Raw genomic sequence first — 112,250 nt, 5'->3', positions numbered from 1 at the left:
TTAGGCCTCTCATCATCATATTCATTATCATCACAATCACCATTTTATTACTGTATTTCTATGTGTCCGTTTATTCCAATGGACCCAAGGCGGGGGGGGGGGTGTTGGTAAGTCTTTGGGTACAAGCCTCAAGTCCCAGTTGGTGCAACAGCTTTAGCATGAGATTTTTAATAGGAAAAGAAATAAAATAGCAGGTTTAGTTCATATCTAGCAAACTGAATGGTAAAACTCACAATTTATAGTCTGTTATGTTGGATTAACCACTTCTGTGTTAATTCATCCTTGCCTTTTCAGGGTTGGAGTCAATTATTTATTTATTTATTTCATGAATTTGATTTTATGCTCCTAAACAGTCCAAGGATCCCTTCCCTTGCATATATTTAAAAATTGGTTCTACATTTCTAATTTTTTTAAACATCTGTACAGTATGAATAGCAAGATTTGTTAGCCCTACCAAATACCACCTAGCTTCTTTTTTCTTTTTATTGCTCCCCCCTTGTATATTCTCCCTCTCTAAGCAAAGAAACAAGCTTCTTTTAGAAAAGCAGTTTTCTTATTTGGGTGATATAAAAATTGTAAATATTCTGGCTGAAGAGGTAGAAAATCTCTTCCAAGCATTCTCCTACATATGCTTAACACAATTCACAATACTTTGTAAAAGAAAAAAAGAGTTGGCTACTACAAAATCCAAGAATATATATCAAACCATAAAAACATATACAGTATTGGTATAAATTGTCAGCGCAAGGACTAGCTTAGTTGTAAAAACAGCAAGGTTTCCACATTTTGAATGCTGTTTGTGGCATTCAGCCTGTCCAAAGTCGGTGGAAGATTTGAAAGACACAGTGTTTTTTTTTTAACAGCACAAGACATACCCATGCATTCAAACCAAAGTCAGATTTAATTTCCAACTTTCACCCCATTGCACACAAATAAATGTTTGTTGCTGGAACAAAACAACAATAGAGTGGATGGTCTACTTTGCAGGTCTCTAGCAAAATGTTTTATGGAGCCTTCATAATATTTTCCTAACACGCTTCATAGAAAAGTGAAGTTGGAAGGGGCCAACAAGGCCATCCAGTCCAGCCCCCTGCTCAAGGCAGGAATCCAAATCAAAGCATATCAGCCAGAGGATTATCTAGGTCTTTTTTTAATGCCTCCAGTGTTGGAGCCCTCACCAACCCCTGAGGTCACTGGTTCCATTGTCGTACTGCTCTAACAGTTAGGAAGTTTTTCCTGGTCTCCAACTGAAACCTGGCTTCCTTTAACTTGAGCCCATTGTTGCATGTCCTGCACTCTGGGATGATTGAGAACAGATCTTGCCCCTCCTCTGTATGACAGCCTTTCAATTATTTGAAAAGTGCTTTCCTACCAACATGAATTTGGCCCAAGTCCGGGAGGCAGTGGAAGACAGGAGGGCCTGGTGTGCTCTGGTCCATGGGGCCACGAAGAGTCGGACACGACTTAACAGCTAAATAACAACATCCTATCACTCCTCAGCCTTCTTTTCTCAAGGCTAAACATGCCCAGTTTTTTTCAGCCTTTCCTCATAAGGTTTGGTTTCCAGCACGATTGTGGAAACATCTCAGCTATTCAGCATGACTCCGTATCAACAGAATGCATGCTATTTACCTGATAACATACCTCATGTTGGAATACAAAGAGAACTTGCTATTAAAGCCCCGGGCCTCACCCTCCACTCCTACCTCTTTGTCTGCTCTTTGCCTCTCCTTTCCTCTCCTTTCTTCAGGTGAGTGTTTGTTCAAAGACTTGGCCAAAAATCGGCCAAATTGCAAGTTGAGTCCAAGTCAAGTCGCGGGTACAGCATAGGTGCTGTGAGTTTCAAGCTGCAAGTCCCCATCCCTGGCCCAAGGGGGCTTTACAATCTTAGAACAGACAATCTTAAAAAAACTAAACAACAACAGTGACAGACAGGCTATGACGGTATCAAAAAGCAATGAACTAATTCGTTAATTCATTCTTTTAGAATATTTATTTCCTGCCTTTCTCCTGAAAAGGACCCCAGGCAGCGTACAGTATTAAAAAAGAAACAATATGAAAAGGTAAAAAACAATAAATTATTACAATATTTTTAAAAGAATTAAACAAATATTATTTATTAGTACGTAAAAATAGATTTCAAAGCAATTCTAAAATAAATAAAAAGACACAATAGCCTTTTTTAAACAAAAGCTCACCCCCGAGACACTGCAGGACACAGTTGCTCACTGCAGGAGGGCATCTCTTGAGGCATCAGGCTTAGCTTCCAGTTACTTATATTTTGTGACATGTGGGATGAGATGAAATAGCCTGAACTCTTTGCCTTAAACCTGCAGGTTTCTTGAACATCATACCTGGTTTTGGAACATGATCTATCCCTTCCCCCTTTCAAAGGTGTGGTGAAGGAGAAGAAAAACGCTAGTTCCCCACTTCGTGCTCCTCTACGTCCATTTGCATTTCATCCCCAATTCTACATGTTGGACAAATGCATCAATTTATGGGATGGTTAGAGACATGGAGTTATAAGATCCATGATTTGTATATTACAGGGAAACTCTTCAGATTACTGCAACAAGGTGTAATAAGTGACCAAGCCACCAAATATTGTTGCATAAATCAGGTTGTAAATCAAGATTTTGTTTTTTAATTTAAACACTCACATAACATTCTAGCCACCAAGACCTGTCCATGTTGCATATGTAACATATGTTACATATGTTGCATATGTAACAAGCGAATGTTGCATATGTAACAAGCGACACTGGAGATTATGTAGACATGAAGGGTGATTCTTGTTTTTTTCTTCGGTCAATGACTTCAAAAACCTAGAGCTTCCACTCTAGCTATGTCTTTGGGGTGTGGTAGGGAGGGATTTCCATCTGCTGAGGGAAAGACCAGTGACCTGCTCATTAGTTTCTCAGATGCCAGCTGTCTAGCACATGTTGGAAGCAAGACAGTGAATTACCTGGATTTTTGCAGACTGTTCAAAAACTGCATATTCTGACACTCTAAGCTTTTAAATCAGGCTTGTCCAACCTGCGGCCCGTGGGCCACACACGGCCCAGGTTGGCTCATAATGCGGCCCAGTGCAATTTTTTATTTTAAAAGAAATTCCAAAGTTTCAAGTTACACTGCCGACGCTTGCGGCCGGAATGCGTCTGGGGCATGTCACGATAGGGTGGGGAGAGAGGGGAGGAAGGAAGGAGCGGGAGGGGAGAGGGGGGCTGTGTGACTGCATTGCGCCGTCCCCATCAATAGGTGGACCCCCTCCCGGCCCCATAAAGCCACTGGAGTCGAAGCTGGCAGCCTCTGCTGTCTGAGATTGCTGCGGAGGACGGTTAGGGCTGCCCCCCCCCCCATGCGGCCCAAACCAAATTTATGTGTGGCTGAAACCAAATTTTCATCTAATGTGGCCCAGGGAAGGTGAAAGGTTGGACAGCCCTGTTTTAAATGATTTACTTTTTGGTAATTTTTTTCTTAATTTTTAAAATGCAATAGGTCAAGAACGCTTCTCCAAAATTTAGAGCACTGATGAGGTTTTTCTCCACAAATCTGAGCAGTGATCAAAAACCTGTCCACACCATAAAAGGGATAGGGTTAGTCTCATGTATGGATTCACTGGTTATCTGAGAAAAAGGGAAGAAATTTCCAACACTTAGACCTTTGGTTGGACTTCTCTCTCGTTTGATCTTATAAGAAAACCTTTCCTCACACTCCCAAATATTTCTACGCTACCTGCATCACATGAGCTATATTCTTGGGGAATACAGCTTTGGGTGACTTAGGAAAAATTGCCTCCCGATGTTGTGGGTGCCCAATTGCAGGAGGTTTTCAAGAAAAGATTGGACGGCCATCTTTCTGGGATGGTATGAGGTCTCCTGCCTTGGGCAGGGGGTTGGACTAGAAGACCCCCAAGATCCCTTCCAACCCTATGACGATTCTATGAAATGTTATCAAACCTCAACACTTTGATAAATTTCTCTCCTATGGATCAAATCTTTGGGTCTCAAAACAAAACATCTGCCACTCTTGGCATGTATATAATTTGTCTCACGTGGCTGACACAGTCTGGATTTGAAGCAGTATTATTCATAACCCTGATGCCTCACATTTCTATGGTTTCTCTCTGCTGCAGAGTTACTGTTGGGAGTTGTAAGATGAGAATCATCAGTAAAATAGTTCCCATAATTTTAATATAATTAAATTACAGTGGTGCCTCACACAACGATGTTAATTGGTTCCAAAAAAATCAACGTTGCGTGAAACATCGTTCTGTGAAACACCATTTCCCATAGGAATGCATTGAAAACCAGTTAATCCGTTCCAATTGGAATGAATTGCCGTTCTTGAGCGAAAATCCCCATAGGAAACATCGTTGAGTGAAACAATGTTTCCTCCATTCAAATGTATTGAAGCCGACTCAATGCATTTGAATGGCATTCCGATGTCTCCTTTCCCTCATTTGAAAGTGCCTTAAACTGTTTGAAACCTGTTTTAAATGCTTGGCATCGATAGTCCAGCTTGTGAAACGTATGCAAACTTAATTTGGTGTTGTTCTGAGTCTTCGTTAATTTTTGATGATTTTTTGTTTTCTCCATTGAAAGCCATTAGACAGACCATTCAATGGCTTTCAATGGAGAAAACAAAAAATCACCAAAAATTAACGAAGACTCAGAACAACACCAAATTAAGTTTGCATAGGTTTCAGGAGGTGGGCTAATGATTGCAAGCATTTAAAACAGGCTTCAAACAGTTTAAGATACTTTTACAGGAGCGAAAAGGCACATCGGAAAGGGATCTTTGATCTCCGTTTCCCTGCTTTTGAAGCTCTTTCCGATGTGCATTTTCGCTCCTGTAAAAGTGTCTTAAACTGTTTGAAGCCTGTTTTAAATGCTTGCAATCATTAGCCCATCTCCTGAACCCTATGCAAACTTAATTTGGTGTTGTTCTGAGTCTTCATTAATTTTTGGTGATTTTTTGTTTTCTCTCTCATTGAAATGTATTGGACGGACAGTTCAATAGAGTTCAATGAGGGAAAAACAAAAAATCACCAAAAATTAACAACGACTCAGAACAACACCAAATTAAGTTTGCATAAGTTTCAGGAGGCGGGCTAACGATTGCAAGCATTTAAAACAGGTTTCAAACAGTTTAAGGCACTTTTAAATGAGGGAAAAGAGACATCGTTGTGTGAAAATCCCCCATAGGAAACATCGTTGTGTGAGGCGGCAAATTTATCAGAAAAAGCCATCGTTGTGTGAATTCATTGTTGTGTGAGGCACCCGTTGTGCGAGGCACCACTGTATATTAAAATTATTTTAATCATGTGCGGTGACAGGTTTGTCTTTGATACAGAACATTACCAGCATTTCTGCTCTTACTCTCTCACGTATGGATTCTCTGATGCCTCAAAAGGGTTGAATTGCGAGTATAACATTTCCCACACTCCTCACATTTGTATGGTTTATTTCCTGTGTGGACTCTCTGGTGGATCAGAAGATTGGAATTCTGAGAAAAACGTTTCCCACATTCCTGACACTGATATGGTTTCTCTCCAGTGTGGACTCTCTGGTGGTTCATAAGGTATGAACTGCCAGCAAAACACTTCCCACACTCCGGGCATTTGTACGGTTTCTCTCCCGTGTGGATTCTCTGATGGATGAGAAGGTTTGAATTGTGAGAAAAACATTTCCCGCACTCCTGGCATTGGAATGGTCTCTCCCCTGTATGGACTTTCTGATGATCCACAAGCTTTGAATTGTAAGCAAAGCATTTCCCACAGTCCTGGCATTTGTATGGCTTTTCTCCTGAGTGAACTCTCTGGTGGATCAGGAGATTGGAATTCTGAGTAAAGCGTTTGTAACAGACTCTGCACTTGTATGGCTTCTCTCCTGTGTGGACTCTCTGATGAGTCACAAGGACCGACTTTTGAGCAAAACATTTCCCACACTCCTGACATTTGTAGGGTTTCTCACCAGTGTGGACTCTCTGATGAATCACAAAGACCGATTTTTTAGCAAAGCATTTGCCACACTCCTGGCACCTATATGGGTTCTCCCCTGTGTGGTCTCTTCGATGTTTCACAAACTGGGAACGGTAAGCAAAACGTTTTCCACATTCCAGGCATTTATACGGTTTCTCTCCTGTGTGGACCTTCTGGTGAGTCAGAAGGTTTGAATTCTGAGAAAAACATTTTCCACACACCTGGCACTGGAACGGCTTCTCACCCGTGTGGATTCTCTGATGATTAATAAGGGATGAACTGAGAGCGAAACATTTCTCACACTCCCGGCATTTGTATGGTTTCTCTCCAGTGTGGACTCTCTGATGAATCACTAGGATTGATTTTTGAGCAAAACATTTCCCACACTCTTGGCACTGGTATGGATTCTCTCCTGTGTGGACTCTACGATGCTTCACAAACTGCGAATGGTAAGCAAAATGTTCCCCACATTCCTGACATTTGTATGGTTTCTCACCTGTGTGGACTCTCTGATGACTTATAAGGCATGATCTGTGAGAAAAACACTTCCCACACTCCTGACATTTAAATGGTTTATCTCCTGTGTGGACCTTTTGGTGAGTCAATAGGTTTGAATTCTGAGAAAAACATTTCCCACATGCCTGGCACTGGAACGGCTTCTCACCCGTGTGGACTCTCCGATGATTAATAAGGGATGAACTGAGAGCAAAACATTTCTCACACTCCTCGCATTTGTATGGTTTCTCTCCGGTATGAACTCTCTGGTGGGTCAGGAAGCTTGAACTGTGAGCAAAACACTTACCACATGCCTGGCAATTGTACGGTTTCTCTCCTGTGTGGACTCTCCGGTGGATTAGGAGGTGTGAATTGCAAGCAGAACATTTCCCACACTCCTGGCACTTGTATGGTTTCCCTCCTGTATGGACTCTTTGCTGGCTCACAAAATGTGACTCATGATCAAAACGTTTCCCAGACCTTTCAGTGATCAAGTGCTTCTTTCCAGTGTGAACTCTCTTGTGAAGCAGAAGTGCCATCTTTATGGCAAAATGTTTCCCACACACAGTGCATTTATAAGAATTATCTTCAGTGCCACTTTCCTCTGTGTGGATTCTCTGGTGTCTGGCAAGCTGTAGTTTGTGCGTAAAATTCTTTCCATATTTGAGACATACTTTTTTCTCCCTCCAGTTACCTGCTGGGAAGAAGAAGAAGAAGAAATGCAGAATAGATTTAATTAAGAGAAAAACAGTTTTACAAGAAAAGGTGGAGCACACCAAAAGGTCAGGGCAGGGAAAGCAAGTATGGCTGTCAACCTTCCAGCTTCAAAATTAAATAACAAACCACAAATCGGAAAATTAATAGATGTGACATTCATGACAACTGGCCTGCTCTGTTATTTGTTCCTATAAATGACTTCCCCATTCTGATACTTTTCATACTTGCACAAACCCCATTTTCTGGTTCCTGGCTAGGAATTGTGTAATTTTTTTAAAAAAGTCCAGTGTATCTAGAAACTGCCAGGTAAGGGAAGGCAAGTCTAAAGCACAGAATCTGTGCAATTTCGTATTTAAACTGATCTCTTATGTATACTCTCTACTCTATCCTTTAGACTTCTGAATTTCTTTGCCATTAAAGTAACACCTTCAACCTTTTTTCCCCTGAATGTTCACAATTCTGGATCTCAGAGTCTTAGTGGATTAAAAGCTAACTGTGAGTCAACATTGTGGTGTAGCAGCAAAAAAGGTTAACGGCTTATTACAAAAGTACCCCTGAAATAACTTCATACAGAGAACTGTTTCATTTTAACATTAATTCCAATTTGCCATAAATATGACACTACGGAAGCTAGAGAGAGACTTTCCAAAGTCAGCCAACATAACAGGATTTGAGCTATACAGTGGTGTCCCGCTTTATGCTTACCCCGCATTACGATGAATCCGCTTAACATTGAAGGTTTTGCAATCACAAAACGATGTTTTAAATGGGGGAATTTCGCTGCGCGATGATTGGTTCCCTGTTTCGGGAACCGATTTTCGCTTCCCCGCGATCAAAACATCTGATCGTCGGGGTTTCAAAATGGCCACCGGGTTAACAAACTAGCTCCCTGCTGTGTTTAGGAGCCGTTTTTTGCTGCACAGGCACCTATGGAGGCTCTTCACTGGACAGTGAGTTTTTAGCCAATAAGAATGCATTAACCGGGTTTTAATGCGTTTCAATGGCTTGTTTTCCGCTTTACAGTGTTTTCATTCTACAGCGATTTCGCTGGAACGAATTAACGTTGTTAAGCGAGGCACCACTGTATTGTGTTAACTGGCCTATGGGATGAGCCCCCTGATCAGCAGAAACTTTAGCCCCTTCCCAATTTTCCCCATTTCCAATTCTCCAATGGAGAAATGTGCTAAAGTTTAGAAACGATGGTAATGGCAGATGGACTTCAGCATATCTGGAGGGCCACAGATTTCCTAGTCTGGCATTATGGACCCCACAGTAGCTAGCATGACCTGGGGATACCATTCCGACACAGAAGCATTATTGTTGCCCTTGTAATGAGTGTCCTTATTGCACTGGTAACAAGAGAGATTAGCATCAGCCAGAAAAAGAGGTAATCTTACCGAGAGAGGAGACAGTTCGCCAGTTCTCCTCCATGACTTCCTGGTGGAGGGCCCTCTGGTCAGGATCCAGCAGTGCCCACTCCTCTTGGGTGAAGTGCACAGCCACCTCCTCAAATGTCACTGGACCCTAAAAATGGAAAAGGAAGGAGAACATCCTCATGGGTTTCATAAAGATAACCTTCTGTATTCAAAAGAATAATTAAAGAAAAATGGCAGGGTCTTATTGTAGATTTTAACTTTCATTAATGGCCTACACAACCTTTGTATTAGAGAACATGTTTACCAAGGGCTATTATTCACCTTGGTGACCTGCTCCCTCCAGAAAGAGAGGCCTCTAAATTCCAGTTGCTGGGGAACAACACGGGACACAAAGGGCCGCTGGTGGCTTTTCAGCCTTGGGAGGTTGTTCCTGGAAGTATCTAGGAATCCTTTGTGAGGACCAAGATGTTAAGAGTCAATCAGCCTTTGGCCTGATCCAGCATGGCTCCTCTTACACTCTTAGCCCTCCCACAAAAAATGGAGGCAGAGAGATCTATTCAGACTGAGGGAACATGGAGACGGAAACAATCCCTGCCGCCCCCACATATATTTTTTGAAAAACCTCCACTCAAAGATTTTCAAAGACCATTTTTCACCCTTCAGTCTTATATCTCCTCAGTTTTGAAAAATGGTCTTTCCACTCAACGACCATTTTTCAAAAGTGAAGAGAAACAAAATTCTTCCTCATTTATAACATCCAGATATAACAAGTACAGCTATTTCTCACATGGAGAGGGCCATGCTCCACTAGCTTGCTCTATAAGCACTGAAAACATGAAGCATTTCACACTTTTAACTATCTTATCCATACCTGATCTGGTTCTTTTCTATCAAAAGGAAGAGATGAAGGAATCCTTGTTGCTGCCATCCTTCCAGCCCCTGCAGGAGAGACAAAGGAGGTGGGAAGTCAGTCACATAGTCTTCTCTCTGAATAATATTCCTAGAAATGCTTGCGAAAAACAATCCCAGTAAAAGGCACTGGTTCTCAAAGTGAAAACTACAAACCTCTGAAGAGCATGTATAAATGAAATTCCAAGAGGACTACAGGATTTTGACTTACTTCATAAAGAAATATTTGTATTGAGTAAAGAAATTTATCCAGGTTAGCCATACTTTGAGGACGTCAGAATTCCAGCAGGTCAGAAAGTATTTTTCATTAAAGCCACGGGACTACCTCTGGAGAAACACGTAGCACATGCACCAATTTTCCCCACACCTTTTTGGGAAATGCAAATAAACAAAACAAGTTTTCCACTTTCTTCATTCCACTCCACTTTCCCCAATATGGGTGGAAAATCTTCCCTATTTCTCTTTCTGTCTCAAGTCTGTTTTTTTTCCATTTTCCATTGGTGCCAAAAGGTGGAAGAACTTCTAAGAACACAAAACTCTCCTCCTGCTCTGACGTCATTGCCTTTATTGGGGGGGGGGTTGATGCTTCCTCTGGTCACCCCTAACCTTGTCTTGTCAAAGATTCTTCTGTTCCTGAGAATTATTGAGCTATATGGCCCTATATGGCCCAGATCGTGCGGTATAAAAATGTAATCAATCAATCAATTTTTGAAATGGTGGAAGGTCTTTCTCATTTGTGCTATTTCTTATAGGAAATTCCATTTCTATTAACTTGTTTTGATTAAAAAAAAACTCTTTTGCAATATTTTATCTTATGTTACAAATAGAGTTGGGGGTATTTGTATACAAATATCCCTGCCCAGGTGATGTTAACGAGGGTCCAGCCCCATGGAGCCGGACGGTCCACTCATCCATCCGCCACGGACACAGATGGCACGATTCTACCAATGGCTCCACGGCGCACAATCCACCCACCACTCTTTGACCTTGCAGTGAAGCTTCCGCCTCCTGCCAGGAGTGGTGAGTGGATCGCACGCTGCGGATCCATTGGTAGAATTACGTGGTCTGCGTCCGAAGCGGATTGATGAGTGGACCGTCCGTCCGCATGGGGCTGGACCCTCGTTAACGCCATCTGAGCAGGGATATTCGTATTTGTATATAAATACGAATACCCCCATCTCTAATTACAAACTGAATGTTTTGCTTAAAACGTGTTGAATGGCTGCAATGGGAACAAGGGGGAGCAGGAATGATTCTCAGGAATGTAAAAGAGGCTGTGATGCCAAAACATTTTGGACCCATTGGGTGGGAGGCGGTGACTCTGGTGATCCCATTCTGGTCCCTGCTGAGTCATGTGAAACCTACTGGGTGACGTTGAGACATCCACTCACTCTCAGCCTGACCTCCTTCACAGGACACTTGAGGCGAGCATAAGGCAATCAGGGAAGACAGTTGTGAGCCTATCCGAAGATATGTGGGACAAATAAATAAACACTAATTATGGAAGCATACAAGGTTAAAATACGGATGTGTGTCAGGATTTCTGCTATCCTTAATTTGTACTTCAAAGGCTTCATATCTCTCTCTCTCTCTCTCTCTCTCTCTCTCACACACACACACACACACACACACACAGAGTTTTTCCTTTCACACAGGAAAAAACACACCCTCTAAGTATTAATGTTTACCTATCAAGGTGGCACCTCCTTCATGGCCCTGATGGAATGTTCCTTGATGTTTGGTGTCATATGGAGATTTCTCTGCCATGAAGAAATCAGACTGAACTTCTACAGAGAGATTTATCATCTGAGGACCTGCGACATGGAATAGAAAGGCAGAAAAAGAAAAGACAGAAGCAAAGATCTCAGTGGGCAAGGCTGGGACTTCCCAGATCCGGGTCAGGATTCCAGAATTTTCTCAAGAAAACACAGGCAATTAGCAGAACATTGTAGAATTTTCTTGACCCCTTGAAGTAGCCACGGACTGCAAATCCTCCTAACGAAAGGTACTGAACCCTGCTTTAGTGATAGACTGGGTGATAAACCAAAGGCAGAAGTAATCCTGTAATGTCTTTTAAAAACTAAGCACAGAGGGAGGTGTACATTTTATTTGAAAGTAGACCAGTGTTTCTGGGACTAAAATTCTGCTTTTAAAAAAAAAAAAAAAAGGTCCACACACCTTGCTTCCAAGGGTAACATGGCTGCCACCAATTTTATTGTAACAGCCTCCTTATACCTCACAAAGGGGCCGTTACGTCACACCCAATCACTCTTCGTTTCCATTGCCACCAACCATCCCCTCAAATGAAGCTTCAGGCCAAAGTATGATTTCAAAATAAAAACTTATGTTTATTGTGTACAAACAAAAGGAATGGTAAATCACTAGAATATAAATAATACTTTAATCACTATAATAACTATCACACACACACACACTCTCACAGACTCTCACTATGTAACACAGTTCTTATCTCACAGTATCTCCAAGCCCTAACCGTCCCTAACTCCCTATCTCAACCCTATCTCAAAGCTCTATCTGAATCACTCACACCATTCACTCCCCTTATATACAACAGCTCCACCCCTTATGTCCCACCCTCTGTCACGCCATTGGTAGATGACACACAGCTTCAGCAGTGACGGGCAGTGATGTCATAGCTGTATGTAACAGAGGGCATCAAGGTTCAGCAGAATAGCAGCACACACAATGACTACAAGAGCCATGGGGTGCCCGCTTTGGCTTTCAAGCCCTTAGACTGAGTTGCTTTTACCTTTTGCTCTTCCTACGTTTTTTTGTCTGCCTAACTCAGATTTAGGAAGTCGTTTTCCATGGCCACTGCCTATTACTGGTCTCGGCTCCACATTCTGTCACCCAGTTCAACATCTCCGAGGCCGAGGGAGGATGGTCAGGAACTGCTCCTAAATGGCCAAGTCCAGGATCTGAATCTTTGTGTGTTGCTCTGGCTTCAGCCACTGACAGAAAAGGTGGTGGAATTGAATGCAAATCTATCAAGGATTGTCAGCCAACTTGCAAGAATATTTCTGGTGTTGGGACTGTGTGCCTGAGCTGGGCGTCTCCTCGCCCCTGACCTTCTCCACCATTCTTTCCCAGCATGTCTCAAGACTTCCTGCCTTGATAACATCGATGCCTCTTCCTGATCTGGAGCCAGATGTGTGTTGATTGTAATTTTATTCGCTATCCAACAATGCCCCCAACAGTGTCCTGGAACCATTCTTCTCCTGTTGGGCAAAAACTACCTTAAAGAGTCAATGCTATGGAAGTTCTGCAAAGCCAAGGCATTCCCAAGTTTGCATGGACCATTTGGAAAAAACGTAACCCAACAGGATCCGACCACGTCTCATCTCCAGAAGAATCCCAAGGCTGAGATGGAAGACAGGCATGTGGGGTTCTCTCTTCAACTGACAGATACAGACCTAGTGTCAGTTAAAAATTCCCCTTTCCCAAAATACACAAATAAAAATAAAGATGCTGAATGAGTTGTCCTTCCCTCCCTTTCATGGGGCCACTGCTAAGCCACAGAGAGAAGGCTCGACTGCTTGGTATTCTCTCCGCAGCAGCTCCTAAAGGGAACCCTTTCGCCCTCCAAGGGAGCCAACGGGGACCCCTCTCCCCCCTGCAAGTGCCTTGGAAGGTGCAGGATCAGCCCTTTTGTGGGCAGGAGAGGTGGAAGGAGGGGAGGGTGGATGTGGCCCTTCAGGCAGCAGAAAGGCTTGGGCCCCAAACAGCCCTTGCTTGGGGGCTCCCCTCCGGCTGCCTCTCCTGCCCGGTCTTGGGGGGGCTTCCCTTCCCTCGGATGGCCTCGGAGTTGGGGGGCCCTTCCCTCCTCCCCTCCCCCTCTCGCCCCCCCCACTCCCTCCGGCCTCCCCCAGTTCCCCCCCCCCGCTCATCCTCCCCTGCTGGGACAGACTCACCATCCCTCCCATTTGCAATGGGGCGGAAGGAAGGAAGAGGCGCCCCAGATCCCAGAAAGGGAGAAGCATACCCCAAGCAGCCTTTCCAGCTCCCCAAGCCCCGCTTCCCCTCCGGAGGAAGAAAAAGAAACGACCGGAAAGGACTTCTTTGGAGAAGGAGCATTTCCTATGAGAAAGGACTCCTGCTCCCAAGATCCTCTTCCCTTCTAGGAAGCCAAACTCAATGCATTTAACTCTTAGTTGCCAAGTGGGTTCCATAGGTATCTCAGCGTGTATGTTTGCGTTATCAAGTCGGAACAGATTTACAGCGAACCTAACAGGACTTTTAAGGCAACTGAGATATTTAAAGAGTGGCTATGCCAATTCCACTCCCTCAATGAGTTTCCATGGCCAAGAAGGGATTTGAACCCTAGAATCCCAGTCCGTCACTCTTTCCACTACACCATAGTGTGAATCCATATATCAAAACAGAGACAGGAAAATATCCAGTTTTCTCAGTCTCCGGGATCTGTGACTGTCCTGAGTTCGAGGGAGGGCTGCCTTGCCCAAAAATTGCTCACCTCTCTTCCGGCTTCTTCCCAGCCCGGGCTTGCACCAGCAGCTCTCAGCTGGCTCTCTTGGGCTTACCTACTTCTGCATGTCCAGGATTTGAATATAAAACAAGAGCTTTAAAAGAATTGTGGTGAGATTTGATTAATTAAAGAAGATTGGGGTAAAATGTGGACTAAAAGAATAATGAAAAATATGTCTGTAAGGGTTAAAGAAAATTGTTATAATGTAGTATGGAGATGGAACTTAACACTTAAAATGAATTTATTAGTGTACATAAGTCATGGGCCAGGGCGTGGACTCACCTCCCTCCATTACCATCTCCACACAAGAATTGGAGGATGCTCATGACTTTGTGTACCTTGGCTCAACAATCTCTGACACTCTCTCCCTAGATGTCGAGGTGGATAAATGCATTGGCAAAGCAGCAACCATGTTCTCTAGACTCACAAAGAGAGTATGGCTTAATAAGAAGTTGACGGCATACATCAAAATACAGGTCTATAGAGCCTGTGTCCTGAGCACTCTCCTGTACTGCAGTGAGTCCTGGACCCTTCATGCACGGCAGGAGAGGAAGCTGAACACCTTCCATATGCGTTGCCTCTGACACATTTTTGGTATGCATCAGACACTGCGATCTGTGGCTTCCTCGTTTACCTTCTTCCCCATTTCCAGGATTCAAGTTTTTCTTTTTTTTCCAAAGCAAGAGGAGTCCGGCTGGAGCTTTTAAGGGAACTGGATAAAAGGTGGATCTATATGTTATCGAATCATAGCCTATAACAGGTCCCATCAATGCGCAGGAATCATGTGTTGTTCAGCGCATGGCTTTGCAGTGGCACAAAATCATGGTTTTGAGACATGGATCTTTACCGATCCACATTTTTTAACTCCCTGTGAAATCATGGGTCCCAGCTGTGCTCGCTCACAAACTATAGCACCAAAATAATGGGTCCTTTGGCGCATTGCTATGCAGCAGCATAAAAATATACACCAGAAACAGGGATATTCATGGATCCACATTATTTTTACATGGCATCTTCCAGAGAACACCATCAACCCACAGCTCCCATTTCTACCCAGTAACTACAATGCCAAAATAATGGGTTCTTTGACTCATATCTTTGCAGTAATATAAAAATATGGATGAGAGGTAAAAATCCTCACAAATCCATTATTTTTACATGAGATACTCCCCAAAGCATCCACAAATCATAGGTCCCATCTGTGCCCACAGACTAAACCACAGAAATGCTGGAAGGTTCGGTGCATGGCTTTCCAGTAGCAGAAAATGGGACAGGACAGGATGAATGGTTTTATGCTAATTTGCAGACGATCCCAGGTACAATTTATAAAGACCTGTTTTTCTATTTTATGGATGATGCTTTAATTCCCACCCACCCACCCCCAGCCTCCTTGATCCCTCTTTCACCATTTCCAGGATCTGTTCTTTCTTTGGACATAAGAAGCACCAGCCAGGGAATACACCGAGAGAACCACCACACCTCTGGTCATGAACTGTGGGAAACAGGCTTGGATCCATTTTCCTTTAGTATATTTCCAAAGAGAGAAATGTGAGTGATTCAAAACCTGGCAGTCTTATTTATGAGCTTTGATTATTACTAAGAGAGGTTGACCTCATTATTATGTGCTATTATTTGTTCTAAATAGCACACAAGTTTTACCTGTGTGCGAGGGATACACATGAAACGACGTTCATATGCATACCTTGAAATGAAATCAGACTGTAAACTCAAACCGTGCTTGGTAGGACTGGTAACTCTTCAGTGATCAACTTCCTTTTTGAAATCCAGGGAAATGCAATGATTTAGAAATGCTGCAGTTCCTTTGCCGAGGGGTGAAAGGAAGGTCACCGCTCAGCCCAGAGTGGCTTCTTCAGAGAGGCAGCTGGAGGGAGACCCAAGACCTTCTGCTACCTGAGGCAAAGGACAATATCCTGCCTCCATACATGTGTGCATCACACGGACAAATAAACTGAATAATTTTTCCAATTTTAACATTGGAGGTGGGACAATATTCAATATTGGCTCCAAAGGAGAGTTGCAGTACAGCTCTGCAGGCTGGACAGGAGAAAGACCGGGGGGTGGGGGTGGTCAAAAAGGATATTGGGGCCCAACAGGGCTGACACTCCAGTCTCTGCTGAGGCAGTCATTTTACTGTTCCTAATGTTCATGGTTTTCCATTCCCACATTAAAGGGAAAATACAGCCAGTTAACAGGAATCTAGCACAGGCATAGCCCTGTTGATGTAATACCGCTCATGTAATATCGTGCTTTGCTCAGAAAATCCATCTGCAAAAATTTCCAGCATTTCAGATGACTCAGAGGAGAATGAGATTGGTAGACAGACATAGTTTCTCTTTCTTTTCTGTCTCTCTCTCTCTACTCATGTTTCCTGTACCAAAAATGGCCATGTCCTGAAAGGTGCGCCATACAGTATATTTTCCATGCAGATGGTCCCAGCTTTATAGGGCCGTTCGACCGACAATCCCTCGCCTAGACAAGGAAAAGCTGGTGTGGGATCCTCCCAGAGGAACAAAGCTTCCCCTTGGGCAATACTTTCTTGGAGCACTAAAAAATTACAAACCACAAGTTTTTGAATACTGAGGTATGGTTTTTGTCCAGTACATAACCCGGCAGGACTCCAGAGTCCAGTCAGGAAATAATGGCTAGGAGGTTTCTCTGGCAGCTTTTGTTCTGAAGAACATAGGAGTAGGGATAAATACTATGACATTTTGAGTTAAGAGGTGTAACTACTAACTTTGGTGCCCTGAGGACCACACGGCTTTTGTGGAAGATTTAGGTAAGAGGCCTAATTCTATGCATACAGGTAACTTATGTGTTCTGCTACTTTCTTCTTCATTATGATAAACAAAAACATCCACATGCAAATTATTTGTAAGATTCTCCTTTTATGATTACTCTCTGGTTGTTCACAACATGTGGAATTTGAACCATACACAAAACATTTTCCACGTACTGGGATGTGAAAGATTTCTTTCTTGCATTGATGCTCTGATGGTGCACAAGGTGTCAAATCTTGGCAAAACATTTCCCACTCTCTTCGCATTTCTATAGTTTCTCTCCTGTGTGGGCTCTCTTATGATTTAGAAAGTCTGAACTCCAAGCAAAATACTTCCCACACTTTTGGCATCTGTATGGTTTCTCTCCTGTGTGGACTCTTGTATGAACCACAAGGTTTGAACTGTGCGCAAAACATTTCCCACACTCTTGGCACTGGTAAGGTTTCTCTCCGGTGTGAACTCTTGTATGAATCATGAGGCTTGAAATCGAAGCTAAGCATTTCCCACATTCTTGGCATTTGTACGCTTTTTCTCCTGTGTGGACCCTCTTATGATTCTCAAGGTGTGACCTCAGGGAAAAGCATTTTTCACACTCCTGGCATTTGTATGGTTTCTCTCTTGTGTGGACTCTGTTGTGGACCAGGAGTTGTGAATTCCAAATGAAAGATTTTCCACACACCTGGCATTTGTAAGGTTTCTCTCCTGTGTGGACTCTTGCATGAATCGCAATGTATGAATTCTGAGCAAAACACTTTCCACACTCCTGGCATTTGTATGGTTTTTCTCCTGTATGGACTCTCTCATGCTTCACAAGGTCTGAATTCTGAGCAAAACATTTGCCGCACTCATGGCAAGTATATGGTTTCTCTCCTGTGTGGACCCTCTCATGACTCACAAGATCTGAATTCCGAGGAAAACATTTCCCACACTCCTCGCATTTGTATGGTTTCTCTCCTGTGTGGAAGGTCTTATGCCTCTCAAGTTCTGATTTCCGGATAAAGGATTTTGCACATTCCTGGCATTTGTAAGGCTTTTCTCCTATGTGGATTTTTCTATGACTCACAAGGCTTGAATTCTGAGCAAAACATTTCCCACACTCCTGGCATCTGTATGGTTTCTCTCCTGTGTGGACTCTTGCATGAATCACAATATATGAATTCTGAGTAAAACATTTCCCACAGTCCTGGCATTTGTATGGTTTCTCTCCTGTGTGGACTCTCTCATGCCTCAAAAGGTCTGAATTCTGAGCAAAATATTTTCCACATTCCTGGCATTTATATGGTTTTTCTCCTGTGTGGATGGCCATATGCCTTTCAAGCGGTGACCTCTGGGTAAAGCATTTCCCACACTCCTGGCATTTGTAAGGTTTCTCTCCTGTGTGGACTCTCTCGTGCCTCAAAAGATCTGAATTCTGAGCAAAACATTTTCCACACTCCTGGCATTTCTGTGGTTTCCCTCCTGTGTGGAAGCTCTGATGGCTGACAAGGTGTAAATTGTCATTTAAATGTTTCTCAGAAACTTCACTTTCATAGTGCTTCTTTCCAGCATGGTCCCTTTCATGAGGCATCAGTGCTATCTTTGTGGCAAAACATTTTCTCCACATCACAGAGTCACAGAGGTTTTCTTGCATATAACTTTCCACTTCTGTGTGGGTTCCCTGGTGTCCAGGAAGCTCTAATTTCTGTATAAAAGTGTTCCCACGCTTGGGGAATTCATTTTTCTCCCTCCAGTTATTTTCTGGGAAGACAGACAAACGCAGAAAAGAGTAAATAAACGGACAAATGGATCTAAAGAAAAAAAAAAGGAAAAGGTTTTCTGAAGAAGTGCATTTTGATTCATAAAAGTGCATATGGAAAGAAATCTGTTAGTCTTTGCCATTCCCCACCCCCCCCAATTTTTAATTCTGACATCTCATCTACAAAGTATCTAATGAAAACAAATGACCTTATCTAACTTGGCTTCCATTCCCTCCCTGGCACTTTTCACACTTGCACAAACACCGATTTCTGTTTGCTGCCTAGGAACGGTGTGATTTCCAGTTCAGCATATTTAGAATCCAGAATCACAGTGTGGATTTTGAGCTCATAGATCTATCACTGACATGGTATTTTCCCTCACACAGTTACAGGAGAAATGCAGGGAACAACGACAGCCACTCTTTGTGGCCTTCATAGATCTTACAAAGGCCTTTGATTTGGTTAGCAGGGATGGCCTTTTTAAAATACTTCTCAAGAAAAACAGAAGGGAGAGCCCAAGTGCAAACTCAACATTACCCAACCAGGAAGGAGAGCAGGAAGATGGACAGTGAAAGGGCCAGGCCTTGAACTGTGTAGAGTTGTGTAGACTTGTGTAGAGTTGTGTCAGATGGACAACAGACTATAGGATCCCTGGAAAGCACAGCCTAAGAATTCTTGCCTGAAGTATAGCTTTACACAGCTCTAGTCACTAACCTTGCCACTAATCATGAGCGGGACATGGTGGCGCTGTGGGCTAAACCGCAGAAGCCTGTGCTGCAGGTCAGAAGACCAGCAGTCGTAAGATCGAATCCACGCGACGGAGTGAGCACCCGTCGCTTGTCCCAGCTCCCGCCAACCTAGCGGTTCGAAAGCATGGAAATGCAAGTAGATCAATAGGGACCACCTCGGTGGGAAGGTAACAGCGTTCCGTGTCTAAGTCGCACTGGCCATGTGACCACGGAAGATTGTCTTCGGACAAAACGCTGGCTCTATGGCTTGGAAACGGGGATGAGCACCGCCCCCTAGAGTCGAACACGACTGGACAAAAAATTGTCAAGGGGAACCTTTACCTTTACCTAATCATGAGCTAGGGCAGGGGGAAGAGGGAGTAATATGAGGCCATCCTATAGATCAATAAACAGAAGTAGCACACTGTACCTTTAACAGGCATCTCCCTATTAATTGTGAGAGTCCAGCCAGCCTAAGGGCAGCCTGGCTAGTTAGGATTGTGCCCTAAGTCAGGACGAGAAAAAGAAAGATTTATTTTAGTGCTAACATATTCTCAATTTAGACCAGGGTTCTGTGACATAAATAGTGGTTTGAATGGCAATTAGTTCTCCAACATCTTCTAATATTGCATTCTTGACTCTTGACCTAAAAAGAAGTAGGTACGTGGGGCTGCCTTTCAGGCTGCTGCGGAAACTACAGGTGGTGCAGAATGCGGCAGCCAGACTACTTAGTGGAGTGAAAAAATACCAACATATCTCACCCACTCTGGCCGCTCTGCATTGGCTGCCCATCCGGTTCCGCATCGACTTCAAAGTGCTGATGCTTATGTACAAAGCCCTAAACGGTTTAGGGCCTCGGTACAAAGCCCTAAACGGCGGTGGTTCCTCGCCTTTGGAACAACCTACCTCCTGAAATTCGTGTGGCACCCTCGCTGGGTATCTTTAAAAATAAACTAAAAACGGAGAAGGGTGGAGCCACCGGCAGCGAGAACAGGAGAATCTCAGGGCTCTGAGAATTCCTGGGTTTTATTCCGAGTCAGCAGACCCCCCAAGAAAACGGGGGGGCTAGTCTTCATAGGAGAGTGAAGCTGGCAGCAGAGGAGCTGAAGACGCCGGAGAAATCAGACAGCAATCTGTTTTTTCGGAGGAGTCTCTTCCTCAATTGCAACTGACTCGTGAAATTCGCCATGTTGGTATGTAGCTGTCCGGAGAGGGGGGAGGAAGATTTATGATCTGGCTGCATGGACTGAAGTCGAACGGCTATTTTTATGGCAAGTAGCAGGACCAGATGTTTTTGTTTCTCTTTGGAAAGTTTGATTGTTGAGACGACCTCCTAAGCGGCAAGAAAGCTTGGCAAACTTTGGAAGGTTTACTTTCTGCCCCATAACTGGTTAGAATTGAGAACTGAGAAAGTGAAACTTGTTTCTTCCACCCTAACCCCCCTTCCTAAGGTTCGGCTTTTTATACATTAGCAGTTTGAGAATCCTGAATGACTATGACCAGCTTATCTCTATGGAACCCTACTCTGAGCCATAAAGGAGGGTTATAAATTAAAGGCTGTAGTCATTTTTACGACCAGACTGCTCTCCGTAAGACTCTGAAGTCCTGGACGAGGAACGAGGGGGAAAGCTGTCATCTGTTTGACTCTCCTGTAAGGGTGACATCTCACGGAGTTTATGAAATGGCGGCCGCTATGATAATCTCCCTCCATGAATTTGAGTCTAATCTCATCAAACAGCTCAAAGCTCAAGTTTTAGAACTGGAGATAGATATCAAAGCAATATTTCTTGGCTTGGACACTAAGATAGAGAAAGCCAACAAACATACTGTTTTCACGGAACCACATGAACAATCATCATCGTCAGAGAAGGAGAAGAAGATGAAAGATGAAACAACTGACTACTTTGAACTAACTGAACAACGACCGCCAGAGAGCCAGAGGGAGACTTCGCAAAAAAAAAAAAGCAGAATGGAACACTTAAAAAGGAGGAAAGGAGGGGTGGAGAGAAGGTGGGAAAACACATGGTTTTTATCCTGATGGGAAATGACGTTAAAGGGAAGACAGGGGTGAACTTAGAGGCAGAAATTTATGGTCAGAGGTCGAAAAGATCTGTTCTGCTCAGAAATCAAGATACAGATTATATTGAGAGGATATTAATAGATCGCATAGAAAATTCTTTAAGGAAATTTTATAGATGGCATTTTAAAACTGGCGAAAGAGGAGTAATAAATCAATTTTGGAAGTACGACACTGGAGTTAAGAAGTAAAAATGAAGAGGGGGAAGTAACCTGCGGACTAAATGATAAATTTTTGGGGGTTTTGAGATATATATAATCACACAGAAAGTAATATAAGTAATTTACACTATGAGCAAGTTTGGCCAGAGGGGAAGCTAAAGGGTAGATAAACATATGTAGCTATAAACTTTATCAATAATAATAGTATATTGATTTTATAGGCAAGATTAGATATACAATGTTTTTCTTACCTGTAAAAGTGGGGATCCCTCAGAAATGTATTAAGCGGGCCAAGAGCTTCTGTGTGGTGAGGTGTGTGTGGTTAAGCTACTTTCATGATGAAATTAAAACTGTTGATGATAAATATCGAATAGAAGGATATACAGATGAAAGAATCTATTGAGATTTTACATCCCTGGCTTACACGTGGAGCAAAGGAATATAACAAAAATGGGGAAAATACTTGCCGAATGTCTTAAATGGTTGATAAGTACAAGTAATGCCTAAATTAGATTACATATTCTGACCACAATTGTTTAGAAGGTACTGATGACAAACCAGGAACATGAGGATATTAAGTACTGCAATTCATGAACTACAGTTGGTTTATGCAATTAAGAGTGGCTTGAATATAAGATCAATACAGGTTTAAGTTTATATATTGACAATTTATGTACATTAATTATTGGAGGCTATGTAGTCAGAATTATATATCAAATGGATTTGGCCCAAAGATTAAGTAGGGGAATATGGTACATGCAGTCAGTAATGTATGTTAAATGGATATATGGAAAATTTTCTCCCCGATTATGTGTTTTGTGTGTATTTTGTATGTCTGTTTGCGTCATTAATTAATAATAATAATAATAAAATAAACTAAAAACATGGATGTTTCGGCAGGCCTTCCCTTCAGACAATTCCTGATGCCCTCTCCTCTCTCTTTCCTATTGTTTCCTCCCTCTCCTAAAGTTTTTTCTATTTAAAATTTTTTATACTATTTTATGCTGTTAGCTGCCTAGAGTGGTCTTAACCGACCAGATAGGCGGAATATAAATAAAATAAAATAAAATACAAAATACAAAAGTAAATAGCTCCACATCATTAACTAAGAAAGTTAATGGATGCTCATTTGGAGATGTTCATTTACGAGCTTATAAGAAAAACAAAAACGAAAAAGCAAAACAGCAGCCCACGCAGAAGTATTTATGATCCACAGGACAAGACTTTTATTTCACTCTTGTAAGCAGCTGGTTAAGAGTGTGAGAGACATTTAAATAATTATTGACTTAACGCTGAGGACATAATGAGAGAGAGTCACATGACCTCTGAGGTCACATGATTGCTGGAGCAACAGTGTTCTAAGTTCTTGACAGTTGGTCTTTGCCCACTTGCTGCTTTCCTGCCTCAACAGCCATTGGGAGCAGAGTTGAGTTAGAGAGACCTTGGCTTTTCAAAATTACTTACATTTACCTTTCGTTTGGGCTTAACCGTGGACTTTCTCAGCCATTCAGGTTCATAGTTTGTAGAGATGTACTCTGTATCAACAGACAGGATTGCTTCCTGTTTTGTCCATAGCTCTGGAAACTACATTCATTAAGGCGTTGCCTGGGTAGTGTAGGTTTAAGGTGGTGAGGTCTGGCAGGGCAGTTGATGTGGTACTTTTGAGAGGTTGCTGTTGTTTTTTAATGGAGATAAATGGGTGTGTTAGGGGGCAGCCAGATGTAAGTTGGATTTCAATAATAGACTTTCCACACAGATGGGAAAGAGTATCATTTGTGGGGATCCTCTTCTGGGTGCCCCCTTTCTGACAGAGCCGTGGGTTTAGCTGTTGGAAATGAAACAGAAATGTTTCATTTTTGAAACATTTGCCCATTCTGCATGATTAATCCCGTACAGCCTGCCCTAGTTCCTTCCATTGATCTGACATAAATGCCCATTTCTTTTGTTTTAAAAGTTCCTTATATTTTGAGCGGTAGCAAGCCAGCGCCTCCAGGTTCGACTTTGAATGCATCTTCCTTGTCTTCCTTGTTACATTAGCTAGATGCTTTTTAGCTAGTCTACATTCTTGGTCATACCATCCCCCTCTATGAGGGGCCGGGGAAGACTCCTATGGCTTTTTGGTTAATAGGGGTCTTAAGTTAGAATTGATATAGTTGATGCCCTCTATTGGATCCCTATGTCCAACTGCAATATCCCTATGTACACTCAGCAGATGTGGGTTGTTTAACTGTTTCCGAATTGTTTGGTCAACAAGGGGGGACCATTTTAAGCGTTTCCCTACAACCGTAGTTCTCTCTGCCCAATCAGCTGGAGGTGAGGGCAACTGTGGAGTTGTCAGGGGAATGGAGAGACAGACGGGTAGGTGGTCGCTTTCAGGTCGGTCTATTATATTATATTTTGTCTCCTGGAACACCAACCTAGGGGAGCAAAATATATAATCAATGACACTCCCTGCCCAACTATTAAGGAATGTGAAGTATACTTTTGAATCATCCCGAGAGCTGCCATGAAGGCAAATTAGTTGTAGGCTGGACATTGTCTCGGCTAGCTTCCTGCCTTGTTTATTGAGGACTTTATCCAAAGAAAGACGGTCTGATTTTATTCGATTATATTTGTATTTGTATTTTAAACAATTGTAACGGCTTTTAGCTAATACAATAAACTTAAACTTGGCTTAGCATGATTAATCTGTGTATTTCATCCCTAGCATTCATTAGATTGTATTCAGTTAATCTCCTTCCTTGGTAACCATAATTAGAAAAAAAGGTGTTGTTTATGTTGTTCAGACCTCTTTACATATTTTTCTGAATCTGAAGGGTTCCAAAGACTATTGTGTCTGAAATATTTACCCATTTAATGTGTTAATATGCCAGGATCTATTGACTTGTTCAGCTTAATAGTTCTCTTTCTGGGTTGATTTCTCTTGTATTTATTTCCATATTCATAGTATCCATAGTACTTGCTCAAAATTTAAAGAGATAGTGGTTTATAAAACGTATCTTATGGATAGGCACTGACCAGGTAAGGGATCAAAACTCAATTTAGATTTATTTATTTTTTTTTACCTTCCCTTCTCATACAGGCCAAGACACCAACCAGGTAGGAGATCAAACCTTTTGGTTCCCCCCCCCCCATTTTACCACCTTCCCTCCTTATGCAGGTGAAGGCATTGACCAGGTAAGGAATCAAAACCAATTTCTGTTCATTTTTTCCATTTTAACTGCCTTCCCTCCTTATTCAGGTAAAGACACTGAGACAGTACCACCTTCCCTCCTTATGCATGTGAAGGCATTGACCAGGTAAGGAATCAAAACTAATTTTGGTTTATTTTTTCCAGTTTTACTACCTTCCCTCCTGTGCTGTGAAGTTTTTTGTGTTTTGGTGTGGTTTTTTCCCCAGCCCCATCGCATTCCGCTGGGGCTGGCTGTGGGGGGGGTTGTTTTTGAGTGTTTTTCCCAGCCCCATAGCGTTCCGCTGAGTATGTATACATTACTGAAACAGTGATGTCTATGTTGGCTTGATAATGTTGTGAGAATGTCGTGAAAATGGCTGACGGTCGGATTCCAAAAGATCTCCCGTATGGAGAATTAGGGCAGGGAAATCGTCCCAGAGGGAGACCACAGCTGCGATACAAGGATATCTGAAAGCGGGATCTGAAGGCTGTAGGAATGGACCTCAACAGATGGGAAACCTGGACATCTAAGTGTTCAGCCTGGAGGCAGGCAGTGCATCATGGCCTCTCGCATTTTGAAGAGACACTTGTCCAGCAGGCCGAGGCAAAGAGGCAATCCCAAAATTGGAAAAATTAGGGAGCTGGACAGGGGACAGATTTTATTTGTCTTCAGTGTGGAAGGAATTGTCATCTCGAACTGGCCTTCTCAGCCACACTAGATGCTGTTCCAAATCCTCTATTCAGAACATGTTACCTTAGTCTCTCAAGATTCAAGGATGCCTAATCTAAAATATTTAGAAACTGCAAAGTAGGTGAAAACTGCTTCATGAGACCTAAATGCCTCTGTAATTACATTTGCAAACTGACCTCATATATTTATTACATACTTTTCATCTCGAGGTTAAACACACCCCTGCCCCTTAACTGCTCTTCACAGGGCTTGTAATTTTTATGTTTCTGGTTTCTGTATTTCTGAGATGTTTCCCAGACAACAGGGTTCGTGTGTGAGAAGTAATATAGTATTCTAAATTTACCTCACAATACTTTTATACAGTATACACTTTTAGCTACTCCAACATGGACAATTAAAGACAATGCATTACTAAATCTTATGTCATCAGCATATAACTTACAAACAAATGCCTTCACAATTAAGTGCCCATCCCCATTCCCAAATAGAGCTACACCTACTCCTTGAATCTTCTAGTGCAGTCTGGGGACCTTCAGGTCTTAAGACATTGATGAATGACTCTTCTCAGTGTGATTTCACATTAGCAAAGTTGGCTACGGGTGGTGGGAGCAGGAGCTCAAGACATCTGAAGGGCGAGAGGTCGCCCAGTCCAGCAATAAGGATCCTAATGTGGCTAGGGGAAGTTGGAACATCACTCCAACATGGAATCATTGCAATAACTGTTACTAGTCATTACTGCACAAGTAACAACATAGATCAGCATTGGATGAGGAAAAAGGCAACCTTACCAAGAGACGATACCATTTGCCAGTTCTCCTCCATGACTTCCTGGTGGAGGGCCTTCTGGTCAGGATCCAGCAGCGCCCACTCCTCCTGGGTAAAGGACACGGCCACCTCCTCAAAAGTCACTGGACCCTAAAGGAAAAAAGAAATCAGGGCTTCCTCATAGGAGGCATAAAGATAAATTCTGAACAAGAACTATGCTCCCTCCAGGAAGGAGGCTGCTGAATCCCACTTGCTGGGGAACAACACGGTGAGAAAAGGGGGTTTTGGTGACCAGCCTGACTTCAGAGCTTCCTGGAGGCATCAAGGGATCCTCCAGGAGAAAAGGGATGCTAGACTAGATCAGCCTTTGGTCTGATAGAGCGCAGCTCCTCCTTACACTCTTAGCTCTCCCACAAGAAAATGGAGGCAGGGAGGTCAATGGAGAATCAGGGAGAGGAAATTAATTCCTGTTGTCCTATTATTTTTTCTTGAAAAGCCTCAAACAACTCACAGGCCTGTTCTAGGACGGCATAAAAGGTCTGCACACAACGCCATACTGGTTCTGGTTCTGGAGATGGTCTCATTTCCCCTCCTTTCCAGTATTTGCTAAATACCTCTGGCCTTCACTATTAATTCCTCTCCCCAAATTATAAAACAATTCATACTCAGTTCTCCTCTGCTATTCACGGGGGCAGTTCTAAAGTAGAGTGAGATTACTTCAAATAGAAGACGAGGGTTGGGGGTGAGGGTGGATGAAGCAGTGAAATCTCCCAACCATTTCCTCCGGGGCCCCTTCCCTTTTTGCTTTAGGGGTAAGGGAGCTGTCGGTCTCCCCTCGGCCAGCCCAGCAGCCCCCAAAAGGGAACCCTTTTGCCCAACCAAGGGAGCCAAACAGGGGAACTTTCTCCCCCCTGCAGGATTAGGTGCAGGATCAGCCCATTTCTGTGCACGAGAGGTGGAAGGAGGGGGGGTGGATGTGGCCCTTCAGGCAGCAGAAAGGCTTGGGCCGCAAACAGCCCTTGCTTGGGGGTTCCCCTCCGGCTGCCTCTCCTGCCCGGTCTTGGGGGGGGCTTCCCTTCCCTCGGATGGCCTCGGAGTTGGGGGGCCCTTCCCTCCCCTTCCCTCCCCTTCACGCCCCTCCCCTGCCCTCCTTCCGACCTCCCCCAGTTTCTCCCCCCCCCCTCACCTTCTCAAGCAGCCCTGCTGGGAATTACTTACCATCCCTCCTTGCTGCAAGCGGCTCCTTGGATCCCAGGCAACCTTTCCAGCAGCGGAAGGGCCGCTTTCTACCCGGAGGACCGGAAGGGACGCTTTTTCAAATGGGACCGTTTCTATGGGGATTGACTCCGCTCCCTCTTCCAAGATCCCCTTCTAGGAATAGCGACTCTGTGCGTTTAACCATTCGTTTCCTGGTCTCGAAAAAGAGGGCCAGGGAAGCATCCTTGGCACCGCGCGGAGGTTTGGCTTCTCCAGCCCCGGCATCCGTGGGTCCCTCCGGGGTTCGAGGGAAGGGATCCGGGGCTCCTTTGCCCAGAAATCGCTGGCCTCTTTCCCCCACCCACCCCCTCACAGCCTCCTTTACTTCTTCCCAGCTCCATTCAGCACCAGGAACTCCCACCTGGCCTCTCGGTTTGACTCTTTGTCCATTTGCATTGAAAACCAGTCTGATTGGAGCTTTGAAACGGAAACGGGTAAATTCTAATCCCTATAATAATAACAAAATATCTTCATGATTGCAACGGATTCCTATATAGGATGCCCTCCAAACTATGGTCAGATGGCAGGTCCTGACTGTGCCCACGGAGGGCAACACCGAAAGCAACGGTCCTTCTTCAGTCCATGGCTTTGCATGTGCACTAAAAACACAGATCATTCAGCGTGGATTCTCCTGGATCTGCATGATTTTTACGTGGGATGCTCCCCAAACCCAACCCCAGGATTTCTGTGGTGTGGGACACAGACGGGACCTCTGATTTGACAGTAGTTTGTTGAACAAAGTCATTAATAATCATGGGGATCCATGAGGATCTACGCCACAAATCCAGTTTTTTTTTCCAAATTCATGCACTGAAGCATCCATGAGGCCCAGCATGCAGTCTGTAGGCATGACATTTTGGCGATGATCACCATAAATCATATTCAATCATAATGATCCATTTTTCATTTCATGGACCTCCCTTTTCTCTTACATTCCCTCAGTCACCAATTCTAGGAATACGAACAGTTAATTCCAAGTAAAACATTTCCCATACTCCTGCCATCTGTATGGTTTCTCTGCGTGGACTCTCTTATGCCTCACAAGATATGAATTCAGAAAGCCAAAACTCATAGGTATTTTCAAAACCATTATATTAGAAATTCCCTGTATATAATACGGGAAAAAATAAAAATGAAAATATATACGAAAATACCAGGATGGGTTTCACCCATAGAAGCATTTGTTCATCCCAACTTTTTGAATGTTAGAAAAATTTTGACTTATACAGATATTTTAGACATAGATAGGAGATTAAAGCCAAAACAAGATCTTATAGAACAGGGGTTAGATGCATCGTGGTGGTCTATAATGCAAATACAATCAAGATACGAACGGGATCTAAAAATGTATGATTTTTATAAAGAACAGACAACTTTTGATCAAATATTGTTAACATGAGATGATAAATTAATTAGGAAAGTATACAAATTCCTTCTAAATTGGAAAATGGAGGATGAACAAGTCAAAGAAACGATGGTTCAATGGGCCAACATTTTTGGGTACAATATTGACTTAGAAAAACGGCAAGGGCTGTGGTCTAGAAACTATATGACGACAATGGCAACATCTTATAAAATTTATACAAAATGTTTTATAGATGGCATTTACCTTCTGATAGATTGGCTAAGATGTATTCTAACAGGTCAAGTAAATGTTGGAAATGTCATAAAAAAACTGGAACCTATTATCACCTCTGGTGGACTTGTGATAAAGCAAAAATTTTTTGGAACAAAATACATACATGGCTTGTTAAAATAATCAAAGAGCATGTAGATTTTAGGCCAGAGCTCTTTCTGTTAGGTATAATACCAGAAAGTGTTGATAGACAAAATGTATATTTAATACTGCATATTCTAACAGCGGCGAGGATTATTTATGCACAGTACTGGAAAAATGAAGGAACACATACAGATCAAGAAATAATTAAAAAGATATTGGATTGCGCCGAAATGGACAGACTAACACTGAAAATCAAAGGAAAAGAAGATACAAAATATTATCAAACATGGGACTTATTCTATCAATGGCTAGAAGGATGTTGTATAGATTAGGAGGGTAATGCGTGTAGCAGTTGTTTTACAAATGGTTATAAGATGTACCCTGGTGACACGAGGTTAAATCAATACGGCTGGATTTATATAATTAAAAAAAAGATAAAAAAAAAGATATGAATTCTGAACAAAGCATATGCCACACTCCTGATATTTGTAGGGTTTCTCTCCTGTGTGGAGTCTCTTATTACTTCCAAGCAGTGAATTCTGAGCAAAACAATTCCCACACTCTTCACATTTGTGTGGTTCCTCTCCTGTGTGGACCTTCTTCACTACAGCTGAATAGTGGTGCAACAAAGACTACTTGTCGTTGGTTTCCTGCTGGCCCCTGCAGGACAGACGAAAGAGTTGGGGAGCCAGTCCTAGAAGCTCCTCAGAAAAGACGATCATAATCCTAAAAACACGGACTAATAGCTAAAGTCTTTATTTAGAGCCTAAGGATTCCCATCCCAGTTAAAGGCGCACATTCACATATTAAAAAGTCTGCCATTTCAGGAAACTGTGGATGAATGATATTCCAAGAGGGGAGAAGACTGAGATTTGTTATATGAGAGGTATCATTGGTCTGCCATTTTATTCTGTAGTCAACAATACTTCCAACGCAGTCTTCAAACTACTCTCGTCCTGCTGAGGAAATAAGTTCCTTAATAAATGATATGACTGAAGCTCTGGAAAGCAAAGACACTCCCATGTGAGCATGTGCCAGACCAAAAAAAGGCCACAAAGAGAAACCAACCAAGTCTCATCTCTAACAGGGAAGACAGAAAGATTCTAAGGCCAAGATGGGAGAAAAGCATGTGAAACTGTCCATAAACCTGTGAGGCACAGACCAATGGGCTTGAGACCGTCAGAGACTGAGAAGTGGAACCATCTTCCCTTTTTCCCTGATCCCTTTCTAACCATTCAGATTCATTCCTCACCTTAAGCCGCCAAAACATAAGCCGTTCCGCTGACTTTCTTTTATACTCTGTTGTCTTAACATTAAGGGTTCACAAAGCTCCTTTTGATGTGGAAGAAATCTTCAGGCAACCATCGCTTGGCTTTTAAAAGGCTAGGCATCAGTCAAAGCAGTGCATCTGTTCATAACATCTACACAATCTTGTGAAACACTTACTTGTATTTTGGTTTCTTGTAGTCAATGCTGTACACTCAATTACCGTATTTTTCTGTGTATAAAATAACACTTTTCCCTAAAATAAGTAAAGGAAAAAGTGAGGGAGGAGAGAAAGATTAGAGAAAGAAAAGGCAAAGATTGGCAGGGAGGGGGAGAAGGAAAAAGAGCAGAGTTAGAGATGGAGGCAGGAGTGGTAGAGGCAGAGGAAACTGAGAGATGGAGGGGAGATGAGACACTACAACCTGGCTGGGAATGGATCCGGATGAAAAACTCCTGGACGCAGAAGTGGGAAAACTCCTGGACCCAGAAGTGGACAGGGCCTAGGGAGGAAGTCGACCATAGACCTCCTCCCTAGGAATGGTCATTCCCCAGGTACCATCATATTGGGGGGGGGGGGGAGAGACTGAGGCAGTGGCTTTATCAGTTCCACTCCACCTGTGAGTTTCCACGGCCAAGTGGGGATTTCTCTCCTCTCTCCTTTCCCACCTTTTCTAACTGATCTCTCAGCTTTTCCATCCCCCTCAGACTCCTTGTTCCTCCTGAGGGAATTTGCACCAGCTATCAACCCTGAGTGCTCACTGGAAGTACAGATCCTGAAGCTGAGGCTCCAATACTTTGGCCATCTCATGAGAAGAGAAGAATCCTTGGAAAAGTCCTTGATGTTAGGAAAGTATGAAGGCAAGAGGAGAAGGGGACGACAGAGGATGAGATGGTTGGACAGTGTCATCGAAGCTACCAGAATGAATTTGACCCAACTCCGGGAGGCAGTGGAAGATAGGAGGGCCTGACGTGCTCTGGTCCATGGGCTCACGAAGAGTCAGACACGACTAAATGACTAAAGAACAACAACATCTCTGAGAGAACTGTTATTCCTTAACTTCTGCTCCTTTTTCTCTCCTCCAACGGAATGGACGGCACTCCGGCAAGACGTGTCTCCATCTTGCCTCCTTGCTCACACTCACTGAAGCAAGAGAGTGGTGTAAAGTGAGAGAAGAAAAAGTGAGGGCAGAACAAAAAAGGATGGCTTTTGAGTGTGTGAGGCAGCTCAGTTTCTATACTGCTAAAACTCAGGTTAAAGCAGAGACTTGTACATCTCTGTATTCAAACATAAGTCAATTTATTCGTCACCCCAAGGATTGTACACCTTTTCCAAAAAATATCTCCTCCATGTTATTTTGCTAACCTCATAAGCTCTGAGCACTGAAAAGCCTCCACTAGGCACATCAACAATAGATATGCTGCCACTTATTGTTATAAAAGGCCAGTACAAAGGAATGCTATCTAACACAAGAGTATGTTTCTATGACCAGAAATAATTGGAACATTAGGTACGTGTCTTTGTGGCGTTCACCCCGTGGCCCCTGCTTGTTGCACCAAACGCTAGAGCTCACAAAGGTATTTCAGCACACACTACGCCACGCTGCCACCAGTTGATTTCTTTATCAACTAAATTTTCTTATAAAAGAGGAAGGTCCATCCAGTATTGACTTTTTAACAGAATAGGCTTATTGATTACATGTGATTTCCAGAATAATTCTTAAGCACATTCTTTAAGTTTCACCAACCTTCAATATTTTACCTTCTAAAGTAATTAATACAGCTCACATTCTGACCAATCACTGTCTAATCATTCCTTAAACACTCTCTGCCTTTAAAACCCCAAACTATTCCTTCTCTGGCTCTCTCTGACTCTGACTGAACTCCTTCTGTCCAGCTCTCAGCAGCCCCTTTGCCCCCCCTCACAACCGCATTAACATATGAATAATGCATTACTATGATGCATAACTTAGGGTGAATGCCTCATTGTCATACTTTACTATTCCTAATTTGCAGCAGAATATGCAAACTGCTGGAATTTATCTTTCAAACAGAAATGTCATTTCTGTGGTTTCTCTCCTATGTGGACTCTCTTATGACATACAAGCAATGAATTCTGAACAAAACATCTCCCACACTTTTAGCATTCGTAGGATTTCTCTCCTGTGTGGACTCTGTTATGTTTCACAAGGAGTGAATTCGGAGAAAAATATTTCCCACACTTGTGGCATTTTTTACGGTTTCTCTCCTGTGTGGACCCTCCCATGACTGACAAGCTGTGAATTGTGAGCAAAACACCTCCCACACTCCAGGCATTTGTATGGTTTCTCTCCTGTGTGGACTTTCTTGTGCCTCACAAACAGTGAACGTTTTGCAAAACATTTCCCACACTCCTGGCACTTGTAAGGTTCCTCTCCCGTGTGGACTCTCTTATGTTCCACAAGTAATGAATTGTGAGCAAAACATTTCCCGCACTCATGGCAAGTATATGGTTTCTCTCCTGTGTGGACTCTCTCATGCCTCACAAGATCCGAATTCCGAGGAAAACATTTCCCACACTCCTGGCATTTGTATGGTTTCTCTCCTGTGTGGAAAGTCTTATGGCTCTCGAGTTCTGATTTCTGGATAAAGCATTTCCCACACTCCTGGCATTTGTAAGGCTTTTCTCCTATGTGGATTTTTGTATGACTCACAAGGCTTGAATTTTGAGTAAAACATTTCCCACAGTCCTGGCATTTGTATGGTTTCTCTCCTGTGTGGACTCTTGCATGAATCACAATATATGAATTATGAGTGAAACATTTTCCACAGTCCCGGCATTTGTATGGTTTCTCTCCTGTGTGGACTCTCTCATGCCTCAAAAGGTCTGAATTTTGAGCAAAACATTTCCCACACTCCTGGCACTTGTATGGTTTCTCTCCTGTGTGGACTCTTGCATGAATCACAATATATGAATTCTGAGTAAAACATTTCCCACAGTCCTGGCATTTGTATGGTTTCTCTCCTGTGTGGACTCTCTCATGCCTCAAAAGGTCTGAATTTTGAGCAAAACATTTCCCACACTCCTGGCACTTGTATGGTTTCTCTCCTGTGTGGATGGCCATATGCCTTTCAAGCGGTGACCTCTGGGTAAAACATTTTCCACATTCTTGGCATTTGTAAGGTTTCTCTCCTGTGTGGACTCTCTCGTGCCTCAAAAGATCTGAATTCTGAGCAAAACATTTTCCACACTCCTGGCATTTCTGTGGCTTCCCTCCTGTGTGGAAGCTCTGATGGCTGACAAGGTGTAAATTGTCATTTAAATGTTTCCCAGAAACTTCACTTTCATAGTGCTTCTTTCCAGCATGGTCCCTTTCATGAGGCATCGGTGCTACCTTTGTGGCAAAACATTTTCTCCACATCGCAGAGTCACAAAGGTTTTCTTGCATATAACCTTCCACTTCTGTGTGGGTTCCCTGGTGTCCAGGAAGCACTAATTTCTGTATAAAAGTGTTCCCACGCTTGGGGAATTCATTTTTCTCCCTCCAGTTATTTTCTGGGAAGAAAGAGAAATGCAGAAAAGAGTAAACAAACGGACAAATGGATCTAAAGAAAAAAAGGAAAAGGTTTTCTAAGGAAGTGCATTTTGATGCATAAAAGTGCAAATGGAAAGAAATCTGTTAGTCTTTGTCATCCCCCCCCTAATTTTTAATTCTAACATCTCATCTACAAAGTATAACCTTACACATCTATAGTCACTAATCTTGCCACTAATCATGAGCTAGGGCAGGGGGAAGAGGGAGTAATGTGAGGCCATCCTATAGATCAATAAACAGAAGTTTTCTTTGGCTGCCTCCTGTGGTTCTCTCAGACAGTGGGGTGGGTGGACGTTTAAATGAGAGAAAGGCAGATGTCATGGGGGCACTCTGACTGCACCAGATGCACTTGGAGGGGCTTAGCCTTCTACGGCGCAAACTGGGTTGTGATGGGCTTCATGGCAGCTGCAGAAAGGACTTGCATTTTGGGGAAAATAGCACACTGTACCTTTAACAGGCATTTCCCTCTTAATTGTGAGAGTCCAGCCAGCCTAAGGCCAGCCTGGCTAGTTAGGATTGTGCCCTAAATCAGGACGAGAAAAAGAAAGATTTATTTTAGCGCTAACATATTCTGAATTTAGACCAGGGTTCTGTGACATAAATAGTGGTTTGAATGGCAATTAGTTCTCCAACATCTTCTAATACAGTCTTCCATTCTTGACTCTTGACCTAAAAAGTAGTAGGTAAATAGCTCCACATCATTAACTAAGATAGTTAATGGATGCTCATTTGGAGATGTTCATTTATGAGCTTATAAGAAAAACAAAAACAAAACAGTCCGATAGCAGCCCATGCAGAAGTATTTATGATCCACAGGACAAGACTATTTCACTCTTGTAAGCAGCTGGTTAAGAGTGTGAGAGACATTTAAATAATTATTGACATAACGTTGAGGACACAATGAGAGAAAGAGTCACATGACCTCTGAGGTCACATGATTGCTGGAGCAACAGTGTTCTAAGTTCTTGACAGTTGGTCTTTGCCCACTTGCTGCTTTCCTGCCTCAGGGAGCACAGTGAGTTAGAGAGACCTTGGCTTTTCAAAATTACTTACATTTACCTTTCATTTGGGCTTAACCGTGGACTTTCTCAGCCATTCAGGTTCATAGTATGTAGAGATGTAGTCTGTATCAACGGACAGGATTGCTTCCTGTTTTGTCTATAGCTCTGGAAACTACATTCATTAAGGCGTTGCCTGGGTAGTGGTGAGGTCTGGGAGGGCAGTTGATGTGGTACTTTTGAGAGGTTGCTGTTGTTTGTTAATGGAGATAAATGGGTTTGTTAGGAGGCAGCCAGATGTAAGCAGGATTTCAATAACAGACATCCCACACAGATGGGAAATAGTATCATTTGTGGGGATCCTCTTCTGGCTGCCCCCTTTCTGACAGAGCTGTGGGTGTAGTTGTTGGAAATGAAACAGAAATGTTTCATTTCTTAAACATTTGCCCATTCTGCATGATTAATTTGTGTATTTCATCCCTAGCATTCATTAGATTGTATTCGGTTAATCTCCTTCCTTGGTAACCATAATTAGAAAAAAAGGTTTTGTTTATGTTGTTCAGAAATGAACAACAGACCTCTTTACATATTTTTCCAAATCTGAAGGGTTCCAAAGATTATTGTGTCTGAAATATTTACCCATTTAATGTGTTAATATGCCAGGATCTATTGACTTGTTCAGCTTAATAGTTCTCTTTCCGGGTTGATTTCTCTTGTATTTATTTCTATATTCATAGTATTAATTACTTGCTCAAAATTTAAAGAGATAGTGGTTTATAAATGTTAATATGTATCATATAACCATCTTCTAAGTAAAACAATGTATCTTTTGGTTAGACTCTGACCAGGTAAGGGATCAAAACTCAATTTAGATTTATTTATTTTTTACTACCTTCCCTTCTCATACAGGCCAAGACACCAACCAGGTAGGAGATCAAACCTTTTCGTTTCCCCCCCCCCCATTTTACCACCTTCCCTCCTTATGCAGGTGAAGACATTGACCAGGTAAGGAAACAAAACCAATTTCTGTTCATTTTTTCTGTTTTAACTGCCTTCCCTCCTTATTCAGGTAAAGATATTGAGACAGTAAGAGATCAAAACTAATTTTGGTTTATTTTTTCCAGTTTTACTGCCTTCCCTCCTGTGCTGTGATGTTTTTTGTGTGTTGGTGTGGTTTTTTTTCCCGCAGCCCTATGGTGTTCCACTGGGGCTGGCTGTGTGTATTTGGGAGGTGTTTTTGTTTTTCCCCCCAACCCCATGGCGTTCTTCTGGGGCTGGCTGTGTGGGGGGCAGTTGTGTGTTTTTTTTTAACCTCAGCCCCATCGCATTCCGCTGGGGCTCGCTGTGGGGGTAAATTTTAAGTTTTTTTCCCAGCCCCATAGCATTCCGCTGAGTATGTATACATTACTGAAACAGTTATGTCTACATTGGCTTGATAATGTCGTGAGAATGTCATGAAAATGGCTGATGGTCGGATTCCAAAAGATCTCCTGTATGGAGAATTAGGACAGGGAAATCGCCCAGAGGGAGACCACAGCTGTGATACAAGGAGATCTGCAAGTGGGATCTGAAGGCCTTAGGAATGGACCTCAACAGATGGGAAACCTTGACGTATGAGCGTACAGCCTGGAGGCAGACGGTGCATCACGGCCTCTCCCAATTTGAAGAGACCCTTGTCCAGCACGCTGAGGCAAAGAGGCAGTCCCGAAACCTGCAAGATCAGGGAGCTGGACGGGGGTCCGATTGGATTTGTCTTCAGTGTGGAAGGAATTGTCACTCTCGAATTGGCCTCCTCAGCCACACCACACGCTGTTCCAAGTCCTCTACAGTGGACCCTCTACTTACGGAATTAATCCGTATTGGAACGGCAGCTGCACGTCAAAAAGTCTGTAGGTCGGGTCTCCATTGACCTACAATGCATTGAAAACCGATTAATCCATAACCAGCCGTTTTTGTTCCGGTTTTGTTCCATTTTGGTTTTTTTCTGGTCTGTAGGTTGATTTTCCGGCTGCAAGTCGAACCTAAATTTTGCGGCCAGAGAAGTCTGTAACTCGAAAAGTCTTTAAGTCTGTAAGTCGAGGGTCCACTGTATTCAGAGCATGTTACCTTAGTCTCTCAAGATTCGAGGATGCCTAATCTAAAATATTTAGAAACTGCAAAGTAGGTGAAAACTGCTTCATGAGACCTAAATGCCTCTGTAATTACATTTGCCAACTGATCTCATACATTTATTACATACTTTCTCTCCAATCTCCCCCTCATTTCCCAGTTCTCCAATAGAGAGAAGTGCTGAAACTCCAGAAATATGAAGCTAGGTTGGGGAAAGCAGAAAGGAGTGAGAGTCTGAAAGGAGTCAAAAAGATGCACCATACCTCTGTACTCATTTCACACGATAGCAAGGTTATGCTCAAAATCCTAAAAGGTAGGCTTCATCAGTATGTGGACCGAGAACTCCCAGAAGAACAAGCTGGATTTCGAAGGGGCAGAGGAACTAGAGACCAAATTGCTAACTTGCACTGGATTATGGAGAAAGCCAGAGAGTTCCAGAAAAACATCTACTTCTGCTTCATTGACTACGCAAAAGCCTTTGACTGTGTGGACCACAGCATACTATACATGGGACAGGAAGCAACAGTTAGAATTGGGTATGGAACAACTGATTGGTTCAAAATTGGGAAAGGAGTACGACAAGGCTGTATATTATCCCCCTGCTTATTTAACTTATATGCAGAATACATAAGGAGAAAGGCTGGACTGGAGGAATCCTAAGCAGGAATTAAGATTGCCGGAATAAATATCAACAACCTCAGATATGCAGATGGTACCACTCTGATGGCAGAAAGTGAGGAGGAATTAAAGAACCTCTTAATGAGGCTGAAAGAGGAGAGTGCAAAAAATGGTCTGAAGTGCAACATCAAAAAAACTAAGATCATGGCCATTGGTCCCATCACCTCCTGGCAAATAGAAGGGGAAGATGTGGTGGCAGTGACAGATTTTACTTGCTTGGGCTCCATGATCACTGCAGATGGTGACAGCAGCCACGAAATTAAATGAAGCCTGCTTCTTGGGAGAAAAGCGATGACAAACCTCGACATCATCTTAAAAAGCAGAGACATCACCTTGCTGACAAAGTTCTTCATAGTCAAAGCTATGGTTTTTCCTATAGTGGTGTATGGAAGTGAGTGCTGGACCATAAAGAAGGCTGACCACTGAAGAACTGATGCTTTTGAATTGTGGTGCTGGAGGAGACTCTTGAGAGTCCCCTGGACTGCAAGGAGAACAAACCTATCCATTCTGAAGGAAACCAACCCTGAGTGCTCACTGAAAGGACAGATCCTGAAGCTGAGGCCCCAATACTTTGGCTATCTCATGAGAAGAGAAGACTCCCTGGAAAAGATCCTGATGTTGGGAAAGTGTGAAGGCAAGAGGAGAAGGGGACGACAGAGGATGAGATGGTTGGACAGTGTCATCGAAGCTACGTTAAACACACTCCTGCCCCTTAACTGCTCTCCACAGGGCTTGTAATTTGGACTGTTTACTGGTTGCCTTTTCTGGATCTGTTCCAGCTTCTCACTGTCTTTCATGCTGGATAGCCCAGTGGTCTAAGGCATCTGGCTGGGAGTTTGATTCTCCACTGTGCCTCCTTCACAAGGGCTGGACTAGATAGGCTCCATTTCAGCTCTGCAGTTCTTAGATTGTTGTTGTTGTTGTAAATAGCAATAACAAGAACTGACACAGCATTGCAGGGGAACTCTAACCAAGGATAATTATAGTTCTACTTTCCCATAATCTGGATATGATCAATTCAGCTTAAAATCCTGTTCATCTTTTTTGCCACTGCATCACACAGCTGACTCACATTTAGCTGTTCCGTAACTAAAATGTGAGATCCAGAGTTTGGAGCATCCAGGAAAAGTACTTTATGTGTTCCATTAATCAACAGTGGTCTCAAAAATCCAATCTGTTTCCATGTGACCATGATGGAGATTGTTTAGGGGTTAAGTAACTGTTAATCATTAAAACTGAAACCACAGGGATGCTAACATTCAGTGAAACAAAAATAGGAGATTCTAAAATGCTATGTAACCAGTGAAGGATTCCAGAGAATTTTAATACTTTTATATGCACATCTCTAACATGGGCAATTAAAGACAATGCATTATAAATAAGAAAATATAAGTATTCTGATTTCATATTGAATCAGAGAACAGCTAAAATATTTTCAAATTAAAACACTTACAATCAACAGAGAAGTACAGGACATCCATAAAACCCCCTGTCTTTGGCAGTCAGCTTACTAAATTTTATGTCATCAGCAGATAACTTACGAACAAATGCCTTCACAATTGAGTGCCCATCCCCATTCCCAAATAGAGCTACACCTACTCCTTGAATCTTCTAGTGCAGTCTGGGGACCTTAGGTCTTAAGACATTGATGAATGACTCTTCTCAGTATGATTTCACATTAGCAAAGTTGGCTACGGGTGGTGGGAGCAGGAGCTCAAGACATCTGAAGGGAGAGAGGTCGCCCAGTCCAGCAATAAGGATCCTAATGTGGCTAGGGTAAGTTGGAACATCACTCCAACATGGAATCATTACAATAATTGTTACTAGTCATTGCTGCACAAGTAACAACATAGATCAGCATTGGATGAAGAAAAAGAGAACCTTACCAAGAGACGATACCATTTGCCAGTTCTCCTCCATGACTTCCTGGTGGAGGGCCTTCTGGTCAGGATCCAGCAGCGCCCACTCCTCCTGGGTGAAGGACATAGCCAACTCCTCAAAAGTCACTGGACCCTGAAGGAAAAAAGAAATCAGGGCTTCCTCATAGGATGCATAAAGACAAATTCTGAACAAGAACTATGCTCCCTCCAGGAAGGAGGCTGCTGAATCCCACTTGCTGGGGAACAACACGGTGAGAAAAGGGGGGTTTTGGTGACCAGCCTGACTTCAGAGCTTCCTGGAGGCATCAAGGGATCCTCCAGGAGAAAAGGGATGCTAGACTAGATCAGCCTTTGGTCTGATAGAGCGCAGCTCCTCCTTACACTCTTAGCTCTCCCACAAGAAAATGGAGGCAGGAAGGTCAATGGAGAATCAGGGAGAGGAAATTAATTCCTGTTGTCCTATTATTCTGTCTTGAAAAGCCTCAAACAACTCACAGGCCTGTTCTAGGACGGCATAAAAGGTCTGCACACAACGCCATACTGGTTCTGGAGATCATCTCATTTTCCCTCCTTTCCAGTATTTGCTAAATACCTCTGGCCTTCACTATTAATTCCTCTTCCCAAATTATAAAACAATTCATATTCAATTCTCCTCTGCCATTCACGGGGACAGTTTTAAAGTAGAGTGAGATTACTTTAAATAGAAGACGAGGGTTGGGGGTGAGGGTGGATGAAGCAGTGAAATCTCCCAACCATTTCCTCTGGGGCCCCTTCCCTTTTCGCTTTATGGGTAAGGGAGCTGTCGGTCTCCCCTCGGCCAGCCCGGCAGCCCCCAAAAGGGAACCCTTTCGCCCTCCAAGGGAGCCAAACAGGGGAACTTTCTCCCCCCTACAGGATTAGCTGCAGGATTAGCCCATTTCTGTGCACGAGAGGTGGAAGGAGGGGGGTGGATGTGGCCCCTCAGGCAGCAGAAAGACTTGGGCCCCAAACAGCCCTTGCTTGGGGGCTCCCCTCCGGCTGCCTCTCCTGCCCGGTCTTGGGGGGGGGGGCTTCCCTCGGCTGGCCTCGGAGTTGGGGGGGGCTTCCCTCCTTCCCTCCCCCTCCCGCCCCTCTCCTCCCTCCGGCCTCCCGCAGTTCCCTCCCCCCACTCACCCTCTCAAGCAGCCCTGCTGGAAATTACTTACCATCCCTCCTTGCTGCAAACGGCTCCTCGGATCCCAGGCAACCTTTCCAGCAGCGGAAGGGCTGCTTTCTACCCAAAGAAGAGGACCGGAAGGGACGCTTTTTCAAATGGGACCGTTTCTATGGGGATTGACTCCGCTCCCTCTTCCAAGATCCCCTTCTAGGAATAGCGACTCTGTGCGTTTAACCTTTCGTTTCCTGGTCTCGAAAAAGAGGGCGACACTCCTGGCATTTGTAGGCTTTCTCTCCTGTGTGGAGTCTCTTATGTCTCACAAGATGTGAATTGCGGATAAAACATTTCCCACACTCCTGGCATTCATATGGTTTCTCTCCTATGTGGATTCTCTTATGACTTTCGAGCAGTGAATTCTGAGCAAAAGAATTCCCACACTCTTCACATTTGTGTGGTTCCTCTCCTGGGTGGACCTTCTTCACTACAGCTGGATAGTGGTGCAAGGAAGAGATGAAGGACTACTTGTCGTTGGGTTCCTGCCGGCCCCTACAGGACAGACGAAAGAGCTGGGGAGCCAGTCCTAGAAACTCCTCGCAAAAGATCATAATCCTAAAAGCGTGGACTAAAACAGTGGTCCCCAACCTTGGGCCTCCAGATGTTCTTGGACTTCAACTCCCAGAGATCCTGGCCAGCAGAAGTGGTGGTGAAGGCTTCTGGGAGCTGTAGTCCAAGAACATCTGGAGGCCCAAGGTTGGGGACCACTGGACTAAAAAATAAAGTCCTTATTTAGCACCTGAGGATTTCCGTCAAAGCTAAAGGCATACGTTCACAAACCAAAAATTCTGCCATTTCAGGAAACTATTAGTGATATTTGAAGAGGGCAGAAGACTGAGATTTTTTTTAAAAAAATTATTGAATAAAAGAATTTCTCCAAGAATTAAAAAAACCTAAATGTCAGGATATCTCCTTTTTTCCATATACTGCAGTTCCACCGCTATGTCAGAATTTTTCTTTTATTCTGGATCATATTTTTATTTATTACCATTTTTTTTCAGGAAATAAAAACAAACATACCAAGCTTTGTCTTTTTCTGTTTTAACCCACATTGTACAAAATGAATGGAAAATCTGTTGTGGTGTTCTTTGTCTCTCTCCACCTGCTCTGATCCTCTGTGTTTCTTTCCCCCTCTCCACCCTGTGATTCCTACCTTCTTCCTAACTGTTAAGCTCAATTCTTCAAACATTAGCTGTAGAGAGGACAGTTAGGCATCCTTCAGTCTCGAGGACAAGTGGTTAGGAAAAGAAATACAGGCACCTCAAAATGTGTGTAGGATATATAACACAAAAACAAATACCAATCATTGAACCATGCAAGGCTAAATACAGAAGTATTACCAATTTCTAACTGGGCAACATATTAATATGCAGAATGCAAGATTGCTATGCATGAGATCACACTGTCCACCCCTCTCAGTGAAATGAGTACATTCTCCAGAAGAGTCTCCCTTCACGGAACCATTTAATATTAGGAGATCCCTCTTTTTTGTGAACTGAGCAAAGCAATATCCTGCATAATTCCATATTTTATCTTTGAATTGTTGACAACTTTCCTTCAATATATAATCATCGGAATCCAATAACCCAATTAAAAATGGATATATAAACTTTACTATGTATGTATGTATGTATGTATGTATGTATGTATGTATGTATGTATGTATGTATGTATGTATGTATGTATGTATGCATGTATGTATGTATTGATTAATTGACTGATTGATTGATTGATTGATTGATTGCTTTTATATGCTGCCCATCTAGACATAGTTTACTTTGGGCGGCTCACAACATACAAGATAAAAACAATTTAAAATATAAACAGTTTATGGTAACTTTCAGAGGGGTAGCTTTCTCCTGTATTGTAGCAAAAAGGCACATTTAAGACTTAACAAATTTATTATGGCATCAGCTTTGGTGAACTGCAATCCACTTTATTAAATGCAATTAATATTTCAGATGATAATTCTGCACCTTTGGCACACCTGTCTGATTTTATATCATAATTTTAAGCATGTGTGACACAATTTTGTAGCCTTTTGCCATCTAGCTACCAATTCTGATTGTCCCACAGAAAACGACATATAGAATATTTTTTCTTTCTTTCTTTCCTGGAATACCGACAACATGAATCATATAGGATATACAAAATATTTCATTACAGGTAAGTACAGTAGTTAAATATTTCACAGTGAGAGAATACAGGCTGAGCACTTGCTCACTTCAGTGCTCTTTCAGCCTTAGGGAAATATGTTCAGTTCATTTACAATATTGTCAGGGATTCGTTGTCTAGAGAATGATACATCAATACATGTTTTAGTGGTATGTTCTAGCCTTCAGCCATTTTGTCAAGAACAAGAAGAGGTGCAAGAATTCTGGTCTTATAGGTTTCTACAATGCAACCATTTAATACCATTTCATCCAAAATTGTGTGTACTCTGTCTAATTTGAACATGATATCTAATTCACTCACTCTGCTGAAATACTTGTCCAAAACCTCCACAAAATTATGAATCAGTTCATACACAGCCATTTCGTTTTCAGTTTCATCAATTCCAATCACTATGAAAAGAGCAGCGTATTGTCTATAAAGGTAAAGGTAAAGGTTCCCCTTGATAATTTTTGTCCAGTCGTGTTCGACTTTAGGGGGCAGTGCTTATCCCCGTTTCCAAGCCATAGAGTCAGCGTTTGTCCGAAGACAATCTTCCGTGGTCACATGGCCAGTGCGACTTAGACACGGAACGCTGTTACCTTCCCACCGAAGTGGTCCCTATTTATCTACTTGCATTTGCATGCTTTCGAACTGCTAGGTTGGCGGGAGCTGGGACAAGCGACGGGCGCTCACTCCATCGCATGGATTTGATTTTACGACTGCTTGGTCTTCTGACCCTGCAGCACAGGCTTCTGCAGTTTAGCCCACAGCGCCACCACGTCCCTCAGGTATTGTCTATACTGTACACCAGCTTAAAATCTTTGTTCTCAATGAAGGAACATTGTTCCTTGGAACGGGAAAGGCAATGCTTGATTACTTCAGTCTCCAATATTGTTCATTTATGAAGGCCCATGTATTCATAATAACGAGAGAGTCTTGTTTGGCCTTGTTTGTTCACCATTAAGAAAAACTTGATCATCTTTTGTTGTCTGCTCTATTTATCCGTCTGAGATTTCAAAACTGTATGTGGCGGGTCCGGCAAGGCGTGGCGGGAGTCACCTAAGTGTACATTGAAATATCGTGCAATAATTAATATTGCCTTAGATTATAGAGATTCAGGATGTTCTACATAGTTAGCAATGGTAACCCAGATGTTATTGATATGTTCTTGAATCAAGGTGGCATATAAACATTAACCAAAGAAAATTCAGAAAACAAAATATGGCAAGCAATCACATAGAAGTTGCAAGGAGTCATCTGAGAAAATGCAATAACAGGTAACGGAACTAAGCTGATGTGGATGGCTCCAAGTTTATTAGAAATCAGGATGCCAAGGCCTCCTCTGGAGCTGGGATCAGCTTTTGATAAATAGCTTACAAAACCATCTAGCTTCAACTCTTCCATCTCCCAGGTCTCCTGGTGGAGTCCTGTGTCATATTCCTTGATAAAGTTTTGAAAAGAGGGGTCCACCACCTTCCCCCACCAGCCCGTAAAGTTCCAGGAAAGAAATGTCAGTGAGAGATCTTGTTGATGGATTAAGGGTCATTCAGAAGCAGATGGATCTGAGGTGAATGTTTTCTTCCCCACAGCAGGGTTGAGGGGGTTATCACTCTCTGAGAAAACTACTTGGTTTCTCCACATTGGGTAAACATGCCAGGAAGTTGGAAAATTGTTCCCCCGAGCCTCTATATTAGAGAAGTAGGCTACTGTTCTTTCACGAGGTGAGGATCTGCTTCTTTCTGGGACCTGGTCTGCTCCCCCCCCCCCGATGCCTCAACAAAAATCGTATCTTCCTCTGCAGATTCAATCAGCCCCATCGATGGGTTCTGTCTGCTTACATCATGGACATCATGGGAAAGGCAGGGTTTAATGAGCACCTTACTTTCTCAATGACTCTCTCAGGGGAGTCAATTTCCTCCTTATCCAGTTCTCTCATTTGGGTCCCGGTAGATGAAGTCATCATTTCTGGTTTTGGAGCAGGGGTGAGATCACTAGGAACCTCTTCTGGAGCAAGCTTACTCAACAGGGGATTTAATTCCACTATGGACTGATGTTGTGCAATATGTATCTTCTCACTCTTGAGGCTCTAGATTCCTTTCAGAAGAGTCTGTTTCTCCTATATCCGGTTCTTCTGTCTGTGACTGAATAGGAGGAACAGTTGTGACTGATTTTAAAGTAGTGGTCTCTCATCACTCAAAGTATTCTCTAGGGTAGTCTTGCTCCATAAAAGATTTCTTCTCTCTGGTGACTGGCATTGCCAAGTTTGTGTCTTTCTGCTCTGAGGTTCTGAACCAGCAGCTTCCTTGTTCTTAGATTTATTGTTTCTGAGCGTTCCATGTCCCGGTGGAGTTTCTTGTGGTCATTTAATCCTCCCTTCCTTGCCTTGATTTCTATCAGGTGGCCCTTTAAAAGCTCAAATCTGTTAATTAGGGCATTTTTCCCACTTCATAAGGTAAAGCAAGGGGAGATTTCAAGCGGTTATTCTCATCAGGATCCGAGGGTTCTGTGGGTTCTGTGGAATAGGGTCTCCCCAATTTTGGGGATGGTTATTCAGTTTCAAAATACAATGAACACGGACCCCACATCTTCCTTTTCAAGGACCATAAAGAATAAATTCCACCACAACAGCCTCAAACAGGGAGCAAATGCAGAGGTCATGGGCTCCCCATTTCAGATTCAAAGTCCCTGGCATGGATTGCTCTCACCTCTAGCTCTTCCTGCTTTCTCTCTTCTGCCTGACTCAGACCCAGGAAACCTTCTGCCAGCGACACCGCCTGGGAAGTGGTCTCGGCTCCACATTCTCTCAACCAGCTCGACATCTCCAGGGGGAGGATGGCCAGGAACTGCTCCAAGATGACCAGGTCCAGGATCTGAGCCTTTGTGTGTTGCTCCGGCTTGAGCCACTGACGGCAAAGGTGGTGGAGTCGGGTACAAACCTCTCGAGGACCATTAGCCTCCTCGTAGGAGAATTTCCTGAATTTCTGGCACTGCGTATGTCAGCTGGGCATCTCCTCATCTAGGACTTTTTCCACAGTTCTTTCAGAGCATGTCCCAAGGCCTGCTACATGAATAACATCTGGGTCTCTTCCTACTCTGGGGAGAGGAGTGTGTTGGTCTGCCATTTTATTCTGTACTCAACAATACTTCCAACGCAGTCTTTGAACCATTCTCATCCTGCTGAGGAAATAAGTTCCTTAATAAATGATATGACTGAAGCTCTGGAAAGCAAAGACACTCCCATGTGAGCATGTGCCAGACCCCCCCCCCAAAAAAAAGGGGCCACAAAGAGAAACCAATCAAGTCTCATCTCTAACAGGGAAGACAGAAGGATTCTAAGGCCGTGATGGGAGAAAGGCATGTAAAACTTTCCGTTCACCTCAGAGGCACAGACCAATGTGCTTGAGGTTTGTTTGTTTTTTTAATTGGGGGGGAATTTTTCCTTCACTCTTCTGCCCTGCTGGTGCTGTTGATGTCAAGCTGGTGGTGGTGGTGGAACGGCCAGAGCCGCCGCCGGGTGATTGTTCTTCCATTTACGCCAGATGTTACTAGACGTGCGCCGGGTGATTGTTCTTCTATTTACGCCAGATGTTACTAGACGTGCGCCGGGTGATTGTTCTTCTATTTACGCCACATGTTACTAGACGTGCCTAGGTCTAAACGCACAACCCTGAAAAGATAAAATAATGAACATATGGTTAACATAATTTTTAAAAATAAAATAATTGAAAACTAACCCTGAGCCTTGCCTACTTACTTATTCTTTTGCCCCCTGAAAAAACTGAAATATAACAGTTCTGTTTTCTCTTTGGTGGCGGTCGCCGCGGCGGCTGTTTGTCACTCTGGAAACAACTTCATCGTTTAACTGCTGAAGATATGCTCTGTCTTGATCCCTGAAATTATCCATTTTAATAGGGCTGGAGTTCACTGGTTGTTATCAAGGGAAGGAATAAAAAACATTATCTCAGCTTTGGCCTTTGAAAGATGGACTAATTGTTACATCACACCTTATTTCACAAGGTGAGAGATCACAAAAGGACTATCCAGCTCCCTGGTTTTGCCCAGATGTGACCATGAGAATAACATAACCCGCCTACCCACCCACCCCTGGAAGGTCCTCCTCAGAAGAGAAAATGTCCCTAGCCCAGAACCTGAGGTCTATCATTACAATGGCAATTGTAAGGCTAGAGTAAGTGTGATTTGTTTTGTTTCTGTACACACACATACTCACTTGCGAGCTTGATATTTACTTATGCGCGCATTGGAGAGCCAGAGACCCCCTTTCTGCTCCAGCACCGTCGTCACCGCATGTGGAACATGGATGGTGACTGGGGCTCCTAGAGAGAACTTCTGAGCCTCCTTCGCCAGGAGGACAGTCGCCGCTACCGCTCGTAGGCACGACGGCCATCCTTTGGTCACATTGTCCAGCAACTTTGAGAGGTAGGCGACCGGCCTTCGCCAGCTGCCAACCTGTTGAGTGAGGACGCCGAGAGCCATACCTTGCCGCTCGTGTACAAACAGCTCAAACGGCTTCTCTGGGTCCGGTAGCCCAAGAGCCGGAGCAGAAAGGAGGCGTTGTTTGATCTCTTTAAAGGCTTTCCTCATTACGGCTGTATCCTCCACCCTCTCCCCTGCCCCCTTTAGTGCATCGAACAAAGGTCTTGCCAAAACAGAGAAGTTGGGAATCCAGAGTTTGCAGAAACCCGCCATGCCCAAAAAGGTGCGCCACGCTCGTCGGGTGGTGGGGAGCGGAACAGCACATATAGTGCTGATTCTATCCTGAGTCAATCTTCTCTGTCCTTTTGAAATTAAGAACCCCAAGTAACTGACTTCCTCCCGTGCTATCTGTGCTTTGTTTTGTGACACCTTGAAACCTTCGTACCCCAAAAAGTTGAGGAGATCGATCGTGGCTCCGAGACACTCATTCTGGCTGGTCGCGGATACCAGGAGATCATCAACATATTGGATCACGCGACAGGGGATTTTGGGGACCCAGAACCTCAAGATTTTGCACAGGGCCTCCCCAAACAACGTGGGAGAATTTTTGAACCCTTGGGGAAGCACACGCCATGAGTACTGGCCAGAGGGGATTCCCGGGGTACCCGGGGGGTCCTCCCAAGTGAAGGCGAAAATTGGGTAGGAGCTGGGGTGTAAGGGAATTGTAAAGAAAGCATCCTTGAGATCAAGACAGGAGAAAAAGGCATGTGTTCCCGGGATCAAGGTTACTAAAGTGTAGGGGTTGGGGACCACCGGGGTGATGTCCCGGGTGACTTCATTCACGGCCCGGAGATCCTGAACCAGTCTATACTTCCCATCTTTCTTGGGTACCCCCATGATGGGAGTGTTGTATTCAGATTGGCACGGGGCAATGAGTCCAGCCTCAAACAGTGATTTTACAACCTTTTGTAAGCCAATTTTTGTGTCTTGTTTGAGGGGATATTGGCGAACGCGAACCGCCTGGCAGCCGGGTTTAAGTTCCACCACAACTGGTTCTGCCCTTTTTGCCCGACCGGGGGTGCCATCCGCCCATACCCAAGGAACTACTTGAGAGATTGCTTGACTCAAGAGAGAGTCAGGTGTAGTCAAATCTGACTTTGGATTTTTCAAAGTTAAAAGGAATGCAGCCGCTTCAGTAGTGCCCAGTGCAAGGTGACAACCTTCCGGAGAGAATTCCAACTTAGCCCCTAACTTCATTAATAGGTCTCTTCCCAACAAGCTAGCCGGACATTTTTCAATGAACAAGAATTCATGATCCAAGTTCTTACTTCCCACTTTGACTTTCACCTTTGGGAGAAAGGGGACCTTCGTAACTCCTCCGGAAGCGTCAATCACATTGCGGGACGGACCTCCCGGCTGAGGCTGCATACCGGGGGGGCGCACAGTGATTACAGAATGGGTAGCTCCAGTATCAACGAGGAAGGGAATAGTCTGGTTTCCCACCTGTAGGTCCACCATGGGGTCCCCGGGCGGGAGTCGGAATACCCCGGGACCCCGTCATTGTCCTGCCTCTGTCTCTAGGGCGTACACTGCCCCCGATCCCTGAGTGGCATAGGTGGGGTGATTGGGGTTGGATTGTGGTTGTCCCTGAAATACTGGAGCCCGAGGAGGGGCCCGGTAAGGGCAGGTGTCGGCCCAGTGGTTTGGGTCACTGCAGATACGACAACCCGTGGATGGTTGGTTGTACACGTTCTGCGGGCAAGATCGGGCCCAGTGGTTTTGATCCCCACAGATCCTGCAGCCACTGTCTACCTGGTGTGGGTTGGGTGGGCTGGTCGGGTTATTCTGATAGTTTGAGAACCGCTGAGCACCTCGGCCATGGCCGCGGCCAGGCATCCCGCGGCGCGGCGGCCGGTATCCTGAACCCCGTCTGGGAGCCATGCCCCCTTGTGCCATTGCGACCAACATCTTTTGGGTTTCCTTAGCTTCCTTGGCCTCTTCCTGAGCTCGGTTGTTAAAGACTTTGAAGGCCACCTCCACTAGTTGTTGGATGGGGACGGAGAGAGCCCCATCTACTTTATTGAGCTTTCTTTTGATGTCTTCTGCCGCATTGTTAATGTAGACAGAGTTTACAAAAGTCCTAGAGTTTTCCCCTTCCGGGTCTAAGTCAGTGTACTGACGGAAGGCTTTTACCAGCCTGTCCAAGTAGTCGGCCGGGTTTTCATCCTTTCTTTGAAAAATTTCATGTACTTTGTGATTGGCTATCTGTTTCGGGAACCCCTTTTTGAGGCCTTCTAAAATGCACTCACGGAATCGCTGAAGGCTTCTCATTTCTATTTCTGTTTGCCCATGGTCCCACGCCAGGCGAGTGTCCGGCACTAGGACCGTGGGGGCCAGGTACGCCTGATTTGCATCATCCTTCCATCGGTCGGTGGCGTATTTACGCGCCGCATCCCAAACTAATTTACGTTCAGCCTCCGTTAAAAGCATATTCAGAAGGAGGGTAGTGTCTCCCCAAGTAGGGTTATGAGACAGCATAATGCCTCGAATCAATTCCGTGAGCCTTTCAGGGTCCTCAGAATATTTGGGATAATTAGTCTTCCAATTAAAAAGATCAGAAGTGGAGAATGGGACGTATACATACGCCCGCTGTACCGCCCCATCAGGCTGCACTACTATTTGTTCTCTAAGGGGAAAAATTCCATCTGGTTGGTTCGTACTGCTGTCAGCTTGCCCCGCCTTTGCCCTGGTAAGGGCTGGGGAGCTGAGGGGATCGGGTTGCCGTGGCCCCCTCCGACGTCTAAGAACGCCGGGTTGTACTAATTCTGGATCTTCCTCATCTTCCCCCTCTGCCCCACTTGAATCCGGGCGGAGGGGAGGGGACTTGTGAGGAGGCGTGTGGGTAAAGTCACGTATCGGCGTAGGTTGTTGGTTAATGACTACTTGTACCTGGGGAACTCCCTGCTGTGTCTGTAGTGGGGCCGGGGGAACCAAGAATACTCCCCCCCCAGAGGGGGTTCCTGGGGGGGCCAAAAGGATTTGGGAAGGTGCGCCTGATCCCGAGGATTGTGCAGGTGTCCTTTGACTGGTGGGTCCGGGTGCGTGGGCCGAGCTTGGAACTTGGGCATGTTCAGGCTCTTGGATTGGGATGTCACCTGAGGGTTGCCTCGCGGCAACACCCCGGGCGGCAGGCCGACCGGCCTGACCGTCATCCGGGAGGGGAGGGGCAGAGGGATATACCGGAGGCGGAATATACTCACCACCGTCGTCTTGAAACACCTTCTTCGGCGCCGACTGACCTGTTGCGTCTTGGCCGGTCTTGATCTCTCGGACTTCAGCCAAAAGTGCCTTGTACCATTCGTCTCGTTCAAACAAAAATTCCTCCGGGGGAGGTGGCAAGGGCAACTCTGGAGAAGGGGGAGGGGCAACATAAGTGCCGGACCCGTAGGGGTCTTTTGGGTCGGTGGATGGGACCAATCCCACCGCACCCTCAAATGCATTTGGGTTTGTCGCAATGTTCAAGAAACAGGAGGCGTATTGGACATTATCCTTTTCTCCTTTTTGCAATTCCTCCTCAGCCCACTTGGTCAGTGCCTTAAGGGCTTCTGGAGAAAAACTCCCAGTTTCTGGCCAGGGCGGGCTCATGGGCAATTGTGATGGCCATACTTCGGTGCACAATTTTATAATGCATCTCTTTTTGAGCCCGGACCTTCTTCCCACGAGTCCCCTCCAATTATTTAGTACGCAGCGTAGGGGCGTCCCCCGAGTTTGCTGCGCCTCACCAGCACAGGAACCACCCATATTGGTGACTCGTGTCTAGCAAGAATCTTATTGCCCGGCCGGGTCTCCCTTCTAGAGCGCCTGGGGCAATCACTCTCCACTCTCAAGCCTCGATGAGCTGTCACACGTTCCTTCGTTCGTATCACTCACAAGCCCTGTTCGCTGCCCACTTGCGTTCACCTTTCAAGCGTCACAGGCCGGAGCCTCGGCAAGCAGGTGGGGCGTCTTGGCAGTGAAGGGTGGCTATCAAACGCTTTTTCCCAGGCCTCACGGGATTACCGTCTTTCAGGAGTCTCCCGTATCTTATGGTTCACGAAGAGCACCTTTTCTGGAAGCTCACCGTGGAGGGCGAGTGGCAGGCGTCAAAGGTCCGGGACCCAGTGTCTGTGCCTCACGTTGAGGAGTAGTTAACTCACCGGAGTAATCCGAGTCACGGCACCAAATGTTAACCCCGAAAATCGAGGCAATTCTCCGGCAGAGGCAGCAGACTAAGACACGAGACAACCAGCTGTGTAGAATGCCAATTATTTATTAGATTACACAGCTAGGGCCCAATCTCTTAAAAGCAGAGACGAGCCCCGAAACACGGGTGCATGGATGTTTTATAGGAATACACACAAAGGGCCATAAACAGTTAGATTCTGATTGGTGTCCTGAACCCGAAACTTTGGATCTCTATGCCCATTGGCCCTAGATGTTCTGTGGGTCTGACTTATTGGCTGTACCTGATACGCATGCCCCCTTGGCCTTAAGGTTCAGATGGCGACTATGTGTCTGATTTGACAGTACCCAGATATTCGTTTTATCTCTGTCGTTTTGTTTATTGTTGCATTGTATATGGTGGCCTTCAAGTAACAGCTTTTCCCTTGGTGTCAAGTTGGAAGTACCTTAGCTTCCTCCCTACGCATACCAAGGGTGCCAATTATCTCCTTAATTGCCCTCTGAGCAGGCCTGTTGTTTTGGGAAGTGAAAGTTCTGTTCCTTGGGGCGATATCTCTCAGCTAGCAGATGGAAGGCCATTGAGGCCCCATGTGTTTTGATATGCAAGAGTGTGTTTGTAAAGAAGGCTATTGAGGCCCCATGTGTTTTGATATGCAAGGGTATGTTTGTAAAGTTAGCACCCTGGTGTGATTGTGGCAAGAGTCAGAAGAGATCTAAGTCAGGGTCAGTCTACAGTAAAAGCAGTTTCTAATACAGATACAGATACATTCAGATACATAAAGTTACACAAGTATTCATGTGCAAGACGTTACAATAATTAAGTTGTATTGAAACTAAATACAATTGCTGCGTTGTGGAAGAAGCAATGGGAATAAAAGCGGTGCATGGAGTGAGATATAATAATAATAAAATGCTTATTTGTTAACCCTAGAATGGGCGGCCTTCAAGATCTCTCTGTAAAACCATCATAGGATAAAATAACTCTTCAGGTCAGGAATGGTTAAACCCAAGCCATCATTTGGGCTACTGGCTGATCCAGGCCCAAACATCTGAAATCCTCGGCTTGGGTTTCTTCCCATTAAGGCCCAAGAAAGCAAGGCAGCTTTGTGAAGTATTTAACTGGAGATATGGTATTAAACCCTCATTTTAAGGGCCTTGATACCTGGCGGAACGCCTACTCCCACCAAGATCTACCCGTGTCACTTGTGCGAGCCAGGAGGTGAGGCTGAGGAGCCTAACGCCGAGGGAGGCCCGGAAGGAAAAAACATGAAACTGGGCCTTCTCGGCGGTGGCTCCTCGCCTCTGGAACATTCTACCTCCTGGGATTCGCGGGGCTCCCTCACTGGGCATCTTTAAGAAGCAATTAAAGACATTCTTCTTTCCTCTCTTACTGTTTTTGTTTTGCACATCGTGTAATGTAATGTAGTGTTTTTATCATTTAGAACTGCCTATTTACACTTTTATTGTATCATTTTATAGTTGTTAGCCGCCTAGAGTGGTCCTCACCGACCAGATAGGCAGGGTATAAATTAAATAAATAAATAAATAAATAAATAAATTCACAGAATACTGTACTGGAGAATATTATACTGTTCCATCAAGCCCTGTTTGGGGAAACCTGGAGAACCAAACTGGCAACTAAGGGTTAAAAACATCGATTTGGGATTCCTAGACGGGAAGGCGACCTTTGAAGGGGGAGACCTTTCCCTCCCCACAGGAAAGGCTCTCTCTGCAAAGACGTCCCTTCCTGTCACTCCTTTTTCTTCCTCCGGAGGAAAGCGTGGCTTAAAGTGCTTAGAAGCCGGACTGGGATCTGGGGAGCCTCCGCCTCTCCCCCCCCTCATTGCAACTTAGGAGGGATGGTGAGTGTGTCCCAGCAGGGCTGCCTGTAAGGGTGGTGGTGGTGGGGAGACTGAGGGAGGTCAGAGGAAGGAGGGAAGGAGGGAAGGGCCCCCCAACCCCAAGCCCAGCCGAGGGAAGGGAAGCCCCCCAAGACCAGGCAGGAGAGGCAGCCGGAGGGGAGCCCCCCCAAGGGCTGTTTGCGACCCAACCCCTTCTGCTGCCTGAAGGGCCACATCCACCCTCCCTCCTTCCACCTCAGGTGCCCACAAAAGGGCTGATCCTGCACCTTCCATAAATCAACAGACTTGCGAGGCTTTGAAACAGGTGTAACATACATTGTTGTATTTAACAAATAACCAGCATCTGCAAAAGCATGCCAACATTTTTCTCCTTCCGACAATGTTTCTGTGTAAGAGGGGCTGTGCTGGATGAGATCTAGTTTAGCATCCTGTTCCCTGCACAGGTTTTCTAGATGCCTCCAGGAAGATCCTGAGGCGTTTTCCCCCAGCCAACTGCGATCTGGTGACTTCTTCCTGGAGGAAGGGGTTTCAAGCCAGGGGGACCAGTAACAGTAAATGTACGTATTCTGTAAAAAAAAAAAAAGGTGTGAAGGCCTTTTAAAAAGTTAACCATTCTCATAAAAAAGCCATTTTTCTTTTAATGTTCTTTTGGTTTTAGGAGATTATCTTTATGAAAAATACAAGGAAGACCCCCCTTCTTTTTCACTTAGGGTCCAGTGGCCTTTGAAGAGGTGGCTGTCTATTTCTCCCAGGAGGAGTGGGCATGGCTGGATCCTGACCAGAGGGCTCTGCACCAGGAAGTCATGGAGGAGAACTGGAAAACTGTATATTCTCTTGGTAAGGCCCCCTCTCTCCCCAGCTAATCTCTCTTTACCAGCACAATAATTTCTAGCAACAATGAGAGCAAGAATTATGCTCTGGTGCTGAAATGGTGTCTGAGCTCACACTAACTGTTGTGGTATCCTTAAGGCTGGATTGGGCAACCTCTGGACCTCCAGATACGTTAAATTCCTATCACAGAAGCCTTCATTTGCAAAAGTGGAATCAGGATGAAAATAATCACTGATCTAACAATGCTGTGACAATTTAGAAAGCTGATGATTTCCTAAGGACAGGGTCTTTTCAGGATATGGTTTACTTTATTATTGCTTCACAATAACAATTTTTATCTGCATATTTTAAAAAGAGCTTTGGTCATCTTGTGCTTTAATATGAGAACTGATTTAATTATATTTTCATATGTGTAATGTTTTGCCTTAAAATTTCTACTTGATAAGCACTGGTTGATTGATTGATTGATTGATTGATTGAGTGGTTGGTTGGTTGGATTTTTACCCCACCCCTTTAGACCATGTCTACTCGGGGCGGCTTACATAGATAAAAGAGAACAATATAATATATAAAATATATAAAATTATAAAATTAGTGTTACTGCTTTATCACAGGGGTGTGAGGTGTCTCTGGTTAAAACAGAGACACCTCACCCCCCTGTGTTAAAGCAGTAACACACACACACACACAGAGAGAGAGAACCAAGAGCTTCAATGGCATTTTAGAATCACTCACCTTTTTCTGGCTGACTGTTGACTTTCTTGTGGTTTTGGTTTGAATGATTAGCAATACCTAAAAATCTTCATCCACTGTGCATGAAGAGAGATTAGATTTTTTTAAATGCCTGATAATTAATGAAACGTATTAAGCTCCTTTTTCTAAAGATCTATTTATCTCTTCAGTTCATCCTTTTATGCATTTGTCCTTCTTCCCCACAGATAACTGGAGGGACAAAGAGGTATGTCCCAAATGTGGAAAGACTTTTATGCACAAATTGAAGCTTACCAGACACCAGAGAAGCCACACAGATGGAGAAAGCTTTATCCAAAGAAAGCCATACAAATGCATTGGGTGTGAAAAATATTTTGATACAATGATAGCACTGGTGTTTCATAAAACAGTCCAAGTTGGAAAGAAGTGTATCATAAGTGAACTGTCTGGGAAAAGTTTGGATCGCAAGTTAGACTTGGTTAGCCATCAAGGAAGGAAACCGCACAAATGCCAGGAGTGTGGGAAGTCTTTTGCTCGGAATTCTCACCTTGTATATCATAAGAGAGTGCACACAGGAGAAAAGCCGTACAAATGCCAGGAGTGTGGGAAAAGTTTTGCCTACAGTTCACTTCTTCTGAATCACAAGAGGGTTCACACAGGAAGGAAACCTTATAAATGCCTGGAGTGTGGAAAATGTTTTGCTCGAAATTATCACCTTGTGTATCATAAGAGAGTCCATACTGGAGAAAAACCATACAAATGCCAGGAGTGCGGGAAATGTTTTGCTCAGAGCTCACAGCTTGTAAATCATAAGAGACTCCACACAGGAGAGAAACCATACAAATGCCAAGAGTGCGGAAAATGTTTTGCCCACAGTTCACTGCTTGTGAACCACATGAGAGTCCACACAGGAGAAAAACCATACAGGTGCCAGGAGTGTGGGAAATGTTTTGCTCAGAATTCACAGCTTGTGAATCATAAGAGAGTCCACACAGGAGAGAAACTGTACAAATGCCAGGAGTGTGGGAAATGTTTTGCTCAGAATTCACACCTTGTTCGCCATCGGATAGTGCACACCAGAGAAAAACCGTACAAATGTCAAGAGTGTGGGAAATGTTTTTCCCACAGTTCACTCCTTGTGAATCACAGGAGAGTCCACACAGGAGAAAAACCGTACAAATGCCTGGAGTGTGGGAAATGTTTCGCTCACAGTTCACATCTTGTGAGTCATAAGAGAGTCCACTCAGGAGAGAAACCGTACAAATGTCATGAGTGTGGGAAATGTTTTGCTCAGAATTCACACCTTGTGAGTCATAAAAGAGTCCACACAGGAGAGAAACCGTACAAATGTGAGGAGTGTGGAAAATGTTTTTCCCACAGTTCACGACTCGTGACTCATAAGAGGGTCCACACAGGAGAGAAACCTTACAAATGCCCAGAATGTGAAAAATGTTTTGCTCAGAAGGCTTATCTTGTGCATCATATGAGAGTCCACACAGGAGAAAAACCCTATAAATGTGATGACTGTGAGAAATCCTTTGCTCAGAATTCACAGCTGGTGAATCACAAGAGAGTCCACACAGGAGAGAAACCATACAAATGCCTGGAGTGTGGGAAATGTTTTGCTCAGAATTCAAATCTTGTCGGTCATCAGAGAATCCATTCAGGAAAGAAAACCTGTAAATTTCGGTAACATGTAAAATGCTTGCTTACGGTTCAGATTCAACATGTTGCAAACCACTAAAGATTTACCATAGGAGAGGAACCATACAAGTGACAGTAGTTTGGATATCGTTTTGTTTGCTATTGTGGGATTGTAGTCAGGAAATAATGTATAAGATGAGGCTCTGGTAGCTCTTGTTTTTATAAAATAAAAGTAAGGGCACTGTGATCAAGTACCAGTGGTGGAACAACTTATTTTGTTCCCTGAATCTTCAGATGGAATTGGTGTACAGAGGGAGAGGATGGAGGAATGAGAGGAGTGCTAGTTCTGAGCAAACAATGACCATATAGGTTCTACACTGAGTGTGCTGTTTGTATTTTTTTCTGCCTGGGTAGAAAAGACAGAGTATCCATTGAGTCTCTGTGAAGAGGTTCGCTTCCTCCCTCAGGCGGCCCCTCATTTTCGGCGGGAAATAACAAAGGCATAGTCTTGATAACTTTCAAATTATCAACTTTATTCTCTCCAACATCCACCAGCACTACTCTTTTAGGTCTCACTGTCTCACCTTCAAGTTTGGAAAGTCCTTTATGAGTCCTTGAGTGCGTACCCTCTCAAATGCCTTTCTTCTCTCCTCACGTTTCTTCCGTTCGTACTCCTCCACCACTGTACTAAACCACACCACCCCTTCCTCGCTTTTTTCCTCTTCCCACACAGACACCCCTTGCTCCTCCTGCTCTCCCTCTACCAAACAAACTTCTGTTTTTCCTGCCTTCTCCTCAGCCTTCAAATCGCCCACCTTTTCCTCAACCGCCCCTGTCACCTCAGGTTGTTCCCCCTCTTTCATTTGTTCCTCAGGTTTGACAGCTAAGGACGGCACACTCTTCGCCTCCACTCCTTCACAGTCTCACAGCTTTCCATCAGCAAATGCCAATGGGCAAGCTCACACCTCTCCAAAAGCAACTTGGTCAAAACCCCAGTGGCCTTTAATTCTCGAAGGCACCTTCCAAATTCTGACCAAAAGCCAAGATGGAGAATAAGAAGTGTGAGATTGTCCCAAATCCTTCTTTTCTCACCTATTTGCCTCAAACAAAATATTTTTTTAATAGAAAAGGAAGCTCCCGATAAATGTATGGGTTTTTCCCTTACAGCCACTCTCCTTTCTCTGCTGGTCTAAAATATTGGGATTAAAAACTCCACCCGTGCTTGGGTTCAGTGGATGTTAAGAAGCGCGAGGAATGTATTTTGATTGTCAAAATTTTGATCCCATTCTGAGAAGAGAATGGAAGTCTTCGGTAGATTCAAGGAGTACATGAGGGGCCCCTGAAAACCTAATCTCAATCCAAAACTCTCAGTTCATTAAAATTACAGAGAGAGCAGAAAACAACTCACAGCACTCTCGGGGTAAGGTTTCTTTAACTCCTGGTGGATCAAGTTATTGCTGAATTTGTCGTTTGCTTTGAATGCTTTGGCATTAGTACATTAGGTGTTTTAGCCAAAAACTGACCTTTTGAAATTATTCCTCCTAGCATAGATTTGGATTGTCGAAAGAGATGACAGACAGCCCAATTTAGGTCTATTTTAAATCTTTTTGTATTCTATTGCCAGGAAAAGTGATTCCCTGCTTATGTTTTCCTCAGTTATCATATAACATAGAGTCTGTGAGAAATCTTTAAAGAGGTAATGCATGTAGGGTGGACTTCTCTCTCTCTTTCTCTCCCCTCCACCTTCTCCTAGAAAGCTGAGAGCTCTCTAACAGCCTGTTATTAATGTGGGCTATGCCAGTTATATTAAAATTGTATTGATAGGGTCCTGAGGAGCCAACTATCGGCTGGATTCCTACTATTGTTTGTGTAAGGTATATACGATTTGATGTGGTTAATGACAGCTAATTGGCGAGGCGCTGAAGCTCATCTCTTTTCTGCCCTCCCAACACTTCATTTAGCTGGAGCAAGTTACACAAACCCCAGTAAGATTTTAGCCATGAAATGCTTGCCCAGTTTGAGGCCTCATATGCTAAGGAGCTGGTTGGATAGTTCAAGGAGTTAGATATGTGGCTGCTGATTCGGACATTGGGAGTTCAGTCAGATTAGTACAGATATTCAGGAATTCCATCCCTTCTTGGCGTTAGCCCTCTCAGTGAAGAAAAACACAGAAACAGCCGTTTCCACCAAGAAGTCTGTTTACAGGTCTCTACAGCAGCACAAAATTACACAGTCTTGCAGCATCTCCATCCTCAGGCCTTAAAATCTTAGACCAGTTGCGATTGGGTTCTTCAGCTTCTTTAGGCAACCCCTCACCTTCGGCAGGAAATAACAGAGGAGACGTTTTTATAACTTTCAAACTATCGTTTTTATTGTCACTCATCTCCTCCAACACATTGTTCATAGGGTTGAAAATTCTTTGGCAACAGGTCGCAACTGACAGAACTGAAACTTTCCCCATACTCCCGCAGACTCAACGGGGATGTCCCTCACACCATTCCTGGTAGTCCGGTCTTCGCGGAGGAGTACGGATCGTCCCACAACATGCGGGTCTAATCCACCCTCTCTCGTCTGGTCTGCCATAAAAGCGATTATGGGCTATCTTGGCTTCTCTCTGCAATTCAAGTTCGCATGCCGCCACAATCATAGTCTATTCTTTCGTTAAGAACTGGGTTGGTCTGATTTCCTTGGGATTTGGTTCCAGTAACAATCCTCCCACCTTTAGGTTTGGGAAGTCTCTCAAAAGTCCTTGAGTTCTTACGTTCTGAATTTCTTTTCTCCATGCTTCAGCCCTCTTTCTCTCATAATCCACCACAACCGAACTGAACCATACCCCCTCCTCGCTTATACTTGTATCCTCCTCCCACACTGTCATCTCTTGCTCTGCCCACTCTTTCTTTTTATCCTCCTTTACTAAGCAAACCTCTATCTTTCCCGCCTTTTCCTTTGTTTCTACTTCTCCCGCCTCTTTCGTAACTGTCACATCCTTCGTCCCTTGCTCCTCCTCACTCTTTTCATTTCCTCCTCCTATGGCCTCTATCACTACAGATGGCTCACTTGTACACACTCCTCCTTCACACCAGTTTTCTTCTACCTGAGGAGAAGAGACTGAACAGGTTATCTGTGCTTGAGGTGAGCAGGATTGCACCCTTCCAGCAGCAAACATCAATGGGCAGGTTGAGACCTCTGAAACAGCTTCCCAAGTCATAGCCCTAGTCGCCTCATCCTCAATGCACTCTGTAAGGCACCTTCTGAACTCTCACCGTATGCCAAGGTGGGAAATCAGAAGAGTGTGATTCCACCAAGTCCTCCTTTTCTCAGCTACTGGCCTTGTCCAATATTATTTTTATAGACAAAAGGTATGAATTTTTGCTTTTGGGTCACTGTTCTAATACCGTCCATGGATGGATTTTGTGAACCATGATGCAGAGTTGCTTGAGGGATGTCTCCTGGTTGTCAGAACCTCATACCCATTCTCGAATGGGAGTCGATTTTCCGTAGATTCAGGAAGTAGAAGATGAGCATCTTGAGCCGTGAACTCAATCTTAGCCACTCCATTCATTAGAACTTCAGAAAATAACACACAACACACCCAGGGTGTTGTTTTTCTAACTACTGATGCATAAAGACTGGACTACCATTACTAATAAATAGCCATATTTGCTTCAAACACTTTGGCATTACGGTCTTGTTAGATGAACTTACTAGATCTTCAGAGGAATTTAAATCCGCAGTGGCTCTTGGTGAATAGTTACTTGAATGCAAGATATCTGATGCTGAAGTGCATACAGTAGAGCATTCTGCAGCCTTTATCCCTGTTTTGAACTACGCTTGCATGAAGTGCAGTGTTGGAAATTGTGGTGAGGAATCATCAGTAGTTAATGATTTCCCCTTTGTTTTCCTTAATATGGATGAGTTTGTGCAACTAGGCACGCAGTGAGAGATACAAGCATTAACTTGGTCATTAGTAGCCATTGATTGCTGCAACTCACACCACTGCGCTGATACTGGGGTTCCTCACCGTTCAGGTTCTAGCCAGTATGTTCTGTTGGGTACAATCAGTAGGAAAACACATTAGTATCGATTGCACAATTTGGATTAAAACTTAGTTTTCTCCAAGAGGAGAAATTACACTGGTTTATACTGGACATAATGTCTGTTTAGAAGATAACTGTCTAGTTCACCTTGGCGTTAGTATTGCACTGTGCATGATGTCTTCTTGAAACATTTAGGAGGTGCTGTGAGGAATGCATCATCTCCACAGGGAGGATACACTACTACACTTGTTTTTACCTGATTTGAGTACATGTCAGGTGGGCCCGTGTGCGGAGGTTTGGGAAGGCTTCTTGTGAGCTCCTTCTCCCATCACCTTTCAGCCCTTGCTCATGTAGTGCTCCAGGGAGAGCAAAACATGCAGGCGGTTGCTTCCGGCTGCAAAACATCCTTACAAGGAAAAAAACCTCAAAACCCACTACATTTTCAAAGAGACGCCAGAGTTCAAGACATTGGCTTTAGTGCTAACAATCAATTCTTTTAAGTTGTCTGAATTAAAACACTGCTGTACAATCCTATTATTTTTTATTAAAGTGTTTTAGTTAAACATATAAACTCCAAAGCAAGCTTCATGACTCTGAAAGGATGATAATGTAAAGTAGTTCCACCATGAGATTAAAACAAAACTTATTCAGATGTTTAGGCAATCAAGGGGTTGCGCCACAGAAAATAACAAAGGTTATCTAATCTCAAGCTCTTGATAGACAGCATGGTTCCAGGGCACAAGCAAAGTTCAGCACAATAGCAAGCTAGATGACCTGTTCACGTAAGCTAGCAAGCAAGAAGCTGCTCAAAGTGATTAGCCAGGAGCTGGTTAACCGAAACCATTCTTCAGACTGGCCTTATATCCCCTCATCCCTTCATGATCATCAAGTCATTTAGGGCTTTAGAGGTTGGAACCAGCATTTTGAAGAGCACCTTGATACGGGTTATGAAAAAGGAACATTAAAAGAAGCACTTGCAAACCTCCAGTCTGACTCTTTTTACTGGGAGGGGAATAAAAGAGAGTGAAAACTCGAAGCCAGGCCATAGAGAAGAAGGTAAGCACAAGAAAGCCAGTTGAGAGTTGATGGTGCAGGATGGAGCTGAGAAAGAAAGGGGGGGGGAGACGAAGAGGGGAGATAGCCCAGCAGTTTCTGGGCAAGGGAAGGTGAGAAAGATGGAGTACATCCACCCCTAAAACCTGAAGGGATGATTGCGGAAACTCCTGCTCTGAGGGCAGGAATGGCTGGTTTGAAAACAGGAACCCTCAGGATGAGAAAAGCCATTAGGAGCTCCCTAGCTGTCACCATGAAACAGCAATCAGACTCCTGACTTCTATCTAAGAGGCAACTCTGGCAAAACTTGTATGGCCAAGAATTTCTGGTCTTAACATAAAGGCAATTTTCCCGGCAAAATACATCTTGCCATGTACTTTTGAACTTTTAAGTTCCTCACACTGGCACAAACCTGAGGGTGGTCTTTTAATCCACATAAGCTTGCTTATTTTATGATGATTTTTTAGTGCTCTATAAAGGTATCACCTATTTTTTACCATTACCATTGGCCGTTTGGGGAGTTAAAGAAGGGGATGGAGGGTGTGTGTGTGCGAAAGTGGAGTATTGGATGGTCTGTTTGGAGGCCTTACAGTCAGGATTAGCTTTCCGTAGGAAACACCCTTCTTGGAGGAAGAAAAGAAGAGAGAAGAAGGAAGGGGAGTATTATAAGAGCGAGGCGAAGAACAGAGAAAATTGAACATGCATTCATGTTATGCAATGCTGATATTACTGGATTTTTATTGGTACTTGTCTTTTCCATTTTTGTTTTTTCCTTTTCTCAAGAGTGCCACTTGTGTTTCTTTATATAAATGTGTATACTTATTGTTCATGACATTAAATATTGTCTTTTAATGATGTTAACCACTGTTGTTACACTCGTTTTCAACTTTTCTTTCACTCACTCACTCACTCAATCAATCAATAAATGTAATACTCCTGCTGAAAGCTATTTTGGGAGGAAACCCATCTTCTCAAAAACCCACAGAGGCATCACCCTGAAACCCGGGCGACTTATGGTGCTGATATGTTATTGCCAGATGCAAGTATAGTTATAAGATCTCTGAGGGGGATGTTGTAAAGAAAGGACATTTGACACACACACCCAGACGATACTTGGTGACAGAAACTGAAAGATTATGTTAACTTCCTTTAATAAATCCTGTACCATGACTGACGTTTCTGCTGAGAATCTGGGTCCTGTGTTGGGAGGGGTCTCGCATTATCCTCACAAAGAGCCCTTCCCTTCAAAAGCCCAGGAGGGAGCTACGCATCCAAGGGACCAAAACTCTGCGCAATGTTTCCCTGGACTTCTTTTGGTTGAGGAGGAAACTACAGTAAGAGTGAAATGAACCGAGTGGGGATTCCTAGAAGGGAAGGGGAGCTTGGAAAAAGGAGAACTTTCCGTCCTCATCGGAAACGTTACCTCTCTAAAAACAAACCCTTTCCTGTCCCTCCTTTTTCTTCCCCGGGAGGAAAGCGAGGCTTGGGCGGCTGGAAAGGCTGCCTGGGATCAGCTTCTCCCTTTCTGGGATCTGGGGAGCTTCCGCCTCTCTCCCCCCCCCCCCCACAACCCCCTGCCATTGCATCCCGGAGGGATGGTGAGTCTGTCCCAGCAGGGCTGCCTGGGAGGGTGAGTGGGGGGGGGGACTGAGGGAGGCCGGAGGGAAGAGAGGGGCGGGAGGGGGAGAGAAGGAGGGAAGGGCCCCCCAAACTCCAAGTCCAGCCAAGGGAAGGGAAGCCCCCCCAAGACCGGGCAGGAGAGGCAGCCGGAGGGGAGCCCCCAAGCAAGGGCTGTTCGCAGCCCAAACCTTTCTACTGCCTGAAGAGTGTGGGAATTCTTTTGCTCAGAATTCACTGCTCGAAAGTCATAAGAGAATCCACATAGGAGAGAAACCATATGAATGCCAGGAGTGTGGGAAATGTTTTATCCGCAATTCACATCTTGTGAGACATAAGAGACTCCACACAGGAGAGAAAGCCATGCCAGGAGTGTGTCCCTTTTTTTCGAGACCAGGAAACGAAAGGTTAAACGCACAGAGTCGCTATTCCTAGAAGGGGATCTTGGAAGAGGGAGCGGAGTCAGTCCCCATAGAAACGGTCCCATATGAAAAAGCGTCCCTTCCGGTCCTCTTCTTTTTCTTCCTCCGGGTAGAAAGCAGCCGTTCCGCTGCTGGAAAGGTTGCCTGGGATTCGAGGAGCCGCTTGCAGCAAAGGGGGATGGTAAGTAATTCCCAGCAGGGCTGCTTGGGAGGGTGAGTGGGGGGGGAGGGCCCCCCAACTCCGAGGCCATCCGAGGGAAGGGAAGCCCCCAAAGCCGGGCAGGAGAGGCGGCTGGAGGGGAGCCCCCAAGCAAGGGCTGTTTGCGGCCCAAGCCTTTCTGCTGCCTGAAGGGCCACATCCACCCTCCCTCCTTCCACCTCTCGTGCCCACAAAAGGGCTGATCCTGCACCTTCCGAGCCACTTGCAGGGGGGGGGGAGGTTCCCCTGTTTGTCTCCCTTAGAGGGCAAAAGGGTTCCCTTTGGGGGCTGTGTGAAGGTTAGATCTCTGGCTCTTGTTTTTTGTCCGAATAAGTGAGCAGACATGCGAGGATTTAAAACAGGTGTACAGTGGTGCCTCGCTTAGCGAATGCCTCGTTTAGCGATGAATTCACATAGCGATGGGGTTTTCCGGGGAAAATACTGCCTCGTATAGTGATGTTTTCTATGGAGGAAACTCGCATAGCGATGTTTGGGACCATGCTTCGCATAGCGAATGCGGTTTATGGTCCACGTTTCGCTTAGCGATGTTTGCAAAAAGAGCAGGAAAACTGGCTGTGTTGCAATGCTAATTTCTTGTTTTCCTCAAATCCTAACTGCCAGTACCCAGGATGCATTGTGCCTGTGCGGGGAAGGTATAAAACCCCTTGCCCATGCATCCTGGGTTTACTCTCCCATGTGCACTTCCAAGGTAGGCTTTGTCACTTGGTCTGTGTTTTGGGGGTGCATCCTGTGCTTGAGCAAGAGAAGGTAAGCTTGCATTTCTTATCCTGGGTGGGTGGTTGTTTTTCATTGAAATGCTAGATGTTTTTTGCAAGGGGGATTTTGGGTCTGTGCATTTGTGTGGGATTTTTGTGTTTTAAATGTTTTCTTTCTGCCATGTGGGGATGTTGGGTCTGGCTGGCTCTGGCTTTGGTTATGGGGGGGTTAATTGGGGGAATTGCAGGCGTTTTTTTGCTGGGGGTTTCTGTGCATTTGTGTGGGATTTTTGTGTTTTAAATGTTTTCTTTCTGCCATGTGGGGATGTTGGGTCTGGCTGGCTCTGGCTTTGGTTATGGGGGGGTTAATTGGGGGAATTGCAGGCGTTTTTTTGCTGGGGGTTTCTGTGCTGGGACTGCTGTTACTGGTGGATTTATGCTTGCCTGAGCCTGGGATTTGGGTCCTCAACTGAAAAGCCATTTAAAAACTTTTTTTCTCTGTGCCTGGCTGCCCATGGGGTGGGGGGTGCTGGGGTCCAAGGGTGCTGGAGCCACACTGGGACTGCTGTTTCTGGTGGATTTATGCTTGCCTGAGCCTGGGATTTGGGTCCTCAACTGAAAAGCCATTTTAAAACTTTTTTTCTCTGTGCCTGGCTGCCCATGGGGTGGGGGGTGCTGGGGTCCAAGGGTGCTGGAGCCACACTGGGACTGCTGTTTCTGGTGGATTTATGCTTGCCTGAGCCTGGGATTTGGGTCCTCAACTGAAAAGCCATTTTAAAACTTTTTTTCTCTGTGCCTGGCTGCCCATGGGGTGGGGGGTGCTGGGGTCCAAGGGTGCTGGAGCCACACTGGGACTGCTGTTTCTGATTCCAATTTTGAATGTTTTTCCTGTAGGTGTGGTGTGGTGTGCTGTGGTTTGTTGTTGTGAGTCCTTTGGTGGCTGTTTGATCCTGAGGTAGGTAACGTTTCTTTTCCTGTGGGTTTTTTCTCCTTTGTTTGTGGTGGAGGGTGTTGTAAGGGTCAGTCTAATTGTTCTGAATTTTTCTTTGCTTAGGCCTTGCTTTCAGGTGTGCTGTAGTCTTTCCAGGCTTTTCCAAACGATCCGTTTGATCCTGAGGTAGGTAAGGGTTTATTTCTCCCCCCCCCCCCAGGTTGTGGTGCGTGTGTGTGTGCCAAAACTGCCACTTGCCTGTCCAGGGCAGTTTTGGCCAGGTGTGGGAAGGTGAGGCAGATGTACATCACTGACTGTTTTTTTTTCCATTTAACGTAGCTACAGTGTTGGACATGGGTCCAAAGAAGACTGCTTCTGCCCAGGTTGGCAAGCCGACCAGGGAGAAGGTCACGCTTGAAATGAAGAAGGAGATCATTCGTAAATACGATGGGGGGAGACGCATTGCGGACCTCGCCCGGGAGTACGGGTGCAATGCATCGACCATTGGCACCATCGTGGCCAAGCGTGACAAGATCCTTTCAATGGATGCCGCCAAGGGTGTCACAAGGATCGCCAGGAACCGTCCAGCTGTCCTGGAGGAGGTGGAGAAGCTCCTGGTGATCTGGATGGAGGAGAAGCAGCGTGGAGGGGACACGGTCACTGAGGCTGTGATCTGTGAAAAGGCCAGGTCCTTGTACGCTGACCTCATGGCAGAGCAGCCCAGAACATCAGCTGAGCCTGAGGAGTTCAAGGCCAGCAGAGGCTGGTTTGAACGATTCAAGGCAAGATCTGGCATCCACAGTGTGGTTAGACACGGAGAGGCAGCGAGCTCAGACACCACTGCAGCAGAGGACTTTGCTGTGGAGTTCCTCGAGGTCGTAACCACAGAGGGCTACCTTCCAGAGCAGGTCTTCAACTGTGATGAGACCGGCCTGTTCTGGAAGCGGATGCCCAAAAGGACCTTCCTCACCCAAGAGGAGAGCAAGCTGCCTGGCCACAAGCCGATGAAGGACCGCCTGACCCTCCTCTTCTGTGCCAACGCCAGCGGGGACCTGAAGATCAAGCCGTTGTTTGTCTACCACTCTGAAAATCCACGTGCTTTTAAGAAGCACAAGGTAGACAAAGCACAGCTGAAGGTGATGTGGCGATCCAACGCCAAGGCTTGGGTCACACGGGTACTCTTTGTGGACTGGGTCAATCACGCTTTTGGCCCAGCTGTGAAGCGGTACCTGTTGGACCGTGACCTGCCTCTGAAGGCCCTGCTCCTAATGGACAACGCTCCTGCCCATCCTCCAGTCCTTGAGGATGACTTGCTGGAGGAGTTCTCCTTCATCCAGATCATGTTTCTCCCTCCAAACACCACCCCGCTACTCCAGCCCATGGATCAGCAGGTGATCGCAAACTTCAAGAAGCGCTACACCATGGAGCTGTTCCGGCGCTGTTTTGAGGTGACTGATACCACCAGCCTCACCCTCCGTGACTTCTGGCGTGATGAGTTTGACATCGTCATCTGCCTGAAGATGATCGCCAGGGCCTGGGACGGCATCACCCAGCGGAACCTGAACTCTGCGTGGCGCCCGCTCTGGCCAGGCTGTGTGGCTCCTGGTCCTTCAGCACCTGCACCTGAGTCCACAGTGATGCAGGACATTGTGGACTTAGGGAGGGACATGGGCCTCGATGTCACTGAGGATGACATTGCAGAGCTGGTTGAGGGTCATGACCAGGAGCTGACCACACAGGAGCTGGTGGATCTTCAGGCGGAGGCGAGGGAGGAGCAAGAGGAAGAAGAGCAAGAGCATGCAGAGCTGTTGACCAGGGACCTTAAGAAGTTTTTGACCAGCTGGAATTATGTGCAGACTATAGCACAGCGGTATCACGAGGACACAAATCTGGCACAGAACTTATCGAATTCCTATGATGAAAGGATTGTGTCCCCTTTCCGAGGAATTCTGAAAAGGTGGCAAAGGCAGCTGACAATGGACAGGTTCCTCACAAAGAGACCAATGCAGGAAGAGGAACCTGCTCCTTCCACCAGTGCTGCTCAGGTTGCTTCAATGTGGAGCATTTCTTCTTTCTCCCCCTCATCAACCCCCTAAAAGAATGCTGCACTGATTTGGGGTGGTTAGGGTGGTTTAGACGATTCCACCTCAATTGTTGATGTTAAAGTTGAAATGTTTACTGTAGTACAGTTGTTTTTTGCTTCTTCACTGCAAGAAGAGTTTCTGTAGTGTACTGATGCACTTTCAAAAAAGTTTGTTGTGAAATGTTATGCTTCTTCACTGCAAGAAGGGTTTCTGTAGTGTACTGATGCACTTTCAAAAAAGTTTGTTGTGAAATGTTATGCTTCTTCACTGCAAGAAGAGTTTCTGTAGTGTACTGATGCACTTTCAAAAAAGTTTGTTGTGAAATGTTATGCTTCTTCACTGCAAGAAGAGTTTTTCTGCTGAAAGAGTTATGCAGATGTTCAATCACCTCGATTTCTGAGTCTAAAAAGTTGTCTTATGCTATAAAGTTTATGATGTTTAATGTGCACTTAATAAACCCTTTGTTATCCTGATTTGACTTTGTTCTGACTCTTTTAATTTGTTATAAGTTCTAAATGCTTGGGGTGGTCAGTGCAGGTTGTAAAACCTGTGCAGACTTAAACTTGGCTTGGTTGTGACTCTTAGTTAATTTTGGTTGAATTTTTCCCTCCCCCATAGAAATCCATGGAGCCCAAATTTTGACAGCTCCATTGTTTCCTATTGGGGAGAAAAAAAATCACCCTAAATTAATGAAAAGTCAGATCTAAGCCAAATTACATTTGCACCCGTTTTAGAAGGTGCAGAAACTATTCCAAGCATTTAAACCCATTTTTGCCCCTTGTATGACACATTTAAAATTGCAAAAATTGACTTCGCAAAGCCATTGAAATGTATTGAGTCAGCTTCAATACATTCCAACGGAGGAAACATTGTTTCGCTTAGGGATGTTTCCTATGGGTTTTTTCGCTTAACGACGGCAATCCGTTCCAATTGGAACGGATTAACCGTTTTCCAATGCATTCCTATGGGAAATGGTGTTTCGCATAGCGATGGTTTCACATAGCGATGGTTTTTTGGAACGAATTAACATCGCTATGCGAGGCACCACTGTATGGTGTATTGCTGTATTTAACCAGCATATGCAAAAGCATTCCAACATTTGTCTCCTGACAACGGGTCAGCAAGCGGTTTCCATTCTTCTCCCTCGAAAGGGTCTCCTCCTCCCGGCCTTCCACGGTCTGGGCCAGTCCAAGGACAGATCTGCGTTTAGTACCAGTCCTTTCTCTCCCTCCAGTAAGGGGACCGTGTCATTGGCCCGGTGGTCCAACCAGATGGGTTCCCGGGTGGGGGTGGGGGGTTGAAGGTCTGCCATGGTCCTCCAGGCATCCCCTTGTCTGCATTTCCCTCACTCTCCATTCCAACCTTTCACGTCTCTCCTTTCCCACCTTCTCCTTCTCCACTCTTTACCCTCTGCCTCACCCCAATAAGAGAGTCTCAGTCTATCTCCCTCCTCCTCTGGTAATCTGCCTCTTTCAGCACTCTGAGCCTTTCCCACATGCCAGTCCTGCATCCAGATCCACTTCCAACCTGGCGGCAAATGCTCTTCCCTCCTTTTTATATCCACTACCCCCCTGCCTCTATCTCTACACTCAGCTTCCATTCTCTTCCCACCGTCATTTCTTCCGGGTTCCTCTAAACAGTTAACCTCCACATTTCTTTTTCTGCTTTCTCTCCGGCAGCTCCATTTTCCTGGGAGAGGCGATCTTAGTCTGATTCTCCTTCTCTGCAGTGAGGGGGAGGGACCACACTCCAAAAGGAGTGGTACTACTCTCGCCTCCGGTGTTACAGGCTGCAGCGCAGGCCAAGGGGGGACCCCGAGAGGTAGAGCCATGTTTCTTTTGAAGAGGGGCTGTGCTGGATTTAGCGTCCTTGTTCCCTACACAGGCTTTCTAGATGCCTCCAGGGAGCTCCCGAGGCAGGCAAGCCAGCAATGACCCTTTCACTGCTCCTGTTGTCCCTCACCCAACGGGGATCCAGTGACTTCTTCCTGGAGGACGCTTTGAGCCAGAGGGACCAAGAGCACTTAGTACATGTGTTTTTGAAAAGAAAGGTGTGAAGGCCTTTCAGAAAGTTAAAAGTTATCATAAAGAATCTAGCCATTTTTCTTCAACTACTGTATTCTTTGGGTTTTAGGAAATTATCTTTATGAAAAATATGAGGAAGACACCCCCTCCTTCTTTTTCCTTTAGGGTCCAGTGGTCTTTGAGGATGTGGCCGTGTACTTCTCCCAGGAGGAGTGGGTACTGCTGGATCCTGACCAGAGGGCTCTGCACCAAGAAGTCATGGAGGAGAACTGGCAAATGGTATCCTCTCTCGGTAAGGCCCCCCCTCTCTCCTCAGCTAGCCTCTGCTTAGCAGTGCAATAATTTCTGCCAACAATAATAGCAAGAATAATGCTCCGGAGTTGAAATGGTGTCGTAACTCACACTAGCTACTGTGGGATCCTTAATGCTGGACTGGGCAACCTCTGGACCTCCAGATATGCTGAGTTCTAATCATGATAGCCTTGGTTTACTAAAGTGGAATTGTGATGAGAATAATAATTCATCAACAAGAGCTGAAGGTTCCCAGATTGCACTAGAAGATTCTGCAAAAGGGCAGCTCTAAGTGGGAATGCGGATTTGGCCCTGACAACTTACTCAGTAGGCTATTCGTTAATAAGCAGACTACTGAATGTGTGATGATGTAGAAAGCTGATGCAATGATGATCTCCTGGCCTTTTCAATTAGTCTTTTCTATATGTGTCTTTCTTCCCTGCAGATGACTGGAGGGAGAAAAATGTATCTCGCAAATGCAGAAAGACTTGTACATACAAATTCAAGCTTGACGGACACCAGAAAACACACAAGGAGGAAGAGAGCTGTATCCGAGAGAAGCCGTATCAATATGAAAAACATTTAGCCATGAAGATATCCCTTGTGCATCACAAAAAGGTCCATGCTGGAGAGAAGTGCATCACAACTGACGTGTCTGAGAAAAGCTTAGATCACAGTTTACACTTTCTGAGCCATCAAAGAGGCCATAAAGGAAAGAAACCTCACAAATGCCGTGAGCATGGGAAATCTTTTACTTGGAATTCTCATCTTGTAAATCGTAAGAGACTCCACACAGGAGAAAAACCATACAAGTGTCAGGAGTGTGGGAGATGTTTTGCCTACAATTCAGTGCTTGTGAATCATAAAAGGGTCCACACAGAAAGGAAACCATACAAATGCCAGGAGTGTGGTAAATGTTTTGCTCGGAATTGTTATCTTGTGAATCATACGAGACTCCACACAGGAGAAAAACCATACAACTGCCAGGAGTGTGGGAAATGTTTTGCCTACACATCAGTGCTTGTGAATCATAAGAGGGTCCACACAGGAAAGAAACCATACAAATGCCAGGAGTGTGGAAAATGTTTTGCTCGGAATTATCATCTTGTAAATCATAAGAGACTCCACACAGGGGAAAAACCATACAATTGCCAGGAGTGTGGAAAATTTTTTGCTCAGAATTCACAGCTTCGGAATCATAAGAGAGTCCACACAGGAGAGAAACGGTACAAATGCCAGGTGTGTGGAAAATGTTTCACTCAGAATTCACACCTTGTTCGCCATCAGATAGTCCACACAAGAGAAAAGTCGTATAAATGCCAGGAATGTGGGAAATGTTTTGCTCACAGCTCACAGCTTGTGGATCACAAGAGACTCCACACAGGAGAGAAACCGTACAAGTGCCAAGAGTGTGGGAAATGCTTTGCCTATAGTTCCCTGCTTGTGAATCATAGGAGACTCCATACAGGAAGGAAACCATACAATTGCCAGGAGTGTGGGAAATGTTTTGCTCGGAATTATCACCTTGTGAATCATAAGAGACTCCACACAGGAGAAAAGCCATACAATTGCCAGGAGTGTGGTAAATGTTTTGCTCAAAATTCACAGCTTGTGAATCATAAGAGAGTCCACACAGGAGAGAAACTGTACAAATGCCAGGAATGTGGGAAATGTTTTGCTCAGAATTCACACCTTATTCGCCATCAGATAGTACACACAGGAGAAACACCTTACAAATGTGAAGAGTGTGGGAAATGTTTTGCCTATATTTCAGTCCTTGTGAATCATAAGAGGATCCACACAGGAAAGAAGCCATATAAATGTCAGGAGTGTGGAAAATGTTTTGCTCGTAATTGTCACCTCATAAATCATAAGAGACTCCACACAGGAGAAAAACCATACAAGTGTCAGGCGTGTAGCAAATGTTTTTCTCAGAATTCACACCTTGTTCGTCATCGATTAGTGCACACAGGAGAGAAACCATACAAATGTCAAGAGTGTGGGAAATATTTTGCTCAGAGCTCACAGCTTGTTAACCATAAGAGAGTGCACACAGGAGAGAAACTGTACAAATGCCAAGTATGTGGGAAATGTTTTGCTCAGAATTCACTGCTTGTGAATCACGTGAGAGTGCACACAGGAGAAAAACCGTATAAATGCCAGGAGTGTGGGAAAAGTTTTGCTCAGAATTCACACCTTGTTCGCCACCAGATAGTGCACACAAGAGAGAAACCATACAAATGCCCAGAGTGCGGGAAATGTCTAGCCCAGAGTTCACATCTTGTGAGTCATATGAGAGTGCACACAGGAGAGAGACCCAGAGAAATGCCAGGAGCATGGGAAATGCTTTTCCCTGTATTCACATCTTGTGACTCATAAGACGATCCACACAGCAAGGAAACCATTCAAATGACAGAGTGTGGGAAATGTTTTGCTAATACAGTAATTTTATTCTTGTGGGTCATCAGAAGTTTGAAATTGTACCAAATTCTTCTTTTCTCACATTCTTGTACCATGTAAAGTTTTTATATATATATAAAAAAGACAACTCTAAAAAATGTTTGTCTTTTTCTCTTGGAGGCACTATATTCTCCCTGCAAGTGTAATATATTCGGATTAATAACACCACCCATGGCTGAATTTGGTGAACTTTGATGCTGAGAAACCTGAGGAATGTATTAAGATTGTCAGATTTTTGAACCTGTTCTAGGCAAAGTGTGGAAGTCTTCAGTAGATTCAGGAAGGCTCAAGCTCCCCTTCCTTGCTTTCTAGTCAAAGATTGATGGCAAGGTAAAAAGAGAATTGAGAAGTAGCATAAGATAGTTAAGACTACAGCTTGCATTGCTAGATATGAAAAGTAGAGCCTTAGTTGCAAGAGTGGACGAGTCGCCCAGATAAGGCGGGGTATAAATCAAAATAATAATAATAATAATAATAATAATAATAATAATAATAATAATAATAATAATAATAATAATAATAATAATAATAATAATAATAATAATAATAATAATAATAATAATAATAATTTCATACCTGCTTGGAAAAGGATTTAGGGGTATAGAAATGGGAAAGTCACCAACCTCAGTCGTTATCTTAACAATGATTGTCTAAGAAACAATCATTGGAAAGTCACAAGCTCAGCCTTAGGTAGGTAAAGGCTGCCTCACTATAGTGTCTGGGTAATTCTATATACAGTGGTGCCTCACTCGATGATGTTAATTTGTTCCAGCGAAATCGCTGTAGAGTGAAAACGTCAAACGAAATTAAAAAACCCATTGAAACACATTGAAAACTGTTCAATGCGTTCCAATGGGCTGAATACCTGCTCGTCCAGCGAAGAACCTCCATATGGCGGCCATTTTCGGTGCCTGTAAAGCGAGGAATCCGTCCTAGAAAATAGCAGGGGGCCATTTTCTTCAGCCGGCAGCCATTTTGAAACCCAATGATCAGCTGTTTGTTGATCGTCGTAAAGCAAATATTGGTTCCCGAAGCAGGGAACCTATCATTGCGCAGCGAAAAAACCCCATTTAAAACATCGTTTTACTATGTCAAAAACGTCAACGTAAAGCGGATTCGTCGTAGAATGGGGTAATCGTCCAGGACACGACTGTATAGGGAGGAAGTGGTGCTGCAGATTAAACCGCAGAAGTCTCTGTGCTGCAAGGTAAGAAGACCAGCAGTCTAAGATCGAATCCACCAACGGAGTGAACTGTCGCTTGTTCTAGCTCTTGCCAGCCTAGCAGTTCGAAAGCATGTAAAAATGTGAGTAGATAAATAGGTACCACCTCGGTGGGAAGGTAACTGCGTTCCGTGTCTAGTCGCGCTGGCCACATGACCACAGAAACTGTCTTCGGACAAATGCTAGCTCTACGGCTTGGAAATGGGGATGAGCACTGCCCCCTAGAGTCGGACACGACTGGACTAAATGTCAAGGGGAACCTTTACCGAATTCTATGTAAGAATGTCTCCACTACTATTATTTTTCTTTGTTTCCAAATTAACAAGCATATGGACTGGCCTTTACTTTTTGATTTGTGTCCCTAAAAAAAGTGTGCGTGCGCGTGCGCGCGCACACACACACGCGCACGCGCACACACACACACACACCTTCTCTGGTTTAATGGCTGCCTCTCTTTTTTGTTTTCTTCCTCTGTCCTTATAAAAGGGTGATCCTAATATTATGCTTTCTATTTTTTCTCATTTAGAAACGTATTTACTTGTATTTATTGTATGATCCATGTTTTAAAAAAATAGGATCCTGCTGCCCACCCTGGTTTTAACCTTCTAAGATCCTGCCTGGTGACGTCTTGACAGCTTCTTCCCTTTTCTTATCACCTCAGTGTTTTTTGAACCAAAATTTGGGATCATAAATGAAATCAGAATGCAGAATGAAATGTTGTTTGCTTGGAATGGCAACAGGGTCAAAACATTTCCTTTTCGAAACTCAGAGGAATGCAATGATTTTTTTAAAAAAATACTGATGTCTTCACTGCAGAGTTAAGGGTATTTCGTGTTCCCCCACATACCACAATCCCAAGAAACTGAAGGCAGGGCATCCTGTCAGGGCTGCAACACCTATCCCTATCATAAGAAGAGCTCGGCTGGATCAGGCCAAGGGCCCATCGTGTCCAGCTTCCTGTAGCTCACAGTGGCCCCGCCAGATCCCTCTGGGAGCACACGAGAGGAGATCCCTGTCTCCTGATTCCCCCTCCCATGCATCTGGCCTTTTGAAGTACCTTCTTTTAAGCCTGGAGATTATACATCCCCATGATGGCTTGTAACCTGCAATGGACTTTTCCTCCAGAAATCTGTCCAATCCCCTTTTAAAGACATCTAGGCCAGATGCCATCACTACATCCTGTGGCAAGGAGTTACACAGACTAACAACGTGCTCAGTAAATAAAGTTTATCTTTGGTCTGTTTTGACTCTCCCAACACTCCTTTGGAGTGGATGTCCCCTCGTTCTGGTATTGCATGAAACGGAAATGAGCTTCCCTTTATCCACTTTATCCATCTGAGCAAGGGAGACCCCCGAACCCAGAAGAAGCCACAGGTGGTGGGGACGGAGAAGCCAGAAATTCATGCCGTGCAAAGGATGTTTCTCTGGCTCGCTTTTGGGAGAAAACGAAGGGTTAAACGCACTGAGTTGCGATTCCTAGAAAGGAAGTAGAACTTGGGAGCGGAGGACATTTCCGTCCCCATATAGGAAGTGGTCCCTCTCCAAAGAAGTCCCTTATTTGTCCCTCCTTTTTCTTCCTCCGGAGAGAAAGCGTGGCTTAAACCCCTGGCAAGTGTGCTTGGGATCTGCTGCTCCCTTTCAGGGATCTGGGGCGCCTCTTCCTTCCTTCCTTCCCCCCCCCATTGCAACTGGGAGGGTGAGTCTGTCCCAGCAGGGCTGCCTTGGAGGGTGGGTGAGTGGAACTGGGGGAGGCCGGAGGGAGGAGAGGAGAGGGGCAGGAGGGGGAGGGAAAGAGGGAAGGGCCCTCCCAACTCCGAGGACAGAAGGAGGGAAGGGAAGCCCCCCCCCAAGACCGGGCAGGAGAGGCAGCTGGAGGGGAGCACCCAAGCAAGGGCTGTTTGCGACCCAAGCCTTTCTGCTGCCTGAGGGGCCACATCCACCCTCCCTCCTTCCGCCTCTCCTGCCCACAAAAGGGCTGATCCTGCACCTTCCAAGCCACTTGCGGGGGTGGGGGTGGGGGAGAAGGTTCTCCCTTGAAAGGGTTTCCTCCTCCCGGCTTCCACGGTCTGGGCCAGTCCATGGACAGATAGATCTGCATTTAGTACCAGTCCTTTCTCTCCTTCCAGTAAGGGGACCGTGTCATTGTCCCGGTGGTCCTGCACCTTCCAAGCCATCTGCAGGGGGAAGAAGGTTCCCTGTTGGCTCTTTCCTCAGAGGGCAAAGAGTTCCCTTTGGGGGCTTCAGGTTAGCCCGAGGGAGACCGACAGCTCCGTTACTCCCCCGGAGAGGTAGAGCCTCCTCCCTCCACTTTATCTCGGATCCCACGAAAAGGAGGGAAGAACTGGTTAGGATGTTTTGGCATTTTGTTAGGGAAATTGAAAGGGAAGACAAGAGATGTTTAACTAATACTGTTTAATTAACGCTGAATAAGGGGGGGGGATTATGAGATCTCCTGAACCAAGATGCTGTCCTGTGCAGAGCTTCTTCCTGTTCTAGTCGGACAGTTCCTGGTGGTGGTAATTAGGAACAGAACTTCCATCTGCTGCAGCACTGTACCTGAGAAAAAAACAGGGAACAGTTTTAAGAGATTATATATATTATTTAATGTAACTGAATTTAGGACTATTAAATATAAAATTTCAAGTGACAGGTGCCTGAGAATGTGTAGATTTTATAGATTTACAAACTGATGCAAAATGCTGGTTACATGAAGATTTCTTCCAGTGAGAGATATTTAATGAATACTGTACTGATTTTTAGGTAGCAAAGTATACAATTGAGAGCGAAGGCTTATGTTTTGAGGGCTTTGGGTGAAAAATGGATGCAAATGGTTAGAAACAGATTCGTTGGTGGGGAGATGCTTCCTCTTCTGACTTTTGGTGGCTGCAGTATTGCATTTTTTGCCTTAACAGCGTTAACACAGCAGGTTGTTGTCTTTGCAGAGCTTTCATAGTCTGATCTCCTAAGGAAGTCTTTCCTCCACAGAAGGAGAGGGGTTCCAGGACTCCGTTGGAGGCCTTGTTGGCTACAGAATAAAATGGCAGCCAATGACACATCTGGACCCAGGGAAGGAAGATACCCTGATGTTCTCAAGGCAGAAGGTCTTGGGACCTGCTGGGAAAGAACAGCACAGACGGTCCAAGGTGAGATGATGCTCAGCTCAGTTACAGAGGGTCAGAAATTCAGGGAATTCTCCTACAAGGAGGCTGATGGTCCTCGAGAGGTTTGCACTCAACTCCACCACCTTTGCCGACAGTGGCTCAAGCCAGAGCAACGCACAAAGGCTGAGGTCCTGGACCTCGTCATCTTGGAGCAGTTCTTGACCATCCTCCCCCTGAAGATGTTGAACTGGGTGGTTGAATGTGGAGCCGAGACCACTTCCCAGGCGGTGGCCCTGGCAGAAAGTTTCCTCCTGAGTCGGGCAGAGGAGAAAAGCCAGGAAGAGCAGCAGGTACTAATAACTCAATCTAAGGGCTTGAAGGCCAAAGCAGGCACCCCATGGCCCCTGCTGCCTTTCTTGCTATCATTATGCGTGCTGCTGTTTTGCTGAACCATGGTACCCTCATTCCATGTTGCCTTTTAAAAACCAGTTCAGGACTGTGGCTGGTGGTAGTGTCAGGCGCAATCCGTTTCAGGGGAAAACGATTATCCATCCCTTTGGTTGTCCATGGCTACTCTAAGGGGCCAAGAAAATGGGTCAGGAAACCCTACAAATTCAAATTCTGCCAACGACCCATGTTTTTCTTGAGAAAACTGAAAGATGAAGTTCTGTATCAAGTCCCAGCCTCATCCACTGAGATAATTGCCTCTGTCTTTTCTTTTCTCTCTTCTTCCATGTCATGGATCCAAAGATGAAAAATATTTCTGTAGAAGTTAAGTCTGATTTCCCTATGGCAGAGAAACCTATCTTCAACACCAGACAGAGTCCCCTGCGATGGACAAACAGTAAGGATAATGAAGGAGGCCAAACCTTGATAGGTAAAGATTAATACTCTGCTTCCCCGAAAATAACACAGGATCTTATATTAATTTTTGCTCCAAAAATGCATTCGGACTTTATTTTTTTTACAACAATCTACATTTATTCAAATACAGTCATGCCATCTTCTCATTGCTTCATAAGGGTGGAAGGAGACGTTTCACTTAACTGGGGTTATTTTGGGGGGTAGGGCATATATTATGAACATCCTGAAAAATCATACTAGGGCTTATTTGCAGGTTAGGTCTTATTTTCGGGGAAACAGGGTACTAAGATTGTGTGTATTTGAAGAATTTAGCATAATAATTGTCAGGGACAGGAGAATCCTTGACTAGAAAGTGTATGGTTGGCTAGAGGGAACAATCCTAGAATAGTTGACTTGGAGGGTGCCTATAAGGCCATCGGGTCCAACCCCCTGCTCAAGGCAGGAATCCAAATCAAAGCAGATCTGACAGATGGTGGTCCTTAAATGCTTCCAGTGTTGGAGCACTGACCACCTCCCAAGGTCATTGGTCTCATTGTCATACTGCTCTAATGGTTAAGATGTTTTTCCAGAAATCTGTCTTCCGGTAGCTTGAACCTATTATTATGTGTACTACACAAGTAATACCTGGCACACTTTCCCCCTATTTTGTATAATGTGGAGACAAATAAGGCAAAAACTTCATTTGCTTGCTTGTCCCGTATTTTTCCATGTATAAGACTATACAGTGGTGCCTCGCTTAATGATTGCCTCGTTTAGCGATGAATTCGCATAACGATGTGTTTTTTTAGAAAATAATATGCACCGTATAATGATGTTTCCTATGGGCGATTTTCGCTTAGCGAAGTTTGGGACCATGCTTCGCATAACGAATGCGATTTTAGGTCCCCTGCTTCACTTAACGATGTTTCTTTTTTCAATTAAAAAGTGTCTTAGAAGGGTCAAAAACGGTTCTAAATGCTTGGATTCGTTAGAGGACCCCCTAAGTCATGTGCAAACCTGATTTGGCTTTGATCTGACTTTTCGTTAATTTATGGTTAATTTTTTTTTCCGGCCCATAGGAACCAATGGACCTGTCAAAATCTGACAGCTCCATGCTTTCCTATGGGGGAAGAAAAAATTCACAAAAAATTAACGAAAGTTCAGATCAAAGCCAAATCAGGTTTGCACATGACTTAGGGGGTCCTCTAACGAACCCAAGCATTTAGAACAGTTGCTGAGTCTTCGCTAATTTTTTGTGAATTTCTTCTTCCCCCATAGGAAATAATGGAGCTGTCAGATTTTGACAGCTGTCAAAAGTTGGGGGGTGGAAATTCACCATAAATTAACGAAAAGTCAGATCAAAGCCAAATTAACTTTTGCATCCGTTTTAGAGGGTGCAGAAGCTAATCCAAGCATTTAAAACCATTTTTGACCCTTTTATGACACACTTAATTTTGCAAAAATTGACTTCGCAAAGCCATTGAAATGTATTGAGTCAGCTTCAATACATTCCAATGGAGGAAACATTGTTTCGCTTAGCGATGTTTCCTATGGGTTTTTTTGCTTAACAACGGCAATCTGTTCCAATTGGAATGGATTAACCGGTTTCCAATGCATTCCTGTGGGAAATGGTGTTTCGCATAGCAATGGTTTCACATAGCGATGTTTTTTTGGAACGAATTAACATCGCTATGCGAGGCACCACTGTACTTTTGTCTAAAAACTTTAGACTAAAAATTGAGGGTCACCTAATACATGGAAGTAAACTGAGGAGAGAGGAAAAAAAAGTGGAGGGGAAAGCAGGGATCAAAGTTATCCTGCAGTGCTTTGATCCCTTTCCCCCTACACTTGCTAAGCCCCACTTAGATTTCTTAATTTTCGGTTTGAAAAGTGGGAGGCGTCTTATACATGGGGCATCTTATACACGGAAAAATACGGTATTTCCCAAAGAAGTGGGGGGGGAAATGGGTAGGTGTGCTATATTGTCTCACATGCTGGAGTTCTGTATGCAATTTAGTATAGCTGACTGTTGCAGAAATTTCGATACTCAGTAAAAATATTTCTTCATTAAGTAAATCTCACAGTTTTACAATCCTCTTGGAATTTCATTTCCACACGCACCTCTCTGAAAGGCAAACTTTTTAGTTTGGGGACCGGTGCCTTTTACTGGAATGCGAATCCTCTTATGCTCAAAGGGTTTAATTTTTCAGCTAGCATTTTTAGGATTTTAATCTTATTCTGAGATAAGTTTATGCAACTGGCTTCCCACCTTTGTCTCTTCTGCAGGCAGGAGAAAGAGAGCAGGCAAAAGTATTCCTTCCTCTCGTCCTTGTCATGGAGCAGAACTAGATCAGGTATGGACAAGACAGTTAAAAAAGATACCTTGTGAATTTTGTTCCACATGTATTCTACAATTTTAGTCCTAAATCAGTCTGGACATGCCTTTTTAAAAAAACAAAGCACTGCATATTTTTGATACATAGCAGACATGTTCCTCTTCATACCAGAAATAGCATTACTTATTGTCTCTGGCTGTTGCAAGTGGGAAGAATTCTGTTTCTCTTCAGTTTTGAAGAGTGATCCAAGATCTCTTAGTTATTTGAGGTTTTTTTAAAATGAATATGGGGACAGCCAGAATTATTTTCCCACCCCTATTGCCTCTTTCTGAGTAGATGTCTGCCCCACTCTTTTGTTGTGGGAGAGCTAAGGATGTGAGAGGCGCCTCACTGGATCAGACCGAAGGCCAATCAAGCCCAGCATCCTGTTTCTCACAGAGGCACCCAAGGGTGGTTGCCATCCCTAGCTCTTTCCTTCCCCTTATTGTTCCCCATCCTTTTCTCTTTGTAGGGTCCAGTGACCTTTGAGGAGGTGGCAGTGTCCTTCACCCAAGAGGAGTGGAGGTTGCTGGATCCTGACCAGAGGGCCCTCCACCAGGAAGTCATGGAGGAGAACTGGCAAACAGTATCCTCTCTCAGTAAGGCCCTCTCTTGATATTAATCTCTGTTTTTACCAGTGCAGTGATGACCCTAACGATAATGGCAACAATGATGGTTCCATGTCAGTGTGATGGTGCTATTCGCACTAGCCACAGTGGGATCTGTAATGCCAGACAGGTCAAACTCTGGCCCTCCAGATGTGCTGAGCCTTGGTTCCCATCACCGTTGCCCACTTTGCCATTGTGGAATCATGATGAGAATAGTCATTCATCAACCTTAGAAGAGCTGAAGATTCCCAGATAGCACTAGAAGATTCTGGGGTTTTGGTCCTAACACCTTAATTGTGTGGCCAGTCATGAGTGAACTTCCTGCTGATACCATGATGAGTGTGCAAATTTTTAAAACTCTCCAGAATCCTGGAGTTACATTAGTTATGTAGCATTTTAGAATCACTCATCCTCATTTCATTGACTGTTGAAATTCCAGTGGTTTCAGTTTTAATGTGAACATGGAAAAAGATTAGATTTTTGAGATCACTGGTTGTTCATGAAACATGTTAAGCCCTTTTTCTAAATGTTCCAAACTCTGAAGCTCAAAGTCTTAGTTGCTCAAAACCTGTGTTTGAGTCAGCCGTGGCTTGTTTCAGTGAAAAAGATTAATACGATTTTCCAAAGAAGAACAGTATCCAGATCACAGGAAAGTAGCACTTGCTTTGGTTAGAGTTTCCCTGGGATTTTGTGTCCAGTATTGCATATCACCATTTAAGAAGGATAGTGAGAAATTGGAACATGTCCATAAAAGGGAACCAGTAAAGAGTATTTGAAGAGCAGTTAAAGGAGAGGAGTATGTTTATCCTGGAGGGGAAAAATTGCAAGGGGATGTGATAGGTCTCTAGAAATATTTGGGTGCCCACACGGAAGGTAGAGCAAGCTGTTTTCCTGCTGCTCCAGAGATAGAATTCCAACCAGGGATTTCTGATTACAAATTTTGTAATTGCCCTTCTTTGTGTCCTTCCAGACCTTCTCTCCCTTCCCCAATGTAGTTTTTAGTTCCAAAGTTGTATTTCTCCATTGGAGAACTGGGAACAGGGGGAAGATTGAGAAGGTCAAAATGTTGATACCAGATTGAGCAACTCATCAGCAAGGCCAGCTAATAAAACGAAGCCCAAGAGGTGTACTGGTGGTTGACAGACATCTTTCACTAGCTTAGCCATCATAATATTAGGACAGACGGGAAGCAGTGAGTTAAAATGACACCTGGAACCTACAAATGTGTAGGTGCTAGAGGCCAATAAAGAAACACATGAAGTGTCTCTTGCTTTTCTTAGATCTGTCTGTAGATGGAATGGCAGAATTAAAGGAAGTGAAAGGAGGCAGAAAAGACAAACTGTTGTAACACCTATAATACTAGGAGATTCCTTCCCTATGAGCTTTAATTGATCAGTAATACACTTCTTCAGAAAATCTCCCCCCCCCCCCGTAGATCTATTTGTTTCTTCAGTTCAGTCATTTCTGCATTTCTCCTTCCCAGCAGGTAACTCCAGGGAGAAAAAAGTATGTCTCAAATATGAAAATTGTTTTACACATAAACTAAAGCTTGCCAGACACCAGATAATCCAGAAAGAGGACAGAAATGGAACTGATGAGAATCCCTACAAATGCATTGTGTGTGGGAAACATTTTGCCATAAAGATGGCACTTCTGCATCACAAGAGAGTCCACATTGGACAGAAGTGCTTGATCACTGACAGATCTGGGAAAAATTTTGATCACAAGTCACGTTTTGTGAGCCCACAAAGAGCCCATACAGGAGGGAAAACATACAAATGCCAGGAGTGCGGGAAATGTTTTGCTTGCAATTCACACCTCCTGATCCACCAGAGAGTCCACACAGGAGAGAAACCGTACAAATGCCAGGCATGTGGGAAGTGTTTTGCTCAAAATTCAAGCTTCCTGATCCACCAGAGAGTCCACACAGGAGAGAAACCATACAGATGCCAAGAGTGTGGGAAATATTTTGCTCTCAGTTCATCCCTTATTAATCACCAGAGAATCCACACGGGTGAGAAACCATTTCAGTGCCAGGCATGTGGGAAATGTTTTTCTCAGAATTCAAACCTCCTGACTCACCAGAAGGTCCACACAGGAGATAAACCTTACAGATGTCAGGAGTGTGGGAAGTGTTTTTCTCTCAGTTCATGCCTTATGAGTCACCAGAGAGTCCACACAGGAGAGAAACCATACAAATGCCAAGAATGTGGGAAACGTTTTGCTTACCATTCTCAGCTTGTCAAGCATCGAAGAGTCCACACAGGAGAGAACCCATACCGGTGCCAAGAGTGTGGGAAATGTTTTGGTTATATGGCAGACCTTATGAAGCATGAGAGAGTCCACACTGGAGAAAAACCCTACAAATGTCAAGAGTGTGGAAAATGCTTTGCTCAAAAATCAGTCCTTGTGACTCATCAAAGAGTCCACACAGGGGAGAAGCCATACAAGTGCAAGGAGTGTAATAAATGTTTTACTCAGAATTCAAGTCTTCTTATCCATCAGAGAGTACACACAGGAGAGAAGCCATATGTATGCCAGGACTGTGGGAAATGTTTTGCTTACAATTCACAGCTTGTGGATCATCAGAAAGTCCACACAGGGGAAAAACCATTCCAATGCCAGGAGTGCGGGAAATGTTTTTCTCAGAATTCAAACCTTGTCATTCACCAAAGAGTCCATACAGGAGAAAAACCGTACAAATGCCCAGAATGTGGGAAATGTTTTGCTGTCAGTTCATACCTTATGAACCACCAGAGAGTCCACACAGGAGAGAAACCATATCAGTGCCAGGAGTGTGGGAAATATTTTTCTCAGAATTCCAATCTTCTGATCCATCAGAGAGTCCACACAGGAAATAAACCTTACAGGTGCCAGGAGTGTGGGAAATGTTATGCGTATAATTCATACCTTACTAATCATCAGAGAGTCCACACAGGGGAGAAGCCATACAAATGCCAGAAGTGTGGGAAATGTTATACTCGCAATTCAACACTTTTGAGGCATCAAAGAATCCATATATGAGAGAGAAAGCACAGAAATGCTTGTGTCATTGTTAATGTTTTGTTTGGAAGCAGAACCTCTGACCACCAATGACCAAATGATTCCACTACTATGAGTGTTGGAAATATTTCACTCTTAATTTAAAAAAAACATTTAGCTGTACACCTAAGAAAAATTAGTTAGGTGGCCATTTTGTAATGAAATCAGCTTGCTGAATTATAAGTGAACTATAGTGTGGCCCATATTGGTGATACAGTTATTTAAAGTGGTGAAACAGAATGCTGATATAATGAAATCTCCCATTAGATTCACGTGTTGATTGTGAGTAATATTTCCAGGTCATTCCAGAAGATTAGTTGTCTTGATGTAAATTGTTGAGATATCATCATTAGCATGGACAATAAAAAGATATAGTTCCATGAATTTACCAGTCTTTTCCTTTAGTTGTTCTGAGGGGACTGGATTAGGGAGCTGGAGGCCCTGTGAGGGAAGACTGAAAGAACTGGGTATGTTTAGCCTTGAGAAAAGAAGATTGAGGGGACTTATGATAACACTTTTCAAATACTTGAAAGATAGTCATCCAGGGGAGGGGCAGGATCTTTCTCAATCATCCCACAGTGCATGATATGTAATAAGGGATTTGAGTTATAGGAAGCCAGATTTCAGTTGAATATCAGGGAAAACTTCCCCTGCATATGGCATTTGGAGGTACCTTCCTTCTAAGCTTGGGGATTATACATCCCCATCATGGCTTCTAACCTATGATTGACTTTTCCTCCAGAAATCTGTCCAATCCCCTTTTAAAGGCATCTAGGCCAGATGCCATCACCACATCCTGTGGCAAGTAGTTCCACAGACTAACAATATGTTGGGTAAAGAAAGTTTATCTTTGGTCCGTTCTCACTCTCCTAACACTCTATTGGAGTGGCTGTCCCCTGGTTCTTGTATTGCATGAGACGGAAGTGATCTTCCCTCTACCCACTTTATCCATCCCTTACATACTTTTATATGCCTCCATCATGTTTCCCCTCAAACGCCTTTTTTCTCGACTAAAGAGCCCCAAACACTGTAGCCTCTCCTCATAAGGGAGGTCCCCCAGCCCAGTCATCATTTGAGTCCCTCTCTTTTTGAGGTGCAGTGACCAGGACTGTACGCAACACTCCAGGTGCAGCCTTACCAGCATTTTGTACAATGGCATTGGCTGCTTTATTTTCAATCCTCTTTTTAATGATACCTAGCATGGAATTGGCCTTCTTCAGTGCCGCACACTGGGCTGACACTTCCCTCAAGCTGTCCACCAGCACACCAATATCTCTTCTTTCCTGATCCGTCACAGACCGCTCAGAAGTAGAGATGGGGGTATTTGTATAGGGACACCTTCCCACAGGTGGCCATAAGGAGGGGCAGGCCCCCTGTGGCCGAACCGTCCACTCTCCCCTCCGCCACTGCTGTGGGCTCTGCACTCCCTCCAATCACTTGGGAGTTCCTGGTCAACTAGCTACGCTCGTCTTCCCTCATAGGAGACAGATTGCATCTAAGGCCTCCACTCCTGTGGAGTGAGGGATTTTCTATATGCCATATATGGCCTGCCTGGCCCTTCTCTCAAACCACCCATGTTCTCCATCCAAAATGAGCACAGCTTGGCCATCTAATGAGTGTCCTTCGCCCTTCACATGAAGGAGCGCTGCTGATTGTGGTCCTGAGCCATTGCCCCTCCTGTGCTGGACCATTTTTAGAGGGGTTTTCGGCTGCAACTCCCAGAAGCCTTCACCACCAGCTGTCCTGACTGGGGTTTCTGGGAGTTGCAGTTCAAAAGCATCCGAGTAACAAAGGTTAAGAACCACTGGTTTAGACAGTGGCTGTTTGGTGTCTCCAGTGTAGACCTCCCAACACTCCTCTTTGCATTGGACTCCCTGGGTGGTTTGGGGAAGAGTAGAACCGTGTGATCAAGTGAGCCTTCTTAACCCGGTCCCCTGCCTCCATAAACTCTTTTTTACTGGGAGAGGAATAAAAGAGAGGAAAAGACTGTACTGAAAGCCTGGACATGGGGGAAGAAAGCCAGGTGAGAGTTGGTGGTGCAGGATGGAGCTGAGACTTTGTGAAGGAAAAATTAGAGGGGAAAATGGGCCCAGCGATTTCTGAGCAAGGGAGACCCCCGAGCCCAGAAGAAGCCACAGATGGTGGGGCGGGAGAAACCAGAAATTCATGCCGTGCAAAGGATGTTTCTTTGGCTCTCTCTTTTGGGAGAAAGTGAAGGGTTAAACGCACTGAGTTGCGATTCCTAGAAGGGGACCTTGGGAGCTGAGGACATTTCCGTCCCCATATAGGAAGTGGTCCTTTCCAAAGAAGTCCCTTATTTGTCCCTTCTTCTTCTTCCTCCGGGGGGGGAAGCGTGGCTTAAACGGCTGGCAAGTGTGCTTGGGATCTGCTGCTCCCTTTCAGGGATCTGGGGCGCCTCTTCCTTCCTTCCCCCCCATTGCAACTGGGAGGAAGGGTGAGTCTGTCCCAGCAGGGCTGCCTTGGAGGGTGGGTGGGGTGAGAGGAGACTGGGGGGAGGAGAGGGGAGGGAGGGAAGGAGGGGAGGGCCCCCCAACTCCGAGGCCAGCCGAGGGAAGGGAAGCTCCCCCAAGACCGGGCAGGAGAGGCAGCCAGAGGGGAGCCCCCAAGCAAGGGCTGTTTCCGGCCCAAGCCTTTCTGCTGCCTGAAGGGCCACATCCACCCCCTCCTTCCACCTCTCCTGCCCAGAAAAGGGCTGATCCTGCACCTTCCGAGCCACTTGCACGGGGGGGGGGGAGAGAAGGTTCCCTGTTGGCTCTTTCCTTTGGGGGGCTGCAGGATAGCCCGAGGGAGACCGACAGCTCCGTTACTCCCCCCGAGAGGTAGAGCCTCCTCCCTCCACTTTATCTCAGATGCCACGAAAAGGAGGGAAGGAGAACTGGTTAGGATGTTTTGGCATTTTGTTAGGGAAATTGAAAAGGGAGGGAAGGCAAGAGACGTTTAACTAATACTGTTTAATTAACGCAAGACAAGGGGGGAAATTATGAGATCTCCTGAACCAAGATGCTGTCCTGTGCAGAGCTTCTTCCTGTTCTAGTCGGGCAGTTCCTGGTGGTGGTAATTAGGAACAGAACTTCCATCTGCTGCAGCACTGTACCTGCGAAAAACAGAGAACAGTTTTAAGAGATTGTATATATTATTTAATGTAACTTAATTTAGGACTATTAAATATAAAATTTCAAGTGACCGGTGCCTGAGAATGTGTAGATTTTATAGATTTACAAACTGATGCAAAATGCTGGTTACCTGAAGATTTTTTCCACTGATAAAGATTTAATGAATACTGCACTGATTTTTACATAGTGAAGTATACAATTGAGAGCGAAGGCTTATGTTCTGAGGGCTTTGGGTGAAAAATGGATGCAAATGGTTAGAAACAGATTCGTTGGTGGGGAGATGCTTCCTCTTCTGACTTTTGGTGGCTGCAGTATTGCATTTTTTGCCTTAACAGCGTTAACACAGCAGGTTGTTGTCTTTGCAGAGCTTTCATAGTCTGATCTCCTAAGGAAGTCTTTCCTCCACAGAAGGAGAGGGGTTCCAGGACTCCGTTGGAGGCCTTGTTGGCTACAGAATAAAATGGCAGCCAATGACACATCTGGACCCAGGGAAGGAAGAGACCCTGATGTTCTCAAGGCAGAAGGTCTTGGGACCTGCTCGGAAAGAATAGCACAGACGGTCCAAGGTGAGATGATGCTCAGCTCAGATACAGAGTGCCAGAAATTCAGGGAATTCTCCTACGAGGAGGCTGACAGTCCTCGAGAGGTTTGCACTCAACTCCACCACCTTTGCCGTCAGTGGCTCAAGCCAGAGCGACGCACAAAGGCTGAGATCCTTGACCTGGTCATCTTGGAGCAGTTCTTGGCCGTCCTCCCCCTGGAGATGTCGAGCTGGGTGAAAGAATGTGGAGCCGAGACCACTTCCCAGGCGGTGTCGCTGGCAGAAAGTTTCCTCCTGAGTCGGTTAGAGGAAAAAAGGCAGGAAGAGCAGCAGGTACTAATACTGTAACTCAGTCTAAGGGCTTGAAGGCCGAAGCAGACACCCCGTGGCCCTTGCTGCCTTTCTTGCTATCATTATGCGTGCTGCTGTTCTGCTGAGCCTTGTTGCCCTCATTCCATGTTGCCTTTGAAAGCAAGATGTGTACCTTTTTAATAACCAGTTCAGGACTGTGGCTAGTGGTAGTGGCAAGGTGCAATCCCTTTCAGGGGAAAACGATTATCCATCCCTTTGGTTGTCCATGGCTCCTCTAAGGGGCCAAGAAAATGGGACAGGAAATCCTACAAATTCAAATTCTGCCAACTGCCCATGTTTTTATTGAGAAAACACAAAGATGAAGTTCTGTGTCAAGTCCCAGCCTCATCCACTGAGATAACTGCCTCTGTCTTTTCTTTTCTCTCTTCTTCCATGTCATGGATCCAAAGATGAAAAATATTTCTGTAGAAGTTAAGTCTGATTTCCCTATGGCAGAGAAACCTATCTTCAACACCAGCCAGAGTCCCCTGCGATGGACAAACAGTAAGGATAATGAGGGAGGCCAAACCTTGATAGGTAAAGATTAATACAGTGGTGCCTCGCTTAACGATTTTAATTGGTTCTAAAAAAACATCGCTATGGGAAAACATCGCTAAGCGAAACACGTTTTCCCATAGAGATGCATTGAAAACCGGATAATCAGTTCCAATAGGAACGGATTGCCGTCCTTAAGCGAAAATCGCCATAGGAAACATTGCTAAGCGATACAATGTTTCCCCCATTGGAATGCATTGAAGCCTATTAAATGCATTTCAATGGTTTTGCGATGTCCGTTTTTGCAATTTTTAAAGTGCCTTAAAATGTTCAAAACTGTTTTAAATGCTTGGAATCGTTAGTGCACCTTCTAAAACGTGTGCAAACTTAATTTGGCTTTGTTCTGGGTCTTCGTTGATTTTTGGTGAATTTCCCCCCCCGATTCCCCCCAATGGGGGGGGGGGGATATTCACCAAAAATTAACAAAGACTTAGAACAAAGCCAAATTAAGTTTGCACAAGTTTTACAAGGTGCACTAACGAATCCAAGCATTTAAAACAGTTTCTGCGTCTTCGTTAATTTTTGGTGAATTCTTTTCTCCCCGATTGGAATGCATTGAAATGCCTGTCTGACCGCTGTCAAAATCGGGTTCAATGCATTTCAATGGGGGAGAAAAAAATTCACCAAAAATTAACGAGAGTCAGAACAAAGCCAAATTAAGTTTGCACATGTTTTAGAAAGTGCACTAATGATTCCTAGCATTTAAAACTGTTTTTGACTTGGAAGGTGCCTATAAGGCCATCGAGTCCAACCCCTGCTCAAGGCAGGAATCAAAATCAAAGCAGATCTGACAGATGGTGGTTCTTGAATGCTTCCAGTGTTGGAGTACTCCCCACGTCCCAAGGTCATTGGTCCCATCGTCGTACTGCTCTAATGGTTAAGATATTTTTCCAGAAATCTGTCTTCCGGTAGCTTGAACCCATTATTATGTGTCCTGCACAAGTAATAGCTGGCACACTTTCCCCCTATTTTGTATAATGTGGAGACAAAAGGCAAAAACTTCACTTGTTTGCTTGTATTTCCCAAAGAAATGTGGGGAAAAACGGGTAGGTGTGCTATATTGTCTCACATGCTGGAGTTCTGTATGGAATTTAGTATGGCTGACTGTTGGAGAAATTTCGGTACTCAGTAAAAACATTTCTTCACTAAGTAAATCTCACAGTCTTGCAACCCTCTTGGAATTTCACTTCCACACACACCTCTCTGAAAGGCAACCTTTTTAGTTTGGGCACCAGCGTCTTTTACTGGAATGCGAATCCTCTTATGCTCAAAGAGTTTAGTTTTCAGCTAGCATTTTTAGGATTTTAATCTTTTTCTGAGATAAATTTATGCAACTGGCATCCTACCATTGTCTCTCTTGCAGGCTGCAGAAAGAGACCAGGCACGAGTATTCCTTCATCTTGTCCTTGTCATGGAGCAGAACCAGATCAGGTATGGACAAAACAGTTAAAAAAGATACCTTGTGAATTTTGTCCCACATGTATTAAACCATTTTAGTCCTAAATCAGTCTGCACATGCCTTAAAAAAACACTCCACATTTTTGATACATAGGAGGCTGGTATGACATGTTCCTCTTCATACCAGAAATAGCATTACTTATTGTCTCTGCCTGTCACAAGTGGGAAGAATTCTGTTTCTCTTCAGTTTTGAAGAGTGGTCCAAGATCTCTTGAATTGTTTGAGGTTTTTTAAAAATGAATATGGGGATAGCCAGAATTAAATTCCTGCCCCTTTTGCCTCTTTCTGAGTAGATGTCTGCCCCTCTCTTTTGCTGTGGGAGAGGTAAGAATGTGAGAAGGGCCTCACTGGATCAGACCAAAGGCCGATCAAGCCTAGCACCCTGTTTCTCACAGAGGCTCCCAAGGCCGGTGGCCATCCGTAGCTCTTTTCTTCCCCTTATTGTTCCCCATCAACTTGCATTTAGAGGCCTCTCTTCCTGGAAAGATCAGGTAATCAAGGTGATTGGTTGCCCTTGGTAAATTTGTCATCCATAGAAAAGCTGGAAATTCCATTGATGAAACAATTTATTCTGTTTTAAGATCCTGCCACTTTTCTTTAATTATTCTGTTGGATAAAGAAGGTTATCAGGATGAAACCCATGAGGAGGGTCTCCTTTTGCGTTTGTAGGGTCCAGTGACTTTTGAGGAGGTGGGCGTATCCTTCACCCAAGAGGAGTGGAGGTTGCTGGATCCTGACCAGAAGGCCCTCCACCAGGAGGTCATGAAGGAGAGCTGGCAAACTGTATCCTCTCTCGGTAAGGCCCCTTCTTGATGCTAAACTCTGTTTTTACCAGTGCAGTGATGACCCTAACAATAATGGCAACAATGATGCTTCCATGTCAGTGCGATGGTGCAATTCTTACTAGCCACAGTGGGATCTGTGATGCCAGACAGGTCAAATTCTGGCCCTCCAGATGTGCTGAACCTTGGTTCCCATCACTGTTGCCCACTTTGCCAATGTGGAATCATGATGAGAATAGTCATTCATTAACCTTAGAAGAGCTGAAAATTCCCAGATTGCACTAGAAGATTCTGAGGTTTTGGTCCTAACACCTTAATTGTGTGGCCAGTCATGAGTGAACTTCCTGCTGATGCTGTGAGGAGTGTGCAAATTTTTAAAACTCTCCAGAATCCTGGAGTTACATTGGTTATATAGCATTTTAGAATCACTCATCCTTGTTTCATTGACTGTTGAAATTCCAGTGGTTTCAGTTTTAATGTGAACATGGAAAAAGATTAGATTTTTGAGATCACTGGTTGTTCATGAAACATGTTAAGCCCTTTTTCTGAATGTTCCAAACTCTGAAGCTCAAAGTCTTAGTTGCTCAAAACCTATGTTTGAGTCAGCCGTGGCTTGTTGCACTGAAAAAGATTAATATGATTTTCCAAAGAAGAACAGATTCCAGATCACAGGAAAGTAGCACTTGCTTTGGTTAGAGTTTCCCTGGGATTTTGTGTCCAGTATTGCATATCACCATTTAAGAAGGATAGTGAGAAACTGGAACATGTCCATAAAAGGCAACCAGTAAAGAGTATTTGAAGAGCAGTTAAAGGAGAGGAGTATAGTGGTTGATCTGGGTTTTTAGGGCTCTTAGGCCGTGTTCTGAAGGCTGTTCTTCCTGACGTTTCGCCAGTCTCTGTGGCCGGCATCTTCAGAGGACAGCAACCTGTGCTCTGGTGTAGTTGGCTGGGAGAGGAGTATGTTTATCCTGGAGGGGAAAATTGCAAGGGGATGTGATAGCTCTCTGGAAACATTTGTGTGCCTGCATGGAAGGGAGGGCAAGCTGTTTTCCTGCTGCTCCAGATATAGTATTCCAACCAAAATTACAAAATTTGAAACTGCATGCAGAGATACGGTTGCCCCTCTTTGTGTCCTTTCAGACCTCTCTCCTTTTCCCAACGTAGTTTCTATTTCCAAAGCTGCATTTCTCCATTGGAAAACTGGAAACATGGGGAAGGTTGAGAAGGTCAAAATGTTGATACCAGGTTGAGCAACTCATCAGCAAGGCCAGCTAACAAAACAAAGCGCTAGATTTGTCCTGGTACGGTTTTTTTCTTCTGTTTAAATATTTTATTTTTAAACTACTAGGAATAGGGTAGGGAATACAAAAGGTAAAAGGAAGTGTAAAGGATGGGAAAAGGTTTTTAAGGATAGGAGAACACAAAGTATACAATCATCCAATCTATTCATATTAGATAAAGGTAAAGGTTCCCCTTGACAATTTTTGTCCAGTCGTGTTCGACTCTAGGGGGTGGTGCTCATCCCCGTTTCCAAGCCATAGAGCCAGCGTTTTGTCCGAAGACAATCTTCCGTGGTCACATGGCCAGTGCGACTTAGACACGGAACGCTGTTACCTTCCCACCAAGGTGGTCCCTATTAATCTACTCGCATTTGCATGCTTTCGAACAGCTAGGTTGGCAGGAGCTGGGACAAGCGACAGGCGCTCACTCTGTCACGTGGATTTGATCTTACGACTGCTGGTCTTCTGACCCTGCAGCCTAGGCTTCTGCGGTTTAACCCACAGCGCCACCACATCCCATCATATTAGGTATACATGCATCTAATCTATCCATTTTTCAATGCAAAAAAACCCACAACTTTATATTCTTCTACACACACACACACACACACACACACACACACAGACAGAGAGAGAGAGTTTGGTTATCCTCTAAATATCTGCTTATATTCATGCTTTAATTTAAATCTAAGTTATTCCAACTCTATCAGGAAATTGAGACCAATTATAAAATACATCCCCTCTTTCAGTTTCCTTCTGTCTTGGATATACATTCAACCTGCCTGAAAAAATATCCATTTCTAGCACTTCCCATATTTTCTCAGAACCCTTCTCTTGTTTCTGTGACTCTATTTTCTTCCAGTTTTGGGGAGATAAAATTGAATCCAGGACAGTAATCTGATTTTTAACATCATCTTTCCTGACTATTATAGCTGAGTAGTTCACAGGGTAACTCTTAATCTCATCTATGTTACCTGGCATCGCTCTCAATAAAAACTGTTCTGGAGTTAGTACAGTTTCATTTAACTGTTGTTTAACCTCTGATGGTTTCCCTTTCATCAGGTCTTCCACCTGGTTGAGACGCTCATTACCTGTTGAAATCATGTTATTATTGTCATTTGCATGGTAACCAGCCATTCTTTACCTGGCAAGATTCCCAACTGTTGATATTTAAAATTTTCAGAGGTCATTTCCATCTTTCCAATACATATGGTTTGTATAAATTATGTCTGTCTGTCTGTCTGTCTGTCTGTCTGTCTGTCTGCAGGTGTATATATATATATATATTATACGTATTATATATATATATATATATATATATATATATATATATATATATATATATATATATATATATATATATATATATATATATAATTCCACTATTTTATCAACAAACCAAACCCATCATCATACACCTTCCCTAGGTATGTCCTCCCCTCCTTGCCCAGATATTATAGCAATACAGTATTATCAAAATCCACACAGTCCAACCAAGAGAAAGTCCAGACTAAACAGCAAACACAGGGAGCCAGTCTCACCAAAAGATATCGTTGTAGCCCTTCAGTAACGCCAGTCCTGATTCTCCTAGGTCTTCAGTCTATTTATTCTGTTAGGCTCATCTCGCTGATGAGCTGATGATTCACTGTCTGTTGCTCCCAAAGATTATTTGTTCTTCTTTCTAAAACCAAACACGCTTCTATTATCAAAGTCCCATTTGACTCTAGTCCTGGCTTCCCCAGCTCTTCAATCTGTGTCATCACATTGATGATTCATCACCTGTTTTTTATTCCCTAAAGCTTATTCCTCCTGCTCCAAATATTTTATTTTCAAAGTCCCATTCAAACTAGAGAGAAAAATCCAGACTAGAGGCCAGACTAGGTACTAGAGGCCCATAAAGAAACACATGATGGGACTCAGTGAGTTAAAATAACAGATCTATTTGTCTCTTCAGTTCAGTCATTTCTGCATTTCTTCTTCCCAGCAGGTAACTCCAGGGAGAAAAAAGTATGCTTCAGTTATGGAAAGAATTTTATACATAAACTAGGACTTGCCAGACACCAGATAATCCAGAAAGAGGAAAGAAATGGCACTTATGAGAATCCCTACAAATGCACTGTGTGTGGGAAACATTTTGCCATAAAGATGGCACTTCTGCTGCACAAGAGAGTCCACGCTGGACAGAAGTGCTTGTTCACTGAAAGATATGTGAAACATTTTGATCACAAGTCACGTTTTGTGAGCCCACAAAGAGCACATACAGGAGGGAAAACATACAAATGCCAGGAGTGCGGGAAATGTTTTGCTTTTAATTCAAGCCTCCTGATCCACCAGAGAATCCACACGGGTGAGAAACCATTCCAGTGCCAGGTATGTGGGAAATGTTTTTCTCAGAATTCAAACCTCCTGTCTCACCAGAAGGTCCACACAGGAGATAAACCTTATAGATGTCAGGAGTGTGGAAAGTGTTTTTCTCTCAGTTCATACCTTTTGCGTCACCAGAGAGTCCACACAGGAGAGAAACCATACAAATGCCAAGAATGTGGGAAATGTTTTGCTCATCATTCTCAGTTTGTCAAGCATCGAAGAGTCCACACAGGAGAGAACCCATACCGGTGCCAAGAGTGTGGGAAATGTTTTGGTTATATGGCAGACCTTATGATGCATGAGAGAGTCCACACTGGAGAGAAACCCTACAAATGTCAGGAGTGTGGAAAATGCTTTGCTCAAAAAACAGGCCTTGTGACTCATCAAAGAGTCCACACAGGGGAGAAGCCATACAAGTGCAAGGAGTGTCATAAATGTTTTACTCAGAATTCAAGTCTTCTAATCCATCAGAGAATACACACAGGAGAGAAGCCATATGTATGCCAGGACTGTGGGAAATGTTTTGCTTACAATTCAGTGCTTGTGGATCATCAGAAAGTCCACACAAGGGAGAAACCATTCCAATGCCAGTACTGTGGGAAATGCTTTGCTAACAATTCACTGCTTGTGGATCATCAGAAAGTCCACACAGGGGAGAAACCATATCAGTGCCAGGAATGTGGGAAATGTTTTTCTCTGAATTCCAGTCTTCTGATCCATTGGAGAATCCACACAGGAAATAAACCTTACAAATGCCAGGAGTGTGGGAAATGTTATGCGTTTAATTCATACCTTACTACACATCAGAGAGTCCACACAGGGGAGAAGCCATACAAATGTCAGGAGTGTGGGAAATGTTATACTCGCAATTCAAACCTTTTGAAGCATCAAAGAATCCATATATGAGAGAGAAAGCACAGAAGTGCTTGTGTCATTGTTAATGTTTTTGTTTGGAAGCAGAACCTCTGACCACCAATGACCAAATGATTCCACTACTATGAGTGTGGGAAATATTTCACTCTTAATTTAAAAAAAAAATTAGCTGTACACCTAAGAAAAATTAGTTAAGTGGCCATTTTGTAATGAAATCAGCGTGCTGAATTATATGTAAACTATAGTGTGGCCCATATTGGTGATACAGTTATTTAAAGTGGTTAAACAGAATGCTGATATAATGAAATCTCCCATTAGATTCACGTGTGTTGATTGTGAGTAATATTTCCAGGCAGATCATTCCAGAAGATTAGTTGTATTGATGTAAATTGTTATCATCATTAGCATGGACAATAAAAAGATATAGTTCCATGAATTTGCCAGTCTTTTCCTTTAGTTGTTCTGAGGGGACTGGATTAGGGAGTTGGAGGCCCTGTGAGGGAAGACTGAAAGAACTGGGCATGTTTAGCCTTGAGAAAAGAAGATTGAGGGGACATATGATAACACTTTTCAAATACTTGAAAGATCTGCAGTTCTAAGATGGTGGTGATGATGATGATGTACCATATTTGCCGGTGTATAAGGCGACTGGGAGTATAAGATAACCCCCCAACATTCCCACTCAGAATGTAGTTTGTTATATACTTGCTGTATAAGACTACCCCCTCTTCCGCATGCGTGATTCTGCTTTGGCTGCATCATGGGGAGAGTTTCTTTTGCCGCTTTTGGTTCCTTTTCGGAGAGAGCCAGGGTTTGCTGGAAGGACAGCATCAGCGCCGAATAGTTGACTATCGGGAACAGCAGAGAGGCGTCAGCCATTTTGGAGAGGCAGCAGCCATTTTGAGAGGCAGCAGCCATGTGGTAGCATCTCGAAATGGCTGCCGCCTCTCTGCTGTTCCCGACAGTCAGCTGTTCGGCACTAGAGTCAGGCTGTTCCCAGGCTACCAAGGAGGAGCGGGGCTGGTAGCCTCGGAACAGCCTGACTCTAGTGCCGAACAGCTGACTGTCGGGAACAGCAGAGAGGTGGCAGCCATTTTGAGATGCGACCAGATGTCATTGGAGTATCTATCCTAGCATTGCTCACCCTTGAGCCTACAATACTGTTTAACATCTATATGAGGCCCTGCATGGGGCCATCAGGGGGTGTGGGGCATAGTGTCATCAATATGTTGATGACACCCAGCTCTTCATCTCCTTTTCACCAACTGCAGGAGATGCCATTCTGTCCCTTCAGCGCTGTCTGGAGGCTGTACTGCAATAGATGCAGGAAAATGGGCTGAGGCTGAACCCGGACAAGACGGAGGTTCTGAGGGGGGTTCCCCTACAGTAGGTGCTTTGGGAAACTTTTGCCGCCAAGAGTGGGGTCCACAGTCTGGGGATCCATCTGGACCCAACACTCACCATGGAGACTCAGGTGGCATTGGTGGTCCGCGCCGCCTTTTTTCACCTTTGGCGGATAGCCCAGCTGCAACCCTATCTCGATGTTGGGGTGCTCACCACCTTGGTGCATGCATTTTTGATCTCTAGATTAGATTACTGCAGACTTCCAGCTTGACGTTGCGACGAGACAGCAGCAGGACAGAGCTTTGTCCCCTGGGCTGAATTCTGACCTGTTTGGGACACCCCAGGGTGTCGGAACTGGGGGGGGATGCCTGTTGATCATGGGGGGGACGGCGGTCACCCCCGTTTGATCCAGGAAACTCCCTAATCAGCCAACGGGCAGAAACAAGCAGTTCTCTGCTTGCAAGTCGTCGGCAGCCGGCAAATAAGAGAAGCAACAATCAGCTGTTCAGCATCACTTAGTATCAGGTGAGAGATATTTTTTACAACTAATTGCTTATGATTACTCCTGGAGAAGACAATCCCTATATACAGAAAAAAGAACCTGCTATCAATCTCAGTAATTTTAAAGCAGCAAAAAATCTGGAGAGAGGGATAGCTGATGGAAAGAAAATAATTTAAAGATTAATGGAACATTTACTATTCATTCAATTTATTCAAATACATTTAAAATATACTTCAAGAATATTATAATTTGGTGTTATAAAGCTTAAGAAACTTTTTCGTAAGTTATACTTGATAAATCTGGACTTTGTTTTGGCTACTTGAAGTTTTTTGGCATAAAGCCCAGGAAAAGTGACTTTGAGTACGCTACTGTTGCTTAAAGGCTGGAAATCTGTTTATTTCTTTTTAATTTTTTTTTATGCCTGGCTGGATAAATTAACCCTAAAGTGGACCTTTAAAAAACTGTGCCTTGGGAATTCGTAAACCTGTGGAATTAGGCCATCAGGCCGCAGATACAAACATTACATTCTGCCCTGGTACTTTGGGAGTTCAAATTTGGTTCAGGCCTATTTAGCCAAAGCAGACTTTTTGAAATGACTCTGGAACCTTGGAATATCTGTTTAGCCCTCATCAATTTGCCAGGGATCAATTAGGATACAGATACAATCATCGATCTGGACTGTGAGACTTGGGGACTTCGAATCTTGGCTTAAGCACCTAGGCAGCTGGAACAGAATGGCACAACAAGGACAATTCTGGGATGAAACAAAATCTACCCTTCAAACAATACTAGAAATAGTGAGATCCCATTATCAAGAGGCAACATCATTCAATCAACATCTGAAGAATTATAGTCAGCAAGCGACAGGGAACAATTAAGAAGGAAATGAAAGTGTTCCAGATGATGTATGCCAATCAAAACAGGAGCTGGAGGAAATTAACCTAAGAGAAGTCTTGGATCAGAGGAGAGTACTAAGGGAAAACAAAGGGACAAAATCAGCAAAATTAACCAAAAAAGCCTGGAAGATCCATTGAAGATAGACCAAGTACAAAAAGAGTTAGTGGACATAAAACAGATGTACAAAATGGCTTCAGAGGACATGAAAGATGGCGGAATGCTTAGAGACACAGAAATACAAAGTGAAAAAAGAGAAACCAGAGAGGGAATTACTTAGAAAGATGGAAAAGGGGAAAACAAGAAGGGGCCCCTTAATATTGAAAAATATGTATATATTTAACACCGGGAATTGTAAAAGGGTATATCCTTTATATTAAAAAAGATAATTAAATTGAAATAAGGGAGCCCTAATCAGGGTAAAGATGTAATATGGTGGTTTTTCATTTTAGGTAAACTAAACTAGATATAAAGCTGGGTCATGGATCTGGAACCACTTTCAATAAGAATGTTATTAGAAGACCTTGAAAATATTGTACAATATGAGAGTAATATTATGATAGTAGTCATATTATATACTAAAATATGTACATGAATGGTTTGAATGTTTGAAAGATGTTTGGAATTTGGGGGGACAACCGGGAAGGCACTGAGATGTAAAAACCAAATAATTGTAAGCAAAGCATGTAACACGATGTTTGACAAGCACAAACCAATGTAGATAGATTGAAAAACTAATAAAATGTTAAAAAAAGATTAGACTACTGTAGTGCCCTCTGTGTGGGGCTACCTTTGAGGTTGATGCGGAAACTCCAAGTGGTGCAGAATGCGGCGGCCAGACTCCTTAGTGGAGTGAGAAAATACCAACATATCACACCCACTCTGGCCACATTGCATTGGCTGCCCATTCGGTTCCGCATTGACTTCAAAGTGTTGATGCTTATGTAGAAAGCCCTAAAGAGTTTAGGACCTCGTTATTTGACAGAACACCTTTTCCCGCCAAAATCTACCTGTATCATTTGATCGAGTCAGGATGTGAGGCTGAGGAGCCTGATGCTGAGGGAGGCCCAAAAGGAAAAAACAAGAAATCGGGCCTTCTCGGCGGTGGCTCCTCTCCTCTGGAACAATCTCCTTCCAGAGATTCGTGCGGCACCGTCGCTGAGTATTTTCTTTTTTTTTATTTATTTTTATTATATACAGTGGGGTCTTGACTTGAGAACTTGATCCGTATTGGAAGGCGGTTCTCAAGTCAAAAAGTTCTCAGGTCAAATCTGCATTTCCCATAGGAATGCATTGAAAACCATTTGATCCGTATCTGCTCTTTTCCGTCCATAGAAACTAATGGGAAGCTGCTATTCTGCCTTCGACCACTAGAGGGGGATATTTTGTTTCTTTTTTTTCTTAGGTCAAGAAAGGTTCAGGGAAGGCAGGGAAAATACAGTCCAGGCAGTACAGTACCAGGCAGTCCGAAGACTGTCTCCCAATCCACTCTCTAAACGCTGGGAAGAGTGAGGAAGCAGACAGGCACCCTTTTCACTGGCCAACAGTTAACTGAAAGTTCAAATTTTGCACTTTCCCTGCCTCCCACGTGGTTTTTTTTCAGTTCTTAACTCAAATCTAAGTATGTAAGTCAAGTCAATATTTTCCTATGAGAGTGGTTCTTAAGTCAAAATGTTCTTAACTCAAGCCGTTCTTAAGTCAAGACCCCACTGTAAATCCATCCATACTGATTTAACATCATGCCACCAGGGTACAGCTTATAATCATTTGTAAGACAACTACTACACACATTATGCTCCTAATCTATACAACATCCTTCTAACCATTGATAGAATAAGTCCCATGTTTGATAATATTTTGTATCTTCTTTTCCTTTGATTTTCAGTGTTAGTCTGTCCATTTCGGCGCAGTCCAATATCTTTTTAATTATTTCTTGATCCGTAGGAGTTCCTTCATTTTTCCAGTACTGTGCATAAATAATCCTCGCAGCTGTTAGAATATGCAGTATTAAATACACATTTTGTCTATCAACACTTTCTGGTATTATACCTAACAGAAAGAGCTCTGGCCTAAAATCTACATGCTTTTTGGTTATTTTAACAAGCCATGTACGTATTTTGTTCCAATTTTTTTTTTGCTTTATCACAAGTCTACCAGAGGTGATAATAGGTTCCAGTTTTTTTATGACATTTCCAACATTTACTTGACCAACACTTACTTGATAGATTGGCTTACTTGATAGATCCAACACTTACTTGATAGATTGGCTAAGATGTATTAGGATACATCTTAGCCAATCTATCAGAAGGTAAATGCCATCTATAAAACATTTTATATAGATTCTCTTTATAAGATGTTGCCATTGTCATCTTATAGTTTCTAGACCACAGCTTTTGCCATTTTTCTAAGTCAATATTGTACCCAAAATTTTTGCCCATTGAACCATCGTTTCTTTGACCTGTTCGTCCTCCATTTTCCAATTTAAAAGGAATTTATGTATTTTCCTAATTAATTTATCATCTGATGTTAACATTATTTGGTCAAAAGTTGTCTGTTCTTTATAAAAATCATACATTTTTAGGTCCCGTTCATATCTTGATTGTATTTGCATTATAGACCACCACAATGCATCTAACCCCTGGTCTATAAGATCTTGTTTTGGCTTTAATCTCCTATCTATGTCTAAAATATCTGTGCAAGTCAAAATTTTTCTAACATTCAAAAGGTTGGGATGAACAAATGCTTCTATGGGTGAAACCCATCCTGGTATTTTCGTGTACATTTTCATTTTTCTTGTTTCCCATATTATATACAGAGAATTTCTAATATAATGGTTTTGAAAATACCTATGAGTTTTGGCTTTTTGATACCATAAAAAGGCATGCCAACCCAACTGTAAATCATGTCCTTATAAATACAAAAGTCTTTTGTTTTTCAGGCTAATCCATTTTTTCAGCCAAGTTAGAACAGATGATTGGTAATATAAGGTCCAGTCTGGTAAACCAAATCCTCCGTTTTCCTTGGATTCTTGGAGCATTTTTAGTTTGATTCTGGCTTTCTTCCCTTGCCAAATATATTGTAATATCACTTTGTTTAGATCATCAAAATATTTCTTCTCTATTTTCACTGGCACTGTTTGGAACAAAAAAAGTAGCTTTGGCAAAATGTTCATTTTGATTGTTGCAATTCTTCCTAATGGTGATAGTTGTAGGTTTTTCCATTTTTCTAGGTCTATTTTTATTTGGTTAAGTAGTTTCATATAATTATCTTCTTTTATAGTTACACATCTAGCAGTTAAATATATTCCAAGGTACTTAACTTTTTCAACTATTTGTAAATCTGACATCTTTCAACTATTTGTAAATCTGACATGTTCCAAAAAATTGGAACAAAATACGTACATGGCTTGTTAAAATAACCAAAAAGCAGAGTTGATTTTTTTGCTTGGCTGTTAAGTTTTTCACTATAGCTTTAGTTTTTTCTTTATTTATCTTCAATCCTGCTACTTTCCCGAATTCTTCAATTTTGTACAGTAGTATCAATGTTGTTTCCAGTGGGTCTTCCAATATAAACACCACGTCGTCTGCAAATGCTTGTAGTTTGTAGCTCTCGTCTTTTATTTTGGTACCTTTAATCTCTGGGTCGTTCCTCACATTCTTATTTAATACCTCCAGAGTTAATATAAATAGCAATGGAGAGGGCGGACATCCTTGTCTTGTGCCTTTTTTTATATTAATATTATCCGTCAGTTCACCATTTACAATTACTTTAGCTATTTGTTCATTGTAGATTGTCTCAATTACATTTGTAAAATTTTTGCCGAAATCCATAGCTTTCATTTGCTGTATCATAAATTGCCAGTTCACATTATCAAAGGCTTTTTGGGCATCCAAGAAGATTAATGCCATTTGCTTCTCGCTGAGTATTTTCAAGACCCAACTAAAAACATGGATGTTTAAGCATGCCTTCCCTCCAGATAATACTTAATCTTTATTTATTTATTTACTCTTTCCCATTTTGCCATCTTGAAGAATTCTGCTTACTTTTTTTGCTTATTGTTCATTGTTTATTGTTTACTTTTGGATACTTTTATCTTGCTATATGTATATGTTGATGTATTTTACCTGTCTGGAAGCCGCCTAGAGTAGTCGTTTTGACCAGATAGGCGGGGTATAAATTAAATAAATAAATAAATAAATAAATAAATAAATAAATAAATAAATAAATAAATACATACATACATACATACATACATACATACATACATACATACATACATACATACATACATACATACATACATACATACATGCGAGAAGCACTGTTCTGCTCTTCATGCTGTGACTTTTGATGACTGCAGTAACGTAAGGGGTGGGGTTGCATCCCCTGTCTTAAGTATGTTCATAGTGCATTGTACCATAATGTTTGAATAGGGCTGATTTTCTTACCTGCTGTGTAGATATATTGGACAGGCTAACTGATGCTCTTACAGGAAGGAGGAGTTTTTTTCCTGGGCTTTCTTTTGGTCTCCCCCACTGCATGGCCTCGGGGGGGTGGGGCCTAGGGGTGGGACTTTCTGCTTTAAATGAGTGTGTCCAGGGATTTTAAATTCTCAAATTCTCTGATTCTATCTCTGGTCCCAATATGGTAAATAGGAAAGCCAGTTAGATTTGCATACACCTGGGAGGTAGGAAAGTTTTAAGGGTCGGATCATACTTCTGCACCATTTAAGAGCAGGCTGGGTAGGTGGGGATCGTCAGCCATGGAAGGCAGCCCGTCTAGGAGAAGGAAAACTCTGATTTCAAACCTCCACTGCCCTGTGGCTATATCCACTGATGGAAAAAGCTTCAGGAGTTAAGCTCGAGGCAAAATCCGGAGATGGAGTCCTGAAGGCAGTTCGTTTCGTTCTGCCAACTCCTGCGACGTTACTGGAAACAGTTGTATTGGCTCTTGCTTTTCCATTGGACTCAAAATCCTCCAAGGTAGGCTTCAGCAGTATGTGGACCGAGAACTCCCAGAAGTACAAGCTGGATTCCGAAGAGGCAGAGGAACTCGAGACCAAATTGCTAACTTGCGCTGGATTATGGAGAAAGCCAGAGAGTTCCAGAAAAATATCTACTTCTGCTTCATTGACTATGCGAAAGCCTTTGACTGTGTGGACCACAGCAAACTCTGGCAAGTTCTTAAAGAAATGGGAGTGCCTGACCACTTTATCTGTCTCCTGAGAAACCTATATGTGGGACAGGAAGCAACAGTTAGAACTGGTCATGGAACAACTGAGTGGTTCAAAATTGGGAAAGGAGTACGGCAAGGCTGTATATTGTCCCCCAGCTTATTTAACTTATATGCAGAATACATCATGCGGAAGGCTGGACTGGAAGAAACCCAAGCCGGAATTAAGATTGCCGGAAGAAATATCAGCAACCTCCGATATGCAGATGATACCACTCTGATGGCAGAAAGTGAGGAGGAATTAAAGAACCTTGTAATGAGAGTGAAAGAGGAGAGTGCAAAAAACGGTCTGAAACTCAACATCAAAAAAACTAAGATCATGGCCACTGGTCCCATCACCTCCTGGGAAATAGAAGGGGAAGATATGGAGGCAGGGTCAAATTTTATCTTCCTGGGCTCCATGATTACTTCAGATGGAGACAGCAGCCCTGAAATTAAAAGGCGCCTTCTTCTTGGGAGGAAAGCGATGACAAATCTTGACAGCATCTTGAAAAGCAGAGACATCACCTTGCCAACAAAAGTCCGAATAGTCAAAGCTATGGTTTTTCCTGTCGTGATGTATGGAAGTGAGAGCTGGACCATAAAGAAAGCAGACCGCCGAAGAATTGATGCCTTTGAATTGTGGTGCTGGAGGAGGCTCTTGAGAATCCCCTGGACTGCAAGGAGAACAAACCTATCAGTTCTAAAGGAAATCAACCCTGAATGCTCACTTGAAGGACAGATCCTGAAGCTGAGGCTCCAGTACTTTGGCCATCTCATGAGAAGAAAAGAGTCCTTGGAAAAAACCTTGATGTTAGGAAGGTGTGATGGCAAGAGGAGAAGGGGACGACCAAGGATGAGATGGCTGGACAGTGTCTGCGAAGCAACCAACATGAACCTGACACAACTCCGGGAGGCAGTAGAAGACAGGAGGGCCTGGCGTGCTCTGGTCCATGGGGTCACGAAGAGTCGGACACGACTAAACGACTAAACACACACACATTTCCATTGGACTATTTCAGTGATGTGGAGAGGGGGGATTTGCTGCTTGGGTAACAGCCTATCCTCCATATTACTTTACCCAGGCTTCATGCTCTGGAGAGGACACTCCTCGATTCAGATCATGTTACCATAGTCTCTTGAAACTGAAGGATGCCTATGCTATAGTCATCCAGAGGAGGGGCAGGATCTTTGTCAATCATCCCAAAGTGCATGATATGTAATAAGGGATTTGAGTTACAGGAAGCGAGATTTCAGCTGAATATCGGGGAAAACTTCTTAACTGTTAGAGCAATGGACAATGGAACCAATGACCTTGGGAGGTGGTGAGCACTCCAATGCTAGAGGTATTCAAGAGAAAGTTGGACAACCATCTGTCAGATCTGTTTTTATTTGGATTCCTGTACTGAGCAGGGAGAACACAAAAAGAACCCTGCTGGATCAGGCCAAGGGCCCATCTAGTCCAGCTTCCCGTAGCTCACAGTGGCCCCACGAGATGCCTCTGGGAGCACACAAGACAAGTAGATATAACCGTTTCTTGATCCCACTCCCCTGCATCTGGCATTTGGAGGTACCTTCCTTCTAAGCCTGGAGATTATACATCCCCAGCATGGCTTCTAACCTGTGATTGACTTTTCCTTCAGAAATCTGTCCAATCCCTTTTTCAAGGCGTCTAGGCCAGATGCGATCACCACATCCTGTGGCAAGGAGTTCCACAGACTAATAACACGCTCGGTAAAGAAAGTTTATCTTTGGTCTGTTCTCACTCTCCCAACACTCCACTGGAGTGGATGTCCTCTGGTTTGGGTATTTCATGAGAGGTAAAAGAGCTTCCCTCTATCCACTTCATCCATTCCCTCCATAATTTGGTTGGACGTGATGACCTTATAGGCCCCTTCCAAGCTTCATTATTTTACACTGGACCCTCTACTTATGGAATTAATCCGTATTGGAATGGTGGCTGCAGGTCGAAAAGTCTGTAGGTTGAATCTCCATTGACCTAAAATGCATTGAAAACCGATTAATCCCGTAACCGGCTGTTTTTGTTACATTTTGGTTCCATTTTGATTTTTTTCTGGTCTGATTCTCAGGCTGCAAGTCGAACAAAAAAATTTGCGGCCAGAGAAGTCTGTAACTTGAAAAGTCTGTAAGTTGAGGGTCCACTGTACGTTTCTAAGTTTGTGTGTTACTATTCCTAGGAAATACTTTCAAAAATTTTGTCTTTTATTTAAATTATATCTAGCCACAAACATGATTTTAGACATTCCATAGCTTTCCAATTTGTAGCCTCTTCTAATCTAGCTGCTACAAACACAGCCAAAAAAAACTTCATTCTCTCAAATAAATGTTGACCAAAGAAGAAAGTCAGCACCAAATTTAAGAGGTTGACTTCTGATTTGGCTTAATGCCTTATTTAGCTCATTGCCAGAATTTGCTGTTACAGGGCATTTCAGCCATGCAGGTAAGCTAAATACTGTTCTGTCCACATGCTCATCATCAGCAAGCTAACCATATTTTAATTAGAATAAGAAATTATGATTGGGCTGAAATGCTTTCACAGCTGGTGAGGTTCACAAGCTGTCCCATTGGCCAGTCAGTTCCCAAATCAGACTCCGAGGTTATACGTGCTGTCTGATTTCTGTGTCCACTGGTTTTCCAGCCACTTATCAATTGTGAACACATGACTCTTTGTTACATATGCAAAATTTTTCATATGGATTTACAAGTCTTGGTGACCAAGAATTTTATGTGAGGGTAATAAATAATAATAATAATAATAATAATAATAATAATAATAATAATAATAATAAGAAGAAGAAGAAGAAGAAGAAGAAGAAGAAGAAGAAGAAGAAGAAGAGTAGTAGTAATACTAGTAATAGTAGCAATAGCAGTAATAAGAGCAAGAGCAATAGTTTATTATTATTATTATTATTATTATTATTATTATTATTATTATTATTATTATTATTATTATTATTATTATTCACTCAGTACTATAAGTAGTTGCAGGTTACAGATCTCAGAAATCTCACCATCAGAGCTACAAAAAATGCCAATATTAGGAACAGCATACATACTGTTATCCTTTACAGTATCTTGTAAGCCGCCTAGAGTGGTCGAAATGACTAGATAGGCGGGGTATAAATACAATAAATAAATAAATACTGTGCCAATATTGGTTGCCTATGCCGGATGTGTTTGAATAACAACAGCAATAATTATTATAAAAACAATAGGCACAGTCAATCAAAACTATAAAAACACTGACCGGTATTATATAACACATATAAGTTTTGGCCAAAAATTTGTCAGGAATTGCAACGTGTTCCCAAGTTCTCCAGTTCTAGAAGAAATAAGACTCAGACAACATAGTTCCCATCACCAGTCTATTTACAAATACAGTGGTGCCCCGCATATTTCACTATGGGAAAACATCGTAAAATGGATCCAAAAAACCCATTGGAACTCATTAAACAAAGTTTAATGCGTTCCAAATGGGCCCAAAACTCACCGTTCTCCAATGTTTTCCCTTGTTCCGGCAGCCATCTTGGGTGTACCGGTGCCCATTTTTTGTGTTCCGGTGGCCATCTTGGGTGTACCGGTGGCCATTTTTTGTGTTCTGGCGGCCATTTGGAACCGCTGAACAGCTGTTCCCCCATTGTAATGCGAGCATGCCCTCGCATTAGCGATGGGGAAATCCGCATCGCAATGCAGATTCATAGTTCAACGGTGCACTCGTTATACGAGGCACCACTGTATACAAACTGCCAGCATCTCTGCCTCTGAGTAAAATGAGCTCTCAGAGCAGTTGAGTTCAGGATAGCATAGACCCTCAAATAGAACCAGATTATACATGTCTTCATACTTACGTATTTTCACAACAGCCAATGACATTACATTACACCAGCTTTTTACATCTTACATCATCTGCTTATACAGCATGACTCTATACTTTTCTTGATTAGTTGCACCCGTTATGGTTGACTTCCTCCCATATCTATTTGCGTTAATAAATTCTGATTTCATGACAATATCAAAGCCTTGACAAAATACCCTATTTGCTGGCATATAAGACTACTTTTTTGCCCTGAAAAACATGCCTCCAAGTGGGGGATCGTCTTATACTCCGGGTGCACTTCAGTTGGGATAGACATAGCTGTATATATATATATATATATATATATATATATATATATATATATATATATATATATATATATACACACACACACAAACTCTATATTTTGAGTGGAAATGTTGGGGTCGTCTTATACACCCAGTCATCTTATTCGCCGGCAAATACGGTATGTTAAATATCAGTGCAGTATGCATGCTCTTCCCAATATATGTTCTATAATACCAGTCAAAGTTTTTATAATTTTGATTGACTGTGCCTTGTGTTTTTGAATAATCATACAGCAAGTATTTATAATTGTTATCTCATCCCTGTATAACAAATGATTTTTCCCATTATTATTATTCAAAAATACTAGGCACAAATTGAAATTATAAAAAACATTGGTATTATATAACACAACGGTCCCCAACCTTTTTGGCACCACGGACCAGTTGGGGGTACGGGCTCTGTGTGTGGCCTGCCCCACGCTTGTGGGTGGGCGTGCTGTGCTCATGGGTGGGTGTCATACACCCCTCTGCAAGCGTGACACGCCCACTGTGTGCACTTGCTGAGGTGGGCGTGTTATATCTGATATAACAAATATAGGTTTTAACCAAGAAAACCCCCCACAAAGTATTTGTTAAATATCAATGCAGTGTGTACACTGTTCCTAATACTGCTGTTTTTGTAGCTCTGATGGTTATTTCTGAGATCTGCAACTCCTTATAATTCTGTGTGAAATTTCTTGATACCGGTCCCATATTCCTATTCTATCCCTGTTTTACAACCTGATTTATGCAGCTATATTTGGTAGCCTAGTAGCTTATTGCACCACACCTTTATTGCAATAATCTGAGGGTTTCCTTGTGACCAATCATTCAGAGATGATCATATCTCTAACCGTCCCATAAATGGATGGATTTTGTCCAACATGTAGAACTGGAGACAAAATGCAAATGGACATCGAGGAGAATGGGGAGGGAATTTTTCCTCATCTTCACCACACCATCAAAAGAGGAGGGTTAGATCATGTTCTAAAACCAGGACTTTAAGCTACAGTATTTCATTTTGAGGATGAGATGGTTGGACAATGTCATCGAAGTTACCAGAATGAATTTGACACAACTCCGTGAGGCAGTGGAAGACAGGAGGGCCTGGCGTGCTCTGGTCCATGGGGTCACGAAGAGTCGGACACGACTAAACGAATTTCATTTTGACCCCAGTGTCACAAAATATAAGAAACTGGAAGCCAAGCCTGATACCTTTTAAGAGATATACCCTGCAATGAGCAACAGTGGCCTGCAGTGTCTCCCTCCTTCCAAATTGTGTTTTTTGGTCCTCTGGACAGTTAATCCTTTGCCATCGTCTCTTGGACCTCAGTCCAGATGGAGAGAATGGAGTGACCAGGAAAGGTGTCCCATTTTGCCTTGGGCATGCCTTGCCTTTCAAAATATTGGCACCATACTGTATTTGTAAAGAAAGGGTGGCCAATGTACACCTGTCTGGATGTTGAACTACAACTATCCAGTGTTACCATGGAATAAATTGGGGGGTACAGTGCCCAGTCCTTATGTTGTCTTCCCAAGACATGCCCTTCTCTCCCAAATGAAGGGGTTCTAACCGGGGGGAAAGGTGATATGGGGCTACCCACTCAAAGTGACGACTCTAAATGAGGTAAACTAGAATTGCAGTTCCCAGCCTTGTATAACCCAGGTGATCTTGGACTACAGCACCCAGAAACCCTGGCTGGCACAGCTGGTGGTGAAGGCTTCTGGGAACTGCAGCCCAAGAAGACCTGAGTTACCTAAGATTAGGAACCACTGAACTAGAACATCCTCAGTGGTTGACTCCTCACCCCACGAATAGTCTCACAACAAGGGTGTCGAGCCCAGTCTCCCTTGAGAGGTGTAGCTGTGGAGATAGGATCCAGATGCACCACCTTCTTCAAGGGACCCTTCCCTCAGATAGATGTAAATGGTCTATTCTGTTTCACCCAACTAAATCTCAATCCCCATGCTTCCATGTTCTGAGAGATGCCCTTTCGGCTCTCACTTTTTGTCTCTCCCTTATGAGGAAAGGAGAACACATAGGGCCCCTCCTCTCCCTTTGACAGCAGCCCTTCTTCCCCTCTGTCTCTGGACTCTCCCGCTCCACTGAGCCCCAGCTCTTCTTCCTTTCTCCTCCGTCCCTCTGTCATTAAGAAGCCCTCAACTATTGCCTGTTGCTTTCCTGCCTTTTTCTTCCCCTCTCCCTCTCACCTTCTCCTATAATCAGGTTCTGAACCATAGAAGGTAATGCAGTCAAGATGGTTGAGGGGATGGCTCACTTCTAGGTTTAACCATTCTAATGATGGAAGCTGCTTTGGGTCCTTTTGGAGAATAAGAAAAGGGGTGTTTTTTTTTTTTTTACAAATAATACTAATTATAAGATGATGGTGATGGTAGTGATAATGAGAGACTTAAACTGAGGATATTGTGTGGAAAAGATCACCCTCCTGCTCATGTCTTGTAGCAACTGATACTCGAGGCAGGGTACAGAAAAACACCACTGTACCGTATCTGGAGATTCCTCCTGCAATTTGAGGAGAAATTAACATGTTAGGCTTTCTATAAAAAATACTCCACTCTCTCATGGCAGGTCAGGGGTGATTTGATACCTTGGCCCTATGGCCATGTTAGGACATGGTGGATCAAAATGGCCCATTTCCCAAAACAAAGGCCAGAAGAGCACAAGCTGCAAAAGGGGAACCGTTTCCCTGAAAGGCAAGTCCTCCTGCAAATACTAAAGAAGAAATGCAGTATACACGCCATGACACTCTCTCTCTCTCTCTCTCTCTCACTCTCTCTCTCTCTCACACACACACACACTACCTCACGCTGGTAATCCTGATATTCAGTCCTCTCTCTCTCTCTCTCTCTCACACACACACACACACACACACAGCCTTCTATTTGCCTCACAGCCACCATCACCACCCAGCCACCCTTCCTTCCTTCCCTCACTTCCTTCCTCCTCTCATGATTTCTGCTGACTTTGGGCCTTCCGATGCCCACCCTTTTCTCATCCCCAGCTCTGCCTGCCTTGCTGCCCGGGAGGCAGGCCAAAGAGCAACCATCTAAGAAATCTCTTGGCCATGTCGGCATCAGAGATGGTATAGGGATTGAGGGGATTTGTAGGAGAGAAAGGGAGGATTCCCTCAGTCATGGGGTGGCAGCCCAAGCCTAGCTGGGAGAAGGCGGCCGAATGCTGCTCAAACCAGACGGGCCCGGAGGGCGGACAAAGAAGCGCTGAGGCAAAATGAGAGGGAGACCCAGAAGTTCCCCCCACCCTCACTCGGTAGACTCTGCCTGAGGCAAGGGTGCAGCGCCCCAGGTCGAAAGAGGCCCCTGCCAGTGGCCCCGGTGGAAGGAGCTCTCCAGGGCTTCTTCACCCAGAGCCCGCCCGGCCGCTCCCCCTTCCGAGGCATCGCCTTTGACAGGCTCAGGCACAAACCAATGCGCCGCCTCTGCTCGGTGGGAAGGAGGGGTCCCTTGGCAACCACCAGCTGTTGTTTGTCCACGTGACAGTTAGTAGTGCTCACATCATCCCACAAGCTTTCCTCTGATGGGTGGAAGAGGAGTCGGAGGAAACAGCTAGAAAAGCAAGGCGGGCTGGATGTGGCCCATGGGCCGTATTTGAGGACCCCTTGGCTTAGATCGTGGGGCAAGTTACCCTGGAGTAAATCTTCACTGTCCAGACCCCAGAGACAGAGCTGGGACACAAGGTTGTATGTAGCAAAGCACCGCTTCCAAGACTGTGGCCCTGGCAGGCGGCTTGGTTCCTGACCACAGAGCAGGTGGAGAGATAAGGGAGAGCAGTAACCTTAGGCTAAACATTTGTTTTCCCTGCTGCAAAGGGAAGTTGGAAAGATTCAGTCTTTCCTTTCAGCTTCCTGGATTTGTAAAACTTCAGTGGGGAGGAAAGCCGTAATGCTACTCTTAAACTAGCAGGCTTTTGGGCCATTGAATAATAGCCTTGGTTAAAGAATAATGAGACTATGTATTCGCGAAGGCTTTCACGGCCAAGATCTAATGGTTGTGGGTTTTTCAGGCTCTTTGGCCATGTTCTGAAGGTTGTTTTTCGTAACGTTTCGCTAGTCTCTGTGGCCGGCATCCCGGCTGTGGTTGGGAAAAGGTTGGGGACCACTGGTCTAGGCTGGAAGATGCCAGCCACAGAGACTGGTGAAACGTTAGGAAAAACAACCTTCAGAACACCGCCAAAGAGCCCGAAAAACCCACAACAACCAATCATGTGACTCTTGCATAAATCAGCTGTTTGTGCTATGACGAAGTAACATTTTTACCACACTGCTGATTCACACCAGTGATGTGCTTAGTCCCTTCCAAGCTAGAAAACACATACAGCTCTATAGATTAAATGAGAAGAGGAACATTATGGAAGTTGGGTCTAGGCCAGACATCCCCAACCCCTGGTCCGCGACCCGGCAGTGGTCTGCAGCCTATATAAGACTGGGCCACAGACACAGATCTCCTACCCCCATGAGCACTCTCCCAAATGCCGTTGCATGCATGCGTGAGAGTTCATTCTGCCCCCTGCGTGCACTGTGCACAAGCACCCCAAGCACTGTCACACGCATGTGTGTGAGTGCATTCTGCCTCATGAGCACAATGTGTGCATGTGTGGAAGCAGCCCAGAGTGTGATGTGCGCATGCACATCTGGAAGGGAACCTGTGGCTCGTCAAGCCCAGCCCATCAAGGAGGCACAGTGCAGAATGAACCTCTAGCTCTGCAGCCCAATTTCTAAACCACTGAATTATCCATCAGCATTTTAATATGAAGAATAGAGTACACAGACTTAAAAGCGGCTTTTAGAATGTGCACTGTACCACGTTATGTGCTGTTCCTTCTACTGAAAGGCACGGGTTTGTGAACTTTAACACAGTCAATTAAAAAAAAAAGACATATGAAGGATGCTAGGAAGATTTTGTAACTGGGAGGATGACATGATGCACCTCCCTTTGGCTCCAAAAGGCAGATTTTGAAAGGCAGAAATTGTAGGGCACCTGGTTATGCTGTGGAGAACCTAGATGAGGCATCCTTCAGTCTCAAGATACTATGCTACTGTGCTCTGAATAGAGGACTTGGAACAGCATCTAGTGTGGCTGAGAAGGCCAGTTT

General features: G+C 44.0%; 7 protein-coding genes and 1 pseudogene across 23 annotated transcripts in view; 3 read left to right on the top strand and 5 right to left on the bottom strand.

Moving 5' to 3' along the window:
- Window positions 1-1,974: 1,974 nt before the first annotated feature.
- Window positions 1,975-15,878, bottom strand: LOC140701300 (uncharacterized). Of its 6 annotated transcripts, none has more exons than XM_078388257.1 (6): window positions 13,413-13,542; window positions 11,169-11,294; window positions 10,846-10,940; window positions 9,443-9,510; window positions 8,593-8,719; window positions 1,975-7,172 (listed from the first exon to the last, which is right to left on the bottom strand). In XM_078388257.1, the coding sequence occupies exons 4-6, from the start codon at window positions 9,497-9,499 to the stop codon at window positions 5,386-5,388; spliced, it is 1,971 nt and encodes a 656-aa protein (XP_078244383.1). In that variant the 5' UTR covers window positions 9,500-9,510; window positions 10,846-10,940; window positions 11,169-11,294; window positions 13,413-13,542; the 3' UTR covers window positions 1,975-5,385. The 6 variants fall into 6 exon arrangements, with proteins under 6 accessions (XP_078244383.1, XP_078244382.1, XP_072844444.2 ...); XM_078388256.1 differs by having other exon boundaries at window positions 1,975-7,175; window positions 13,413-13,538; XM_072988343.2 differs by lacking the exon at window positions 10,846-10,940 and having other exon boundaries at window positions 1,975-7,175; window positions 13,413-15,878.
- Window positions 15,879-16,870: 992 nt separating this feature from the next.
- On the bottom strand, window positions 16,871-31,208 carry LOC110069837 (uncharacterized). 2 transcript variants are annotated; one of them, XM_072988388.2, is made up of 3 exons: window positions 27,331-31,208; window positions 26,136-26,262; window positions 16,871-18,519 (listed from the first exon to the last, which is right to left on the bottom strand). In XM_072988388.2, exons 1-3 carry the CDS (start codon window positions 27,331-27,333, stop codon window positions 17,051-17,053), a joined length of 1,599 nt encoding a protein of 532 aa, XP_072844489.2. In that variant the 5' UTR covers window positions 27,334-31,208; the 3' UTR covers window positions 16,871-17,050. The 2 variants fall into 2 exon arrangements, with proteins under 2 accessions (XP_072844489.2, XP_078244411.1); XM_078388285.1 differs by having other exon boundaries at window positions 27,299-27,405.
- A 423-nt stretch (window positions 31,209-31,631) lies between these two features.
- Window positions 31,632-40,854, bottom strand: LOC140703991 (uncharacterized). The gene is made up of 3 exons (XM_072988387.2): window positions 40,777-40,854; window positions 39,599-39,725; window positions 31,632-33,887 (listed from the first exon to the last, which is right to left on the bottom strand). Exons 1-3 carry the CDS (start codon window positions 40,777-40,779, stop codon window positions 32,587-32,589), a joined length of 1,431 nt encoding a protein of 476 aa, XP_072844488.2. The 5' UTR covers window positions 40,780-40,854; the 3' UTR covers window positions 31,632-32,586.
- Window positions 40,855-42,526: 1,672 nt separating this feature from the next.
- On the bottom strand, window positions 42,527-47,034 carry LOC140704006 (AP-4 complex subunit sigma-1-like; annotated as a pseudogene). Its single transcript, XR_013542645.1, has 3 exons — window positions 46,690-47,034; window positions 43,744-46,602; window positions 42,527-43,394 (listed from the first exon to the last, which is right to left on the bottom strand). The product of XR_013542645.1 is annotated as an AP-4 complex subunit sigma-1-like (transcript).
- A 5,977-nt stretch (window positions 47,035-53,011) lies between these two features.
- LOC110070860 (uncharacterized) lies at window positions 53,012-56,892 on the top strand. 2 transcript variants are annotated; one of them, XM_072988383.2, is made up of 4 exons: window positions 53,012-53,452; window positions 53,896-54,009; window positions 54,163-54,289; window positions 55,222-56,892. In XM_072988383.2, the coding sequence occupies exons 3-4, from the start codon at window positions 54,256-54,258 to the stop codon at window positions 56,685-56,687; spliced, it is 1,500 nt and encodes a 499-aa protein (XP_072844484.2). In that variant the 5' UTR covers window positions 53,012-53,452; window positions 53,896-54,009; window positions 54,163-54,255; the 3' UTR covers window positions 56,688-56,892. The 2 variants fall into 2 exon arrangements, with proteins under 2 accessions (XP_072844484.2, XP_072844483.2); XM_072988382.2 differs by lacking the exon at window positions 53,896-54,009.
- A 2,598-nt stretch (window positions 56,893-59,490) lies between these two features.
- Window positions 59,491-95,436, top strand: LOC140701296 (uncharacterized). Of its 5 annotated transcripts, none has more exons than XM_078388260.1 (7): window positions 59,491-63,326; window positions 63,881-63,948; window positions 69,887-70,013; window positions 70,458-72,226; window positions 82,455-83,595; window positions 84,863-84,882; window positions 94,159-95,436. In XM_078388260.1, the coding sequence occupies exons 1-7, from the start codon at window positions 63,074-63,076 to the stop codon at window positions 95,035-95,037; spliced, it is 4,257 nt and encodes a 1,418-aa protein (XP_078244386.1). In that variant the 5' UTR covers window positions 59,491-63,073; the 3' UTR covers window positions 95,038-95,436. The 5 variants fall into 5 exon arrangements, with proteins under 5 accessions (XP_078244386.1, XP_078244384.1, XP_072844400.2 ...); XM_078388258.1 differs by lacking the exons at window positions 59,491-63,326; window positions 63,881-63,948; window positions 69,887-70,013; ... (1 more) ...; window positions 84,863-84,882; window positions 94,159-95,436 and adding exons at window positions 73,908-75,390; window positions 76,637-76,837; window positions 76,951-77,145; ... (1 more) ...; window positions 79,925-79,992; window positions 80,486-80,612 and having other exon boundaries at window positions 82,108-84,047; XM_072988299.2 differs by lacking the exons at window positions 59,491-63,326; window positions 63,881-63,948; window positions 69,887-70,013; ... (1 more) ...; window positions 84,863-84,882; window positions 94,159-95,436 and adding exons at window positions 73,908-75,390; window positions 76,637-77,145; window positions 77,546-77,672; window positions 79,925-79,992; window positions 80,486-80,612 and having other exon boundaries at window positions 82,108-84,047.
- On the top strand, window positions 84,435-93,840 carry LOC140704244 (zinc finger protein 202). Of its 2 annotated transcripts, XM_078388291.1 has the most exons (6): window positions 84,444-86,118; window positions 87,163-87,671; window positions 88,100-88,226; window positions 89,608-89,675; window positions 90,372-90,498; window positions 92,154-93,021. In XM_078388291.1, exons 2-6 carry the CDS (start codon window positions 87,258-87,260, stop codon window positions 92,231-92,233), a joined length of 816 nt encoding a protein of 271 aa, XP_078244417.1. In that variant the 5' UTR covers window positions 84,444-86,118; window positions 87,163-87,257; the 3' UTR covers window positions 92,234-93,021. The 2 variants fall into 2 exon arrangements, with proteins under 2 accessions (XP_072845026.2, XP_078244417.1); XM_072988925.2 differs by lacking the exons at window positions 90,372-90,498; window positions 92,154-93,021 and adding an exon at window positions 93,749-93,840 and having other exon boundaries at window positions 84,435-86,118.
- A 16,449-nt stretch (window positions 95,437-111,885) lies between the features above and the next one.
- The window catches only part of LOC144582997 (uncharacterized), a 43,462-nt gene continuing 43,097 nt past the window's right edge, over window positions 111,886-112,250 (bottom strand). For all 4 annotated transcript variants that reach the window (XM_078388244.1, XM_078388243.1, XM_078388245.1 and 1 more), the window contains one exon: window positions 111,886-112,250. This exon is cut by the window's right edge and continues 3,696 nt beyond it. The gene's annotated coding sequence lies outside the window, so the exon portion shown is untranslated.

Source organism: Pogona vitticeps, chromosome 2, assembly GCF_051106095.1.
Source record: "Pogona vitticeps strain Pit_001003342236 chromosome 2, PviZW2.1, whole genome shotgun sequence".
NCBI classification, from domain to species: Eukaryota; Metazoa; Chordata; class Lepidosauria; order Squamata; family Agamidae; genus Pogona; species Pogona vitticeps.
The sequence above is the reverse complement of the archived record's forward strand: the minus strand, read 5'-3'. Positions and strand labels throughout refer to the sequence as shown.

Coding starts and splice junctions, on each gene's coding strand:
- LOC140701300 (XM_072988345.2), bottom strand. CDS start 13,670: ATGGAACCCACTTGGCAACTAAGAGTTAAATGCATTGAGTTTGGCTTC. Junction 11,295..13,483: donor AGCTGGAAAGGCTGCTTGGG/GTATGCTTCTCC, acceptor TCCATGTCGCAG/GTCCTCAGATGATAAATCTC. Junction 8,720..9,442: donor ATAGAAAAGAACCAGATCAG/GTATGGATAAGA, acceptor TTCCATTTTTAG/GGTCCAGTGACATTTGAGGA.
- LOC110069837 (XM_072988388.2), bottom strand. Junction 18,520..26,135: donor GCAAATGGTATCGTCTCTTG/GTAAGGTTGCCT, acceptor CTGTCTTCCCAG/AAAATAACTGGAGGGAGAAA.
- LOC140703991 (XM_072988387.2), bottom strand. Junction 33,888..39,598: donor GCAAATGGTATCGTCTCTTG/GTAAGGTTCTCT, acceptor CTTTCTTCCCAG/AAAATAACTGGAGGGAGAAA.
- LOC110070860 (XM_072988382.2), top strand. Junction 54,290..55,221: donor GAAAACTGTATATTCTCTTG/GTAAGGCCCCCT, acceptor TCTTCCCCACAG/ATAACTGGAGGGACAAAGAG.
- LOC140701296 (XM_078388260.1), top strand. CDS start 63,074: ATGAACCGAGTGGGGATTCCTAGAAGGGAAGGGGAGCTTGGAAAAAGG. Junction 63,327..63,880: donor CATTGCATCCCGGAGGGATG/GTGAGTCTGTCC, acceptor TCCTCCGGGTAG/AAAGCAGCCGTTCCGCTGCT. Junction 83,596..84,862: donor ATGCCAGAAGTGTGGGAAAT/GTTATACTCGCA, acceptor AATGATACCTAG/CATGGAATTGGCCTTCTTCA.
- LOC140704244 (XM_078388291.1), top strand. CDS start 87,258: ATGGCAGCCAATGACACATCTGGACCCAGGGAAGGAAGAGACCCTGAT. Junction 87,672..88,099: donor AAAGGCAGGAAGAGCAGCAG/GTACTAATACTG, acceptor ATGGATCCAAAG/ATGAAAAATATTTCTGTAGA. Junction 88,227..89,607: donor GGGAGGCCAAACCTTGATAG/GTAAAGATTAAT, acceptor TCTCTCTTGCAG/GCTGCAGAAAGAGACCAGGC.